The sequence below is a fragment of the Macrotis lagotis genome, chromosome 1, assembly GCF_037893015.1.
Source record: "Macrotis lagotis isolate mMagLag1 chromosome 1, bilby.v1.9.chrom.fasta, whole genome shotgun sequence".
Taxonomy (NCBI): Eukaryota; Metazoa; Chordata; class Mammalia; order Peramelemorphia; family Peramelidae; genus Macrotis; species Macrotis lagotis.
In genome coordinates this window covers 647,382,895-647,527,073 of record NC_133658.1, presented here as the reverse complement: position 1 = coordinate 647,527,073, position 144,179 = coordinate 647,382,895, and positions in this window count along the sequence as shown.

The following is a 144,179-nucleotide window of genomic DNA, read 5'->3' as shown; positions in this document are numbered from 1 at the left end:
TAAGAGATACTTTTAAAAATGTGTTCATCAGATTCTGAAGGGTTGTTTTGTGTGTGTGTGTGTGCATGTGTGTGTGTGTGTGTGTGTGTGTATGTGTTGTTTTGTTTTGTTTTTCCTTCTTTGGATAGGGATAACATAGTCTATAGCTGGGCTAATATAATTGTCCTAGTTCTCTGAACTTCCATCAAGGTTGATCATCTCAGAATGTTGTTGTTGATATGTACATTGTTCTCTTGGTTCTACTCCCTTTGCTCAGCATCAGATCCTGTAAATCATTCCATGCTGCTCTAGAGTTTGATCATTTATGGTTTCTTTTAGAACAATAGCATTCCATAGTATTTATGTACCATAACTTTTTTAGATGTTCCCCAATTGATGGGCATCCCCTCAATGTTCAATTCTTTGCCATTACAATAAGAGTTGCTATGAATATTTTGGAACATGTAGGACTTTCCCTTTTTTTTATAATTTCTTCTGGATATAGACCTAGAATTGGAATTGCTGGGTCAAAGGGTATGAACAGTTTTATTGCTCTTTGGGCATAGTTCCATATTGCTCTCCAGAAAGGTTAGATCTGTTCGCAACTCCACCAGCAATGCAGCAATGTCTCAATCCTCCCATAACCTCTTCAACACTGATCATTTACCCTTTTTCTCATCTTGACCAGTCTGATAGGTGTGAGGTGATACTTCATTGTTATTTTAATTTCCATTTCTCTAATAAATAATGATTTGGAGCATTTTTTCATATGATTACATTTAGCTTTAATTTCTTCATTTGAAAATGACTGTTCATATCTTTGATCATTTATCAAGTGGGACTTGTGACTTGTGACCTTATAAATTTGATGCAATTCTCTATATATTTTAGAGATGAGACCTTGTGAAGATTGTTTCCCAGCTTTCTGCTTTCTTTCTAATTTTGGCAGCATTGATTTTATTAGTGCAAAAGCTTTTCAATTTAATATAGTCAAAATCATTAATTTTTCAGTTTATAATGTACTCTAATTCTTGTTTGGTAATAAATTCATCCTCTTTCCATAGATCTGATAGAGTATTTCTTGGTCTATTCATTTATCTATGTGTTGCTCTTTATATCTAAATCCTGTTCTTTTAGAATTTTAAGACATTTCAGAGATCATTTAATTTAACATCCTTAGTTTATAAATGAAGAAACTGAAGTCCAGGAAAGTTAAAGGATTTGCCCAGTGCTACTTAAGTAGAAAGTGGCAGACCTCAGATTTGAAACCAGGTTATATGGCTCCAAATTCAGTGCTCTGTTCACTGCAGTGATAAGACATATGCCCAAATTTTTATAGAGCAATAAGCAGCATTTGATAAATGACAAAAATTTTATCAAATTCTCCAGAGATTTCAGAAGGGTGAATGACAAATTCAAGTTAGGGTGATCAGGGAGAACAAAGTGATATTTGAGATGTGTCTTAAATAATGGTAGAATTCCATCAATTAGGGGAGTCCTTATGAAAGAGAGAAAGAGTATATAAGGTGGAGAAAATTGTAAAGACACAGAAATGATCAAAGCAAGTTCAAAGCATGATCCATATTCCTCAATGATAAATAGTCCACTTTAGATAAGGACAAAAGATATTTGGCAAAGAAGTACATTTGACTGGAAGGTGACTTTGGGTCATGTTTAGAAAGAAGCTTATTTGACAGGCAATTAATATTCAGAGTGACATGAGAAAAATACTACAGGAAAACTAATCTTTTCATGAATTACTGAGTGAATTGGGGAAAATGGAAGGGAGAAGAGCAATGAGAAAAGTATAGTAATAGTTGGGAAATGATAATGAGAGCTTGAACTATGGAGGTAGCAAGGAGAATGTGAAGGAAGAAAGTTATAAGGGAGACATTGGGAGGACAGAATCAATAGGATTTGAGAACTGGTTGAGAATTGGACATGAGAAAGGGAGAAAGAAAAAAATAACCCGATTTTGAGCCTAGGTAACTGAGAATCAAATAGAGATCATGAAATTAGTAGGAAAATCAAGATTATGGGATAAAAAGATGAGTTGGTTTTGTACATATTTGAATATGTTGAGTTTGAAATATCAGCAGAACTTTCAGGTGGAGAGAGCTCTAACAGGAAATTGGAGAGATCTGAATCTTAAGGAAGACTCTGAGACTGGAGAGAGATTTGGGAGTCATTCACAAGAGGGTAATAGTTGAAGTGGGGAAAAGGGAGAGATTCAGAGATGGAGGAAAGAGAAGAGACCCCTGGAATAAACTTTGGGGAATGATCACAGGTAGGAGGAAGAAGAATTAGAAAAGGAAGTAAGGAAGACTAAGAGATTTGAGAGAGAGAGAGAGAGAGAGAGAGAGAGATTTGAACATAAAAGCCCAAATATGGAGGTCCCCCCGAGCTTTAATTAATGCACAAATACGCATTTGCAAACACACTTCTCTCAGTTGTACCATAGGGGAACGCAGTACTCTCAGGGTTTCAGTGGCTTGTAACTGTTAGTCATGGCAATAGTGAATTAGTTCTGATTATGGTGATTTTATGTGTTAATTAAATGGTTTGCTTTTCTTATTCTGAAATGTTAATTTGGAATCAATTAGGGCCCCAATGGTATATTTTTAATTTGGTTTCCTTAGAGATAAGGGAAGTGGAAACAGCCAGGATTGACAAAAGAGAGTACATAGTAGCTCTGGCTAACTACTTTCTGTTGGGACCTGTGTACTATACCTCCTATCCCAACCTCTCCCACCTCTCAATTTCTTCTATATTTGGAGTCCTGTCTTGGGAATTTAGCAGCTTCTCTGGGAGTCCAGAATTCCTGGTTCTTATTCTATTATAACTTGGATTTTTCACAGAACCCTAGACCTCTTGGAAACCTAGTAGTGAACTATTTCAATGATGATAAGTTCTTTTTTGGACATGCTGGAGGAACGGGAAAGGAGAAAAAGCAATTATTAAGTACCTATTACGTTTTAGAGACTGTGCTAAATGCTTTACAAATATTATTCCATCCCTACTCCCCATCCCCAGTAACTCTCCCTTGCAAGAAAGACAATTAAGCAAAACAAACAAAAACCTAAATAGAGGACAGTATGCCAACTTATTTGATAATATTTTCTAGCCTTTCTTCTCTGAGGCCATTTTAAAGCTTCATTATCTGTTCTTTTGGACCTTCATTGGCTTTTCATTTCTTTGAGTTCTGTTCAATTATTTTTTACTCACATTATTGTTTTCATTGTGAGTACTGTTCTTTTGAGTCTGTTTATTTTACTCAGTATCAGGTCATATAAATTCTTCCCACTTTTCTCTGAACTTCTTATATTTGTCATTTCTTGTTGTTCAATAATGTTCATTCCATTCCATTCATATTCAGTATCACAATTTTGGTCCCAAAGTTTAAGGTCATGAACATTTTGTTATATATTGACCTTCATTTCTGCCTTTGGCCTCCTTGGTATTTATGCCCAACTTTGGGACCACTTAGTTTAAGAGTATGAACAGTTTAAATAAATATCCAGAATGGTTGAACCAATTACTGCTCTAACCATAGTGGTATAGTTAATGAATGAAAGGAAAAATTATTATGCAGTTAAGAAATGACAGCTATGAGAGAAGCATGGAAACAATATACTTGAATTGCTATATAGTGAAAAAAACAAAATCAAAGGAATAACATACAACAATGTTATCCACAAGCAGGTATATCTGGAGGACTTCACCACTGGTCCTCCTGCATTGGATTTCCTCCATCTCCAGAAGTGAACACATTTATTGAGTTCTCCCCATTTTTTGCTTTGCCTGGTTTATAATCAAAGGATGATTTAACAGGGTTATTTTTATTGTTTGGTCTTTTAAGGCATCTTCAATGATTTTTTTTTGTTTTTTTAGCTTCAGTGATTTTGATGAATGAATATGAATGATTTGAAGAGAAAAAGGCTCTAAGATAGTGTTTTACAGCACTATCAAATAGAATGACAAACAATAAACACAATGCAACTTCATTCTCTCCATATTTTATAGCCAATTGCAAAATGATAACAATGTCATCTATTGTTGTCTATTGTTTGCGAAAGCCTCCCTTTCCCTGTTAAAGCCCTCATTGGGGATGCCCTTATTCACATATAGATAAATCTTTTTTTTTTTTTTGCAAGGCAAATGGGGTTAAAAAACGGGGTTAAGCGGCTTACCCAAGGCCACAAAGCTAGGCAATTATTAAGTGTCTGAGGCCGCATTTGAACTCAGGTACTCCTGACTCCAGGGCTGGTGCTCTATCCATTATGCTACCTAGCCGCCCCTTCACATATAGATAAATCTTAAAGTTTTTTTGTAGTTTTAATAGGCCTGCAAGTTGGTGGCTGTTATTTCCTCACTTACTTTTCTCAGGATCAAATTAGCAAGTAAGCATTAATTAAGCACCTACTATTTCCCATGCATTGTGCTAAGTGCTGGGGACACAAAGAAAAGCAAATGACAATCTTTACATTCAAGGGACTCACAATGTAATGAGAGAAGCAGCATGCAAACGATTGTAAGCAAATAAGCTACATACAGGATCAATTGTAAAATGATTATAAACAAAAAAGTTACATGCAAGATCAATTGAAAATAATTACAAACAAATAAGCTGCATATAGGATCAATTGGAAAATTATTATAATCAAACTACATACAAGATCAATTGGAAATAATTAACATTAAAGGGGATCAGGAAAAACTTGTAGAAGGTAGGATTTTAGTTCAAACTTGAAAGAAAATCAGGAGAGACAGGAAGAGGAAAAAAGGAAGAAAAGAATACTAGGTTTGTGTGGTGGGAGAGAGACAGGCAGTGAAAATGTTTGGACTTGGAAGGTGGGTGTTTTATTTGAGAAACAGCAAGAAACAGTGTCAATGAATCATAGAGTATAGGAGTAGAGACAAGGAGAAGGGTTTGTGTGTGTGTTTGTGTGTGTGTGTGTGTGTGTGTGTGTGTGTGTGTGTGTGTGTTAATTTATAAGACAGGAAAAGGATATAGGGATCAGGTTATAAAGGGCTTTGAATGCCAAAGAGAGGGGTTTGTCTTTAATTCTATTGATAGGGAGCCAATGAAGTTTATGGAAAAGGGAAATGACATTGCAAGACTTGTATTTTAGGAAGATCAGTTTGATATCTGATGAACTGAAGTGGACAGAGACTTGAGACCTGGAGATCAGTCATGAGGCTAGTGCAATAGTCCAGGGATGAAATGAGGACTGACTCCAGGTTAGTGGTCTTGTCAGAGTAGAGAAGGGGCATATATAAGAGATCTTATAAAAGTAGAAAACCCCCAGAATTTGGCAATTGATTGGTTGAAAGAGAATCTTAGGAGTTGAAAATGATATCTACTTTGTGAGTCTGCAGAGAGGGGGATTGGGATATTGTTGTCTTCCTCAGAAGAAGAAGGGAGGACTTTGGGGGAAAGATGATAAGTTAAGTTTTGGACATGCTGAAGGAAAGGGAAAGGGGGGAAAAAGCAATTATTAAGTACCTACTATGTTTCAGGGTCTGTGCTAAATGTTTTAGAAATATTATCTTATTTGATCAAATATTGATCTTATTTGTGAGGTAGGTAGTATTATTTTTTCTTTTAGGTTTTTGCATGGCAAATGGGGTTAAGTGTCTTGCCCAAGGCCACACAGCTAGGTAATTATTAAGTGTCTGAGTCCGGATTTGAACCCAGGTACTCCTGACTCCAAGGCCAGTGTTTATCCACTACACCACCTAGCCGCCCCTGAGGTAGGTAGTATTATTATCTCTTTTATAACTGAGGAAACTGAGACAGGGAGAAGTTACGTTACAATGTCCACAAATGGCAAGTGGCTGAGGCTGGATTGGAATTCAGTTCTTACTTCAAATTCAGTTTACACAGTGCTTTGTCATTTAGCTGGCAATTTGTGAGATACCTATGGGATATTTAGTTCAAGATTTCTAGTAAGTAATTGGTGAGGGAGATGACTGAAGAAAGTCACAAGGGAAGTTACGGCCATATAAGTACATCTGAGAATAGTCAGTATAGAGATAGTAATTGAATTCATGGGAGTTGATGAGATCACGAAGACAAGATGGTATAAAGGAAGAAGAGGCACAGGAATAGCACCTGAGAGTACATCTCTCATTAGTAGACTTAGATGAAAATCCAGCAAAGGAGATGATGGAAAATGAGTGATCAAGTAGGGTCATGGAATCCCCGGGAGCAGAGTGTCAATAAGAAAAGAGGTGTTAATAAGGTCCCATACTTTTAATATGGTTTTGAAATTTTCCCCTACTCTAGATGCCTTATATTTTGATTCCCTAATCTCTTCCCAATTGTATTTCCTACAGTACAGATTTCCTCTATCTACACTCTGTTCTATCTGCGTGGCTTTTCTTGTATTTGTCTTCTTTGATGATATTTCTACCTCCCCTAATGGTTCATCTAAGACTGGATTCTTACTTTCATTCTCCTTGATGGTAAAAACAGTTTCTCAAAATAATCTTTAGAGATCTCTTCCATTTTCTTCTCTTTGTTTTTCTGCCATTTTTTCCTTGGGATATCTTTGATTAGCTGGATCTCTTGCCAAACTTTCTTTAAACTAGTTTTACCCTCCATTGCTTTTTTCCTACTTTGTATAATAATACTGCTCATAATTGTCCATCATCCTTCTTTGTAAGATTTTACAAGTGAGTTGATATTCTAAACTTGTGTTGCCTTTGGCTTCCATCTCTACTTGGCAAGGAAGTAAAACGTTTGCTGACTAAGGTGTTTTCTGAGTTCTTTTGTTCTTGTTATGGCAATAGATTTATATCAGTAAATTTCTGTATAAAATTATTTTAATTGGTACTGATGTAATTTCTGTTGTCCATTTCCCATTTTTCATTCCTAATTACTTGCTTAAATAGTTCAGGCTTAAGTTTCAACTGTATGCTATATTCTTTCCCCATTATTCTTCTTTTTTTCTTTTTGTTAATTCTGATCTTTGCCTTGACAAGTCAGTAGTCTGACTGTATACAGACAGTTGATTCATGGATAACTTCCACCTTATTAACAAGTCTTTTCTTGTCTTGTAAAATATAATCTATTTTATTTTTTATGTTGTTATTTGATACTTGCCACATCTAGTGCACAGCAATTCTTTTTTTTAAGGCATGTTATTTCTATTTAATCTAAAAGTCATTGACTTTGCTCATTGCTTTTTCTTGAAGCATGTTTTCCCAACTTTGCATTGAAGCCACTAAGTATCAGAGCATACATTGATTTAATTTGAAGGGTCTGTTCCAGTTCTTCATAGAATTTCTCTCCTTTTCATCCTCAATCATCAATGTTACTACTTACACTGCAATTATTTTTCATGGTGGTCTTTGTGCAGATCTTATCATTACTATTTTAACATCAGATGACTTAATATTCTGAGAAGTGATATTTTTAATTAAGTTGCCTTTGGATGGGCAAAGATAACTCTTGACCTCTTCAAGGAACACCTGTGAACCATTGTTCCATTGCATTGGAATTTGTTTATTCCTTTTGGTTCTGTTTATACCAAGAATTGCAAGCTTGATAAGGTTTATGGAAATAAATGGAAAAAAAGGAATAAATGGAAAACCATTTATTTATTTATTTAAGGATTTTGCAAGGCAAACGGGGTTAAGTGGCTTGCCCAAGGTCACACAGCTAGGTAATTATTAAACGTCTGAGGTCGGATTTGAACCCAGGTACTCCTGACTCCAGGGTCAGTGCTCTAACCACTGTGCCACCTAGCCGCTTCTTTTTTTTTTTAATTTATTGTGGAGAACATAAACCTTTATTTATACCAAGAATATTAAGACTGATAGGGTTAGGTCTACTTATTGATCCCTGAGCAATCATTTCACATTTAGAGTATCAGCAATACCAATTCAGATTTTTTTTTAGATTTTTTTCAAGGCAGTGGGGTTAAGTGGCTTGCCCAAGGCCCACATGGCTAGGTAATTATTAAGTATCTGAGGCTGGATTTAAACTCAAGTACTGATGACTCCAAGGCCAGTGCTCTATCCACTGCACCACCTACCCACTCCTACCAATTCAAATTTAAAGGTACTCTAGAGCTATTTGTTCCTTGGCACTTTCTGTTCAACTCTGGTAAAATTACCACTTAATTATTAATACCAGTCATGGTAATTCATGAAACAATTAAGACTGGATAACATAGGGGGCGGCTAGGTGGCATAGTAGATAGAGCACTGGCCCTGGAGTCAGGAGTACCTGGGTTCAAATCCAGTCTCAGACACTTAATAATTACCTAGCCTTGTGGCCTTGGGCAAGCCACTTAACCCCGTTTGCCTTGCAAAAACCTAAAAAAAAAAAGACTGGATAACATAAACTTGTGTGGATCCACTCAACATGGTTGTGTGACTCCTTCAACATTAAGTCATCAGATGCTTCTGAAGAAGACAGTACCATTTTTGGTTTTCAGAGGGCTTCACCATATGCTGGGTTTGGGCTGATTTTTGAGATTTAGTGAGTGGCAAAGCTAGGTGGTACATGAATAGCGCTCCTAGTCTGAAGTTAGGAACACCTGAGTTCACATTTGGCCTCAGATTTTCCTAACTGCATGACCCTGAGCAAGTCACTTAACCCTGTTTGCCTCAGTCTCCTCATCTGTAAATTGAACTGGAGAAGGAAATGGCAAACCACTCTAGTATCTCTGCCAGAAAACCCTAATTAGGATCACAAAGATTCTGACACAATTGAATTATAACAAAAACAAACAACCAAAAAACCTAGACCAAGTCCAGTTTCTTCTCTGAGTTTAAACATCCAAAGAATGTTGAGTGTTAAACAGAGAGGGTGTGTTGAGATACCATATTTCCCCATGTTTAAGACGCTCCAATGTATAAGATGCATTACTTTTGGGACCCAAAATGTGAAAAAAAAGTGCATTACATAAAGTCATTGAACTCAAGTTTTATTCAACGTGAAATTCAAGGACCTCCTGCTCATAGCTTTCAGGCAACTTTTAGGCAAGTCTAGCATGTGGATGCCAGCTTAGTCCATTCTGTTTCATGAACTTGAAGCACCAGTTGTGTGAAATCAGGAACTTCTTTTTTCATCAGCAATTCTTCTGGTCTCCTGCTGAACCATCTTTGTGGATACAGGGATTCCACTGGCCCTTTGCTCCTCAATCCATCTCTTCAGTCATCTATCTAAATCTGGTCATTTGACTGACTTGGCTCTCATGGCCTTCTTCTGCTGGGGTGTTGGGAGGACTAGACTGACATTCAGTAGCAGCATTTCCATTCACTTTTGCAAAACTGGATCACTTTGAACTTGAATTCAGCTCTGTACGAAAATCTTTTCTGAGCCATTTCTGGGCAGAATGTGGCAAAACATAACTTAATATACCGGTAACAAATGCAAAAAAAAAAAATGAGTGCAGAGACAAAAACTATGAAAAAGTGAGAAATGTAAATAATATAATCTACAACAATGAGCACAAAAACACATGCAACAAAGGGGGAAATGCAAGTAAAAAAATTTACAACCACTGTATGACACTCCCAGTTTTTAGACTCCAAATTTTTCAAAAAAATGTTGTGTCTTATACTTGGGGAAATACAGTACATTGAAGAGGAAGTCCAATGTTGGTGCTTACCAAGACTTGAGAAGTGAGAGAATGGGGAGAAAAGAATTCAAGAAGAGAAGATGTGTAAAGTGGAACTGATTAATTATAGTTTCAAGGAGGGAAAAGAAGAAAAAATTAGAAGAGGAGAGACAATTTGACAAAATATACTAAGAGGAAGAGAGAAATAATGGCATGATAAGAATGAAGAATATATTTGTGACTTCTTTTTGAATGATCACTTATAATTTTCAATTAATTTTTCAAAAACTTGTTCATGTCCTTTGTCCAAGTCACTCTCTCTATTAAAGAATGAATATTGGTGTTTTATATTTGCATCTCTATACTCTCTTTTTCTAAATCTGCTTCACTTTGTTTCTGGCCTGACTGGGCTAGGACCAAAGCTATGGGGCAGCAAGATCTATAATCTCATGATGCCCAGGTCCTCATAGGGTGGCAAGTTCATTAATCATCTGTCATTATTTCCTAATATAATTATACTCCAACTTGGTTTTTCTGATCATTCCTCATTTGCCAGATCTTTTGTTCCTTCCCACCCCAAAATTTTTGCTCATGCTATTCTCTGACTTCTCTCTACCTGCCCATATCTACCACCTCCTTAAAAATCTGGCTCAAATACTTATTTTTTCCTAATTTTTTTTGGACAAGTGAGTTTCACTGAATTAACTAATTAACCTTTGTTTATTTTTAAAACACTCAGAGGGTTTATTATCCTGCAGAACAGTTAAAACATGATCAGTTATTCTTTGAGCCTTGATCCTTTCACAGTCTTAATCCTGCTAACCTGCTAACCTTCAATTTTGGATTACTCTTTTCACTGACTTCCTCTGCTCCTATTCCAGTTTTACCAAACACTGCTACAGGAAATCACAAAATTACACTGACTTTGTCTATTACATATTTATGTTATCTACTATCAATTTGGCTTTCACTGCTGCATTGCATTTGTTTCCATCATCTCCCCAGTGCTCTATTACATTTCTCACAATGGGCACTCCAAACTTTGTTTCTTTAAGCCCCCGATGGTAGCTTCCTCCTTTTTTATTACCCTAAGCAGTTGATCATATATCCTAATTTACTCAAAAGAATGAGTTCATATAATGTATACCCGCCTCAGCTTCTTATACACCCCTCTAAATCTCTTAATGTTATTATTCACTTTCCTTCTTTTGTCCTTTCCTAAGGGAAGAGGGAACCCTTATTGTTAAAACTCTGCTACCTTAAGACTCTACCTTCTCTTTCAGGCATCTGAAAGCTTTCCTTGCTTTCTTTTGCGCCGTGCTGTTTAAACTTTTATCAGTTACTTTGAGAAATCTTTATAGTGTGTGCTTCTCAAATTAGCAAATAGCACAAGTCTGGGAGTGGATAATTAATACACTGAATGACAATCAGAATTCAAAAAGATATTACCAAGCTAGGAAGTTAACCCTATCTTATGGGATGCGGGATGTAATTTTATAAAGTATAAAATCTTATACTTGAATTCAAAAAAATCATCTTAAATTTAAGATAAGAGAGGCATGACCAGACAGCAGTTCTTTTGAAAACAGTCTTGATGGGCTTCAAGCTGAATGAGTGTCAATTACATTATATAACTGTTAAGAAAAAAAAGCCAATACAATCATATTTAAAGAGTGTGTCTATTTAGGATTCAGTCAGTCAATAAATATTTGCTAAATGCCCACATAGATCTAGGCACTATGCTACCAGTGGGGATAGAAAGAAAACAGGAGACAATCCATGCCCTTATGAAACTCTTAGTCTAACAGGGGAGGCAACATGTAAACAACTACATACAAAAAAGTTATATACAGGATAAATAGGAAATAATCAACAGAGAGAATGGAATAGACTTAAGAGGGATTGGGAAAGGAGTGCCTTGGTTAGATCCTAAACAAATTAATGTTTACTTTGGGGTATCACATTTTAGAAGGTACTTTGATAAGCTGGAGTGTGTCCACATGATAACGATCAGGAAGGTCAAATTTTTAAAAAATAATTTATAACAGGATCAGTTGAAGGAATGGAATATGTTTAGCCTAAAGAATAGAAGAGTTAGGACAAATTTGATAGCTATTTTTAAGTATTTAAAGATTTTAGCAGGTAGAAGAGGAACCACAGAGGAACCAAAGCAGAATTAAAAACAATGGATGGAAATTAGAGAGGCTAATTTAGATTTGAGATAAAGACAAATATCCTAATCATTGGAGCTCTCCAAAAGTGGAATGGGCTGCCTCCAATGATAGATTCCCCCCCAATGAATGTTTTCAAATGTTGTAGGTGGGGTTCAGGCAAAGAAAAGAGCATTGAACCCTAGCAGGTGAATGACTTGCCCAAACTTCCATTCCAAGTAAGTTATAGAGTCGAGATTCAGCCCAGATTCCTTAACTCCAAATTCCTTATTATTTCACCAGATTTTTTTTAAATGATGAAATTTTTAATAACAGCATAATTTCTCGTATCTGTGTAAATGTAATTTAATGCAAATAATTTTGCTTTGAAATGAAAGCTTTCATTTTATGGATTAAAAAAAATACTCTATCAGCTGATGCAGTTTACCTAGAGTTTGGTCCTTCAAGGTATTCTTAAATTTCTGGTTCTTCTAGTGAATGGTGGCACAAAGCTTTGGGTTTCCCCACTTGGGGCCAGGAATTGTTTCTCCTTTTACTTGTATTTGCATTCTCAGGCACATAGAAAGAACTTATTAAAATATCTGTTACCTTCTTTCTTTCCATCTTTCTCTCTCCCCTCCTTCCTTCCCTTCTTCCCTCCTTTCTTGACCCTTCCTTCCTTCCTTCCTTCCTTCCTTCCTTCCTTCCTTCCTTCCTTCCTTCCTTCCTTCCTTCTCCTTTCCTTTCGTCCTCTCACTTCTTTTAAGATATTTTCCTTTTTTATTATGAACTTAAGAACACTTACAAATATGAACATTTCAATATACAAAGAACAAAAATAAGACAATATGAAATTTGTGAAGTCCTCTTTACAATTTGCTCCCACCCTCACTACTTTTAATTTTAAAAAAATTGCATATTTGAAACTGAACATAGACATTCCAACAATGACAGGCTTGTCTCTGTTACCGTATAAATTTTTTTCAGCTCTATTCTAGCTTTTCTTTTAAATGATTCAATGATATTCTTTATTTTATTTTCTTTCTTTTAAATAAAGTATCAGTATTCCACATTCCCTTCAACTTCCTCCCACAAGAAAAACAGAACACTTTCCTTATAACAAATAAATAGTCACACAAAATAAACCCCCACATTCTGCATTCTTCCAAAGTTCTATTTGCTCTGTTCTTTCTAACTTTCGATTAAGTAAACTAAAAATCAGCTCACCTCCATTTTATTATACTGTAACTCTTCAACGAATTCACATCTAATTTGAATTAAATTAATTTGCTGCTACCTTTATATCTCTTTGATATATAGGGCATGTCTTATTGGGGAGGGGGAGGGGATGGGAATTCAGCACAATGTATTGGAAACAATGCTGGACCTGGAGTCAGTACAGAATTGAACTGTAATTCAGATTCTGATTGTGTGACCCTGAGCAAGTTATTAAATCTCTTTAAGCTTAAATTTCCTTATCAATGAAATAGGAATAACAATACATCTGGTGCTTATCTTAAGGGGCTGCAAGGATCCACTGAAAAGTAGTATGTAAATCATTTTACAAAGCTAAAATCCTCTAACCTCTTTAAATTCACAATGCTTAAATTCACTTGGCTCATAGGATTCATCTATACATCAATCAATGAAATTTTATTAAGAACCTATTATGAGGGGCAGCTGGTGACTCAATGGAGAGAGCACCAACCCTGGAGTCAGGAGAACCTCAGTTCAAATCAGACCTTAGATACTTGATACTTATTAGCTGGGCAAGTCACTTAATCACATTGCCTCACAAAAAGAAAACAAACACAAACAAAAAAGTCTATTATGGGGGCAGCTAGGTGAGCGAATTCAGCCCTGGAGGATCTGAGTTCAAATTCATTCTTAGAGTCCTGACACTAACTATGTGACCTGGGTAAGTCACAAAATCATTGCTTCACATATATACACACACAAAACAAAAAAATGAAAGAAAGAAAAGAAAAAGCATCAATCATGTCTTAGCACAGTCCTTACAAAGATTTCATTCTTGACAGGGCCTAAGGGGGAAGAGGGTGCTCATAGGTAAAGAAATACAAACTACATACAAGGAAAATTTTGGTTGGTTGGCTGTTGTCTTTCTTCCTAGAATAGGACCCAAAGGACATCACTTTTTGGAGTCAAGATACATTGTGCCCTACTGTGGCTGATCAGAACAATATGAGCTCAAAAGGCTCCACCAGGTCAGACTCTCATGGTCCACACAAACATTTGGAGTGGAAATGTCTCTAAATTTGTACATCTCATGTTTGTTGTGAATTACTGCAATTCAGCTTCGCTCATAGAGCACAGGACCTTCTTTGATGCAGGCACTCCATGCTGGGCATCCTTTGTCAGTGTCTCCCATGACACCCAATCGATTCCAGACTTCTAAGAAACCTTCAAAGTGTCCTTCTCACTTCCATGTGATAGTTTGCTTTGTGTGCTTCCTCCATAAAATCTTCTTTTAAATGATTATAACATAAATATAAAGTAAGGGGAAGAGGTCCACAGAGGTAATCCAGTTAGTGGTCTATGCTCTTGACTCTCATTTCCTCTTTGCTATTCAGCACAGTCTGGAGTCTTGGACCTGATCCCGTTCCCTCCCTCCTCCTCCCCCCATCTTGGACGAGAAGCCATAGTGACCCAGGCCACCTCTGCTATGCCAGTCCAGCTTTTCTTCCTCTTCTAGATCTGCCAGTGTGCCCAAGTTCCCATCTGGCTTATTGGCTCCTTCTTCTTTTACCTCTTGGCCCTCCAAGCAGAGGGTGATGAGACTGTCAGAAAGAATAGCAGATGGGGCGAGACTGCCGCCTGACGCCTGCCCTGGAGTCTGAGAGCTTCTGTTGACAGGTTTTCCATGGCAATTCTCAGCCACCATTGCGTCTGTACTTGGCAACTGTAATTTGATTAAATCAACGTTTTTGGCCATTTTAACAACTGGCAGCAACAAAACCAGTGGGCTTGGCCATGTGGTCAATTCAATTCTGTTGTTGAGGATGGAAAACACTGGACTTGTCATCGAATCCTAGAATTCTAGGACAAGAGAATTTACAGCTAAAATGGACATTAGAAATCATCTCATTGAGGGGTCCTGGAGTCCATGAACTTAGAAAAATTATATATTTTAATGATTATTTTAATGTAATTGGTTCCATTTATAATTATATATTTTATTTAGTGCATTTAAAACCTCTGAGGAGGTTTCACTACAATGCCGAAGGGGTCCATGACACACTCAAAAATGGTTAAGAACCCTTGGATAGTTCAGCTGGGTAGCACAGTGGATAGAGCACCAGCCTTGGAAGGAGGAACTGAGTTCAAATTCGACCCCAGACACTTAATAATTACCTAACTGTGTGACCTTGGGCAAATAACTCAACCCCATTGCCTTGCAACCCCCCCCCCCAAAAAAAAAATAAAAGAACCCTTGGATATTGTCCAGTTCTCCTCACTCTTTCCAGTTTGAAGGAAAAAATGAGGCCCAGAGAAGTAAGAGACTGTCCAAAGTCACACAGTTGGATAGTTAGCAGGTCCAGGATTAGAAACAACTCAGGTGTCCTGATTCTAGCCTAATGCTTTGTATTGTATAGACATTGCATATCTATTTCTAAAAATAATTTGGAAAGATGACATGACAGAAGGAAGATGGACCAATGCAAAGGAAAATCCATGTGGTATGTGGAAAATCCATTGTTTTGGGAACTAGAATCCCTCTTCCACCCCCTTCCCCCAACTCATCCCAGATCTGGTTTTGTTACTTATGACCTGTTTGAGGTTAAGCAATTCTCTTGCCCTCTGGGTCTCAGTATTCTCATCTGTAAAATAAAGGAACTGTAGTAAAATTCCTTCTAATGTGAACAGTCTTTAAGTTTATGGAGCGCTTTCTTTGCTCAGATGTGCTCCCTTTATAATTCTGGAGTTGAGAAATAAGACTAACCCTCTCTTTTTTAGGTTAACCCTGGTCTATCAAACTTTTACTATGTGGTTGTTTGCAGAGAAATCATCCACTGGTACTTCATAGCTCTGCCATGTTTGAGTTGGGCTGTTGATCAGAAAGAGGCACAATAAGAGGAAGGGGTTCAGCTGAATGACTTCCTTTCAAATATAAAAGGCAGGTTATATTTCAAGAAACTTTAGCCTGAGAAACTGCCCATTTGGACAAGGTGCATTTTGAAAGGTAGAAATTATTGTGATGTAGCATAGTGCCTTTCTAGTAATATTCACTTTGTTGCTGTTCAGTCATTCTTTGTGACCCATTTGGGGTTTTCTTGGCAAAGATATTGAAGTGGTTTGCTGTTTCTTCCTCTAGTCCATTTTTTTAATTTGGTATTTTATTTTATTTTTTCTCATCTTCCCTTTTCCTCATCTGGGCTAATCTAATAGGTATGAGATGATACCTCATTGTTGTTTTAATGTGCATTTCTCTAATCAATAATGATTTGGAGCATTTTTTCATATGATTTTATATATATCTTTAATTTCTTCATTTGAAAACTGTTCATATCCTTTGACCATTTATCAACTGGGGAATGACTTGTGACTTTATAAATTTAATGCAATTCTCTATATATTTTAGAAATGAGACCTTTATTAGAACTTCTGGTTGTGAAGATTGTTTCCCAGCTTTCTGCTTTTTTTCCTAATTTTGGCAGCATTGATTTTATTAGTGCAAAACCTTTTTAATTTAATATAGTCAAAATCATTCATTTTGCAATTTATAATGTGCTCTAATTCTTGTTTAGTCATAAATTTTTCATAGATCAGATAGATAGAGTATTTTTGGTCTATTAATTTATCTATGGTATTACTCTTTATGTCTAAATCCTGTACCCATTTTGGCCCTATTTTGGTAAAGGGTGTGAGATGTGGATATATGCCTAGTTTTTGCCACACTGTTTTTCAGTTTTCCCAACAATTTTTGTCATGTAGTATATCCCAGAGCCTCTAGCCCATTAAAGATGAGATAGCAGAGGCAAACAGGGTTAAGTGACCTGCCTAGGATCACACAGTGTCTAAGGCTGGATTTGAATTTAGGAAGATGAATCTTCTTGTTCCAAGCTCAGTATGATATCCACTGTACCATCTACCTGCCTCTGGTCTGAACTTAGCAAACGTTTATTTACTATTTTTCATTTATTTTTTAATTTCAACATTCATCTGATTTTTTGAAAATTTTGAGTTCCAAATTCTATCCCTTCCTTCTCTTGACCTTTCTTGAGAAAGCATGAGATTTAAAACCGATTAAACATTTGCCTTTTTTTTTTAAAAAAAGCCTTGTTCAATATGGTATATCATTCTTACATATAATGAATTTTATATAAATGATAGCATTTATATACTGCTTTAAGGTTTGTAAAGCATTTTAAAAATTTGATCTCATTACCCCCCCCACAACAATTCTAGTTGGTAGGTGATATTATTATCCCCATTTCACAGATGTGAAAACTGATATAGACAGAAGTTGCTCAGAGTCACACAGCTGTTAAATTTCTGAGACTGAACAGACTCAGGTCTTTCTTTACTCTAAACCTAATGCTCTCTCCACTCTGCCTCTACTATTTATATTTAACTATCCTTATACAGAATTCTTTTTCATTGGAAAAAAAAATCTTATTTAAGTGAGAAATAATGTTAATTTATTTTGTTTTATCAACCACATTGGTGAAATCCTTCCTTTATGGATCACGGTCTAGGCACTGATGTTTGCCTATTGGCAATTTGGAATCATTGATACAGGAGAGGAAACAGCAGCCAATGGTGGACTAGCTAACCTTGAAAACCTGAAATAAAATGATGTTAAGAGATAATAGTTGTGGTGGTGGTAGTGGGGTGATCTGTTTGAATCCAAGTCATGGTGATCCCACTAATAATGGAATGCTAATGCAAGAAAATGATGGCAATACATATTCTGAAGACGTGCATTCCATATTTTTAGACCTTATGTGTCTAATACAACATGCTTGAAAAACAGCCAGTAGACACGCTTCTGGGCTGGTTCTCACTGCCATCAGTTTATGTGTGCTGGGGGAATTTAAACTCATTTAAACATTTGCCTAAGCCAGATGGAATTAGAAAGGTAAATCTGCTACCTTCTCTCTCACCCCTAATAGATAAAATGATGATGCAACCAAGAACCAAATATAAATAATATTACATCAGCCAATTTTGGCTGGGCTGGTTTCATATGGGTCCCTAATAAACAGCATCTTTCCACAGAGCTTACATAAATACCAAAATAGCATCCAATTAGCAGATGCTGTGCTTAGGAGTATTTTCCAAAATGGCTTCTTCTTGTTGTTTTCACTCCAGCCATACTTACCCAGGGTAATAGCACAGGTTGGAGTCTGTCACTGTTACAGTCAGCAAGCTACATGAAAGAATCCGCTATTGGGGTTTTAGAGAGTGGGTTTGGGCTTGTGTTGTTGTTTTGGGGTTTTTTTAAATGAATGTATAATAAGCTGACTGACACATTTAATTAACGAAACTTATCCTGTGTGCCGATTAGGAGGTGAAAATAAGTTTAATGAGGGATTGGCAAGAGCCAATGGGCTTGAATGAATGTGTGTAGAGCTCATTAGAATGTGTTTATGTATGCATATGTAACAGGGGTGTGCAGTCTTCCCTAGAACCTGCTTTCCCAATTACTCCCCAGGTGCCAGCTAGCTATTCTCTTTGGCTCATTTGCCCCCACCCACTGGCAACTCCTTATCCTTTTCAGATCCAGCTGTTGTTAACAAATAACAGACTTAAAATCGGTAGTAAAGATTAATTTACTTAAAATAACAAGGAGGAATTTTTTCATTGTTAAATTTTCCCAATACCCAGAGGGCTCCAAAAACTCCGACTCTTTTTCCCCACCCCTGAGCCAATGCCTGGACCCCTGCTCTCCAGATGGGTGACTGCTTCTTCTGAAACACAATTTCAGGACAAACCAAGGTATGTTTTCCTTCATTCCTGATTCTCCGGACAATTCCATAACCTCTTTAATAATGTTATTGCTGCTTCCTTCCCCACCTTGCCCCAAATCTGAAACCATGAACAATGGTCAAATCAGTTCTATTTTGATTTTGAATTGAAAGTATTGATTTATCTTCCAACAAAACCACTCAACATCATTGTAATTTTATAATCCAAAGTGTTTCTCCCAGTCTACCTATCCAACATGTCTGCTATTTCTTTTGCAGAATGTAACCTTCTTGAGGGAAGTTGCTGTTTTTATTTTTGTATTTGTCATCACCTGTGTTATATTTGTATAGCTACAATGCTAGGGCTATTAAGAAATGTTTTTTAATGTTATTTTTTCCAATTACATGCAAAGATAATTTTCAATATTCATCTTTTTATAAATTTTTGAATTCTGAATTTTTCTACCTCTCTTCCTTTCCTCCCTGCTTCCCATGACAGCAAATAATCTGATAAAAGTTATTCATGTACATTCATGTTTAACATTTTCCATATTATTCATAGTGTGAAAAAAAATCAGAACTAAAGGAAAAAACATGAGAAAGAAAAAAAAACATGAAACAAGTTTTAAAAAGTGAAAATATTGTGTTTTGGTAGATTTTCAGACTCCATAGTTTTTCCTCTGAATATGGATGGCATTTTCCATCACAAATCTTTTAGAATTGTCCTTGATCACTGAACTGCTGAGAGGAGCCAAGACATTATAGTTGATGGAACAATATTGCTGTTAATGGGTACAGTGTTCTGGTTCTGTTTACTTAACTCAGCATCCATTCATTCAAGTCTTTCCAAGCTTTTCTGAAGTCTGCTCCGTCATGATTTCTTAACAGTACAATAGAATCCCATCACATTTAGGTACCAATATTCAGCCATTCCTCAATTGATGGACATTACCTCAATTTCTAATTCTTTGACACTACAAAAAAAAGCTGATATAAATATTTTTGTATGTGTGGTATTACTAGATCAAAGAGTATGCATAGTTTTATTGCCCTTTGGCCATAGTTCCAAATTGTTCTCCAGAATGGTTGGATCAATTTACAACTCCATCAACAATACATTAGTGTACCAGTTTTCCCAGATCCCCTCCAATATTGATCATTTTCTTTTTGTGTCATATTGGTCAATCTGATTAGTGTGAGGTGGTACCTCAGAGTTGTTTTAATTTGCATTTTTTCTAATCAATAGTTAAGAGCATTTTTTCATAAGACTCTAGAAAATTTTAATTTCTTTATCTGAAAACTGTCTTTGACCATTTATCAAGAGTGACTTGAACTGTAAGCAATATTTTTTAACTCGATGATAATTCATTCATTCCTGAAGGTGTGTCCTACTCAATCCTAGGTCAAGCTAGGAAAATGTTAGGATAATAATTTGCTCATTATAGGAATTTAGTCTCTACTCTAGGGAAGGTTAAAATATGTCCAGGGTCCTGCTTCTCAACTTAAGTCCTTAGTTGACCTTGAGTGGTCATGTGCCTCAAAAAGGGTAAACAAGGTCTTTCTGTCATCTCCCCAATGGGCAGCAAAAATGTATTGAAAGAAAAGATAAGATGAATTACAACTTGAGGATTTGAAGCTCAAACTAGTATAGGTCCACAATCATTTTGAGGGTTTGTTTCAGTATTCTCCTTTTCCTCCTTGCTCCTATTAAACTATTCTCTTTTTTAAAATTCCAACATAGGAACATGGGCATTCACTTCATTCACATGGACTACACTTGGTCCCATAGGAAATCACCTTCAGGGAGCTTCTCTCAATGAATATACACTCTAACCCAAAGCTTTCTGGAGGACAACGGTCTCTTAAAAATAGAGATGCTCCATTCATCCAGAATTAGACTTTAGGCAAATGTATCATATCACCAGGGAAGAAAATATTTATAGTAAAAACCAATGTACTTTACTTAATAGGAATGATGTGGTATAGCTTTCAAGTCTATTGACTTAGGACTTTATATAGTATGACAACATAATGACATTTAAAAAGTTCAAGAGACATAGTTTCTGGGTAATTTAATCATTTAATAAATAAGGCTAGCATGTTTATTAATAAAAGGATGGCAGTAGCACTCTCAAATGCCACTCATAGCAGTAGGCTCACCGTTTATATGCCCTTGTAAGAAATGTTTCTGAGTTAACCAACTTTTATTGGTTAACAATCAATAAGAAAATGAATATGCTAATGAAAGGTGATCTATATTTACAAGAAGGGACTTGAGGTACATGATTTAGATAAACCAAGTCTTGTTCAAAGAATTATCAGTTTCAGTATCACCTGTCTGCCAAAAGGGAGAATCCACATTTTTGTAGACCTATTTTGAGTAGAAACAATGAGCAGAAATCCTCCCATTAACTTAAACTTAGAATTTCTTATAATGTCTGATTAGATGCCTTCCTTTATAGAGGTACTGGATTCTCAGCACTATACTTTGCACCTGTTGCTCCTTCTGCTTTCAACTTCATGGAACAAAATACCCCTTAGGGTGTCCTCCCGTTCCTGCCTTCTTTGTCTCTCCTATCAGATTTTAAGCTACTTGAGGGCAGAGATTATTCTTTCTATTAATTGTATCCCCAGGACTTAAAACAATGAATGTCACATAGTAGGCACTTAAGAAATGTTTTTTGGCTTTGCTTGACTTGGTTTCCAAAGACCTTGGTTTGGTTTCTGCCAGCTTATTTCTGGACCTGGACAGGTTGCTTAGCCTTCATGAACCTCAGTTTCCTCATTTGTAAAATAGACAATAATGTTTATGCTATATATATCACATAACTTTTGTGACAATTAAATGGAATAATGAAAGCAAAGGAATCATAAAGTACAAAGTCTGTTGATGAAATTTATGTTCACCATTTTTTGTATATAGCTGTTTGCATGTTGGGTTCCTTCTCTTTCCCATGAGATTGTGAAGAACTTTAGGACAGAGACTGTTTTTGTCTTTCTTTGTACCCTTTTGTATCCTTACTACAGTGACTGGAATGTAGTGGACACTTAATAATTGTTTGCTGACTTAATTCAATGTGACTTTTTCTTTAAACTCCCTTCTGGATTTGGATATTATTAAAACCTGATCATGAGGAAGACCAATTAGACTTTTTCTGTAATGCCTCAGATGGCAGAACAAGGAGCAATACATAAAAGCTGTAAAAAGGCAAATTTAGGCTTGAGGTAAGGAAGAGTTTCATTATAATTAGAGATATCCAAAAGCGAAATGAGATTTCTGTAAGCATAGTGGCTTAACATTCATCAGATGTATGTTGTAGAAGAGATTCTTGTTGGGTTGGTTTAAGTAATCCCTGAGGTACCTTCCAAATCTGAGGTTCTGTGATTCTATGAATTTATGAGTTATTATTGTATCTTTGAATTCAGTTTTCATAATGATGACTAAGTATCATCAAGAAAGGTTTGAATTATGTTCCCCTTATTATGCTTACTAAGGCAGGGAATATCCTTTAATTCCATAAATCTGTTAAGTACAGAAACAAAAGGTCAGATCATCTCCAAATATTCATGGTATCACTCTTTATGATACTGAGTAGCTAGAAACAAAGTAGATAACTAGATAGGGGAATGGCTAAAAAAATTTACATATATGAATGTAATGAAGTGAGAAGTAATAAACATGAACCATTCAGAAAAGCATGGGAAGATTTATATTAATTGATGCAGGATAAAATACACATACCGAAGTGAACAATATCCATAATGGCTATAATAATGTAATTGAAAAAAAAATTCACTAAAAGAGGGCAGCTAGGTGGTGCAATGGATAAAGCACTGGTCCTGGAGTCAGGAGGACCTCAGTTTAAATCTGGCCTCAGACACTTCATAATTACCTAGCTGTGTGGCCTTGGGCAAGTCACTTAGCCCCATTGCCTTGCAAAACCAAAAAAATAAATAAATAAAATAGTAAAATAAAATCTAAAAAAAAATCACTAAAGGAAGTTGAACTCTGAGTAATTAAAAAACCAGCACAGGATCTGGAGGAGAGGACACAAAACATATCTACTCCCTCATGACAGAGAGGTGTGGAACTACTCAGCTGGAATAGCAAATATGTATTGATCTCTGTTAGATATCTTGTCAAATTTTTTTTTTTGTTTTTGTCACAAAGAGGGTTCAACCTAGTAGCAGGGGGGTAGAAAATGTGATACAAAGAAAAAAGTATATAAATCCTATTTTGAAAAAAAGTCAAGAAAGGGTATGATGCATTTAGAAAGTGTGTATATAAATATATATATATATATATAAATTTAAATAATTAAAATATAAATGTTTGGAATTTTAAAGGGGAAAATCAGTTTTTTGAAAAACCATTTATGTAGAACACATCAATCCTTGATCAGGTCAATTAGGTGTTACTATGTTAAATTATGTGAGTATATTTGTAAAATATTTCTGTGTATATTTGTAAGATATTTAGAGATCATTAAGTTAATCAGAAGCAGCAGTGGAGCCAAAGCATTTGTGTGCCCCAGGCAAAGTTTGAAAATGAGGCCTCTTGTGGATTATTGTCCGGTTCATGCTTTGATCCTTCATTGCAACTAATGCAAATGAACTTATCATAGAATAAATAGTAATGTGCCATGGAGTGGGATTTACAAATGTATGCATTGTAAAAGTGATGTTTGTGCCTCTCCTTCTCTCTACATGTTTTGCACCCCAGGTGCTGCTTACCTTGCCTGCTCCTATTGGTCCTGGCTTTGTAGAGCAGAATGGGAAAAGGACTACTTTCATTATTGGAATCTGTAGATAATCCAACCCCTGCATGCTATTCAATGGTTCCTACTCTTCTCCACACTATAGTGGAAGAGAAATGGAAATCAGGATGACACGTGATTTTCATCTTATTCTTGTCTATCCTTGAATAAAGAAGTTAGTAAGCAGCGGAGGGAATGGAGTTAAAGTTAAAGGAGGAGTTGAAGGGAGAAAGGGAAAAGATAAAAAAAAGAGCAGGGAGAGGTATGGAGGACACAGTTCAGACTACATGAAAGGCATTGTCCAGGATATTTGTCTTTTCTGAGGCTATGATGGGCAGAATACACAATCAGAGTAAGCACTGATTGTGACTTGAGTGTTCTGTGTCAGACTGGTTAATTCTGGGTTGTTCACAAAGATAGATATGGGGGGAAGTAAAAGAGCAGGAATCAAGTGATGATCTAGCAACATCATAGTGCCATGATCTAGGGGAATCTGGGGGCTTCTTATTGTTTTCTCTACTTTTTTTTCTTTTGCATCCATACTTTGGTTTGGGTGTTGATTCTCTGGTAGAGATTCCCTCATCCATATCTTAGTAGCACCTTCACTATCTATTTAAAGCAGAAGAGCCTGTAACAAATTGGACAATCATCTTAAAGGGGATAACATTAAAGTGTCACCAGGAATTGTATGGGGCAAATAGGTGGCACAAGGGATGGAATGCTGGGCTTGAGGTCAGGAAGACTCCTCTTCCTGAGTAAAATCTGGTCTCAGAAACAAACCAGCTGGGTGACCCTGGGCAAGTCACTTAGCCCTGTTGCCTCAGTTTTCCCATTTATAAAATGAGTCGGAGAAGGAAATGGCAATCCACTCCAGTATCTTTTGTCAAAACTGATACCATTTGTCCTTAGACCATGACATCAGGGAAGTGATACCATGACAAGCACATGAATTGGATTTGAGTGAAGGGGTGCTGTGCTAAGTCAGCAACCTCACTTTCTCTTCCAGAGCCATCTGGGTCCAGTGGCCAGATATAAGTCAAGATGATTGGCGTCTAAAGTTGGATTAGAACTCCCATCCTCCTGATTCCAAGACGTGCTCTATCCACTGCACCATCTAGTTTTCCTGGACACTACTGAACAATAATGACTGAACAACAGCAACAACAACATAGAACTGAATAGAACTCTAGCTCCTCTCCCAGAAATCATGGGATCCTCAAAGCTTAATTTTTCCAGCATAGATAGAACAGCCATTCTCCCCATGTTGAGGAGTCTTTGGAGTCAGGAACACTATGAAGCAGAAAAAGGACAGTCCAGAACCTGTTAGCACCTATCCTCATTAGACATGTAGGAATGTATAGTGGGATTAGCTGGATATTTCCTTTGGAGAGCAAAGATCCACTCCCTTTTTTCTTCTCCATTTGTTTCCTGTTTTTACCCATTCCTTGAATAGTATGTGGAATAAAGGGGAAGCAAAACAAAATGTTTCTCCACCCTCCTTTAGATACCAAGAGCACAGTCAACCCCTTTAGAAGGTATCTCTTTAAGAACTTTTAGAGGGTTTTCCTTTTATACTCTTCAAGTTGAATTAAAGCTATTTAACCTATGCATGTAAATAGGGAGATTAGAAAGGGAAGGAGGAAAATCAAAGGGGAAGAAATCAAAATGATGGAGTTTGTAAATCTAAGCTGAGGGGAGGTGACAATCCTGTTTACCTCAGTTTCCTCATCTGTAAAATGAGATGGAGAAGGAAATGGCAAACCGCTTTAGTATCTTTGCTAAATGGGGTCATGGGTATGTTTTAAAGACATAAGGAAAGAACAATCCTTAGAATCAAATATTCTGGGCACACATGAGCCCCACAAATGATTAAACACACATAATGACAGACATTCTGACTCCATTCCCCCCCCCCCCCCCTTACACTCTGTTTTGCTGGGAGGTCACTCTGGGCTTAAAAGGAAGGTCATCTTTTTCAAAGAGAGGGATAAATAACAGTTGCTCAGAACAAAAAAGTCATATCCAAAAAGGATCCTCCTCCTCCTTTCCAAGGAAGGTTCCTCCACACATAAAGAAGAGCAAGTACATTTTAGTACATGCATGGATAGACCTCACCCCCTTCTCCCCATATGGAATGACTGACAACTTGGCCTGCCTTGCTTTCCATCATCACCCGATGTACTCACAACCACATGTCAATGAACAGTATTTTGCCATTGATTATATTGCACAAACCAATGGAAAAGTTATATTGCAGCATCATGATTGGCATGTAAAGGTAAGGAGGAAGTTGTTTTAGACTATTTGAAGAAAGTAGTTCTTTTAACTATTTGACTATTATTGGTTATTTGATGCAGTTTTTGTGCCACTAGATGATTTTGATTGTTAGCACAGCAAGAATAGGAACCAGGTGTTTGAATTCAATTAAGTTTGAGAGGCAGACTGGGATGGTGGTTAGAGGGCTCTGTTTGAAGGTTGGAAGAACTGAGTCTAAGTATGGCCTCAGACCCAAGCTCCCTCCTATTTAAAGTTTCATTTTTTGTATTTGATTCCCTAGGACCTCACACAATGCACTTACTAAATCCTTGTAGATTGATTACGTGACACTGGACAAGTCACTTAAATTCTTAGTACTTATGGGGTGGCTCTTTTATATTATAAGTTACAGATATGGAGAGTTTCTTTACCAATAATCTCATAAGTCAATGAAATCACAGGTCTCTCCCGTAAAATCATGTACCACATGTAAGCTTCTCTATCAGGGAAACAAAGACACAAAAACCAAAACAAATAAAAAAAACTCAAAACACAATCCTGCAGGACATAAGATGACTGGGGAATGGCAAGCACACACACACACACATACACACACACATCACACGCATCCCTTCCTTGTCAGCCAAGACCAGGAAAGAAACAAAAAGAAATAGTTGGGTTCATCCATGGTTCAAGGCACCCAAAAAAAGCAGCCTTGTTCTTTCCAAGCTCAAGAGATAGGATTGTATTTTGGGGCTTTTTGTTTGTCCATTTTATTCAGGAATCATAATTTGTTTAACCATCCTCCAATCACTGGGCATCTACTTTAATTCTTTTCTATCACAAAAGTACTACTGTAAAATATTTTGGTGCATGTAGGGACTTTTTTCTTATCAATGGCCTCCTTGGAGTATAAGCATAGTATTGACATCTGAGTCACTTTTTAATCACTTTGCATAAATCCAAATTGCTTTCATAATGGTTGTGCCATTTTTATAGCTCTATTATCTGTTGTATCAGTGTGCCTATCTTCCTACAAAAACTACAAAATTAATTTCCATCTTTTGTCATTTTTACCAATTATTTACCAAATATAAATTGTCATATTTTACCAGTTATTTTTTACCAAGTATGAAGAGAAATCCCAAGGTTGTTTTGATGTGCATTTGAATGGTATATTTGTAAAATGAACCATCACCACTTGTTTGGTCCAAGAATAAATCACTAAACAAATAGGTGGTGTGGTGCAGATAGAGCACTAGGTCTGTTTCAGGAAGATCTGAGGTCAAATCCAGTCCATTTACTAGCTTTGTAAACCTGAGCAAATCATTTAATCCTATATACCTCAATTTCTTCACCTGTAAAATGAGCTGAGAAAGAAATGGCAAACCACTCCAGTGTCTTTACCAAGTTATTACAAAGAGTCAGAAATGACTGGAACAACTAAACTACAACCAGTTTAGTTTATGCAGGAGCTACTCAGGTAAATCTGAAGCCTGGGTGAGCTGAACAGATCCTGTACCAGGTTCCATGTGCTGTGAAATATTATATATCAGAACAAAATGAAATCAGATGACTATGTTATATGTTGTACATGTTTTTATTGTAGACTTTTTATATATAATAAATGACAAGAAGAGGTAACATGGTTCAGTGGCTAGAGTGAACTTGAAATAAGGAAGAATTGGGTTCAAATACTACTGATGACATTAAGTGTGTGACTCTAGGTAAGTCACTTAACCTTTTTGTGACTTAGGCAATTCCTTAGGATATACCATATTAGATATAGTCTATACAGGGAATGGTTTTGATTCAACCAAACTGATTTTCTTGCTCTTTCTCATATATAACATTGCATTTCTTGTTTCCATTCATGAAATGTTCTCTTTCCTTACCTTCAGAGGCAAAAGTTCAATATCAATCATCCTATAAATTAGGTTTGGGGTTTTCTTAGCAAAGATGTTGGAGTGGTTTGCCATTTCCTCCTCCAGTTCATTTTACAGGCAAACAGGATTAAGTGACTTGCCCAGAGTCACACAGCTACTAAATGTCAGAGCTAGCATTTGAACTCATAAATATGAGTTTTCCTGATTCCAAGCCCAGCACTCTATCCACTGTATCATCTAGCTGTCCCAAGTTGGCTAGTTTTCCCTTGAAAGTAATTAAGGCTATCCTTGAAACCTGGTTAGCTAAGGGGGCTAAAGGTTCAGGTCATTGATATCATTTCTTTGTCACCTGAATACAAAGCAGGCACAAGGAGTTCCAGCCACTCCACATGATGCTTGAATGGTGGCAAGTGAGAACCAACTAGATTGAGCAGTATTATTGCTTTGGCTAAATAGATCTCCCTTTGGTGACTATCAAATGTTCTTTGAAGTCCTCATTTCATTCCAATATTGAATAAGATTGTGTTCAGATCCTGTTGTTGACATTATGTGATGATCTACTATGATAAACTTAGCTCAGTGATGATCAAGAACAATTCTAAAAGACGTGATGGATAATGCCATCCTTCCCCAGACAAAAAATTGTGGAGTCTTTAGACCAAAATATGCTAATTTCATTTTTATAAACTTATGTTTTTTTCATTTTTCTCATTTTTCCCTTTTTAATCCTGATTCTTCTTACACAGCATGTATAATTTATATCAGATTGTTTTATGTCATGGATGGAGATAGAAAAATGTAAAACTTGAAAGCTTACAAAAAAGATGAATGTTGAACACTATCTTTGCATGGAATAGGAAAAAATACAATGACATTCCAAAAAAGATCTGCTGTTGACTCAGAATTTAGATAATTCATGACAATTGAAGTGTATGGAAGTCAAAATACAGAGAAACAAAGGGCCCCATAGGGAAGAGGCCTAGAAGAAACCTGGAGCCTTAGGGATAGAAGTACCTTGGAGAGCTCTGAAGGGACAGAAGTGGCCACAAACCCAACAAAGGAAAGATTCTTGTGGAAAACTCTGATTATTGAAATTGAAGTTAGTTAAGGACCATGGATCCAGGGCTGAAGAAGTCCTCAGAGGATAACTAGTCTAACCCCATCATGGGGAAGTTGGAGGCACATTTTATAGAACTCTGGACTTGGAGTTAGGATAATCCGAATTAAATCCTGTCTCAGGCATTTACTAGCTGTGTGATCCTGGTCAAGTCACTTCTGTCACAATTTCCTCATTTGGAAAACTTCTCTTGTTGTGAGGACACAATCTGTAAAATACTTTGTTAGGGGCTGTTGTGTGTGGGAATACTGTAAATCTTCAACACCTGGTTCCCTTGAGCACCAGAATATTGTTTTACTAAGTACCAAAGGAATGGGAGTGGATTAGACTGGGGAGGATATTTAAGCATTTGTATTTTGGTAAATAAATGGAGACCTTGGTGTACAAAGGGAGAATGTGTCTTCCTCGTCTCCTGACTCTTCAATGCTTTCCTGAGGAAGGATAAAGGAGTCCAAAAAGGGACTCAACAGTACAGTACTTTGTACACCTTAAATTTTTATATAAATGCTAGCTTTTATACAAATAAGAAAACTGAGACTAAGGCAAATTAAATAACTCTGACAGGGTCAAATAGATGGTAACTATCAGTGTTGTTATTTCTTCTAGATCATTCTACCTCCTTATTTTCTCCTTGTGCTTTTGGATGCCTCTTTCTCCTGTTTCTGCCTCCTCTTCTAAAGAGCTAGTGAATTTCATTTTAGTCAAAGGCCACATAGAGTAGGATGGATCTGTGGAGCTTCTTTTGCTCATTCATGAGACAAAGCACTCTTGTTGAGAGGGGACTAGTGACCATAATACATCCTGAGTCATGGATAAACTTTGAGATTCTCATTGAATTTATGTTTCTTTGAAATTGGGGTTTCCAAAATCTATTTAAAAACTAATTATGATTCATCTAGATCATTTCCTGATTCCATGATCCTTTAATTAATGTCCATATTGGCCAATACCTTAACAGAAACACTTACTATTAAAGCTTGAAGACTCATTAGTTAGTCTTTCTATTCTGGATTGGAAGATCCAGATTCCAAGTTTGACAGGTTGGAATTGATGCTATTTCTCATGTCAAGCCTTTAGGCACACAAACTAGTTGCTGTTTTCATTTAGTCTCTCAATTACTCAAGCTAAAAGAGACTCTAGGCTTTTTTTTCCTCACTGTAATTTATTTAGGAGGAAAGGGTAGAATAACATATTGGTGTTGGGTACAGAAGTAATTTTTTTGACAGTTTTTTTATTGTATACTTAAATACAAAAATGAGAAAAGAAAAAAGTATTGCCATGTACACAGCAGATCATGAGAGATTTCAATATAAAACAATAAATGTCCATTTCAAAAAAAGTCCCTAAATAATACATACTACACATTGTTTTCAATGATGCCCACTTTTTTCATTCTCTACTGTGTATTTTTTAAATTTATTTTTTCCCTTCCTCCCCCACTGCACCTTAAAGAAATCTGAAATTAAATATGAATATATATATAGATGGATAGATATTTACTCACACATAAGCATATCTATAAGCATACATATATATATATATATATATATACACAAATATATAGACATATGTGTGCATATGTTTGAAGACTGTACTATGTGTATTTCTTCTGAAGGTGGATAGCATCTTCCCTAATAAGTCCAAGTCTTTCCAAGATATTCTAAATCAAGTACCTCATCATTTCCTTCACCACAACAATATTCTTTTCTGGATTCAAACATCATCTTCCTTTATAGAATCTTTCAGGTTATTTTTGGTATTTACAATAGAATATCATTATAGAATATCTTGGTTGCTCAAAGTTGTTTTTAAAACAATATTTTAAAACAATTCAATGTTCTCTTGGTTCTGCTATTTCACTCTTCTTTGTTTCATGGAGATTTCTTTTATAAAATTATTCAACTCATCATTTCTTATTTCAGAGTAATAGTCCATCATGAACATATATCACAATTTGTTTAGCCATTCCCCAGTTGATAGGCATCTACACAATTTCCAGTTCTTTGCCACCACAAACAGTTATTATAAATATTTTAGAACATGTAGGTTCTTTTCCAATTCACCTAATCATCTTGGGAAAGAGACCTAATAGTGGTATAGCTGGGTCAAAGGGTAAAGGCAGCATAATAATTCTTTGGGCATAATTCCAAATCTCTCTCCAAAATGACTGGATCAGCTCAGAGATCCATCAACAATGAATTAAGGTCCCATTTTTCTACATTGCCTTCAAAATTTGTTACTTTCCCCTTCTATCATTTTAACCAATCTGATAGGTGTTAGAATGATATCTTAAGGTTGTTTTAATTTGCATTTCTCCTAATCAATAATGATTTAGGGCACTTTTTGTTTTATTAAATGATTTGATTTCCTCATTGCCTCCTCATATCATTTGACTATCAATTGGAGAATGATTTGCATTCTTATAGATTTAACAAAGTTCTTTATATATATGAGATATGAGATCTTTATTTGAAGAACTGTCTATAAAATTTTTTAAACTACTTTTCTGCTTTCCTTCTGATCTTGACCTTTATTTGTTTTATTTGTACAGCATCTTTTTAATTTAATGTAATGAAAATTATCCATTTTTACATTTCATAACATTTCATCTTTTGTTTGTTCATAACTTGCTCACCTACATATAAATCAGATAGAAAATATATTCCATGTTCCTCAAATTGTTTTGTAATATCTCTTTTTTATCTAGGCATGTATGCATTTTGAGCTTATTTTGATAAATGGTGTAGGATATCAGTTCATGCCCAATTTCTGCCAGAATACTTTCCAGCTTTCCCAAGAACTTTTAACCTAACAATGAACTAATGTCTTTATACTTGTCAAACACTGGGTAACTATATTCATTTACTGCTGTAGATTGTTTGTCTACTCTCTTCCACTAATCTACCTTTCTATTTCTAGCTAGTAACAGTTAAGAAATTATTCTCCCTATACTGCTTGGGTTCTTAACTTGAAGTCTGTGAAATTGTTTTTAAAATATTTTTTCAATGTAATTAGTTTCCATTGTAATCCTATGTATTTTCTTTTGTACATTTAAGAATATTATTCTGAGAAGAGATAGGGGAAGACTTCCAAAGGGAAGACAAAACAAAAGTTAAGACATTCTGCTTAGGGGTATCATATACTTAAAAACAGTGTATCTACAGTCACTGTTTTTTTTTTTTCTTTTACCCTACAAAAGGGGCTACAACAATTTAGTCCACTTGGCCCATTGTAAAAGAGATTCAATCTTCAAGTATATGTTGGACTACATGATCGTATGGTGAATTCCAATTCTCAGGTTCTGTGATTCTGATCAAGTGAGACTAAATAGACCCTTTGTAACAGGAATCTCGACCTCATGATTTGGTCTAGACTACTGTTGAAAGGCCCTAATTATTAGAAAGTTCCTTCTTATTCTAAGCCTGAATCTACCTCATAATCCACTCAATAGACCTAGTTCTGTCTTCTGAAGCCACCTAAAATAAATCCTACCAATTTTCTATGTGACAGCCTTTTGAAGAAAATGTACCCTAAGTCAAACTTTCTTTTTTCTCTTTTCTAGGCTAGCTATCCTTAGTTCTTTCAGTTATTTATATGGCATAGTTTCTTGAACATTCTAATTGTCTTCCTTTCTTTCCTTCTTTAAGCCAAATATTTTGTGTTTTTGGATGAGAACTGTATATGAATTTCTCTCTTAAAATGTGATTTCCAGAAGTGAATACTATCTTCCAGATGTGGTTTCATGAGAATAGTACAAAGTGAAACTATTTCCTTGTTTTGAACACTATTCTTCTATTAATGAAAACCTAGGATTACATGAACTAACTTTTTAAAACTTTATTTTAATATCCACATCACACTATTGACTCATATTAAACTAGGTAACCTGATGAGAAGAGGGCAAGAGGTGATAGCACAGAGGGAAATGGACACCCAGGTCTAATGAATGAGTAATAATTTTACCTCCTTGGCAGGGGGTCATGTCAGACCCTTAGCTAGTGATTTGCCTTTTGTACAGTTTTCTCAAGTTCTAGTATTAACAGTCTCAGAATTTGCTTTCCTCAGCAAAAATGTAAGTCAGATCTCACCACCAATTGTTTCCAAATGGAAGCAAATGATTGAATTGTTGGGGCTGAAACAAATAGCTCTCTTTAGGCTGTTAAGACAGCCAAATGCTTTCAAGATGCTTTCAAGGTCAGTGACTGGGTGGGAATAGAAGCCAGATGTCCAGGATCCCAGGACTGTTGCCTCATGGCATGACCCTCAGTACCATTAAAAAAGAGGGTGTATGGAGAGACCAAATGGATCTTATTTTTTCACCTCCTCTGTTGGGAAGAGGGGAAAAAGAAAAGCAGCTAAGGCTAGAGTGGGGCTGGGGGGGAAAAGTAGAAAAATTGCTCAGAAGAATGTGCGATCATTAATTTGAGGTCTTTATAATCTATTTGCAACCTGACCTTTCTGTAGTCCTTCATGTCTGACAGCACAACCCCAGTCTCTAGCAAGGAGGAAATATCCTGCAGTTACTTCGTAGATAGCTTAAACAGCCACCATAAAACTTGTTAGTTTAACTTCCTCCATGAACTGTGATATGGTTTCTTTTCTTTCTTTCTTTCTTTCTTTCTTTCTTTCTTTCTTTCTTTCTTTCTTTCTTTCTTTCTTTCTTTCTCTCTCTCTCTCTCTCTCTCTCTCTCTCTCTCTCTCTCTCTCTTTCTTTCTTTCTTCTTTTTTCTTTCCTTCCTTCCTTCTTTCCTTCTTTCTTTCTTTCCTTCCCTCCTTCCCTCCTTTTCTTCCTCCCTTCTCTCTCTCTCTCTCTCTCTCTCTCTCTCTCTCTCTCTCTCTCTTTCTTTTTTGGTGGCATCTTCTTGTTTTATTTCAGTTTGTCAGGATGGAGAGCCTTTGAAACTCTCTACAGAACCCACTGTTTAAAGAACATGTGGGTGTTGGGAGTGGGGAAGTAGGGTGGATTCAACCCGTCAAAATATTCTATTCTGTACCTACCTAACTTTCCCCCTTCTTTCTTTCATTGAAAAGGTGTTTGACATGGTGTTTTTATACATGGCCTGCCTTCCAGATGGGAGAGTGACAGCTATTGTGGGAATACAGGGAGGGAATTGTGATTACTTAATGATAACATGTCGCTGCTTGTCGTTTCCTCTCTGTTTGTCTCTTAAATGTGCATCTCCATCATAGCAACACGCTTTTGGACTTCATTCCTGGGGATATGACTAGGAATCTGTGTGGAGAGTTTGCAGAGGCCCAGATTCATCAATCTAGGAAAGACAAAGGCACATTTACCAAAATGAGCCTGTGCTCTTGCTTTGTCCCACATTTCATCTTCAATTTGTAGTAAGTTACATTTTCAATAGCATCGTCATATGTCAAGACAAATGCATGTAAGAGCATAGAGTCCTAGTGTTCTTAGATGATGATTTGCCTCTTTAATTCTTTTAGGTTAACAAGTTCATGGAAGTAGTAAACACAAAAATAAATAAGTCTAAGTTTTTTTCACCCTGGAGGATTTTATTCTTTCTATTTTCTTCCCCCCAAAATACTACCTCTAGCATGATTTCACTCCTCTAGACTCTAATGCAAATATGTAACAAAACAAATCAAAATACAATTAGAAATATCTAGTATAACTACTAGGGGAGACTGTGAGAAGGGAGAATATTAAACCTGGAAAAAGCTTATAGAATATTTAATCTGAGTTATTCATTTTCTATATAATCTTTATCATGAAACAAAAATTTATTACTAGTAAATAAAAAAACACATTCCTGCACTAAGGCATTAAATATTGAAGAATTCCTTTTCAAATTAAAGTATTTTCACTAAAGATGAGGAAAATTCCTGTGATCCTAATGTTAACAGTTATGAAATTCAAAGGTTCATTTCCCTTCCCTTGTGACACTCTCCCTCCTGAAATTATATCCTTTTGATTTCTCAAAATTGCTCAAAAAAATACATAAACACTTCTGATGCAAATGTCTGAGAGTTTAGGGAGGAATCATAGAGGCTCATATTTGAAAGAGATTTCAGAGATCTTTCTAGTATAGTCTTTAACTAACTAAGAATTCTCCTTATATTATACCAATCATCCAATCTTTGCTTGAAGCATCCTCTCCCTCACAAACCTCACCCCCCCCAAAAAAAAACAGAGATGGGAAAGCCATCTAATAATCCACTTTTGGATTATCTCTAGCTTTAAGAAGATTTTTCCTTGAAATAAGCCTAAAAATGACACCAAGATTTCAATATAATATTTCAGTTGTGGTTTGGCCAAGGAAGAGTAATACTGGACAACCTCATTTTCTGATTTAACCATATCTCACACCAAAGTAGCAAAAGATACATTTGCAGATCATAAACGTTTCCCTATTTTATGAAGTAGTAACTACTTATATTCTTCACTAAATTTTTTTAAATGTCCTTTTGCCTTAAATGGTGTTGTCCCTGGCTGCCATGTCTTTTTTGCATAACAAGATTAAATGGTTGCTAAAGGAGGTGGTTTCTTGTTTGTTTGTTGTTGTTTTTTACAACCTCCTGGTTGTGATGATTGTTTTTCTTTGGTTACACTAAATTATGAGTTAGTAGTATTAGAGTGTCTTGACTTTTGTCTATTTCCCCTTTGTCAGAGTTCAAGATTTATTTAGAAAGGTCAGTTGGACCTGTTGTAATTCTCTTCCTTCCAACACCCCCATATTTTTCCTTTCTCTGCCATCAAACCAAATATATTTACTTCTTTGACCCATGTTAATGTGAGAATTATGGGGGACACATTGCAATCTTCAGATTGTGTCTTGGTTTATGAGAGAAAAAAAGCACCCCTGAACATTAATTCAGGGTGGTGTTAAAGTATCCAAACTGGTCTTCTAGTTCTCTCTATGACAAATATTGATGTATGCCAGGTGAGCAATAAAAGGAATTATATTTATTTTAGTCTTAAATACTTCTGGAGACTCTGACAGGTTTCTAAATGTCATGCAGATTGGTAAATGTTTAGTCACCACTTACAAATCTGTGTTATGATAATACATTATAACAATTGCAGTAGGCAATATGCTATCATGGGTACAACATTAGACTGGCAGCCAGGAGGATCTATAGGGTCTAGTTTTGTCTTGCTTACTAATGAGCTGTGTGGTTTTATATAAATCTCTTCTCCTCTCAAGGCTCTGATGAAAATATTAACAAACTAAATCAAAATACAATTAAACATATGTAATACTAGTAATAAATTTTATTTATTTAAGGCAATGCGGTTAAGTGACTTACCCAAGGACATATATCTAGGCAATTATTAAGTGTCTGAGGTTAGATTTGAACTCAGGTCCATCTGACTCCAGGGCTGGTACTCTATCCACTGTGCCACCTAGCTTCCCCCTAATATATGGTTTTTCTAAGCCAATTTGGACTTACATAGATTCTTATGTATAGTATAATAGCTCCTTTTCCATTTGAGGTTGGTATCACTGTTCTAGATTGTTTATTGAATATGTTAAATGGTGAATTTTTTTTCTTGGATGTGTTTAATTGTTTGTGTGTGTGTGTGTGTGTGTGTGTGTGTGTGTGAGAGAGAGAGAGAGAGAGATTCTAGTTTTTTTTTTGTTTCACCTCAAACTCATTCATGTCTTCTTTGTTTATGAGCATGTTTTGAGATTTTTTTTCCGGAATATTTAAGGTTTACCATAGACTTATTGGGAGGGATGGAGGGCTGTGATGAGAGCCATCATTGGTTCCTCCTCTCATAGTGAATGGCTTAATGATTGAGACTTTGATGCTGGCAGAGACTTAACAGTTAAACATAAGAGTGACTCCTCTCTGCAGAAACTTGCACTGTTGTGTGGGCTGAAACCAATTAGACCAAATTAATTAGGACGAAAAGGATGGGGTTGCTTGCTGAGATGTTCACAGTACCATCTGAAGAAAGAAGTATATGAATGAGGGACTCAGTGGGTCTCTGCTCTCCACTAATGACTGAAGCATTTCCAAGTATGAAAGTAAATTCTGTTCCTAGCTGATAAGCAATCCATGCTTCCTTTAACCCTTAAAGGTTTAGTGTTTTCAAATGATTATTTGGCAATTCACCATCTTACTCCCAAGATTCTGTCCTCAGACCCTTCCTCTTCTCTCTCTCTCTCTCTCTCTGAACTTTCTAGTTCTCATGGATTTAATTATTATCTCTATAAAGATGTTTCCAGATCTAGATACTCAGCTCTTGTCTCAATTCTTAATGAGACATTGTTTTCCCAACTGTAATCTTGTGGACTTCTCCATCAGCTAGATACCTTCTTGTTTATTCCTTTAAATTCCCTTTTTATGCTATCTCCCTCCTCCTTCCCCCACCCTTTAGATTGTAAGCTTCTTGACTGTCATTCTTTATTATATTTATATTCCCACCACTTAGCCAATGCCTATCATAAAAAGGGGCTTAATAAATATTTATTGGCTGACTTCCCAGTTCTAGCTCTTCTTTATTAACTCCCTATTAGACATTTCCTTCTGAATATTTTTTCACTGACTTCTCAAATTCAACATTTCTCAAATAGAATTCATCTTTTTTCTCAAACCTACTTCTCATTTGAACTTAACCTATTTTTCCCCCAAAACTACTACCCTCTTTCTGGTCCCTCAGATTTGCCATTTTTGAAATATTTTTTTCATTTTTCCTCACTCACTCACTCACTCTCTGTGATTAGTCACAGAGTCTTGCCAGTTCTGCCTCTACATCAGTTCTTACATCTCTCTCAACTGACCACCACCCAAGTAAAGACCCTTATCATATCTTGTATGATCACTAGACATCAAATTGATGTTTCTGTCTCAAGTCTCTCCCTTTTCCAATCACTCTTCTGGCATAGTCAGACCATATTCAGTCTTTCCTTGAGAAGATCCAGTGGCTCCTAATTGACTTTAGGATAAAACTTCTTATTCTTCTGTTTGAAATTATAAACTCTTTTCAATCTAGCTCCAACTTTCCAGTCTTATGACAGACACATCACTCCCTTTTATTCTAGCCAAATTGGCTACTGTTTGCTACAAATGACATTTCATCTCTATGACTTTGCATGTGTTGTCCCCAGTGTCTATAATACACACCATCTACCCCAACTTCTACTTCTTGGAATCCCTATCTTTCTTCATTTTGACTCAACTCAAATGCCACCTCCTTATAGAAGGTTTTTCCTCAACTTGTCAGTTGCTAGCATTCCCTGAAGTTACTTTATATTTTTCTTTCATATATTTAATATTTGCTATATTTGCATGTGTTGTTTTCCTGATGGAATGTAAGGAATAGACTTTTGTTTTTATCTTTGTATTCCCTATGCCTTGTACAATGCCTAGTATACAGTTACTTAGGATGATTTCATGGTAGAAGGGAAGGGTAATATCAGGTGAGTAAATTCCTTTTACCAGTGCAGGTCAACTCCTTCTGTTCACCTTTTCTTTACACATGAGAAGTTATCAGAGGAATTCAGGTACATGTGTCAGAAGTGGGATTTGAAACTAGCAGTTCTATCCACGATAACCCACTGCCTCTGTACAGAATAGAGTCTAAAGGCAAGGGTTCAACTATTAGATTTATTTTATAATGAATAAATAGCATAGAGACAATTGACTGATTTTTTCCCTTGGGACCTCAGAAACTTAAACTTATGTTACTATTTAAAGGGTTCTCAAACTGAGGAGAAGGGGTGGCTAGGTGGTACAGTGCATAGAGCACTGGCTCTGAAGTCAGGAAGACCTGAGTTCAAATGTGACCTTATTAACTTACTAGCTGTGTGACCCTGGGCAAGTCACTAAACCCCTGTTACCTCAAAAATAAACTAAGGGCAGGAGAAAAAGACTTAATGAAATATTAACTGGACTTATTAGAGATTTATTTATCACTTTTCAATGTTTCTTCTGCTTAATTGTACCCTGAATTCCCAGAGAAAACATTTCTCATGATATCTTTAAGATAGTAGAGAAGAGAAAATCCCCAGTATGGGCTGTGATTTTTTTTAGAGGAAGGTAACTAGGATGCTGAGGAATTTTGAAAGCATGTCACTTTGGAATATCTTGAAGGAAGTAGGGATATTTAGGAAGAACAAGAGAAGACAGAGAGGGAATAGAGGATCAGAGATTAAGAACTGGAAGAAACTTTAGTTTCAACATCCTAATTTTGTAGATGAAGAAACAGATGCAGAGAGATTAAGGGACTTCCCCAGAATCACACAAATTAGCAAGTGAATAAGGGGGAATTTTTGTGATTTATATTTTATTTTATTTTTCCAATTATATATTATGAAAGCTTTTCAACATTAATCCACTTTCATATTTATGTTACATAATTTTCTTCCATCTTCCCTTCCCACTCCCCTACCCTTAGTGGCAAACAGTCTAGTGAACATTGTACATTTCCATTTGTGTTTAACATGTTTACATATTAGTCATTTTGTGTATGAGGAATTAGAACTAAGGGAAAAGAAAGAAAACCATGGAATAGGAAGGGAAAAATAAGAGGAAAAAAATTTAAAAGTGAGTATAATGGTCATTCAGTTTCTGTAGGGTTTTGGGGGGAGGGGTTTTCTTTTTTTTTTTCCCCTCTGGATGTCGATGGCATTGTTCATAACAGATCTCCCAGGGTTGTCCTAGATTTCTGAACTGCTGAGAGGAGTTGCATCTATCATAGTTGATCAATTCACAATGTTGTGGTTAATGTGTACAATGTTCTCTTGGTTCTGCTCCCTTCACTCAGCATCAATTCATATAATTCTTTCCATGCTTTTCTAGAGTCTGACCATTCATGATTTCTTATAGAACAATAGTACTCCATAACATTTATTTACTTGTTCAAACATTCACCAATTGATGGACATCCCCTCAATTTCCAGTTCTTTGCCAATACCAAAAGAACTGATATGAATATTTTTGGATATGTGGTACTTTCCCTTTTTAAATGATTTCTTCTGGGTATTGATATTGCTGGGTCAAAGGATAAGCTCAGTTTTATTGCTCTTTGGGCACAGTTCCATATTGCTCTTTAGAATGGTTAGATTAGTTCACAACTCCAGTACAGAAGAATTTGAAACCAGGTCTAAGCAGAGCCCTAAAAGCGTTGCTAATGGGACCATAGATACAAGACAAAGTGAGAAAGATGAAGGTCTCTGATGTAGAATCAAGGGCATACTGCATAATTGGGTTAACTTCCAGATATGCCTCATCACCCATCTCCACCTTAGGATATCACTATCTAGCTAAAATCATGTGAGTTCAGTCTTTTCCCAGACCATTGTCTTGCCAAATCCCCCATGAAGATTCATTCTCCCTTCCCCTAAATCTCCTGTGTTTGGAAAAGGAATATTGCACCAACATTGGCCTCCATTTGATTCAGATCACTAGAAAATAGATTGGAACTAAATGATATCTACAGACAAAAATTTAGTAAATGCTGTTCCTCTAAATCTCTGTTAGTCATTTGAGCTCCAGAATGAAAACCTTCTTCCCTTTGAACTTCTCTCTTTCTTCCTCTTCCATTATGCCTTCTGGAGACCTTCGTCATTTAATAAATTTCCCTTCCTTCTTTCTTTTCTCTTTTTCTTTTTTTTTGCATCCAGGACTCATAATTGGGTACTTCATGCTACAAGTAGGTAACTCCTCAAACACACTGGTTTCCCAATAGATTAATCTCTTACACTCCTATGACTATAGCTTTACTTTGCTTCACTCAGAGGGATGATCACATTTTAGATTCATCTTCACTATTCATTGTGCTTCTTCCATGAATTTGAATTCTGAAATGCCTCTCTGATAAAAATTTTCTATGTTTCAATTTCTCTTTGTCTTGTTCTTTCTAATTTTATTTTCATCCCAACCAAAATTTCTAATCCCTCCATCGTTTCCGATTCCCCTAATGATTGGCGTGGGGAACTTTTTTTTTTTTTAGGTTTTGGCAAGGCAAATGGGGTTAAGTGGCTTGCTTAAGGCCACACAGCTAGGTAATTATTAAGTGTCTGAGGCCAGATTTGAACTTAGGTACTCCTGACTGCAGGGCCGGTGCTCTATCCACTGTGCCACCTAACCACCCCAGTAGGGAATTTTTTTTCTGTCAAAGGTCAAAATTTAAAAATTAGCCAGTTGTATTTGAGCAAACATTTAATCGATTCACCCCTCCCCCCCCAAAAAAGCTTCTAGATATATTGAATTTTGAGTCCCACCTGCAGTTGCCTTGGCAGCACCAGACCATGATTTCCAATGCCTTAAAATGACCCTCATGCCAGAAGTTCTCTCTATAACAAACCAATTGAACTACACATTATCAACTATCTTAGATTTCTTTGTTCCCCTTGTCCTTCATTCATTCTAGCCATGGCAATGTTGTATCCTATCCTCTGCTTTTGCACAGAAGGTATTGAATGCTAGTCCATCCACCACAAATTCTTTTTATCTAATATCAACAGGTCCTCACTGCTACTGGTGAAAAAATTTATTCCTCCCTGACTTATTTTCTATCCTACTCCCATTAGCAGATGTTTCAAATCTTTTATCTCATCAATGAGACTTTCGCTACCCCATTTTCCTAGTAGATAATTTTCTTAAGGTACCTTTTCTTCCCATACTCTCTTTTTAAACTTTTCTATTCTGCAAACATCCCTTCTTCTTTTACTCCTATCCCTGAAAAAGTTGGCCTTTCTCCTTGCCAAAGCTCCTCCAGTCTTACCCACCTTCCTTAGTAGTTTGCTTGATTGTCATTTTCTCTTTCTTTTTTCATTTTCATTCCCTTCCAACCTACTGACTCTTTTCTCAATGTCTACAAACCTAATCTGTTCTACTCAGTCCTTAAAAATTTTTCACTTGGCCCTATCACCCCCTCAACTTATCATTATGTATCTCTTATCCCTTTTACTCCCAAACTTTTTAGGATTACCATAATTGTGCTACCTCCAATTTCCCACTATCATTGACTTCTCAATGCCTTGAAATTTAATTTCTGGCCCTCATCACTAGGCTGAAATTGCTCTCATATAATGAATGAACATAAGATCATATGGTCATAGATTTAGTGTTGGAAGGGATCTGAGGACCCTCTAATCCATTATCATTCTTGAAGATAAAAAAAAACTGAACTCTAGAGAAGTCAAATAACTTTCCCAAGGTCATCTAGATAATAAACGATAGAAGCAGGATTTGAACTTAGGTTGTCTGAATCTAGAGCCAAGGTTCTTTACTCTGTGAGACTATGCTTCTTTCCAAGATTAATTATTACTCTCTTCACTGCTAAATCCAATGGGCTTTTCTCAGTTCTCATCTTCCTTGATTGCTATATGTATATATATATATATATATATATATATATATATATATATATATATATATATATATATACACATATAAAATACTTCAGATCCCCCATCTCCTGGAAAAATCTCTTTTCCTTTAACTTTCAGGACACTGCTCTTTCCTCATACCTGTATGACTATTCTTTCTCATTCTCCTGGATGGATTGCTATCTATCTCAGGCCTTATTTTAGATTTTGCTCTAGGTCTCATCCTGGATGCCATTCTATTAGTTGGATATCTCTTACTGAATGTTCCATGGGTACTGCAAACTTTGCATGCTCAAATCTATGATTTTCCTCAGAATCATTCTTTTTTTTTTTTTTTGCAAGTCAAATGGGGTTAAGTGGCTTACCCAAGGCCACACAACTAGGTAATTATTAAGTGTCTGAGGCCGGATTTGAACTCAGGTACTCCTGACTTCAGGGCTGGTGCTATCCACTGCACCACCTAGCCGCCCCCAGAATCATTCTTGAAAGTCTACCTTTCCAGGTTTGATAAGCACTTGTAGTTGTTCAATCGTTTTCAGTCATGCCTGACTCTCTGTGACCCCATTTGGGGTTTTCTTGCAAAGATAATGGAGTGGTTTGTCATGAGACAAATAGGGTTAAGTGATTTGCCCAGGTTCACCTAACAGGTGTCCAAGGCTAGACCTGAATTCAGGTCTTTCTGACTCCAGGCCTGAGTCTCTATCTACTCCACCACCTAACTACCCCTGATACACACTACTCTCCTTTATACATCGTGCGAGTTGCTAGATGGATAGAGCACTAGCCCTGGAGTCAGGAGGACCTGAGTTCAAAGTTGACCTCAAACACTTGACATGTACTAGCTATATGACCTTGGGCAAGTCACTTAACCCTGATTGCTTCATATCCAGGGCCATCACCAGTTGTCCTGATTCATATCTGGCCATTGGATCCAGATGACTCTGGAGGAGAAAGTGAGTCTGGTGACCTAGCACAGCCCCCTTCACTCAAATCCAATCCATGTGTTTGAAATGATATCATCTCCCTGATAACATGGTCAAACAAACACCAAACATTGTACATTAGAGTGAAGCTGACCTGTTAGGTGGTGAGTGGAAAGAGCACCAGATATAAAGTCAGAAACATCTGGGTTCAAATCTAGCTCTGATCCTGGGCAAGTCACTTGACTTTGTGTCTCAGTTTCCTCATCTGTATAATGGGTATAAAAATATTATTAAATTCCCAAGAAAAAAATGAGATAACAATTGCAAAGTATTTTGGACCTATTATGTTAGCTATTAATAGTAGTATCATTCTAACAAAACATTCCATCTTCCAACTTAATGCCTTGCTTATAGTCTGTCTCTTTTGCTTAGAATACACATTCTTCTCACCTTTGTCTCTTAGAACACTTACCCCTTTACATGAATCAATCAACTCTGCTTTCTCTTCCAAAGCTTATCCTTTCCCAATTCCTTCAAGTATCAGTTTCTCCTCTATTTTTTAGTATTTATTTATACTACTTTACTTTGAGAGAATGTAGGTAACTTGAGGGTTAAAACATCATTTTTGTCAGTAGATATATAATAAACGCTCTTAACTTAATTGACTCTTGCCTCTCCCTCCTTCTTCCCTACATACCAAATCTCCAAGTCTTATCTATTCTCCATCTTCACCTCTAATAGCCATTCCTTCCATCCTCTCTCCACTCATAGCCACCACATAGTTCAAACCCTTTTTATCTCTTGCCTGGAACACTGTGACAATTTTCTAATTGAATTCTAATCCTATTTCCAGTCTCTGCCCCCTCAAATTCTATATATCTATTTTAAAAAAAAAACCCAAACTGGGGCGGCTAGGTGGCGCAGTGGATAAAGGACCGGCCCTGGAGTGAGGAGTACCTGGATTCAAATCTGGTCTCAGACACTTGTCAATTACCTAGCTGTGTGGCCTTGGGCAAGCCACTTGACCCCATTTGCCTTGCAAAAAAAACCCCCAAAAAACCTTGAATAGTTTCCCATTGAGCCTTGGTCTAGGGTTTATTACAATTTTGTTAACCTGACATTTAAGGATATATATATATATATATATATATACACATACATATATATTTATATATATGTGTGTAATATATGTATATATATTATATATATATATATATCAACTGATTCTCATGTACTTTTCTAACCTTATTGCAGACCCTTTCTCTTCATGAACTGAAAAGCCAAATTAGACATCTCTAAATTCAATATTCTCCTTTTTATCTTTGTGCCTCTGCACAAATTATCTACCAGTCACTAGATGTATTTTCTTTTCATCTTTGCCTCCCAGAATCCTTGTCTTCAATCATGCTTCATCTCAGGGGCAACCTTTCACAATGTTTCAGGTCTCTTGATTTATTATTTCTTTTTGTTGTTCAGTCATGCCCAACTCTTTATGATCCAGTTTGAAGTTTTGTGGCCAAAGATATTGGAATGATTTGGCATATCCTTCTCCAGCTTGTTTTAAGGTGAGGAGACTGAAGCAAACAGGGTAAAGTGATTTACCCAGGGTCACACATCCTGGTTGCAGGTCTTCTTCATGCCCTTGCACACCAAGTACCCTCCCTCACCCCTTTTCAGCTTCTTTTTATGTGTTGTCTTCTCCAAATAAATTGTGGTCTCCTTGAGACCTATATATACATGTATATTATATATATATGTGTGTGTGTATAGTAATAAATATATTTATTTAATAATAATAAATGTTTATTTACTCTGACTTTTAAAATTGTTGTGTTATTATTAACACTTTCTCAATCTAGGTATTCAATGAAACAATAAATCAAGCCCTAATTTATAGCAACTGTCAATTTCTGATGTAAAATGCTCACATCATGAATTTATTTTTAAAAAAATTTTTAAACATTTTATTTATTTATTTTCCAACTATATGCAACAGTAGTTTTCAACAATTTTTGCAAGGTTTTGAGTTACACATTTTCCTCCCTTCCCCCACCCCCTGACAGAAAGTAATCTAATATAGGCTATACATGTATAACTATGCTAAACATAATCCATACTAATCATGTTGTGTAAAAGAAGACTAAAAATAAAATGGGAAAAGAAAACTTAGAGAGCAAAAAAGTAATACATAAGACAACTTTTAAAAATTGAAGATAGTATGCCCAAAGGGCAACAAAAATGTGCATACCCTTTGATCCAGCAATACTACTACTGGGTCTATACCCTGAAGAGATGATGAAAAAGGGTAAAAACATCACTTATACAAAAATATTCATAGCAGCCCTGTTTGTGGTGGTAAAGAATTGGAAATTAAGTAAATGTCTTTCATTTGGGGAATGGCTTAATGAACTGTGGTATATGTATGTGATGGGACACTATTGTTCTATTAGAAACCAGGAGGGATGGGAATTCAGGGAAGCCTGGAGGGATTTGCATGAACTGATACTGAGTGAAATGAGCAGAAACAGAAAGGTACTGCACACCCTAATAGCAACATGGGGGTAATGGTCAACCTTGATGGACTCACTCATTCCACCAGTGCAACAATCAGGGACAAGTCTGGGCGCTCTGCAATGGAAAATACCATCTGTAGCCAGAGAAACAGCTGTGGAGTTTGAACAAAGACCAAGGACTAGTATTTTAAATTTAGAAAGAAAAAAAAAACCTGATATCTTATTGTCTGATCTTGCTATCTCTTATACTTTATGTTTCTTCCTTAAGGATATGATTTCTCTCTCATCACACTCAATTTAGATCAATGTATACCATGGACACAATGTAAAGACTGACAAACTGCCTTCTGTGGGGGGTGGGGGGAGGGAAGTAAGATTGGGGAAAATTTGTAAAACTCAAAATAAATAAAGTCTTTTAAAAAAAAATTGAAGATGGGGCAGCTAGGTGGCATAGTGGATAAAGCACCAGCCCTGAAGTCAGGAGTACCTGGGTTCAAATCCAGTCTCAGACACTTAATAGTTACCTAGTTGTGTAGCCTTGGGCAAGCCACTTAAGCCTGTTTGCCTTGCAAAAACCTAAAAAGAAAAAAATGAAGATGGTAAGCTTTGGTCTACATTCAAACTCCACAGTCTCTTCTCTGGATATGTATGTATTTTCCATCACAAATTTTTTGAATTGTCTTTGATTATTGTACTGCTGGAATGAACAAGTTCATTGTAGTTTCTCATTACCCAGTGTTACTTATAGTGACACTACAAATTTAACAATTGGTTCTCAAGTCTGTGAGGGCTGACTCTAATACACCCCTATATTAGACCGTCTACAAACATTAACTGTACTCATTCTTAATGTTTCTATCTTGCCAGATTATTATGGTGATCAAATGACATCATTTGCATAATAAACTCTGTATTTTTAAATATTATTTACATATAAATATATATGAAATTACAGATTGTTGACAAAGCAGTCTTTGAAGATGGAATACTGACTGTACAGTTCCAAATGAGAAGAAAGGATATAGAGATATAGAGATTTAGATACCTTGACAGCTTATAGAAGCTATAAATTTCTACAAACTTTAAGTTTAATAAACAAAAGCAAAATAGTTGCCACAACAATTAAGCTTAAAGAGACAGACACTGCCTTTGCAAACATACACTTGATCTCTTTAACAAGAAGAAAGACAAGGTCAAAACCAGTTAAGAGTAAAAGTTCATATGGAAATGCCATTGAGGAGAGTGAGTGAAGATTATGAATAGCTGCATCTCACAAAACAGCAAAAAGGAGATGAGGGAAAATAAAGCCTAAAGAAAGCTAAGAGACTAGCTAACCCAAATCACTCTACAAACATTTGTAGATGAAATAAGAAAGAAAATGGACATAACACAGAACAGATCTGTCAACATGACTTTTTTTTATTGATATCTTTTGTTTTTCCCATCACTTTCCTTTCCAAAACTATCCATTCTGGTTTTGTAGACAGTAAGTCATTCAATCTAACAAATAATTTTTTTAAAGAATGGATACAACTAAGTGTTGTCAATAAACATATCATTAAAATCAGACAACATATGCAATTTTCCATATCCATAAATTATCACATTAAAAAAACTGAATGAGGCATGTTTTCTCTGTTCTTCAGTGAAAAGCTTGATCATTAGAATTGTCCAATATTCAGTTTCTTTTTTGTTTTTGTAAAGTCATGTGTATATTGTTTTTTGACTGCATATTTTAATTTCTATCAGTTCATAAAAATCTTTCTATTTTCTTATTCATAATTACTGTATGTTGCAGTAATATTCCATTATATGTATATGCCAAAATTGTTTAGTTCCAATTTTTGATCATCTACTTTCTTTCCAATTCCCATGATCCCACAAAAAAAAATGCTGCCATGACTATTTTGATGGGTAAAGTGCTATTTTTTTCCCTTTGAGCATATACCACAAGTAGAATTTTTCTCTTTGAGTGATCACCTACAAGTAAAATTTCTAGGTTAATGGGAATAGGTATTTTATATTATTTTTTTCATATAATTCCCAATTTCTTCCCCAAATGGTTATACCAAATCATAGTTCCATCAAGAGTGTTTTAGTGTTCCTGTTTTTCCAGAGTCTCACCAACATAGACTTTTTTCACCTTTTGCCACCTTTGTCAATTTGATTATTGTGAAATAAAATCTCAGAATTGTTTTGATTTGTTAATGGTATATAGTAAAGTCTCATATGATTGTTAATTTGCAATTTTTAGAAATTTTTTTTCATAACCATTAGGGAATAATTCTTACATTTTGCATTAATTCTCTGTTTTTCTTGAATATCAGACTTTTATCACAGTTCTTTAATGCAAATATTTTTTAACTGGAAATTTTCTTTCTTATCCTAACTGCTTTTATTTTGTTCATACAATAACTTTTTGCTTCATGCAATGAAAATGGTCTGTCTAATCTTTGTGATTATCTTTCTTCTTTGGGCAAGAATTCCCCCCCCCCAAATATAATTGTGCAAAACATTTTATCTCATTCTCTTTTATATTCAGGCCATGTATCTATTTTTGAGGTTATCATCATCATCATCATCATCATCATCATGCAGTATATGATGATGTTGTTGGTCTAAACCTAATTTCTGCCAATATTCTTTCCAGTTCTTCTAGCATTTCTTGGCAAATTTCTTGGCAAAAAAAAAACTTTTCCCTACCAAGTGATTTTTGTCTTTGAGTTTAGAGAACACTGGTCTATTCAATTTGATTGTTTTTCAGTCATCCTTGTCTAGTTCACTTAACTACTTTTCTTTTTTTTTAAAACTCTTCTAAGAAGTTTTGGTGATTACTGATTTATAATGTAATTTGAAATCTAGAAGTACTATATTCTTTCTTCATTCTCTTTTTTTCATAATTTTCCTTGAATATCTAGAATTTTTATTCCTCCAAAAGAATTAGTGGAAAAAAATCATTTATTAAGTGCTTACAATGTGCAAAACACTGCTAAATGTTGGGAATGCAAATAGAAAAGCAAGATAGTTCCTACTCAGAATATATATTCTAATGGAAGATTTAATACATATAAGAAGTTTCAACTGCAAGTCAAATAGAAAGGTACTATGATCTTTCTGGCTTAGTAGCAATAAAGTTAATTTATCTTCCTTAATACAATTTCTATTGATAAAATATCTGTTTCTGAAGTTCTAGAAATATGTTAAGTATGGTGAAGAAATGGAATATCCTTGCCTTACTTATATTTTCTATTTTCTTATCTTTCTTTCTTTCTTTTTTAATTTTTTTGCAAGGCAATGGGGTTAAGTGATTTGCTCAAGTTAACACAGCTAAGTAATTTGAACCCAAATCCTCCTGACTCCATGGCCAGTGCTGTATCGACTGTGTTACTTTGCTGCCCCCTTAGTTCTTTTATCAGCAGGAGAGCTTCTGGTATTTGTTCATTATAAAAAATACTTTCTATTTTAGAGACCTGCTTTTTATAATATTAAAAAAGAGTATTTTAAGTATTTACTTTTTGGAGTTTTTATGTAATGAATATTATAATTATCTTTCTTTGCTTCATCCTTCCTAGGTTAAGGTTCTATAACTATCTAATAAAAGGAAATGATAGAATTCTTTTCTCAAATTTTGGAAAAAAAATTTGTAGCATGGATATTAGTTGTTTTTTAAATGTTTGGCAGCCTTCACCAGTACATTTACCAAGATCTGTTTTTTCTTTATTAGTTTCATTATGGTTTTTCATTTTTTTTGAGATTAGCTTGTATATATTCTAGTAATGTATTATTTTGGGAGATAAATAATCCTGTATTTGTTCTAAATTTTCAATTTTACTAGCATATAATTATGTATAGGAAGATCTGATAATTCTTTTGATTTCTTTGATTATGATTTTACCTTGTTCATTTTCATATTGCTATTTGATTTTATTTTTATCAATTTAATTAGACTCTATTGATTTTATTAGTCTTTACAAATTAACTGAGTTTTGCTTCTCAGTTCCATAGTCTTTTTATCTCTCTTTTCTTCTAATTTTCAATATTTCTTTTTTTTTTCTTCTTTTGAGCTTAATTTGTTTATTATCTAATTTTTTAAAATTGCATTTGTTGGATTGATGAATATTCCATGGAATTCTGAGTCAGTTTCCTGGGCACATCTAGGAAAACATCTCAAGACTGAATGTCGTGGTTGCTTTGGAATGATGAAGCAAACTTCTTATTTCTCCTGAGTATTTAAAAGGGAGTCACCTGCTCTTGTTCCCTTGCTTCTCCTCCTTACTGAGAATGGTAGGAATCTTTAAGTTTACTTCCCTCATCCCCCTGGAAATAGTAACTATAAATAAACATGGCAGGGGCAGATAGAGCACCAGCCCTGGAGTCAGGAGTACTTGAGTTCAAATCTGGCCTCAAACACTTAATAATTACCTAGCTGTGTGGCCTTGGGCAAGCCACTTAACCCCACTGCCTTGCAAAATAAATAAACAAACAAACAAATAAATAAACAGGCAAATAAATAAATAAGGAGATAAATAAATGAAAGAATGAATGAATAAATACACAAATAAATGAATGAATTAAATAAATTAAATAACTAAATGAATAGATAAACAAACAAATAAATAAGCAGTTAAATGAATGAATGAATAAATGAATAAATAAGTAAATAGATGAACAGATAAATAGATAAATGAATGAATGAATGACTAAGCAAACAAGCAAATGAATAAATGAATGAATAAATAAATAAAATGAATTAATAAATGAATGAATAAATAAACAAATGAATGAATGAATAAATAAATGAATAAATGAATAAACAAACAGATAAATGAATGAATGATAGAAAAATAAACATGGCAGCCAAGGCACATTATGTGCATTTTGGTGAACTTCAGCTTGAGTCTTGGTCTTCTGACTACCACTTGTTTTATTTCTTTCTTAAGTATTTAGTTTGTCCTTCATTCTCGAAGAAGACCATGACATCAGGGAGGGGATGCCATGACAAGTCACCAGTCTCACTTTTTCCACTGGACTAGGTCTAGTGGCCAGATATGAATCAGAATGACTGGAGATGGTCCTGGAGGTGAGGCAATCTGGGTTAATTGACTTGCCCAAGGTTGCACAGCTAGTAAGTGTCAGAGGCTGAATTTGAATTCCCCTCCTCCTGATTCCAAGGCTAGTGCTCTACCCACTGTGCCCTCTAGCTAGGTGGTTAAAGAGTGATCCAAAGATAAAAATGTCCAGCTTTGGAGATAACATTATGGATCTGAGAAATCTAGAGACCTTACATCCTGAGATAGAGCTGATTGTTGGTAAGGGATATTTCTACATTGGAGAAAAGGACAATAGATAATGAAAGAAGCTCAAGTTCCTGATTGGTTTGCTAGAGAACAGGAACCTAGAGTAAATTATTTGAACAGTACAGAGTCAAGGTAAAATTTAAAATGTCCATTCAGGAGTCCCATAGACCACATCATGGTTTAATATTTTAATATCAACTTGCCTGAAGACAATAATAGTAGTTGTGTTATTACTTCTTGTTTAAGTTATTTTGTAAAGTGCTTACAGGTCTTGGCTATATTAATTATTTCTTCTGGGTAAAGGAAATAAATAGTTGTCCTAAACCTAGACTGCACTGTACTAAAATTACCTTTGTGTGTCTTACTTTGGGGAGATCTTAAACATCAGCAAAGATCTGATCTTCAAACAAATTTTCCCTAGGGTTCTGTCATAGGGAGATAAAGAAACAAAGTATGAAAAAAGTTTGATTCATCTGACTAGTGGGAAGAGTAAAGAAGTGGACAGAGCTCTGAATTCAGAGTCAGAAAGACCTGGGCTTAAGTCCTACTCCAGACACGTATTCATTATGTACATTAGGGTCAGTCATGTAACCTCTCTGTATCTCAGTTTCCTGGATAACCTCTCAGGTCCCTTCCAGCTCCAAATCTCTGCTCTTTAGAAAACATTCCCCTAGGACTGAGCTAGATCACCTTATGAATAGATAAAGAGTAGAGGGATTCCTTAAGGGAGAGGGAAGAAGTGAAGTACCCTAGTCCCTTAAAATTAGCAACAGTTCTAATGAGTGAATACTCAGTTTATTACTCCTGTCGTTCTATTTTGTTAATATTTGTTGTTAGAGGTGTATATGTGTACATATATGTATATGTAAATTTCCATTCAGTAACTTCTTTAGTTGCATCCCAGAATTTTTGGTGTGCTGTCTAATCATAATTTTTCCTTTTTACACAGTTATTAATTGCTTTCATGATTTGTTCTTTGGCCCACTCATTAATCAGTATATCATTATTAAATTTCCAGTTGTCTGTATATATTTGCTTATTTGGAATTGATTTTCAATAGATAACGAAGAGCAGGAAATTTCAAAAGAATGAAAAATGTGGTTAGCCTTTATAAACCCAGTCTTCAAAAAGGGGGACCAAGAAGTTATTAACAACTGCTGGTCTCTTCCAGTATAGTCTCATGTCTATAAAATTTTCACACATATCCTCTATACAAACATCCAGTTTTTTCTTGAAGAGACCTAGAGAAGAAACCAGGAAGGTTTCTGCAGATGTTTTTCCACATTAGACAGCATCTTCATAGTCACACACACAACTGACAAGTATAGAGAATATGAGAATATAAGATACTTCTGCATCTGTTATTGTCTATTGATTAAAAAAAATCTATTTGACTCATAACAGAACAAAAGACTCTCTCCCACCAAGTCAGCTGTTAGTATCAGGGCTCTGAAGTTATTTTATCTCTCACACCTGGTTTGTGTTAACCAGTTATGCAGCCACTATTCTGAGCTACTTAAGTTTCCTTCTCTAAAGCATCCTAGACCTGGATCCTACCTCAACCAATCACATGAGACCACATCATAGCAATGGAAAATGTAATAAAATACATGGAAACCTCTGAGACTGAGGATAAAGCATAATTTCCACCCTCTGACAGAGAGGTGATAGATTCAGGGTGCAGAATAAGACATTTTTTGAACAAGGTCAACGAAAGAAATGGATGGGTAGGTAGCAGAGAGGTTAGAGCATTGATCCTGGCATCAGGAAGACCTGAGTTCAAATGTGACACTAGCTGTATGTCATTTAGCTCTGTTTGCCTCAGTTTCCTTATCTGTAAAATGAACTGGAGAAGGAAATGGCAAACCACTCCAGTATCTTTGTTCCAAAGAATTGGACATGATTGAAATGATTGAATAATAACAAAGAGGGAATGTTTTTGCTAAACTATGCACATTTGTTATGAAGAATTTACTTTTTTGGTTTTCCATTGGGGTGGGGGTTGGGAGGGAGAAAAAATAGATTTCTTTTTAATAAAAAAAAGAAAATACAATAAAATAACAAAAAGTCTTCCCACCCATTTCCCACATTCCTGGCTTCCAGGGATGGAAATTCTGAGTTTAGTCAACCCCATCCAATGCCACTACTATTTGCCTGTGGTGATGTGGCGGTAGAAAGAGGGGTCAATTTAGGGGAGCAGAAAATGGTGAGTTAACCACTTGCATATCAGAATATCACTGTGGAAGGTAAATCACGATCTTTTCTTGCTTAGGGACTAGTAATTCCTTAGTTTTCAACAACTGCTGCATATTCATTCAGATTGGTGGTCTCCTAGGACTGACAGCCTTTCACTTCAAGTTTCAAAGTATAGAATCAGTAGGACCATGAAAACCTCAAGTTGGCACCATCATCTGCTAAATACTCACACTTTGTATATTTACATATTTACCTGATAAAATTGTGTAATATTTTTGCTAAATGGGACCACAGAAAATACTTCCTCCCACCCCCACCCCCAAATTTCCTTCATGGGAAGATAAAATAAGACATTAACAAATGGTATATAACCTGAGATTTTTCCATTGTTATGGATACTTTAGGGTATGAATGAAAGAAAAAATTCTTATCAATGTTGAAGTTTACAAAATCAAACTATTTTCACATGCAGTTGATTGCGTTGGATCCATGATACACACACACACACACACACACACACACACACACACACACAAGATTGCCCAAGGAAATCCATTAACATTTGGTAGGGATTGATCTAACCCTAAATACTGGAAAAAAACAAAGTGGATGAAAAAATGCTATTGCCTACATTAGAACATTCCATCGAAGAAGAAATCCCCTGAATTATTCGATTAGCTTATATACTACATACCAGTGGTTCTCACATTTTTTTATCTTAGAAACCCTTTATATTCTTAAAAATTATTGAGGATATCCTCAAAAGGTTTTATTTATATGATATCTATTGATATTTACTCTATATGAAATTTAAGCATTTTAGTATTATTATGAAAATAGTTTTGTCTTTGAGGACCCCCTGAAAAGGTCTTAAGGACACAGGGGTCTTCCAGCCACACATTAAGAATCACTAGTAGGGGCAATTAGGTGGCACAGTGGATAGAGCACTGTAGAGGCATGAGGAACTGAGTTCAAATCCAACCTCAGATACCAGCTATGTGACTTATTTAAATATTGAGCAGGTGTTATAAACAAATCCAAGGATTGAATAGAAGGAAGGGATTAGATTGGATCACATTTAGAGAATTATGCATCTTTTTTGTTTTGATAGTACCAATTAGTTTAACTGTTGCAAAAACTCCCATTCTTCTTAACAACAATATTTGCTTGGTGAACTACTATCAAAAATCACACGTATGACAGCAAAACATTGCATATAGCAAACTTAGAAGAATAATACTTGCAGGAGACCTAATGAGGAAGAGAAAAAAGCCAAGAGTGATCAGCCAGAGAAAAGTTTTTGTGAAAAGAATCTAAGGGTTTTAGTGTCTAGAAAACTCAACATGAATCAAATGTGTGATGGCAACCCAAAACAAAATACCAAAAGACTATAATCTTAAATTTTATTAAAGAGTCATAATGTTCAGAGTGAAAGAATTATGTCTCTGTACTCTGCCTTGATCAACCCACATGTGTTTTATTGCATTCATTTTGGGGTATCACATTTAAGAAAGGATTCTGACCAACTGGAGCACATACAGAAGAGGATAGTGAGGGGATTGAATAACATGCCTCATGAAAATTAGTTTACAAAAAAATAAGGTAAAGATCTAGATTTAGTCTGGTCTCTGCCACTGCGTAATCTTTGGGCAAATACTTTCATCTCTGTGGACTTATTTTCTACTCTAATCTTTTAAGGTTTCTTCCAGCTTTAACATCTGATGATTCAGTGAGAGTGCCATCCTTGGAAGTTGTAAACTCCTTGAAGAAAGGAATGGATTTGTTTTAGTTTTGTATCATCAACACTTAATATAGTACCTTACACATAACTTAATACATGCTTATCAAATGGATGGATAGATGGATATCATGAACTTCTTGAAGAATTCATATTTCAAATTAAGGATTATCCATAACTATGCACTGGAATCATTGATTTTTCAGTTCACTGATTCCTTCAGTACAGAACACACTTCATTTAAACAGAATATACATCTACACACACACACACACACACACACATACACACACACACACACATCTGTACCCACAACACAGAAACAAAAAATCTTAGAAAAAAATACTATGTGCTTGGTTTCTGGGAAGATTGAGGCAAGAAACCCTGGGAGAGGAATTCCCTCCTCTGGGATAGCTCAGAGGGAGGTGCACCACTTGAGGTCACTGTTGCTCCATTGATGTATTTCCAAAGCTCTGATTTCCTTCATCCATATAACTATGCAAAAGAAAAAGGTTCCCCCCCTACACACACACACACACACACACACACACACACACACACACACACACACACACACACTCCATGGTCAGACACCTATTAACCCTGATCATAGGTTGGGCTGGTGACTCGAAAGAACATGGTCCAAGAAGAGCAGTGTCTGCACTGGAAGATTAGGTGGAGAGCAAAGTACAGGAACCTGCGAGTGCTGGTTCTGCGTAGACATGTAATAAAATATGGGGAATTTAGCATGGTCTGGATTTCATTACCATACCTCTCGTCTAGGGGAGAATAGATGGCCCCTTGTAGGCCAAGGCGCCTCCCTTTTCCTCTCTGGCTTGAATCTGGTTGAGGTTAGAGAGGGTTATTATCATTCTATGGGTCTGGAAAGGTCAGTGGGATGTAAAACAATTTGGGAGTCTCCGCCTGCTCTCCTGTTCCTGCTGTGTGCTGACAGCAGAGAGATCATGGGGTAGGGCTGAGGAAACCCTCAGGTCCCTGAACAAACTGGTTAGGCTTAAACTATAGTTCTACACATCCTCCACCCCAATAGAGAGAAAGGAAGAAGATCATAACTCTCTGGATAACATTTATATTGTATTTTAAGATTTGAAGATGATAACTCATTTGAGTACCTACCCTGTGAGGTAGGTACTTTTATTATTCAGATACAGGAAATAGCACAAAATGGGGAAAAAATTCTCCAGGCTCACATTACTAGTATTGCAGTCAGAATTCAAACTCAGGTCTTCCTCATTCTAAATCCCATAGACTACCCAGCAACCTCTAGAGAGGGAAAGTCCCTTAGAAATTATAGTCCAATCTCCTTATTTTATTAATGTGAAGTTATTTGTTCAAGGTCACAATGATTCAGTCTAGAAGAAAGAAGGGAAACTCACCTACTGGAAATTTCCTTGACTTTGGCATATGGATTCATAAAATATCAGAGTTTAAGATCTGTCTAGGTTATCTTGACTGTAATCCGGGGAGCAGTCATATTCCCATATTTTCCCCAAGGGCTTGAGACCAAAGAGATCTCACTCACTGGAAGGGACCTCAGTACTACCTCTCCCAGAGGGAGACTCTTAGGCATTCTTAGTGTTCAAGAAAAATATGTGAGGCTCTAGTGCAGTGATGACACAAGGTAAGAACTCTTTGTGCTATCAGGTTGGAGGTTTAAAAAAAGAAAATCTTATCATGCTATGTTATGGAAATGCTTTTTTATTCCATAAATTAAAAATAAGATAATTTAAAAGATGATAAAAATAAAAATAAAGAAGGGGACCTGTCCTTTGAAAGTCATGGGGATGAACAGAATGCTATAATGAAAACAGCAGGCTTTTAGTTCATTGATGAAGCAAAAGAAGATCATGAGTATAACTATCGCTGGCATCATGACTAGACCTAGATGATTCTATGTATAATATGACTGATATGTGTATGATATGTCTCAGCATTCATCATCTACCCTGAAGTGTCCATTATTTTCTTGATTGAGAGAGTTCTAGAAAAAACATTCCAAAAGACAGATGACACTGATATTTAAAATTCACTACTGAGTCTGTGAGTTCTGAAAATGGCTCTGCCCTCTCATCATTTTGGGAAGTCAAAGGGATTAAAGATTAATTAAATTATTTACCTTTCTTTCTGTAATGATACAGGAAATAATTTAATACATAATTTCTTGTTATTTATACTATTTATGTCTTAAGTGGTTTTAATATTAAATTTGTGTGTTTTTGATATGGACCAGCATTAGAATGATATGATGGATCATGAGTTGAAGAGTTAGTATCACCAATTAGCAATTAGCTATAGTGAGTCTGTGAATTAGTACAGGAGAGAGAGAGACAGAGAGAGAGAGAGAGAGAGAGAGAGAGAGAGAGAGAGAGAGAGAGAGAGAGAGAGAGAGAGAGAGAGAGAGAGAGAGTGACAGAGACAGAGAGAGACAGAGACAGAGAGACAGACAGAAACAGAGACAGACAGAGACAGACAGAGAGACAGACAGACACAGAAAGACAGAGACAGAGAGAGAAGCAGAGACAGACAGACACAGACAAGACAGATAAAGAAACAGAGACAGACAGAGAGAGACAGAGAGAGAGACAAAGAGTCAGAGACAGAGAGACAGTCAAATAGAGACAGACAGAGAAACAAAGTCAGAGACAGAGAGTCAGAGAAATGGTCAAAGAGAGAGACAGAGTCAGGGATAGACAGAAACAGAGAGAGGACAGAGACAGACAGAGACAGACAGAGACAGACAGAGACAGACAGAGAGAGACACAAGGAGACAGTGATAGAGTGATTTGGTTTCGCTTCATTTTTTGCAGACTAGATGCTGGTGGCTACCTTTTTCCTCCCTAAAAATGTTTTGTCTAGTATGAGAAAATGCATTAGAATTTATTTCTGAAATCTTAGAAGTCATCTGAATCAATATCCAATTCAATTCAATGTACAGTCAAGATCACATAGTCAGCTGGGATTTAAATTTATTTGTAAGTGTATTTGTATTATTTTTCTAAACTCAAAGAGGTAAATTGAGTTCATTGTTCACTATTTTTAAAATTCACAAATGCCAAACAAAATGGACATATATATATATGTATATACATATACATATATATATATATGTATGTAGTTTAACAGAAGAGATTGTGCATGAAACTATGGATATCTATTATGATTATGTTGTTATTCTTCTAAAGAATAATTCTTTTTTTCATTATATCTTCCTCTGTCCACAGATAAAGAGGTAATTTCTCTCTTAATCCTATGATTTGTTTATGTAGCCAGCATTTTTGATTAACTTATATATTCAGTTGGAGCTTATTTTGGTATATCATATTTGGTATATCTATACCTAATTTTTGTTAGACTGATTTCCAGTTTTCTCAACAGTTTTTGTAGACTAGTGAGTCCTCACCTAGTAGCTGGGATCTTTGGGTTTATTGAATACTATAACTCTATGTTCACTTGCTGCTGTACATTGTGTACTGAATTTGTTTCCCTAATTTGTTTCTCTATTTTTTAACCAATACCAAATAGTTTCTATTAGTACTGCTTTGCCTTTTGAGATCTGGTACTGCTGGTAGTACATCTTTTTTTGTTATTATTTTGTTTTTTTAAAAAAAAATTTGCAGTTTATGCAATGTTGAAATGATTTTTTTTTTTGGCATGTTTGATAGAATGCACTGGTTCTTCCTTTTTTTTTTTTGGATGGGGGAATTTTGGTTTGTTGAATTTTTTCCTTGATAGTAGTTTATTGAAATTACATTAAACTGGATTATTTAAATAATTTAGTTCTGTTAATCCAGGTACATATTTTATATTTTTGTAAATATTTATTTTTATCTAGTAATGCAGGTTTTTAGACAGATGATCAGGCAAGATAGTTTCTTATAGTTTCCTAAATTTCATCTTCAATTGTAATAAATTCTTTTTTATTTCTGACACAATTTTGTTAACTTTTATCATTTAAAAAAGCAAACTAATGGTATCTATTTTAAGCTTTATTTACTTTGAAAAAGATTCTAATTTTACTTATTAATTCAATTTTTTCTTTCAAATTTGTTAATTCTTTCATTTGCAGAATTTGAACTGTGGTATTTAGTGGATCTTTCTGCTTTGCTGTTTTTGAGTTTGTTAAAGTTACATATCCAATTCATTGCTCATTGTTCTCTCTCAAAGCATTTAGAGATATACATTTCCTCTTAATTTTCATAATTGTCTCATAATTTTTTAATGAAATTTCTTGTTGGTTCCATGATTTTTTCTTTTATCTCCCAATTCTTTAGGATTAAATTATTTGGTCTCCAATTAATTTTTAACACATTCTTCAAAAGTCCTGTTTTGAATATTATTTTTATGTCACTGGGGTTAGTAGAGGATATATTTAGCATTTCCACTTCCCTAAATTTATTAGTGAAGTTTTTATGCTCTACTATATGATCAATTTTTGTAAAGTTCTATGTACAGTTGATTACACACAATCACACAAACACACACATGATTTCTCTATATAATAATGTAAACAATTTGTTCTTATTTACCAGTTTATTATTGTTCACTCATGTTTATCTTTTTATGTTTTCCTTGACTCCTATGTTTGCACTTCAAAGTTTCTATGCAACTCTGGTCTTTTGATCAAGAATGCTTGTAAGTCTCCTATTTTATTAAAGATCTATTTCCCCTGTAGGATTATACTCAGTTTTGCTGGATAAGTTATTCTGGGTTCTAAGTCTAGATCTTTTATCTTCTGGTACATTCCAAGATATACACTTGTATTTCACTCTTCACAGTGGTGCTTGCTAAATCTTGTGTAATCCTAATGTGGTCCTATAGTTCTTAAATTCATTCTGACTGCTTGTGGTGTATTTTCCTTGACCTTGAAGATTTGGATTTTGAATATATTTATCTCAGAGTTCTCATTTAGGGAGTTACTTTCAGGAGAGTGGTGTATTCTTTCTATATTTACTTTTCCTTCAAATTCCAAAAGATCTGGGCAGTTCCATCTATGATTTCTTGAAATATGTGAGGTCTCTCTCTCTGTCTCTCTCTCTCTCTCTCTTTGTTTTTCAGGTAAAGAGGCATTTAAGATTCTCTTTCCTCAGTGTTTACCAGAGCAGTTTTTTTTACTATGAGATGATTGATATAAATTTATATGTAACATTTACATGTATAGATAGATATGTATGTATGTGTATTTCTAATTTTTTTGTCTTTTGACTTTGAATAGTTCTTATTGTCTTGTAATTTCTATCTGCCCTATTTTAATTTTAAGGTAAGTTTATTTCTTAAGTAGGGTTTGGACCTCTTGGTCCAAGCTGTTAGTTCTTTTTCCAAAGTTTTCAATTTTAGCTTTTGTTTCTATATCCATTTTTTCTCTAGTTCTATCATTTGCTTTTAAAAACAATTTTTACATCTTAACCCACACAAAATAAAAACAGCTCCTGATTGACTTCTAGAAATTCTAGTTGAACTTGTTGCCAAGAATTATTTGTCATTAAGGCTTTGCTTGTAGATATTTTAAAACTATTCTTTTCTGAATTTGTGTTTTGAGCCAACATTATCACTCTTTATGGTTGGATAGTCTCTCTCTCTCTCTCTCTCTCTCTCTCTCTCTCTCTCTCTCTCTCCTCTCTCTCTCTCTCTCTCTCTGTCTCTGTCTCTCTGTCTCTCCATTCTTCCAGCCTACTTTTCTATTTTAGATTTTATATTACTTTGCATACTTTTGAAGAGGGAAAGGAATATCTGGTCTAATTTTGTTCTATTGTATCCTTCTGCTGCTTTCTTGGGATATGGAATATTGCTTCATTTTAGGATCTCAGGGACAGCTCCTGGAGACATGTAAGCTTTGAGAGATCCTAAAGTAATCTGATGCAGGGCAAAGTCTGATTGTTGCTTCACTTATCTGATCTCTGCAAGTTCCACCAATATCAGTCAATTAGATAGAACTGCAGGTTTCCCTTTCGTCTAGGAGTCTTGTCCTGGTCCTGGTCATTTCTCTATAGGTTTTAGTTATCCCTAGATCTGTGACTTAGAACTAGATAGTATTAGAGCTGCAAGTTTGTAAGCCTTTGGATTTTAATAGTGTGCATATGAATTGTATGGTTTTTGCTAAACAACTATCATTACTTTTTGCTTTCTAATTCCTTTTGATATCATCATAAATAGAATTTGTTCTATTTATGTTCATAGTTATGATTATTTATTGTGGGCTTTTTTGCTTACATTTCTTTATGAAATTTGCATGAATTGATGCAGAGCGAAATAAAGAGAACCAGAAGAACATTATACACACTAACAACAACAAGGGATGATGCTCAACTAAGATGGACTTATTCATTTCAGCAGTGCAAGAATCAAAGATAGTTTTAAAAGACGTGATGAAAAATACCATCCATATCCAGAGAAGACACTGTGGAGTTTAAATGAAGATCAAAGCTTATTATTTTCCATTTTTAAAAGTTGTCTTATGTATTATGTCAATTTTTTCTCTCTAATGTTTTCTTCTATTTGTATTTGATTCAACACAATCAAGCCTATATCAGTTTGCTTTCTGTCAAGGAGAAGAGGGAGGGAAGGGAGGGAGGGAGAAAAACATAAAACTCAAAGCTTTGCAAAAAAAGATTGGTAAAAACTTCCATTGTATGTAGTTAGAAAAACAAATAAAATATTTTTAAAAAATTTAAAAATAAAAATAAAACTGCCAATAAATAAATTTCTCTTTCTGTTCTTGTCCTTACCTTGGTAAAAGGGAGTCTTCTTAACATTAGTGGATATATAATTGAAGTGATTTGCTTCCATTTTGTCTCTCTTCTTCTATTCCATTTTTCCCATCCCTAATCACAAGTTTTCATTTATTTCTCTTTCTCTTTTTTTTATTTTTTCACTTATTCTCCACCTTCTAATATTAGAATTTGTTATTTCTTCTAAGACCATCAAAACAGAACAAAACCAACTCCAGGTCCTCTGCTTATCATTTTAACTTTTTCTACATTCTTTGAACACATTTGGGTTCTGAGAGTACTATTTTCTCTCTCTATATATATTAGAATATAAACAATTCATCATCATCACCAACTATCTAATATACTCAAAATTCTTCTCAGTTCTGACTTTTATGTTAAGAATTATTAGAAGTCCTCTGTTTCTAAATATATGTATATATATGAAATTGAGGAAAATTTATAAAAATAAGAGCCATTTCCCAATTTATATTTATAAATGGTCAAAGAACATGAGTAGAAATTTTAAAAGGCAACCATAAGAGCCAAAAGAAACATAGAAAGTTAAAAAAAACTGAAAACACTTAAATGAACTAATGCAAAGTAAAGTAAGCAAAAGCAAGAAATCATTGCTCAAAGTAATAGAAATATAATGATAATCAACTGTGAAAAACAACTATTATAATCAACAAAATGATCTATAAGAATTTCAAAGAACTCATGACAAATGCTTTGCCACCTCCAGCTAGAGAAATGATGGACTCTTGAGTGCAGATGGGAGCATGCTTTTTCTTCTTCTTCTTCTTTTCTTCTTCTGCTTCTTCCTTTTTCTTCTACTTCTTTCTTCTTCTTCTTCTTCTTTCTTCTTCTTTTCTTCTTCTGCTTCTTCCTTTTTCTTCTTCTTTCTTCTTTCTTCTTCTACTTCTTCCTTCTTCTTCTTCTTCTTTCTTCTTCTTTTCTTCTTCTGCTTCTTCCTTTTTCTTCTTCTTTCTTCTTCTACTTCTTCCTTCTTCTTTTCTTCTTCTTTCTTCTTCTTTTCTTCTTCTGCTTCTTCCTTTTTCTTCTTCTTTCTTCTTTCTTCTACTTCTTCCTTCTTCTTCTTTCTTCTTTCTTCCTCTTTTGCATTTAATGACTAATGTGGAAATGTTTTTCATGACTTCACATGTGAAATGGGTATCATATTGCTTACCTTCTCAATGGGTGGGTGAGGGTCTGGAGAGAAAGAGAAAATTGGGAATGCAAAGTTTAAAGATGATGGTTAAAACAAACAGTTAAATATATAAATAAATAAATATGTCTTCTGTTTCATTCAAGGTCCATTCCCTGCTCATCCATCTCCACTTATGTAGCATTATACTCAGTTTTTCTGGATAGGGTATTCATTATTGTAAGCCTTTATTTTTTTTCCCTTTGGGAACCTCATTCTCCAATTTCTCAGAGAAAAGATTTCTCCTTTATGGCAATTCCTAATCTAATGTGAATCTAACTGTAGTGGCTTGGTACTTGAACTCCTTTTTGACTGTTTCAAGTGTTTTTCTTTGACTTGGATCCTTTGAATTTTGCCCATGACATTGCTTGGAGTTTTCATTTTTGAGTCTTTTTTTTACATTACCTGTGGATTCTTTCTATTTTATTTTGCTCTATAGTCCTACTAGCTTGAGGCAGTTTTCAGTTATGATTTTTAAGATATATTATATAGCTTTTTTGTCATGATTTTCAGATAGTCTAATAATTCCAAGGTTCTCTCTCCTTTGCCAGTTTTCAGGTCAATTGTAATTGATAGTATATATCTAATATTTTCTTCTTTTTTTCAGTCTTTTGATTTGGGGTTAACATTACTTATAGTTTGATGGAGTTCTTGCTTTCTATGTCACCCTTTAAGTTTCAATGGCGGGGGGGGGAGTTAGGTAGTGCAATGAATAAAGTGGTTGGACTAGAATCAGAAAGATCTGAGTTAAAATTCAGCTTCACACACTTACTAGCTGTGTGATCCTAGGCAAGTCACTTACTAGGGCAGCTAAAAACATCCCAGTAAACAAAAACAGCTTACTACCATCTGTTTTAAGCTATTAATTATTTTTACCATTCTTTTCTAGATTTTTATTTCCCTTAATAATGTATTTTTTGTTTCAGCTGGGACATTCTTTTCTCTCACGTCCTATTTAAGTTTATCATGGAGTCATTCTTCTGAGTTTATCTTTTAGATATTTTTCAATTCAAAGTTTTCTTCCTTGTGTCTGGTGTTTTCTTCTGCTTGCTCATATCTCCATCCTCATTTTCTGGATAGAGGTTGTATGTTTGTTCTAGACCCTGGTCTTTTTTTTATTTTTGGAGGATATTGACAGACTGTTTTTCATCCTGAGTCTAGTAGCTAAGTCTAGACCATGTCTTCTATTTGAATTACTAGGTTTTGGCTCAGTCTTCTGTTGGCTTAACTTATGTTTTAGCCTTGTCTCTCCTTCTCTGGCTCTTTCTTCTTGCACAATTCTAAACTGGGATTTGATTCTCCCCTATATGCCTGACAGATCTTATTCAGTTATTTTGTTGATAGTGCTTATAGAGGGTCTTCAGGAAGACCCTAAGTAATTTGTGTCTCCCTGCCCTAGCCTCTTCTATGATTATGAAAACATATTATCTGGGTACCTCCTTTTTCCAGGCTCTGCCCTCTTTATTCTATCCTTCATACAAATGACAAAATGATATTCCTGAAGTGCAGTTTTGATCATGTCATTCCCTTCCTCAAATATCTCTAGTGGCTCCCTATTGCCTCTGGGATAAAATATAAAATTCTCAATCTGACATTTATAGCCTACAATAATCTGTCTGCCATCTAGGCTGATTTCACATTTTTCAGCTTCACACCTTTAGTCCAGCTGTTGTGTTCTGTATTTGGTATTCTTTCTCCTCACTTGACACCTTTGACTACATTCCTTCCTTACTTTTGCCTCTTGAAATCCCCAGTTTCTTCATAGCTCAGTTCAGGTATCCCCTCCCTTCCTCCCTCCCTCCCTCCCATTTAATACTTTTTAATACTTATCATCATGTATTTACTTATCTAGGTACATGTCCTATTAAAGTTCACAAGAACAAATTCCAAAAACTAAAATAGTTTTAAAATAAATTTATTGGATTGTTTGGTAGAGACACAGAGACAGAAAGATGGGATGGCTCCCTCTCCCCAGATTCTGGAAGGTTTATTCTATGTAGGATTTTGACAAAGGCATCTGCATACAAGCTATATAAAAATTTCATGAAAGAAACACAAAACACAAGCTCAGGTGGACCCAAAATAACTCCTGGGAGTGGAGACCCCAAACAAGAATATTTTGGCTAGATCCAATAACTGGGAGAACCCAAAATCCTTTGTAGTCCACTCTGGTATTTCTAAAAAGTTACCGAGGTAAGGTAACATTCTGAGTACAAGAAATTTCTAATCACATTAAGTTGGATTCAGACATTATTAATGAATGATAAATAATCCACACTATCTCATGTAATTTCCCTGCAGTCAGATATTATTTTTCCCTTTTGTCTTTGTCACCGAGCACCTACCATGGTGTCTTAGATATAGTAGTTGCTTAGTAAATATCTTCTAAATTTTAGGGCAGCTAGATAGAATAGTGGATTAAGTGCCAGACCTAGAAACAAGGAAGATCTTAGTTCCAATCTAGTTTCAGACACTTGGTAGCAGTATGACCCCAAGCAAGTCACTTTACCCTGTTTACTTCAGTTCCTCATCTGTAAAATGAACTAGACAAAGAAATGGCAAACCATTCTAGTATCATCGTCATAAAATCCCAAATAGGGTCATGAAAAGTCATACATTTCCAAAATGATTGAAAAGTGACAATAAAATATTGAATTATAATCATAAAAAATAAAGCTACAAAAAAAAATAAAGCTACAATGGACCTAACACCTCATTTTTTTACATGTGAGATAACTGAAGCCTAGGGGTAAAGTGACTTATCCCATATGAAACCAAGGTCAGTAGAATGGAAACTAGAGCTTTGGTTCTCTTGGCTTCTTCTACTATTCCATTTTGGGAAGGAAACATTGCTGACAAGGATTAATTCAAGCAAACACAGTCCCTGGTTTTCTATGGCCCATTAAGAAATTTGATTTCTATGTCTCTCTATTATATTATAGTTCAGAATTATGTGATTCTTTTAACTGTGACTCCAGAGTCAGAGGACTATGAGTATCACCTAATTAAAGAAAGTCATGGTCAAGGAAGACTCCCATAATAGTATCCTTCAAATATTTAAAGAACAGCAAAATTAAATAGGTAAGGATGGGTTGATTACAGCTATATGCCTTTCTGGAACTAGAGGGTTGGACAAGATCATTCCTTTTGCCTTCTAGATTTCAAAGAATCATAGATTTAGGATGAAATTGACCTTAGATATCTTTTAGTCTAATCTAGTCGTTTTAATATTAGATAATTGAGGCACAAAGATGTGACATGATTTACCTAGGAGCACACAGGTAGAGACTAGGAGAGAGGAAGTTTGAATCTCGACCTTCTGACTTGAGATTCAATGGCTTTTTACTACCTTACCCTGCCACTGATCCAAAGAATGCTTCAGTCAGTGAACTTGATTTATAATATTATTATACTGGCATTAAACTTGACCCCAAGAAGTCATCTAATTCTGTAACTTACCTCCAAGTGATAGGACTATGTTTAAATACTCCAAGATAGATAGTTGTCTGATCTACTCAAAAAGATCACAAGGAATAAGGATTCCATGGTTTCTCAGAACAGACTGGCCAGAAAATTTGCCATATATCTAATCCAAATTTTCTGTTGCAATTCATTATCTCATTTAGGCCTATTGTTTATAGAGATTGAAAATATTTGATCAGTGACTTCCCTTAAAAATTATTCAGATTCCTTGGAATCTCTTTCAATTTGGATCATGGATGATCAGTGAATTGGACAGAGGGAAAATGAACTTCTCTGGAAGAGAGGGGTAAAGTTAGACTTTGGCCCTGGGGCAAGCTAGGTCTGTTTCAACCTTGGAGGATAGTTGACTGTCTGGGAGGAAGCCAGGAGGGTTTGATTTGTTCCCATTTGACCAGAATTCAGTCAGTTCACTCTTCCATTGTCTCAACTTCTATGGGATCTGAGACTCTCTTTTGGCTATAGTTTTTCTTCAGATATAACTTAAAAGGCAACTGAGTCCTACATCCCAGAATATAAGAATCCTTCAACTTCAGAGACCTGTTCTGAGACATAATCAAGAAATGAGAAAATCAGTTTCTTCCCAGTAAGCTTGGGGAGAAATTCTGAACTAATGTTTATAAAGCATTTTATAAACTTTTAAGTGCCATAGAAATAATAATAATAATTATTATTATTCTGAAGAGGCTGTGTGGAGATCTTTAGGCAGAAAATTCTCAAGCTAAAATAGTATTTTCTTTAGTGGGGAAAAAAGGAAGCTTTCCTTTTTAGATTTATTCCTACCTCCCCTCCTAATATCCTTGAAGAAAGCATGTTTAATGGCTATACAGAATAAACGGGTTAAAACTCATAGCTGAGAGATTTTAATGACCAATTATCATTTTGTTCCATTGACTTCTGAACCCCAGATCTCCATGTGTTTAGTTTAGAAAGAGCCTACCAGATGTGAAAGCACCTGACTTGTGAAGACCCCATGAATATGCTCTTATGAGGGCTCTGAACCCATTGTCAGTCACTGCAACTATTTAAAATAATTGGACTCTGAATATTCTGACCCAGAAACGTACAATCATTCTATCAAGCTTTACAAGGGGATAAGGTTTAGAAAGGAGGCTGACTACCAGGCAGACAGAATGAAAGATACTTCTTACAAGTGAGAGATCCCCTCTACCTTCATCTCCTGGGGCAGCCTTTGCCTTTAGAAGCTACCCCTAAGAGGGGTATACAGCTTTTAGTTATATGACCCTGAGCCTGCAGAGCCTGAAAAGTTGCCCTTTCCTAACCACCTACAAGAAGGATTATTTCATTGTTCATGAGCAAGCACTTTTTTCCACTTATTTTTTAGCCTTTGTAAACTCCCTGAGAACAAGAACTGTATATATTCTTGGAGAATCAGAATGGAAAGAGTTGTGTATCAAGAGCTGTAATCCAGGGGTAGCTAGGTAGCACAGTGGATGGAGCACCAGCCTTAGAGTCAGGAGGACCTGAGTTCAAATCTGCCTTCAGACACTTAATAATTGCCTAGCTGTGTGACCTTGGGCAAGTCACTTAACACTTAATAAAAATTAAGAAAAAGAAAGAGTCTAAGTTTAAAAAAATAAAACAAGCTACAGTCTGGTCCTCGATCTGTCATTTACTAGTTATACAGCTCTAGGCAAGCCTCTTACCTTCTGTGGCCTCATCTAAAAGATCATTTCTAGCATTAATTATGACTTTTAATATTGGGTGATTCTATTGTCATTAGTTTAGTGCAGTAGATCTAGTTTCAAATCCTATTTCAGATAATTGCTAGCTTTACCATTCTTTGCTGGCCACCAGGCCTCCAAATCACTTTCTGGACATTTAAAAATTATGCTATAATGTCCTTCTAGCTCTCCCTCCCTTTTAGTGTTGTCTTCCCCTATTAGAATATAAACTTCTGAAGGACAGGGACCTCTTTGCCTTCTTATGTAACATTCTCTGACCCCACATTCTCAGAGCCAGACCTATTATAACTTACCCCACTCAGGGTTCTCTGATACTTTGAAGGGGTTTGAGAAGGTCTCTTTCCTTTGTCATTGGCTTGAACCCTTACCAATTGTATTCCCCTCCAAATTAGGGCCCAGTAACTAGCACCCAAGTTCCATCTTACCACATCATTTTAGATTAGCTTTTACAAATTACTATTTACTTCCAAGCCCTGCTAAGGTTGGCATCCTGATACTCTTGCTTCTCAGTGTTCCTGTAGAACTGGTTGCAATAGCTAGACTGCATTCTGAGCCTTCTGGATCCCTGTTGCTGGAGCTCCTGATTCAGACTGAAGAATCTATTCCTTTGCACTTAGAATGGAAAAGAATAAATAAAATGACCAAAGACCCAGATTCATTTCTCAGGGCTACTTGAACTAAGGGAGAGGTAAAATAAGAAGACAACCCTCAGATTCTCTCTTCTTGCTTCATGTTGTAAGAGGAGTTCTTCATCCTTAGATTGCATGCTCTAAAAACTCAACCATTTTAACTATATAGTCATGGAAAAGAGCTATCTCACACTGTGTGGTAGACCAAGAAAGAATGTTCATACATGCTCCAGGTCTCCAGCTGCCCATAAACAACAACAAGGTATATTCTGCTTGGATGACAGAATCATAGGTAGTTTAGGCATGTGACAAACTTTTATCACACTTGTATTTGTTTCCTTAACATTTAATATAGTGCTTGCCATAGTGTATTCTCTGGGTTCAATATCCCAGATTAGGCTGCTACATTTCTTCCTCAGGGTTCTAGGGGCATCCTCTGAGGGGTTAAGAGTTTCTCTTTCTCTAAAGTCATTTATTTGTGCCCCCATTTCAGGTTTACTCCCCCCATTGTTAGCTGTCAATCATTACTACCCTAGTTTCATTTACTAAATTAGTGTTTACAAAATAATATGTATTTCAAAGACATCACAAGAATGGGAAGTGAAAACATTTCTTCCCAGTACTTCAGGAGAACCCAACTCCATACTCAACTCTTGGTTTCTAAGTAAAGTGAGCTCAGACTAAAAACACTTTTTAAATAATACTGGTTCTACCAAGCTCATATCAAAATGTGGCATTGATGCCATATCGGGCTATATACAGATGGCCATTGCTTGTGGCATAAATGTTGAGCTGGTGGCAAAACCCAGTAGGACTCAAATCACATGATCCTGGATAGTTCAATTCCCTGACCTTTCAAATTCCACTTTCATCTAAAACTAAAGAACAAATATCAAGGCAAGAAAAGAGCCAAGGTTATAGGTCTGTGTGTCAGCCTTAGAGGTACTTGGCTCAAGGTTTCTTCCCCTTATGTCATTGTCTTTTACCAAACACATCACAAAGGAGTAAAATAAAGAGAAGTTTGTTCAAGAAACAAGAAAAGACTAATTAAAGTCTTTTGAGTGTGTTCCCAATCTGATTCCTGAATTGCATCCAGTTCAAGAAACCAACTAGAACCAAATACACAAAGTCTATGCATAGTCCATAGTCTTTCCAAGTCGTTTCCATCACAATGACTCTCCAAAATTCAGGTTTCCTAACCCTTTCCACATGGAGAGCATATCAGTCAAATTTGTAAATGTACTCTCTACAGACTTATAAGGATTGTCCCTCATTTCATCACTCATTTTCATGGGCTTTTCATAATTTCTCTGAGTCTCAGTTTCTTCATCAGTAGAATGAGAGCTATAGTATCTCTTTTACAGAGTTATGATGTATCTTAAATGAGATTAATATAGCTAAAGAACTTTGCAAATCTTGAATTACTATGCAAATGTCATGTGATTATCACAATGCTTTATTTATAACATATTTGTCTCACAGAATTATGAGAAAATACTTTGTATACTTTATACCACCTAAATATGTTATTACTGTGATTGTTCCTTTGCTTTTGAAGATCAAAGATATCACCCTACAATGCACATGAATTGGATTTAAGTGAAGCAGAATTGGGCAAAGTCATCAGCCTCACTTTCTCTTAAAAAGTCATCAAAATCCAGTGGCAAGACAAAAGTCAGGATAGCTAGGAATGGTCTGAGATGCAAAAGATGACCTTGACATCTTCAATGTCTGATCAAGTTCTGAGCACTCCATTCCAGTACCTGCTTTAGCTGCCTTCATGGGCACTGGAAAAAATTGTTATCCATCCATTCTACTGGAGGAAATTTTCACATGCTTATGGTAGACATTCTTCTAAAACACCAACAGGTTTGAGGCCTGTTGGTTATTCTTATTCTTATTAATATTGATAAGTCATTACATCATTTACATCTTCCTTAACCTAGTATTTAAATCTTCTATAATCAGATCCTAATCTCTGGTTCAAATCATGCCTCCCACTTCTGTCCTATAAACTGCTTCCCACAGAGTTTGTAAAGTTGCTTGAGTTTCTATCAACAGCCTCCATGTTAATCTCATGCTGTAGTGGAAGGTACACTGACTTTGGAGTTAAGAGACCAAACCTTGAATGCAGTGAAGTGAAGTAAGCTCCCTAGGTCTCAATTTCCTCATCTGTAAAATGATTGATTAGATTAAATCATCTCTAAGCTTACTACCAGTTCTAGATGCTGAGATCTCTTTGATGAATTTCCACCCCTACACCTCTGTTTATGCTGGTTTCTTTGTCCCCTTTCTTTTTGCCCATTTGATTTCTCTTTATCTCCTGTGACCTAGAACTAGTCCTATCCTTATGAAACCTTTCATGACAACACCAGTCTAGAATGATATTTCTTTTCTTTGTGATACTACAGCACTTATTATCTATTTAACTCATTTGGCTTTTTTCATATCATTCCCATTTATGGTCAGGAATCTTTTTTTCCCCCAGAATTGCGAAATCTCTTAGATTTGCAAAGGAAATCATCAAGTCTAATTATATCAGAAGTCTAATTTGTCAAGTCTAATTCATACCTGAACATTACTTTTTGGATATACCTATAATTAGCAAGAGAGAAGAGTAGATTAAATTCAGAGGCAGTCCAGTCCACTTTGGGGTAGCAATGTTAAGAAGATCTTTGTCAAGCCTTCAGCTATCTCTCTTCAAGTAACACCCAAGGGTTCTCTCCCAGTCCTCTGCAGCTAAGTAGATCATCCTTAATCCCTCTTTTATGAGATAGACCTAAAAATATTCAAAAGAGTCACATACCCTTCAAACTTTCTCTTCTCCAGGTTAAATATCCTCAGTTCCTTCACCAATCTTCATACATCATGACCTTGAGGGACTTCTCTCTTCCCTGGATCCTTTGCAGATCATGCCCATAGAAGTTCAATTAGCCCCAAATTACATTAACTTTTTATTGGTTGCTATATCCCACCATTGTTTCATAATGAGCTTGCAATTCACTAAAAATTGTTTCAGTGGATCAGTGAAAAGGATACTGAAGCTTAAGTTAGATGGCCTGGTTTTGAGTCCTGGTTTTTGTAATTAATACTTGTGAGATCCTGTCATCCAAGTTCTCTGGCCCTCACTTTATCTGTAAAATGATGAGACTGTATTAGTAAACCTTTAAAGTCACTTATCTCTCAAAACCTATGATTTTATAAAATTTCTGATACATTTCAAATGAATTGTTGTCTAATTACGCCTTTTCAACTTGAACTTGTGAAGTTGATTTTTTGAACTTGTAAAATTTTACATTGATCCCTACTAAATCTTATCTTATTGGCACAATGTTCTAGTCTGTCAGGATGTTTTGGGAATCTTTACTATAGTATCTAGTGTGTTAGCTATCCCACCCTACTTTTTGTCATCTGCAATAACTATGATATTTGCTCCTATATCCAAATCACAGATGAAAATATTAAAGTGCACAGAACAGGCATAGATCTCAGGCATTCTGATCTCTGGAGGACAGAACCATCAATAGCTCCTGTCTTTGGTTATGATCATTCAACTTGTTCCAAGTCAACTCAATTGTGTCATTTCCTAGCCTTAACCCCTTCATTCTATTCATAAATATAACTTGGGAGAATTTACCAAGAGCTTTTTAAAAAAATAAAAATTTGTATATATTATAACTAAAGTAGTATTTTGGGATCAGATAGAAAATTACATTAGTCTGCCATGATTTTTTTGAGGAAGCCATGCCAATTCATTGGAATCACTATTTTCCCCCTTCTATGTTAACTAAGAATGCTTTTAATAATATACCTCAGTATTTTGCAAGAAGACAAAGTTGAGCTCACTGGTCTATAGTGGGACAATTAGGACATTAGCTCTACTTTAGACCTCTGACCCATTTCCCATTTCCCATAAGCATTCAAACAATACTTTTAGTAATCAGAGTTCCAGGAATCATACCTGTTGCTTCCTGCAGTATTCTGTTATGCAAGTCACCTAGATTTAGTAACTTTTAATTAATCAAAAACATATAGTTACCCTCTTATTATTTTCCTATTTGTCTTTGGTTTCAACTCCCTTACAGACATTTTTGTTCCATTTTTCCTAGTCTAAAAATCATTATCCTTGGCAGAGAAAACAAAAGTGAAATTAAAATCGATTAGTTCTGATCTTAGTTTTCAAGCAACTTCCTTCCTACTGAGCAATGGCTCTAATCCTTCTTTGAAGTTTTTCTTTTCCCCAATTTAGATTTGTAAACATTTCTTGTTGTACTTAGAATTCCTTGCTAATTTCCAGGAAAACTCTACAAACATCTAAAAGTATATCTAATTAGATCTAATATATCTATAGGCTAGATGGGACTATTTGTATTTATTCTCTAATAATTGTTTTTATTTTCATTTTCAATACATATGTAGCCCATAGATTTTCTCATCCACATTCCTCTACTCTCCCTCTTTTTTTTGTTTTTTCTTGCTTTTTTTCCCTTATTCTCACTCCATGAGAATTCAGGTTCTCATAATTTGATTTGCTCCATCTCCCCTTCAGTGTTCTAGGCATTCTATGAATATCTTTTAGGATATTAGTTGGTTTTCTCTAACATCATTGCTAGGCTCCCACCATTGTGATTCTCTCACACCTCCAACTGCTTCCAAGATAGGCAGGTAAGAATCAATTTGTCAGCCAACCTTAAGGAGCTTTTAGAAAGATACATTTGTTTAAGGAGGTATAACAAGAACAGTTAGTACCAAAAAATCCTCAATCACACATCCAAGTGTGTAGACTCAAGCCTAAAGAATACTTGTAGCAAAAGGGTTTCTGATAACAGGAAATTCTATTTCTCCCATTTGTGGTGTGCTTAAGAAATTCTCCATAGGCATGATATAGTTTTCTTTTTGGGTTTCTCAGACAGCCAAATCCAGCCTATTCTTGACTCCTAAGGATGTACACTGATGAAAGTTGATCCAGAATGCCATTTAGTTCACTGCCAGTGAGACTAGAAGTTCACTTTGGACTGTTCAAAGCTTGAAGGTCTTCCTCTGATCAAAGCAATGTGTTGAAGGTTTAAGAGAATTGACCAAAGGCAAAATTGATACTTCTCCTTCCCCCTCTCTCACTAACATTTCCTTTACTGTAATATGTTAAAATTCATATGATCCAATGTCTAGTAAAATCTTCCTCTCCAGAATCCAGAGGGTCAAACAAAATCCCCAAACCTGTTGAAACAGGCATCTTCTCTTGTGTTCTTTCACTTAATGAATTTTTTCAAATACTTTTCATATTTAATCTAATGCATTTTAAAAACCTAGGCAATTTTCCCCTTTCTTCTTCTCTAACACAAATGCTAACTTGAAGTAATTACTCTCTTCCAAATTTCCTATTATTTCTGCCCCAGAGACCATCTTTTTTTTGTTGAAGTGAATAAAGCCTAGAATGGATGTTCCTCTCATTGATCCCCTTCATTTTGAAGAATGAAATAATTATTTGTTTTTTGGGGTTTTTTGGGAAAGGCAATGGGGTTAAGTGCCTTGCCCAAGGTCACACAGCTAAGTAAGTATTAAGTGTCTGAGACTGGATTTGAACTCAGGTCCTCTTGACTCTGGGGCTGTTTGTTCTGTTCCCTGCACCACCTAGCTACCCCAGAATGAAATTATTATTAAGGAGTTCAAGCAATGATTAACTTTTTGTTCCTTTGACAGAGAGAGACAGAGTCAGAGAGAAAGAGAGACAGAGAGAGCAAGCAAGCTTCAACAAATAATTAACATCTCTCATCACATGCTTCCATACTAGGCTTATGAGTTTTACCTCAAATTCCTAATCTGTTTTTCTCTTTTTGCCTAGGCAATCTATAGTTGACTCTGGAAACAGTAACATTTTTGTTTCTGCCCATAGTGATACAGTGAAAAGAATCAGAGAATTTGGGTTGAAATTCTATATCTCATTCTTACTACCTATGTGATCTTGCCCCTAAACTGCCTCCTCTATAGCTTGAGAATTTTGGACTAGATTTCCTCTGAGGTAGCTTCTAGGTCTATATCTAAGATCCTAGGTATTTTGCATTCTGGGTTTTTTCCCCACATACATGTATTTTCTTAATATATAATGCTACTCAATTCTCCATTGCTCACCCCTGTTCACTTATCTTGTGCTTTTTGAATAAAGTATATATTTTCAGAACCATACTCCAACTATGGAGGGACAGCTAGATGATGCAGTGGACAGAACATTGATTTTGGAACTAGGAGATCAGGAGATTGAATCTAGCCTCTGGCATGTACTAGCTGTGTGACCTTGGACAAGTCACTTAACCTTGATAGCCCTGCATCCTGAACCATAATCTCCAGTTGTCCTGATGATGACTGGAGGAAAAAGTGAGGCTGGTGACTTAGCACAGTACTCCCTCACTCAAATCCAATTCATGTGCTTGCCAAGGCATCATCTTTCTGAAATTGTGGTCTTCTTCAAGAATGAAAGACAAAAAAAAAGAAAGAAAGAAAAAGAAAAAGAAAAGAAAAAACAGTTTCCAAACATGTATCCTATTCAACTAAACCTCAGTGATACTTAGCTGTCAAATCAGCTTCATTGGTCTGAATCACCATTTTTCCTTGTTTATAAAGATTCTTTTGATTTTTATACAGACACCTGAGGATTAGAATTTCATGGCTGAATCCTTTCTTAGGTTTTATCTCCTATGAATTTCTGATTCTTTCTACCTCTAATCTTCCTACAAAATAGCTGTTCTCTATGTTATCTAGCTTGGTGATTATTGAAAGGCAGTTTTTAATCTCTCTTTTTTTTCAGTTTCAGGTCCTTTTGATTCTATTTGCAAGACTCTGGACACATATTTTTTTTCTAAGGTATATTTTTATTCCTAGATTTTTGTTTTTATATCACTTCTATTTTCCAATGTATTTCTCCCATGACTCCTCTCAGAGAGTCAACCCTAATAACAAAGAATGAACAAGGGAAGAAACATTTCAGTAAAACTAACCAATATATTTAAAAAATTGAACATTATATATTGTTTCCTACCCATAGTTCTCTACCTCTGTAAAGAAGTTGGGGAAGGTACCTTCTTACATCTCTTGTTTGAGAAGAAAAGAGAAAATAGATTAGAAATTTGAGGCTGAACTTAATCATTATAATTTCACAGCATTCACTTTCAAATATCTTGTTACTGATCTTTTCACTTAGGTTGTGATCATTTTTTGTGTTCCTGGTTCTGCTAATTTATCTTTTTACTAATGCATATAAGATTTCCATTGTTTCTCTGTATTCATCATGGAGATTGTTTCTTATATCTAGTAATATTTTATTACAATCATATTCCATGGGATTCCCCCATGTCATGAACATCTACTTTGTTTCCAATTCCTTGATCCTACAGAGTGCTTCCGTAAAAAACTTTTAAAATGAGGTTTTTCTTTTTGTCATTAACTTTCTTGGGGTATACTTAGCAGTAGAATCTCTACTGCCAGGAATACTATCCACCAGAATTCTTCTTTTCCTCTGAAACATGTTAGTCAAGGTTTCTGGAGACAAAACTAGGGTTTACTTAGTTATTGGGGCTCAAACTCTTGACAAAGCTTCCTAGAAGCCTCTGGTCATATTGAAGTGACTTTCTGGTCACTTAAAGACCCCACTAGGTTGGGGTCTTCAAACTTTGCACATTTCTCAGGACCAGATAAGTAACCACTAGCTTGGAGACCATGAACTTTTCTGTATAGAATACAAGGTGGGGTGGGGGGAATGGGAATGGTTTAGAGAAGGCACATGTCCATCTAAGCTGTGTTTGAATATCCTTTCTGTGCTCTAGTTAAGTAATGTTTGAATGACTTACAAGTGCCCAAGTTAATTTTCATCATTAAGCCAGAATCAACAGAATATTGAGCCACCCCTAAAAAGTGTGTAAATATCTTAGGGTGTGTTTTGTTTTTGTATATTCCACATTTTATTCTAAAATGTCTAATCTAGACTTCCGATTTAAATGACTCATGAAAGATTGTAGAAAATCTCAGTTCTGTCACATAAACCCAAGCAGGTATCCCAAAAGGGCCTCAGAAAGATTAATGATAAACAAAAACAAAGAGGAAACAGAAGGAAGTCCTCTATTCAGTCAATAATTGCACAAAGAAGATGGCCTGAAACCAGTGAAGGCTGAAGAGAAGCTTTCATGAGCACAGGTGAATTTGGTGGAAGCTAATAAAGGTGGGGGAGAACTTCTAGGGAAACCAGAGCAAGTTCTAAAAAATGAACAAAAGTCAGCCAGTTCTTTGAATAGAGGAGTCACAAGCCAGTATGAGCTCTAGGAATCAGGGACCTGATGCCATATTCGGGCACAAGCTTGTCAGAATAGAAGCAATAGAAACAAGTGTTTATGGGGGTCACTCTGTAGTGAGATGCACCTGGTTGTAAATTCTGTGTAGCCTTAAGAGATATACTAAGAGAAAGAGCCAAGTCAGTGGTTGGCTAGAATGTGGAGATAGCGGGTAGGGAGGGAAGGTTGCATAGCCAAAATCCCACTATCAGGCCCTTGCAGGGGAAGGAAACAATTCCAATTGAGTAGTAGGCAAAGAGAAAGAAACCAAATCCAGAACCTGCCATGGATTACCAGGAGACTGAGCCAGGTAGCTAGATCATATGATATATAGAATTTTGGAGTCAGGAAAACTTGAGTTGAAATATGGTTTCAGATACCTATTAGTTGTTTGACTTTAGGTAAGTCAGTAAACCTCGATTTGCCTCATTTTGTAAAATGAGAAATGGGGATAAGTACAGCACTTACCTTCCAGGATTGTTGTAAGAATCAAGTGAGATAATATTTTGTAAAGCACTTAATTTAGTGTCTAGCATATGTGTAAATGCTAGCTACCATTATTATAATTATTATTATTATTAGAAACCAAGGATTAGGGCAAAGTGTGGGACCTAGTATTAGATATCCCATTCAGAATGCTGCCAGGACAGCAGTGCTGTCCTGATTATAGAAGAAATGGGCCCAAAGAGAACCTACTGATCTATTCGAAAGTACCACAGGGGATTGACTTTTCTGGATATTAAATCCCTATCCAAGATCTGAGGCTGAAAATGTGAGGAAACAGAGGAAAATAAGAAATGCAGTAAAGAAATGCTGTAGGTTAAAGAGATCTAAGTCACTTTTCTAAGTTGAATGGGTTAGATTCAATGATCTCGAATGTCCTTTCTCATTCTAAGTACAAAAGATGAGAGCAGCCTCACAATAACTTACAAATTGAGACTCAGAAGAAAAAAAATCTTGACCAAAAAGACTGCAAGAGGGTCTAAATGAAATGATGAAGAAGATAAAAATGAAATTAGAAGTTAAATTAGAGTTCAGGAGGAAAAAATGAATGGAGATTATATAACTTAAAATTGAGATGGAAATCATTTACTAAGTAGTGAACTCCCTGAAAAAAATGAAAGGAAGCAAACCAAATTCAATGCCTCCATGAAATAATGAGAAATATTAGAAAAAAAAGTCAAAAGAGCGTGGAAAAAGGAAAGCAGGTTGAGGAGAGATAATTTAAGAATCCTCAGGCCCTCTGAAAACCATAACCACACAAAACTTCCAGATGTTATATTTCAAGAAACCATAAAGAAAATTGTCCAGGTGTATTAGAAACAGGAAGCAAAGCAAAAATAGAAAGATTATATCAGGCTCATAGTTTCATCGGTGTAGAGCTCTGCGTTAAGTACGTTTTCAGATCAGTAAGGATGATGATGAAGTTTGTCCTTCATTCTTGAAGAAAGGAGGTAATGCCACAAGAAGCACATGAATTGGATTTGAGTGAGGCCGTGCTGTGCTAAGTCATCAGCCTCACTGTCTCCTCCAGAGCCATCTGGGTCCAATGGTCAATTATGGATCTAGATGACTGAAGATAATCCTGGATGCAAGGCAATCAGGGTTAAGTGACTTGCCTAAGGTCACACAGCTAGTAAATGGCAGGTTTCTGAAGCTAAATTCAAACTCCCATCCTCCAGACTCTGAGGGCAATGTTTTATACACTGTGCCATCAAGTAGTCATTAGTGAATAAGGAAGGAAGGATTCAGTAGAAGAGGGAAGCACCCTTGGGAATTCTGTATTCAGACCAAGGCAAGGTATTGCTATTGATGGTACTCTCCTGATCAAGAGGGCTTCCTGGAAGAAATGGGATTTCAGAAAATCAAAATGTCTAATTCTCTTGATAATATAACAGAGAACAAACTAAGTCAGAAAAAGTCAGCCTCTGTTCTGTTTCCATAGTTCAGAAGCCATCACAGCAACATACAATGTAGCAGATCTAGTTTATGTAGAATAGATTATAGTAGAGATGACTGGATTCCTATAATTTCACTCCAATGAGGAGTTTATTTATGTTTTAAGTTTTTGTCATGCCTGTTTTATCATATTCATTTCTATTCCTTGTAGTAAAGAAAAATGCTTAAGCAAAACTGATTAATCAAACAAACCAGTTGGATGGGGTGGTAATCTGTAGCTCTAATTCCCCAACTCTCTACCAAGTATATGGAAGTAGGAACTACAATTAATCAATTTGGCAGCCTTTTAATGGTATTTTCTTTTATTTTTTTGTCATTGTAACCAATATTTTATGTTGTCCTTATCCTACTTCACTCTTTATCAGTTAATTCAAGTCTTGCTGTTTGCATAGGTCATTGATTTTGTACTTAGAGCTAGGAAGGACATATTAGAAGTCATTAAGTCTAACACATTCATTTTACATATGGGAAAACTGAGGCTCATAGAGACTTGCCCAATATCACGTTGGCAGTAAATAATATATCTTGGATTGAAGTTTAACAATTCCTCAGATTTGTTATTTCTCATGACCTAATAAAATTCCATGTTAAAAATGTAATAAATGAGTAATAAATAAAATGTAATAAAATTGAATTTCTATGTTACTATTTGTTCAGTTATTCTCCAAATGATGGGTATCCACTTTATTTACATTTTTTCTTTGTCATCCCAAAAAGTACTATTATGAATATTTTGGTACATACAGATTCACTTTACATTCACTGAGCTTAAAAATAAATGAAAGGAAAGTCAAACATTAGGGAATTTCTGGAGCTGTTTGCCCTTAAAGTGACCTTCTCAGGGCTAATTTATCTTCTCTCCTAAGTATTGACTTAGAATATCCGCTATTTCTGGTGAAGAAAAGAGTGACTTCCTGTGACGTGATGTAATTTTCACAAAGGTGAAACATATGTTGAGTCCTGCATAGAGAAAAATAGCCAGGAGCTGAGAGTCAGCACTGCCCATCACATGACAGGAAACAGCAGAAGGGGTTCACAGCCCTACACTGCAGCCTCTGGGATCCCTGAAGAAGAAGAAAGAGCCAGAACAAAACAAAAACGCCATCTTTAAGAAGAAAAAAAAAGCATCATTAAGTTTAAAGAGATAGGGGAAAAAAACATTTTTAAAAATGTATAATTTTCTTCAATGGAAGATTTAGTTCTTTCCAAGAGACAGTACAAGGTTGTCCCCAAAGTCTTTGTGCAGTTTAAGCTTCAAGAAATTTAATCTTCTGGAGAGGGGGTGAGGAGAGTGAGTTTAGGGAATTTAAACTTACTTAAAATGACACTAAGAGATATTTGAGATACCCTGTATGTAATGTTTAAGAGTGCAACAAAATTCAGCAAATTCACTTAAAAAAAAAACAGATTAACAAAAATAAACATTAACTTCTTTAAATTTTTATCATCCTAAATGATTAATGAGTATTAATCACATTCTAGATACTTCATGGACATAGATAAGGTCTTTAGATATTGCAGGAGACAATAAGAAACCGTTCTCATTCTTCTATTCCTTCTTTCTTTTTTCTTTCATTTCTTTTTCTTTTCTTTTCTTTTTTAGGTTTTTGCAAGGCAATGGGGCTAAGTGGCTTGCCCAAGGCCACACAGCTAGGTAATTATTAAGTGTCTGAGATCGGATTTGAACCCAGGGCCGGTGCTTTATCCACTGTGCCACCTAGCTGCCCCTTTTTCTTTCTTTCTTACTTTTTTTCTTTCTCTCTTACTCTTTCTCTCTCTTATTCTCTTTCTCTTTTCTCTTTCTCTTTCTTTTCTCTCTCTTTTCCTTCTTTCTCTGTCACTTTCTTTATCTTTGTTCCTCTTTCTTACTTTGTTCCTCTCTTTATTTTTTCCTTCTTTCTCTCTCTTTTTCTTTTTTCTTTCTCTTACTCTTTTTATTTTTTCTTTCTCTTTTACTCTCTTTCTTTTTTCTTTCTCTCTCACTTTCTTTGTTCCTCTCTTTCAATCTTTCTTTCTTTCCTTCTATATTCCTTCCCTCCTTCCTTCCTTCCTTCCTTTCTTTCTTTCTTCTTTCTTATTTTTTCAGATTATATAACTATCCAGACAATTCTCTATGACTCTAAGTTGCAGAATGAGTTGTGAGCTGTACTGTGAAGAGAGTTTCACCTCTAGAAATTCCTTATCATTGAAATCATAGGTCCATTCCCTTTCTGGTCCCTTTTGTCCCCTCTTCCCTCAAAGGAGAAGCAGTTCAGTGTAGTGGTTCCAGTTCTGCTTCTGATGCATACTGGTTGTGTGACTGGTCAAGATGACTTCATATTTCAGTGTTCTAAGTGTTGTCAAAGTCAGATAGAAAAGGGGGGCCTTAATCTATACATAGGCATTCTTGAAGGTCATGTAGTGATCTAGAAAACCACCTACTAACATTTTCTCTTTTTTAGTATTTTTATAATTTATTTTGGTAAATATTTCCCAATTATATTTTAATCTGGTTCAGGCTGCACCTCATTTGACCTTTCTGTCTAAAAGTGTAAGTTACAGAGTTATAGCTGATCTGCTTTGGAGAGAATTGCTGCTTATACCAATGAAATCATAAATCTAATTAAAAAAAATACAAAGGTACATGTCTCAGAGTGGGGGAATCCAGAGGCAACAGATTAGCATAAGGAGCAAGAATCCTATGTTTCCTTCCAGCCTCATTATTTAAAGCTGTATGTGTATGTCTCAGTTTTTCGTCTATTAAATAAAGGCATTGGACTAGATGACCTCAAAGATCCCTTCCATCTCTAGATCTATGGCCATCAATTATTCTCCCATCATCTATGATCACCCCAAGATTTTACTCCTGTGTGATCTTTTATTCTTTTTAATATCCTTGGCTATACCTCTGGTCTGGAAGTTGCCCATGTACTTATGCCCTTCATATTCAGCATCTCAACCCTCTGTTCCTGAGAAAGACTCGACTGGCTTCCACCAATGTAAATCATTAGTGTCCACTTGTATTTTGTTTGGGAAGAGGAAAATGAATGAATACTTGGCTCAGCACTTCAGAAAAGCTGCCAGTGCTGGATCTAGTTCTATACAGCTGTGAAATTTGCACTTAGACACTTTTTGTCTCTTTAACAGTCCAACATATATTTCACAGAATCAAAGAATCTCAGATTGGGAGACACTTAAGATACCATCTGGTCTAAACTTTTTCCTGTTGTTGCATCTCCTCTACAACATTCCTGGCATATAGTAGGTGCTTAATAAATGCTTATTGATTGGTAGAAATGTTTGAAGATCTCCTAGAATCTAATTTTTCTGAAGCTTTTCTTCATATGGAGTTAAAATTTGCCCTCTGAAACTTCCAATCATTCCTCCTTTGGCAGAATTGGAATCAGCCAGAAATCATCTAGTCTCTCCCCAGGCAGGCACTCAAAGGGCCTGGAAGGACCAAAGGTCAGACTATTTTAAGAGATTTCCTGAGGAAGAGAGGATTCTATTGCCTTTCCTCTTCCCCTAGGCTAACCTACTGATTCAGAGCTTCATAAAGACAGGAAATGTGTGTCTAATAGAAATTCCTCCTGTCTTTACTTAAGGTCATTTCCCTTATTTTGACCTCAGGAAAGTTGCTCTCTTTTCTCACTAGAATCTATCATGCACCTTAACAAGCTTATTACATCCTCTTACTATCTCCTACCTCTCCCCAACTTTTTCTTCATGTAAAGGGAAAAAAAAATCCTAATTTCTTCAGGCATTCTCCAGCCAGTTCCATGACCACTTAAACACTCTCAAATGAATGGGCACTTCTTTCATCATCCCTTAAGGAGAGGGTGTAGGACACTTTTCAACTCTACTGAGGACCTCTATGCTGAATTGTCATAACAATGGTCACCAAGTAATTAGAGTGGAGATAAACTTTTAAAAATTTTATTTTATTTATTTCTTTAAGGCAAAGGAGTTTTAAGAGTGATTTGCCCAAGGTCACACAGCTAGGCAATTATTGTGTGTCTCAGTCCAGATTTGAACTCAGGTCCTCCTGACTCCAGGGCTGGTTACTCTATCCACTGTACTACCTAGCTGCCCCTGAGATGAACTTTAAAGATCTCTGGTAATCCCATGAAAGCAGAACATATTCATCATTTTTATTCTAGAATCATAGAATCCTAAAGCTAGAAGGGAAATCAGAGGGATCATCATTTCTAGTCTATATCCAAACAACAATCCTCTCTTATAATAATAACATTTATACAACATTTTACATAAATTATCTCTTGATTCTCACAATAATCTTGTAATACTATTATTGTCTCTATTTTCTAGTTGAGGAAAGTGAAGCTAAGAGAGAGGTAAAGTGATTTGTCCAGGGTCACAGAGTTGATAAGTGTCTAAGACAGGATTTGAATTCAGGTCTTCCAGACACCAACTGCAATACCTAAGCTTTGCTTCAAGCATAGGAATCCCTCTTTCTTCAGATGCATCCAGTCCGTTCCAGTTTGGGATAGCTCTGTTAGAAAATTTTCCTTATATGAAGCCTAAATCTCTCTCTCTCTCTCTCTCTCTCTCTCTCTCTCTCTCTCTCTCTCTCTCTCTCTCTCCTATTTCTTCCCATTTCCTTGAGGTCTGTTCTATATAGAATTAAGGAAAATTAAGTCCATTAAAAAGTCTTTTAAACCATTATAGACAGGTATAATATATTGTTTTTTTAAACCATATACCCTCATATCCTTTGAATATCATACATAAGGAATGGTTAAAATAGATCTTCACCAATCCTGTTTATTCTCCTATCCAATGTTGTTCCTAAAATGTAATGTTCTAAACTTCAAATGGTGACTAGGTGGTGCATTGGAAAGGAATCAGAAAGACTCAACTTCCTGAGTTCAAATCTGTCCTTAGACACTTAATAACTGTGTGACTCTGGGCAAGTCACTTAATCCTATTCTCTTTGGTTTCTTCATCTTGAGCTGGAAAAGTATATGCCAAACCATTTCATTATCTTTGCCAAGAAAATCTCAAATGGGGTCAAAAAGAGTTGGGCATGACTGAAAAACTCAACAACAACAAGTTTGCTATATTACCCCAATGTGGATATTACCCCCTATTAATATAACCTATGATTGTGTGAGCAGTTTTGGTTTCCAGTACACAGTTGACACGTCTAACCTTTTTCAGATTAAGGTCTACTCATTTCTCCCCTTTCTTTCTTCCTTGTATTTAGAAAGTTGGTTTTTTGAACCTAAACATGAGTTTTACTTTTTCCTGTACTATTTATTATATTTGACCCTAAATTTTAGACTATTGCTATCTTTTTTTTTTAATATTAATGTCACCTCATCATGTCCTTCATGCTAGGAATCCTCTTCCTCCACACACACACACACACACACACACACACACACACACACACACATATGCACACCCTTCGGTTTCTTTTTCTTTCTTGTCTTCTCTCATTAAATTGTGAGGTCCCTGAAGGAAAGCAGGGATTGTCTTTGTGGTTTGAGTGCTTTATACACAGTACCTAATTTGTCGCACAATAATCTTGAGGTAGGTAGTATAACTATTATTATTATCTCCATTTCCTAGATGATGAAACTCATCAAAATTAAATGATTTGAATATAAATATTTAGTAAGTCATGGAGTGAAACCTCAAATATATTTTCCGACCTGTCTAGTCTTCTTTACATTATGTGCTTTCTTGCCGTGTGTTAGGTGATGTAGGAGAAGAGGAGAAAAGTATGAAACATAATTTCTTTATTCAGGGAAGTAGCAATCAAGTTGGCAAGGCAAGATAAGACTTAAGGAATTTTTTTTTAAAATCACTGTTGAATTCACCATAGCATATGTTCCAGACCTTTACCAGACTCTTCAAGTCCCCAGTCTCATCCCCTTTCCTCCCTCTCAACAGATGGTCTTCCTCCTATTTTACTGAGAAGATGAAGAGAAGATGGTGTTGCAAACTCTCATTTTCTTTCTCTAATCTACAACTCAAAAAATGTTTTATTGAATCATACACTCACGGCCTCTTATTTCCTCCTTTGCCAAACTTCTGAAACTGCTTTTTTTTTCCATGGTCACTGACAATCTCCTAATAACAAAATACAATATGCTTTTTTCTCTTCAGTCTTCATACTTCTTGACCTCTCTATAGCATTTAACACTATGGATAACCTTTTTCTTCTCGAAACTGTTTCCTGTATTAGGTTCCATGATGCTCTACTGCCCTGATTCATCTCTAGCTTTTTTCCTTACTCCACCCTGTAGATTATACTCTGATCTGGTCCTCAGCCCTATGCTCACCTCACTGTATGTGTTCTTTATCAGCAATATCTATTCTCATGCCCTCTACTGGGCATGATGTCTCAGAAGATACCCAAATATGCATCTCCAGTCAAGATCTTTCATTTTAGCTTTTAGGCCCCATCTATAACTTCTAGATGCCCCTGTCTATTTAGATGTCCAATAATCATCTCATAGTCAATACAGAACTCATTTTGCTTTCATTGTATTCCTAGTAATGGGGATGAAAGAAGTTAGGGTATTTTGTTAGACTAGTTCCCCTTACAATGCTAATGATGAGAAAAGTAAATGATATCTAGAAACTTTCTGTCAATGTATGGATCTGAATAAAGTCAGCTAGTTGATCATGATAGGTAACCCAGTCCCAAAATGAGAAAGAAGTATGGGATGATTGATCTCACCAATGCTTTTTTCTCTATTCCTGCACTTGAGATTAGTCAGAAGAAGTTTGATTTGTTTTGGGAAAGAGTTCAATGTTTTCATTGGCCTTCTGGTTTACTTGAATTCTCTCTTACATTGCTAATCATTGGTCAATAAATATTTTTCAAAGTCCTATGTGTCTGACTCCATACTAAGTACAAGGGATACAAAGAAAGGAAAAAGATAGTCCCTTCCTTCCAGGAACTCATAATCTAACAAGCAGAGACAAAATGCAAACCACTCAGTATAAACAAAATTGAAGCAGGATAAATCAGAGATAACCAACAGAAGAAAGGTACTATTATTCAGGGAATTGCTAAAGACTTTGCAAAAGAGATTTTAGATGAGCTTTGAGGGAAGCCTGAAATTCCAAGTGGCAGAGGTGAGGGAGGCATTCTAGGGTTGGGGGAACACTCTCAGAGTCAGGAGATGGGTGTCTTGGGTGTTATGTCTGAAGAACAGCAAGGAAGTTGGTGACAGTGATCATAGAGAACCTGGTATGTGTACAAAGATGCATATAAGTATGTATGTGTGTGCACACATGGTATGCATATATGTGTGTGTGCATAGGTGTATGTAAGTTGACTAAAAAAGATAGAAAGAGGCTTATTTAGAGAGGGATTTATAAGCCAAGCAGAGAACTTCATATTTGATTCTGGAAAGTACAGGAAACCCCTGGAATTTATAGAATAGGGAAGAGATAATCATGGTGTATTGGGAAAATCAGTTTGAGAACTGAGATGAGAATGGACTCATTGGAAAGAAACTTGAGGCAGGCAGACCCATGAAAAAGGCTATTGCAATAATCCAGTCATGAAGTGATAAGTGCCTGCAACAGGGAGGTAGCAATGTCAGAGAAAAGAAATGAGGGGGGAGGGGAGCATATATTAGAGAAAGTAGAAACAAGACTTTAAAATAAATTTATTTATTTTTCCAAATACATGCAAAGACAGTTTTCAAAATTATTTTTGTAAAATTTCGAGTTCCACATTTTTCTCCCTCCCTCCCTCTCTCCCAATGACATTGAATAATCTGATATAGGTTATACATATATAACTATATTAAACATATTTCTGTATTGTCATCTTGTGAAAGAAGAATCAGAAGAAAAGGGAAAAAACATAAGGGGGGGGACATAAAGCATGAATCAATTTTTTTTAAAGAAAAATACTATACTTTGGTCTGCATTCAGACTCCATAGTTCTTTCTCTGATTGAGAATGGAATTTTCCATCACAAGTCCTTTAGAAATGGCTTTGATCATTGTACTATTGAGGAGAGCTAAGTCTATCATAGTTGATCATCACATATTGAGAAGCAAAAGACTTGACAATTAATTGGATGGGGAGGGGTGAGAGAAAGAAAGGAATATATGATGGTTGGTTGTGAGCCCAAATAACTAGAAAGATGGTACTATCTTTCATGAAAATAAAAATGTTAAGAAAAGGGGAAAGATTGGGGGAAAGACCATGAGTTTAGCTCATGAATTCAACAAAGACATGTTGAATTTAACATATTTTTTTAAAGAAAAGGAAAGCTAATTTGAGATGTCCAGTTGACAGTTTGAGATACTGAACCAGAGACAAGAGGTTAAAGTTGGACAGTTAAATCTAAAAATCAGATGCATAGAGAGTAAGATAAGGGAGGAAGAAGAGAAGAAAATCTAGAACAGAAGAACACTAAACGATGATCCCTTTTGGGGGCATGACTTGGATGAATATTCTAGAAAAGGACATGAAGAAGGAACAGTCAGACAGCTAGGAGGAGAGTCAGGAGACAGCTGCATCATGAAAACCTAGAGAGAAGAGTGTCAATGATAAGTGAGTCATTAATAGCTATCAAAGGCTGCAGATGTCAGATGAGGATTAAAAGAAAGATATTGGATTTGTCAATGAAGGCATCAAACTTTGGAGAAAGTAGTTTTATTTAATGATGAGATAAGGAGACAACCTGCTGCCAGATGAATCTTTAAAGAGGAAATTTTGTATATCTTCTCCTTGCTCAAAAACTTTCACTTAACTCCATTGCCAAAGGAATCAAGTTCAAACTTGTGTATTTTAATCCTTCCAATATTCAAGTGTTCCAATTCTTCAGTTTACACAGCTCCATGATGTATGTCTCCTTTCCACTTCAGCTATGGAGATGGTCATACCTTTGATCTTTGCCATCCCCCTCAAGTGTTCTACTTCCATGCTCATGAATGTCAAAATTCCTTTATTTGATCACAATCATTGTAATTCCATATTTCTCTATATCTTATAAAATTTTAACCTTATTCTTCACCATCACCATGAACTACATTCTCTCCTCCCTTCAGTTTTCCAGGCCATTACCCATACTCTGGTGAGAGTCTCTTCCATTATTAATATTTGATTCTTTGGTGAACTGATTTAACTTTATATTGTTCTTGTTTCCTCCAAGCCCTTGCCCCTCCAATCCCTAGCATACTTTGCCTAATCCCAACCCAGAATTACACTCACATTCACCTTCTTTAGTCCTACTCATAATTGCTGAATGGAATTGGAAGAAAGCATGAATTTATGCTGATTTGGTCACTGTAAATTTATATTTTATAATCTCAAGCAGGTCCTCATTGGAGCAATGCATCCATTCTACTCCTCCCAATCTCCAAAGCAGTTCTGAAGTTCTCAGCTCTTTTTATTTTTATTTTTTAATTTTTTAAAATTTTTATTTTATTTTTTGCAAGGCAATGGGATTAAGTGGCTTGCCCAAGGCCACACAGCTAGGTAATTATTAAGTGTTTGAAGCCAGTAATTATTAAGTGTTTGAAGCCAGATTTGAACTCAGGTACTCCTGACGCTGGCCCTGGTTCTCAGTTCTTTTGATGCTTCCTGTGATACCCGCCTTCCTCAATAGTCTCAACTAAGGATCTCGCTGCATTGTTTACACCAAAAATTGAGGACATTTAATGAGAGTTCCCTCATCTTTCCTCTTTCCTTCAAAAATCTTATACCTCTTTCTCTTCATTTTCTCCTGTCTCATATGAAGAAGTGGTCCTTCTCCATGAACTGACTCTTCATCCCATTCCTTCTCATCTTCTTCAGTAAATGGGTCCTCTCATCATCCCCACTCTTTCTGATCTTTGATTCTTCTTCAGTTCTCTCTGCTGCTGCCTTTCTACAAACATGCCCATGTCTCTGCCATCTTTAAAGAGCCCTCATTTCATAGGACCATTCTTGGTATCAGCCTATATAACTCCTTCCCTTTTGAATGCCTTGAGAAAGCTATTCTAGACTTGATGCCATCATATTCTCTTCTCTCATTTTTCTCATTTCAGCTATCTGCATCCAACACCAAACTCACTTGCCAAGTCTTCTGATCTTTTCTCATTCCTCATCTTTCTTCATCTCTCTTTATCATTTGACATCTGATCATGGTCTCCTCCTGGTTACTTTCACCTCTATAGCTATTCATGACACTACATTTACTTTGTTCTCCTCCTACTCATCTGACCATTCCCTCTAAATCTTTGACTATCTTTTCATTCAAATTCTTGGACCTCACATAGCATTTTGTTTTGTACTCCTCCGATGCACTGAATTTAATATAGTGTATTATCACTATACAAATCTATATCTTAGAGACAGCACAGAATGGTGAAAAGAGCCCTGAACCTATAGTCTGGAAACCTTGGTTTCAGATCTTATGACAAAGCCTAGCTATGTGACCTTTGTTTCCTCATTCAATCTTTCTAAACCTCAGTTTCCTCCTTTGTAAAATAAAAATGATAATAGCTAGTGGGAAGAGTACCAGACTTGGATTCAAGCCGACCTGCCTTCAAATCCAGCTTCAGACACTTTCTAGTTGTGTGACCATGGGCAAGTCACTTAACCCCATCTGCTCATCTATAAAATGAGCTGGAGAAGAAAAATGACAAACCACCCTACTATCTTTGCCAAAAAAAGAAAAAAAAAAGAAAACCAAACCCATATGCGATCACAAAGAATCAGACACAACTGAAACATTGGACAGCATTAACAACAATAACAATTAATTCGCAATGTTACTGTGAGAATCAAATGAGGTAATGTTTATTAAATCTTAGGTAGCTAGATGGCAATGAAGCTGGGCTTAGAGTCTGGAAGACCTAGGTTCAAATCTATCCTCAGGCATTTATTAGCAGTGTAACCCTGACCAATACCACTTAACTTTCTCATTTGTAAAATGAGAATAATACAGTTAACTCTTCCACATCATGGGATTAGGGGCACAGTGCCCCTACAATCTGGAAAATCAGCATGAAATTTTTGACCCTCTTTTGATACCAGAGAAAGTCTGAATTTTCTTTGGGGTATTTATAATACCTTATTATAAAATTTGGATTAAGTATTTTTGTCTTAGGCTCTAAGCCATCTGCTGGCCTTCATGTGTTATCAGAGGCTTCTCCAAAATTCTCCCCAAATTCCCTCTATTTAACTTCTTACACTGACCATGATATATCTAAACTATGAAAGGGAAAGTTGTGATGTGGAAGGAATAACTACCTCTCAGGGTTATTGTGAAGATAAAATGAAATAATTATGAGGCACACAGAACAGTACCTGATCCATCCAATAGTAAACATTTTACAAATTTTAGTTATTATTATTATTATGGTGTTTACAAACCTTAAAGCACATATGTAAATAGGAGCTATCATAACCTTCTCCCACTATGATACTCTAGGTCTGTGAGAAGCAGCCCACCATGATGGATAGAATCTCAAGCTTGGAAGAAATACTCTAAACAAACTCTGGTTCTGAAAGGTTAGTAACTGAGTGACTATGGGCAAGTCACTCTCTGTGATCCCATTTTCCTTTTCTATAAAATGGAGGCCATAGTATCTTCCACACAGGGTTCCAGTGAATTATGATGCATTTTTAAATGAGATAATGTATACAAAATGCTTTGTACATAAATGTCAGTTGTTACTAATTTGAAACTAGGAGCTGCCTCATCCAAACTTTATATTTCCCTTAGCCCTGAACACAATGCCCCAAACATAGTAGGTGGCTGATCAGTATTTATTGAATGAATATGATTTTTCCACCTGCAGATTTACTTTCACAATTATATTTTGCTGAGAATAGAATTAAATTGAACACACAGCACCAACAGTATAGCAATGAAGGGAGACTAAATCCTTAGACACTTCTAATGTTCTTTGGGCTTCTAATAGATGGGTAAACATATAATATACATAAACATGTTTATAATAAAAAATAAATACATTTAATAGATAGGACATAAAGAAGCATAAAATGAGAAGGCTCACAGATAGGTAACCTGAGGCCCAGAAAGGGGAAGTGGACCATAGCAGATGGATTTGAAGTCAAGGAGACCTAAGTTTTGAATCCTGCCTCAGACACTATCCAGTTGTGTGTCTAGGCAAGTCAATTAAGCCTCCAGCCTCAATTTTCTCATCTTCAAAATTGTGCTAATAATAGCATCTATTCACAGGATTGCTATGAGGATCAAATGAACTAATAGATATAAAATGTTAGCCATTATTATTTTGATGAAGTATATATGCACAAATGCCAAGATGTATTTATAACTGCATTTATAGGGGGAAGTCAATTATTTCAGTAATCACAAACCAACAGGTTAATTTTAAAAAGACACAATCTAAGGGGCAGCAGCAGTGGAAATAAACATTCTTTTTTATCCAGTCTTTGAAATAGAGGTTTTCTGGGACAATTTTAGTAAATGAAATCAGAGGGGAAATCAGCAAGCATCTGATCCCATATTCTAGCCTCAAGGGTCTTGGTTGAAGGAGGAACTCCAGTGGAAGGTTACAGAACTCCTTAACTATACCTGAGAATATTAATATTATCTGGGTAAAGAAGATTGTAATTCCAGATTCATTAGTTTTAAAAATTTCTTTAGGACCAAAAAACTCCAAAATAAAAATGTTTTGCTAAAAGAAAAACCTTCAATCATATATCTGGTCAGTGGGTTGCTCAAAAAATTGAGCTTAAGCCAGACAAGAAATCAATAAGAATCTTTTGAGGCAGGGGTTGCAAAAACCTATCAAGAGCATCCCATTAAAAGTGTGAGTGATCCATAGAAGAAAAAATGGATTCAGAAAACTGGAATCTACTCTTCTAATAATGGCAACATAATGTTGGACAAGTCACTTAATTTCACTGGGCCTCAGTTTCTTCTGTAAAATTAGACCAGATCAGTTCATAGGGTTTATGACCTTTTTTGAAAAAAAAAAGTTCAGATGTTTCCTTTGCTATCCTATATATTTTATGGTTTTAAAAAACATTATTCTGAGAAGGGATCCATAGACTTCACAAGACTGCTGAAAGGGTCCATGACACATGGATGATCTATAACATCCTTTTCATTGCTAACTTTCTAGTATCCTATTGGTTCTACTAACCTTGCAAGGTTTTTGTTAGAGAAGGGCCTTGCAATCTTTTATAATTTGTATTGAAAAGTCTGATGGAGAAGTATATTCTTCCCTCTCCCTTCCAAAGAAACATATAGTTGTCTGTACATTCTCCTAGACTTTCTTGCCTTATCTAGACTATCCGTATTCAATTGGCTATTTTTCAATTATTTATTTATTCTTGTATTTCCATTGGCTGGGTCTAGTAAATAGTAAATAATTTTTCATAAATGCTTATTGATAGCATGTAAAACCAACAAACATAGGGCTATTAATATAAAAGCATGAAAATATATGAGGAGGTAGTATCAAGTGTAGTGGATCTGGGTTTGGAAGAGAATTATAATAAAATCCTAACCTTATTAGCTGTTTATCCATGAATAAATATCTTAGCCTGTTTTCTCATCTATAAAATAGACCTAATAATGGTTATACCCACTTTTTTAGGTTTATTGTGAAAATAATATTTTGTTAGTTTCAAAGGACTTATTTTCTATGTAGCCACATCTATCGCATTTCACAGTATCATAGAATTTCATAGTTGTGAAAGGAATTGAAAATGATCTTATCCAATCTATGTCTGTATTCCTCCCATAAAAGTAGCTCTAGGTTTGAGGAATTCTGTGAGTTCTTAGAATCTCCTCAGAACATAGATCCAAATCAGTGTGCTCACTTTTATAAGTCAACCAGAGAGGGCACTTTTGTTCAAAACAAAGACAATAAAATAGTATAGTAGATAAAATTACAAGATCCTCTCATATATGAATGGGATGTGCTTTTGAAGAAGTTATTACATCACTAGTGCGGGGGGGGGGCATGTACACAGGGAACACCTGTGACTTAGAGGTCACATACCAGGAAATGCATGGAAGATGTCTCTTAGGAAACCTTGTCCCTGGTCACATCCATAATGCTATGGAAATGTCAGTGACCTCTAGAGTTATTACAAAGCTGCTCTTTTCTGCTCATTGTTGGGTATAATGACTCTCTGTTGTCTTCCTTAGGTTTCTCTGGTCACAAATCTATTCTTTAACAATCTACTAAGCAGCTCTTCAGGACCACCTACTAGCTAGCTCTCAGTCCCTATCCACTAAGCATGGTGTCCAGAAGACTTGTCTTTGATAAAAACAGGCTGAGTTCTTTCATATGTGCATAGGAAGGACCATGAGTCACCACATCTACCCAGGAGCCAATGAAAACCAACAGAATGATCTTAAATTGAGATTAAATTTACTTTTTGAGTGTCTCCAGTGCTATTTCTAAGTTCAAGGTCCCAGACAACTATCTGACTTAGGGTTAGGAAACTCCTTATGATCTCCATCTATTTTATGATAGGAATCTTGTTTCTGTAAACCTGATTTGGATGCTGCTCCCTAACCAAATTAAGGGTGTGGAGGCTGGGCTACACACACACACACACACACACACACACACACACACACACACACACACACACAAAGAGTTTTTACAATTTCCAGTCATTTCCCATGATCTTTTCAATTGGTATGTAAATGAAGTTGAACAAGAACAAAAGCTAAATGAAAAGGGCAAGGACATTGCCCTCCATTTTCCAGATCCACATTCTTTCTTTTATTATGTATATCTATCAGCAGCAACAATAACAATAACCAAACTCTAGGCTTTGAGCTATAGTCCGGACAGGGCAAAAACTAGCTGCTTTCCTATTATGAAAAAAGGATCCTCTGTACAGTACATCCAACAGACTTTACTTAAAAACTTTCAGTGAGGGGGAAATTCATTAACTTTACTCTCACACTAAGCAGTTTATTTTACTTTTGGATAGATCTAATTATTAGGGAGGTTTTTTTCTTTCCAGGGAAACTTATCTAATCCCTCTTCCTGGTAGAAGTCTGACAAACACTTGAAGATAGCCTCCTCTCTGTCTTTTGTTCTCTGGGGTGCATATCTCCCATTTCTTTCAATCAATTCTCAGAGAGAATGATTTTGAGGCCCTTCATGATCTAATTCATGATCCAGCCCTTAGCAAGGTGTCTGGTATACTTGTTTAATAAATATTGATTGATCCAATTACCACCCCTTGTACACCTTCTAGTTTGACATTGTAATTTCCCCCTCAAGTGTGGCATTGAAAATGAATGTATCCTTCCAGATATGGTCTAACAGGGGAAAATACAGGGAGGTTATCATCTCTTTATTCCTGGAATCTATGCCACTCCAAATATATCTTGGGTAATGAGTAAATAGGTATTCTGATATTTAAAAAAATAATTTAAAACTTTTAGAAATCTGTGGTGTTTGGTGATTCTCTATCCTGGGTTACAGCTATTTCGGAGAGAAGAAAAAAGAGGACAAAGTTACTTCTACTCCTATTGGAAGCTTCTTTGATTCTATTTTATTTTTTCTATTCCTACAAATTAAGTCTTCTGGACACCATGCTTAGTGGATAGGGACTGAGAGCTAGCTAGTAGGTGGTCCTGAAGAGCTGCTTAGTAGATTGTTAAAGAATAGATTTGTGACCAGAGAAACCGAAGAAAGACAATAGAGTCATTATTCTGCCTGTTTATTTTTTGGTCCTAATTGATACTAATTAAAATCAGAATAAAATTGCTGCTACAAAACTCAACTGGGGTTTTGATCAGTTGCCAACATGCCCACCACTGATGATCATACAGTATAAACACTTTTCATTGATAACTCCAGGTATTTTAGAACAGAATACATGTAAAAACTGGGCTTTGTGTTCTAAATTTGATTCAAGGTTGGAGTCTGGAACACAACAAAAATAGAACTTATTAATTTTTAATTGAGAATTTAGATTAAGCCCAGGTTTTCATGGTTGAAAATATTTGAAGATGCTATGACAAATTGCTACAAGGAGTATGTGGCCTTTCCAATTAAAAAGTAAACTTGGAACTCTTGAAGAAAAGGCTAAGCATCTGGGGTAGTTAAAATATTTGAGGTATGTGTTGCATTGTCTAAATCTCATCTTCTATGTTAGATACCTACACTGGTTATCTCCTCTGAGACAAAGACACCATCCCAGAGATATAAAGGATACCCCCTGGCTATGATCATCATCTTGTATAAGTAAACAACTAGTTATATATAAAATTGGTCAAGACAGTTAAAATGATTCACAAACCCATCACTACCCCCTGAAAAAACAACTCAAAAGTAAAAATCTCATTGAGGGTTTCAAATGCATAAAAAAGTTGGTAATAATGCAATACTGAATTTAGTTTAAAGTGGGTGGAGCATGAACATCATACCCAGATTTTCATTTTATTCTCTCCTTGGGGCTGGGTGGAGTGGGTAGGTCATCTTCTCTCCATCATTCAGAAGTTTGGAGTAGGAATAGAAATAACTCTGCTTTGCCTTCTGGGAGAAGTGAGTAGGCTGGTGGGACAATCAGGGAGAAAATGGAGGTGATATTTTGTCTGCTTCCCTAAACCCAGTGCTGAATTGTTGTGTTAGAGAGCTAGTTCCCTGGGAATGGAAAGAATGCCATCTTACAGCAGACTAAGGAAAGAAGTGCCCAAGAACAACAGATCACAGGATGACAGAGAAAGGGTAATATGATAAATAACTACTGTCTTCTAGGTGCTGATGAGAACTGTGGAGGATAAGGAACAATTTAGGGGTACATTGAACTGTTCTCTGCAAGTAATTGAAAGAAAGTACTGTCCTGAAAAGAGCATTACTATGTAGTCAGAAGAGTCATTAGAGAAAAGCACCAACATGTAGAGGGGGACGAGGGAGCCAAACCTCAAGTGCCATATTGGAACCACTATCAGGGTAATGTTCCAAGGAAATGAGACTGTATAGAGGTTGGTTCCCCAATGGGTATAATTTATTTTTTATGAACTCTGTAACACGTCTTATCTGTTCCTTTAACTTGAATTATAAAAATGATTCATGTTTTAGTTTTTGAGAGCTTTTGGAGAATTAGTAACTACAGTTAAGGATTATGACTTGGGGGGAGATGTCAAATACTTTAATTCTCAGATCATCTGGATGGTGACAATGAGTTAGAGAAAGTATAAAGTTGCTCAAAGTATACCAGTGTGCTGGAGTCAGCTTGAAGCAGTACTTAAATAGTTGTTAAAATTTCAGTATAAAATGTATATATTAGAGGTTGGCACATGGTACAAATTAGAGTTTGATTTATTTTATCGATTTCCTAAGCTTAAGAAAGTGATGGAGAAAATGTGTGATAATGCAGATTAAACTTAAAAGAGGTGAAGTAGGGTGATTGACCCTTTCTAAGTGAAAAAATCACAACCCTCTGACTCCAGAGTGCAGGTATAAAAAGAAAAAACAGATTTATTAAAAAGTTGCTACAAATACAAAACAGAGAAATTTAGAGAAAGTTAAGAATTCTTTAAGGACCACTTGGGGGTGGGCTGATTGTCTAAACCAGATAGGTCTAATGCTAATTATACTGGTAATATAGAGAGCTGCCAAGTGCAAATTTCCTCTAACATGCCCATGCAGGATCAATGGAAGGAGTAGCCTTTTGGGAGTGGTCTAAATCTGGTATTGGAGGGCTTACTGTAGGAGGGCCTTCTCTGACATTTTACCAGGTCTGCATACCCACAGGTGAATCTGTGCCCAAAAAAAAGAACTGTTTTAACAGTACAGAAAAGATTATAAAAAATCAGTTTCCAATATTTATAAGAGTACAAGATTTAAATACTTTAGCAGCATGGAACAGATTTTGTTTCATATATATATATATATATATATATATATATATATGATTACATTTCTCTGTGTACCTAATTCCCTGCATCAGAAGGGTAGATTTGTGGCACAGTGGATAAAGTCAGAAATGTGGAGTCAGAAAGATTCATCTTCTTGGGTCTAAAGTTGTCCTCATATACCTACTAGTTGTGGAACCCTGAACAAGTCACTTAACCCTATGTGCCTCAGTTTCCTCCTCTATACAATGAAGAAGGAAATGGCAAATCATTCTAGGAATTCTACCAAGAAAACTCCAAATGGGGCTACAAAGAGTCGAACATAACTAAAATAAACAAACAACAACTAACTTAAAAGTGTGTCATGTGGACTTTTTTTTTTCCCCTTAGGGAGCCAATTGCTCAACATTTATCAGCTCATCCCTAACTAGCTTTCACATCAGTTGGGAGCTATTTAGCCCAGAGCATAGAGTAGTAATGATTTCAAAGTATTATGAAGGTCTGAATATTACATATTTTACTTAGGTTTGCCATTCCTGCTGTGAGTACTTATAATAGGACTGTGGGGGAAGCAGGGCAGAGATGTACAAGAAAATAGAAAACATGGTTCATGCTTTAAGAATATTGCAATCTGGGGCAGTAGGTGGTGCAGTGGATAGAGCACAGGCCCTGGATTCAGGAAGACCTGAGTTCAAATTTGACCTTAGATACTTAATAATTACCTAGCTGTGTGACCTTGGGCAAATCACTTAACCCCATTGACTGCCCCTCCCCAAAAAAGAATATTGCAATCTAACTAAAATAAGACATACATAGAAAAAACAGTGACGGTGACAGTTGAGATTTGGCACCAGAAGAACCAGGTATCAATTCCAATTCTGCTTCTTACTTACTTGTGACAATAGACAGTGGAACTAGATTATAGGTATCTAACGTTGTAATTCTTCTAGTCTGCATTGCCCAATAAAAACTAAATAAAAATTTAATATTTATGACTACAAAATAACCTGTATTATCAATGAGTATAATAATATGTAATAATGTAATAAAGTATAATAATAAAGCATTTACTTTTTAAACAAAAAATAAGAACATGCTGGTACAGGGAATTATGGACATGGGGGATGTTGTGATTGGAAACAAATTTTGTAGAAGGAAAAATATTCTTTGTACCTATCTGGGGAATTCTGTTGTTCAAAGTGATTCCATTCCAGGATGGGAGTGGCCTTAGAGTTTTCACCTTTCCTACAGCTTCCCCCTTCCCTCAGCTTTTGGTTTCCAGCTACCTGACCTTGCCCATTGATGCTGGCATGACAGAAAATGACATGTTGAACTTAGATGTCATACACTTCTGAATAGGAAGGACTAGTATGTAGTTTGCCTATTGGAGGATACATGAACAAGATGCTAGACCACTCCTGGAGCATCACCCTTTGTCCAACCTACACAGAAATGAATTTAGGAAGAAGCCCCCCCCTCCCCCCGGGCTCTCTTGGTCTCTTCTGGACTCTCTACATGCAAGGATGTCTGTATCTCATCTCTCTCTCTCCTTCCTAGTCCATGTACTCCCAACCTAGGCCCTGCTGGACCACCATGGGTCCCCATGCCATGTGGCTAGACTAAGCCAGCCCTATCTGTCCTTCCTCTCTTCTTTCTCTCTCACTCAACTAAGTTTAACCTATCCTCAAAGTGCTTACTGCTTTTCTAGGAGTTTTAATTGTATACTTTGTAAATCTTCTATAATAAATCCTGAGCAGTTTAAAATCCTAGGGCTTATGTGAGTTCATTCACTATTCAAGGCCCCTCTATCTCTATTGGAGACCTCCAGTTCTCATCCACCACAATGCCTTTTGTGAACACTGAGCCTAAATGTTCATATATAAAAGAAAAAATAACAATAAAATTGTCTGTTGCAATTTTGATGAGTCATTTAACACTTTAAAATAAAGATCCTAATTCTTCTATATATAGCTTTTGTAAAAAAAAAAACAACTTCCTGGGTTTATTGAGACCACACAATGTTAATTATGTGAAAAAGTCAAACCATGTAAATTAAGGGTTAAATTGGTCTGTGATTTGCAGGTTGGCACATGAATTCACCTATTCATCTTCCCTTTATCCAATGCTAGTCAATGGATGCATGAATGGTCTTTGAGGGTTGCTCGTAGTTGCTTGGTTTGGACACACCTGGACAAGATGGTCTCTAAGATCTCTTCAACTCCGTGTTCAATAAGTCAGTGAAATAACAATTCAAATGCAAATGAATGATGAAGTCAATAGTTAAAAGGAGATGTTTGTGAAGAAGTGGCCAGGGCAGATTTACTTAGAAAAAGTGGGACTTGACTTCTGCTACTAAAATATGTGAAGTGGGAATATAAAGCAAAGGAAGGACATTAATGCTAGATAGGGGATGCAGCATGAGGAAAGCACATCAGCTAGAACATACATGACAAATTTAGTTAACAGTATTCAGGAGTAGAGGACACACATTGGGAAGTAGGAAAAGATAAGATTAGAGATAGGTTGGTGTTAGACATTGGAAAGTACTGAATAACAGACTAAGGAGAGTGGGTTTTATTCTCTATGAGAAGCCATTGAAAGATTTTGAGCAACAAAAAAATATATAGAAACCCCATTTTAGTAAAATAATCTGGCATTGCTATGCAGGATGGTTTATAAACAAGAACCTAGATGTTGAATAGAGGCTAATGCAATTTTCCATGTGTGAGGCATTAGGGTTCTGAATTAGGGGAGTGGTGGTGAGTATCAAACTTTGGGATCCATAAGCCATTTTTTCCCTATTTCCATCTTTCCCCTATTAATTTCACAATCCTTCTGTTTTAATTTAGTGACAAAAGATTTGAGTTGGAATTCTAGTCTTGATACTATGTGACTATGAATGTGACTTTAGGCAAGTCTTTGAACCTAAGTAAAGCCTCAGTTTTCTCTTCTTTCAAATGGAAATAACAATTATTATATCCTAGAATTGTGATATATAATAAGTAAATTGCAACATGTGATGGGTAAAATATTTTGTAAATTGTTAAGGAGATATAAAGATGTAAAAGGGGTGGCCCTTGAGACTTTAGCAAAAGCTCTAATTCTGGAGGGGCTGAAAGATAGAGACTTCAAAATGTAAAGAGAAAGGCCTTCAAATGCAAAATAGACATTCCTAACCCTTGGATTGGACTATGTCTTGAATAGTTCAATTGCATATGAAAAGGTCAGCTGGATAATGTCCTTGCCTCCTGGACCCATACTGAATTTGAACCTTTATCCCTAGACTTTTATCATCACAAGATTTCCAAAGCTTTAGGGGAGGTAGAAGAATTGAAATGTCTAAGGCAGCTAGGTGCAGTGGATAGATAACCAGCTAGTCCTGGAATCAGAAGGACCCAAGTTCAAATTTGGCCTTAGATACTTAATATTTACTTAGCTCTGTGAACCTAGGCAAGTCATTTAACTCCATTGTCTTGAAAAAGCCAAAAAAAGTCACTTAACATCTGTTTGCTTCAGTTTCCTCAATTGTAAAATAGAGATAATAAAAGTTAATATATGTAAAGTGCCTAGCACAATGTCTAGCACATAGCAGTTACTGAATAAATGCTTGTTTCCTTTCTTCCTCCTTTCTTTCCTTTTCCTTCTTTTCTTCTTGATCATTCCAATCTTCCTGTTTTCTTGAGTTCATCCTACTGTACTGTTATCATCCTCCCTAGTCATGTATTATTCCCACAGTCCTCCTTTATTCCTACTTAAATGCAAATGTGCTGATTTAGCACATTATTTATTTATGCTATGTAATCTCATTGGACTGCTGCATATCAGTCCCTACTCTTCCCTGATTGATTTTGTCCTCACTCCCTCAGCATCTGTTTCAAATCTTTTTTTTAATACTCAAGTCACACATATAATTGCTTTCTTCTCCTCAGCAGAAGACTTCATTTCATATTTTACTTAAAAAAAATGAGGCTGTCCATCACTAAGTCCTTCATTTTCATAATTCTATAATCAAACCTCAGGCATTCATCTATCTATCTATCATCTATCTATCTACCTAGCCATCCACCCATCCATCCATCCATATGCAAAGCATTTGAGCTACAAAAATATAGTCTGTCCTAAAGGAGTTTACAATCTAATGGAAGAGACAATATGCAAACAGATAGATACAAAGCAAACTACATACAGGATTAAATAGTAAGTAAGGCATTAGAATTAATAGGGTTTGTGGAAAGTTTCATAGAAAACATAGGATTTTAGCTGGCTCTTAAAGGAAGTCAGTAGTTAGAATGGAGAAGAGAGAGAATTCCAGGCATGAGGGACAGACAGAAAGAATATCTGGAACTGAGAGATGGAGAGTCTGTTCTTGGAACAGCCAGGAGGTCAGTGTCACTGAATAAAAGAGTACATGCCTGGGAGTAAGCTATTAAGAAGACTGGAAAGGTAGGAAGGAGCTAGGTTATGAGGGGCTTTGAATACTGAAAAGAGCATTTTGCATTTATTCCTAGAGGTAATAGGAAGCCACTGGAATTTATTGAGTAGAGAGTGATAATGACTTGATCACACTTGAGTTTTAGCAAGATCATTTCAGTCGCTAATTGGAGGACAGACTCAATAGAGTGCCAGATTTGGAGTCAAGAAAACTTATCTCCCTGAGTTCAAATTTAGTCTTAGATGCTTACTAACTGTGTGACCCTGGACAAGTCACTTAACCAGTTCGCCCCCATTTCCTCATTTGTAAAATGAGGTGGAGAAGGAAATGGTAAATACTTGAATATCTTTATCAAGAAAATGATAAATGGGTCATGAAGATTCAGATGCAATCTGGGGTGGCTAGGTGGTGCAGTGGATAGAGCATGGGCCCTGGAGTCAGGAGTACCTGAGTTCAAATCCCACCTCAGACACTTAATAATTACCTAGCTGTGTGGCCTTGGGCAAGCCACTTAAACCCATTACCTTGCAAAAAAAAAAAAAAGGAAAGAAAAGAAAGAAAGATTCAGATGCAAGTGAAAAAAAAGACTGAACAACAAAGTATAGACTGGTATGAGGCAGACCCACCAACAGTTATTGCTGTAATCAAAGACCTTCACCAGAGGGCAAAGTACTTTATCCTTCACTCTTTTTTACTCTAGTCTTGGAGTCAATACAAATTTCTTGGTTTGACTTTTGTAGTCTTTTTTAAAATCAGGTTCCAATTTGTCTTTCCAAGCTTATTACATGCTATTCTCCCTCATGACTTTTTCAACCAACCAAAATGCTTGACATTTTCCTTAGTCATAGCATTCCATCTCTGGTTTCTATGCCTATCCTTTGCACTGCTAAACTTTGCCTTATAGAATGCCTAGTTTTCTTCAAGGCTTGATGTAAGGAAGTACCTCTTCCTTCATGAGGATTATTCATTTCCTTTCAATTGCTCTCTCCCCTTCCTGGAAATGACCTTTTATTTGTTCTGTATTTTCTTCTCCACTTATATTTTGTCACCTTCCTTCTACCTGTCCACCTTTCTTCACTCATGAAGGTGGAGAGAGGAATAGCTATGCCCACCCAGGGATGCCAAAAATGTTGCCAGAGAAACTGGGATGGGGAGATAACAGTTGTAGTTTGTTTTAGAGGTGACAAAATCACCAACTCTCTGACTCAGGGAGGTAATAAAGACTTAGATTTTAATTCATAGGTAGCACAAAAGTTTATAAGTTACTGCAAAGTTCTTAGTTTCCTACAAAAGTTCACACACTACTATACAAATTAGGTCCTGTGGAGAAGTAGCTACATAACGAGTTTCTTAAAGGACAGGCTGATTAGCAGAAGCTGAGGTTAAGAAAGGCCAAAGTCTTTAAAAAGGAAAAAAAAGGGGAGAGAAATGATGTTTAGCTCAACATAGATCTAGCCACATGGAGCTGGGACCATATTGATCTAGTAACATGAGCTGGATCAGATGAATCCAGCTTAGAGAAAGGAACAGGAGAAAGGAGAAGAAGCTGGAGCAGCAGAAGAAAAGGAAAAGAAAAGAAACTGACATCACCATAGATCTAATCATATAGCGCTGGGGCATATTGTTCCGGCAACATGGACAAGAGCTTAGATCCAGCTTAGAGAAAGGAAAAAGCGAAGAGAAAAAGCAGCCTGACCAGGAGTCGAGGAGAAAAAGGCTCAATCTTTGCTCAAAAGCATTTCCATGGTGGATGGAACAATGGTAGTGCTTGAGGAATGGTTAACATCTGGCTCCAGGTATTCTTCAATGTTCATGCCATAGAGGGTCCTTAAAGAATGAACTAAGATAGCTCTCACTGAGCTGGAGTAGAGTTCTACATGCTTCACCTTCTCTTGCCCCAAAGGGTGTGATCAAGAAGTCCAAAATGGCTTAGGAAATGGAGATTGCAAAGAGCCCACACAGCATGGAGAACACCCTCCACAGAACAGAAAAGCTTCAAAAAGATTACAACATTTCTCTGTGCCCAGAATTCCTGCTGCTACCAACTCCACACCCTAAGAATGTAGATGCTTGAAGGAAAGGTTGTTTTATTTTTGTCTTTGTAGCCCCTGTGACTAGCATGGTGCTGGGCATACTTCCAAAAGGAATATTGAAGGAAAAATTGGTGGGAAAATGGAGAAATTGAACATAAGAAGACCAACTTGAAGGTTATTGCAATAGCCCTAGATAAAAACTATAAATAGGAAAAAAAACTAAATACAGGCATACCTCATTTTATTGCATTTTGCAGATAGTACTTTTTTTTTTTTTAACAAATTGAAGATTTTGTGGCAACTCTATGCGAGCAAATATATTGGCGCCAGTTTTCCAACAGCATGTGCTCACAACATGTCCCTGTGTCACATTTTGGTAAGTCAATCTTTCCAACTTTTTCATCATTATTATAGCTGTTATAGTAATCTGTGATCAGTAATCTTTGATGTTACTATTATAGTTGTTTTGGGGTACCATTCCCATATAAGATAGCCACCTTATTAGATAAATATTGTATGTATTCTTACTGTTCTACCAACCCACTATTCCCATGCTTCTCTTTCTCTTCTTGGGATTCCATGTTCCCTGAGACACAATGATAATGAAGAATATTACATGAACTTGGTTGATAAAGCAGAGGCAGGGATAAAATGTTATCAAATAGCATTACATGCTACAGAGAAATCTTTCATGAAAAGAAGAGTCAAATGATGTCTCAAACTTCAGTTTTGTCTTATTTTAAAACATTGGCAGTGATCCAGCCTTTAGCAACCATCACTATGACTAGTCAGTAATCATCAGTGTCAAGGCAAGACCCTCCACCAATAAAAAGATTACTACTTGCTGAAGGCTCAGAGGATGGTTAGCAGTTTTTGAAGCAATAAAATATTTTAAAATTAAGGTACATATATTGGGGTAGCTTTTTTTAAGACATAATACTATTGCATACTCAATAGACTACCATAATATAAAACATACCTTTTAAATGTACTGGCAATCCAAATCATTTGTATGATTTGCTGTACTGTGATATTTGCTTCATTGTGGTGAGCTGAAACTAAACCTCCAATATCTCTGAGGGATGCCTATATTTTGGAGTATATTGAAACTTTCTTTTTGTCAATGACCTCTTTTGGAATGTATGCCTAGCATAGAATCTGTGTGTCAAAAGATATGGATATTTTAACCATTATAATTTGTGTGATGGGGGTTTGTTGTGTGTTCAGATGATGCCCCAAAGATGTAGGAGGTGCCAGGGAGATGGTTTGTCAGAGAAAACTTTCTACATTTGCCTGCCATGTTGGGGTAGGGAAGCAGCCTCTTTCCATTTGCTGCAATCCTGGACTTGGTTAAATGGAAATCTACCTGAGGAAGCCATAGTCTCTTTTTCTCTCCTCATTATCTCTCTCCATGGCCCCTTGGATTTCAGTCTGTTTTGTTTGGCTTGTGTACTTCTAAAGGGAAGAAGTGGATCTGGGATCATGAGCCATAGAGATCTTGGAGTTCAGGAATCCAGGTTAATTATTACAAACAATCCATTTGGGAACCCTTGAGAAGTATGACTGAAATACAAGCTCAAAAGAGGCTTCAGTCTTGGAACGTGGTGGAACTAATGTAATATAGGAAGATAAGGGTAAACTTATTTCCCTTCCCCTCCCTAGAGAGGGAGGGTGAGTGTGTGTGTGTGTGGAGATACTTTGGGGGAAAATGTATGTTCTTCCTTTGAAATAAATATTCCTTTGAAAAAGCCAATCTGTTAAGTGGATAAAATTTAGGGAAACTAATTGATAGAGATTTGAGCCAATAGATTCACTCTTTACCAGAGAAGGATGAAATGCAATATAGGGGCCAGTGCAGAGTAATCACTGCTACAGTTGTATAGTTCTAAATTGCTTTCTAATGAAATATGAGTTGCATTCATTTACAATTTTATCACTAATTCATTAGTGTTCAAGACTGTTTCTGACACTTGCTGTGGGAATACAGGCAAGCTATTTCACTGAGACTGTTTGCTCATCTGTAAAATGGGTATAAAATACTTGCACTATATAGTGAAGCAGAGCACAGTCTCTCTCTCTCTCTCTCTCTCTCTCTCTCTCTCTCTCTCTCTCTCTCTCTCTCTCTCTCTCCCACTTCCCAATCATCTGATCATATATCTGGAACTATGTTGATCTAAACTTTCCTTCTTTTCCTCTCCTGGCATCCTTTTTAGGTATCAGAAGAGCGACAGAAATGTGAGCTGGCTTTATTATTCTAGAGGCTTCTGCTGCAGTGCCCTTGTGTGGATCAGTCTGCAACAACTAAGGTTGGACCACACCTGCTAGTCTGGCTGGGTGGATCAATGCTCCTGCAGCCAGGCATCACCTGAGTCATCCTAAATGGACCTTGCTAACCAATCAACAAGTGCTTGGTAGGGGCTTGGTTAGTGTACTAAGCACACTAGAAATACAAAGAAAAAATTGGAAAAAGTATCTGACTTCAAGAAGTTTACATTTTGGGGGGGAAACAATAGATCTGATAATCACATATAGAAATAATATAAAATAATTTTTTGTTGTTCAGTCTTTTTAAAAACTTAAAAAATTTTTAATTTATGGAACAAAACAAGCATTCCTATATCATAATACAACGAAAAATAGATGGTTATACATAAAATTTAAAATTTACTGGGCAGAACTTGCTATTCCTTTCAAATATACACTATGATGTATCTTTTTCTTTTGTTCTTTCCTTCCCCTACCTTTTCCTACAGATGCCTAAAGTATTGTGTCAGTTGTGTCTGACTTCATGATCCCATATGGAATTTTCTTGGCAGAGATATTGGAGTGGTTTGCCATTTCCTACTCCAGCTTATTTTTTTTCCCTGAGGCAAACAGGGTCAAGTGACTTGTCCAGGATCACACAGTTAGTAAGTCTGAGGCAAGATTTGACCTTAGCAAGATGAATCTTCCTTACTCCAAGTCTGGCATTCTGTCCATTGTGCCACCTATCTACCCTTACAAAAATAAGTATACATGAAATATATGGTAAGAAATTTTTTAGTAGCTGGATGATTCTGAAAGGCTGAATGTAGGAAGTAGTGTTTAAGTTGAGTTTTCAGGGACATTAGGGATTGTCTTGGAAGCACATTGCCTATTTATTCTGTGTGCTATAAGGAATATACCTGTAGCTATACTAGAATAGAAAGACTACTGTTAATTGAGATTTTTTTTTTTTTGGTTATGATTGTGGTATTAGGAGAGAGACAGACAGGCAGACAAAGACAGAGAGGGAGGGAGGGAGGGAGGGAAAGAGAGAGGGAGAGAGCAGCAAGCTCATGAAGTCGAGTTGGGAAACCATACGAACCATTGTTGATGAATATTATCTTTGCTATTCTTTGGTATGATTTAATGCTATTCAACAACAATGGTAGTGAGGGTACCTTCTTCCCTATGGGACGGCTGGCTGCCTTGGCCGGCCCTATCCGATCTTGCCTTTGAGCCCTTCATCATAATGCCCACAACCAATAGGAAGTGGTCATGGCACAGGGAGTTCCCATTCGTTGACAGAATACAGCCAGTGCCAATGATCTCTGATTGGCATGGACATCAACCAATCCCTGTCCCCACCCCCCTTCCTCTGATACTGGTTAGATTTCTGTTGAATCTATCCACCTGGGCCAACCTTCTCCTCACATCTCTCTTTTCTCCCTGCCTTTTATCTCCTTACTCTCACTTCCCCGCCCTGTACCAAATTAACTGCAGGTAGCACATCTCCACCATCCGCCCTAAAAATTCAGCATCTGCAGCTAACAAAGAAAACCTCGTGGTTAGTTGGAGATATTGCCTCAGACAAGGTGGGGGGGGGGGGGGAGCTGAAAGCTTGCTCAGGGGGTGTGGATGTGTCTATTATTTGTATATACCCATACAAACCCTCCAGAAGAAAGGGGACGGTTTGTTAGTTTAGTTAGGATGCCTTCCTAGAAAAATTTAAGAGTTTAGGTGGCAATCTTTGGTCCAGGGTGGGCTGGGTGAAGCAATAAATCTCATAACCTCTCAAAGCATTTGCAATGTCAAGACCTTGTCAAACCCCAAGACCCCTTAGTTGCCTTTAACTCATCTTAAGAAAAAAGAATCTCTGCTTTTGAGTTTCACTGGGAGCAGCATGGTGTCTGATCAAAGTCTGCAGTCATTTGTGTGAGGGGAAGAGGAGGGAGGGGGCAGGAGGGAGCAGTGGTGGTGCAGGGAGAGAGCATTCCAATGTAAGAGTCTTTCTGAGTCCAGGAGTGAAGAATTTATTCCTTGAACCACCCACTCCCTTGACAGTTTGTTGGCTATGTCTGGGTTGTGCTCGGAAAGAAACAATCCCTGTTCCTCAGAAAATGATTGGTGGGGCAAATGCAGGAACATTCAAATGTAGCAGTGGGAAAGAAAGGAAGAAAAAACACCCTTGGCAGAAACTCAGGGCCGAGGGATTGTCTTTATTGAAATGGCAATGAATTAAAAACTCAGAGGAGGTAGTGGCATCTTATTTAGCAAGAAGATGGAAAAGTGGGTCACCCCTACCAAGCAAAGAAAAAGTGGCAGTTCTTTTCTCTCCTTTGTTTTCTTTCGTTCTTTCTTTCTTTCTCTCTCTCTCTCTCTCTCTCTCTCTCTTTCTTTCTTTCCTACCTCTTTCCCTCTTACTTTCCATCTTTTTCTTTCTTTATCTTTCAATCTTCCCTTCCTCCCTTTTCCCTCCCTCCGTTTTTCTTTCCCTTTCTTTCTTTTCATTTTCCTTCCTCTCTTCCCTCATCCCTCCCTTCCTTCCATATTTCTTGCAATGAGATCTACTTCAGTTACTATAACAAATTAAAGCACAACCCCATAAATGTATGAGGATATATATATATGTATATGTATATATATATATCCAGAAAAGAAGATGAAATGAGAACTCTGAGGGCTAAGCCCCATCTCCACCACTAATTTGGTTCAGGATATTGGAACACCCCCAGATTCCTAGATGGAGTAGGTTTCCCAAGTCCTTTTCTAGGGGAACCCTGTCTGGTAAGAGCAAGGGGGTCTTGGATCCACTAGTTGATTCAGAGGATAGGGAATCTCTGGGCGAAGCCAATTGAGAGCAATTATATTCCTCATACCTAACAATACAGTCACATTCTTTTTTTCATCATCAGCATCATTTCTTTTTAAATAAATACCCAGGTTCAGATCTCTTGGCATTTGGTATGCTTTGAGATTCGCTATCCTGTTTGTTTCTTGGCATAACTATATTATTAGTGTGCTGTATCTTCTCATTTTCTCCTTCCTTCTCCTGCCGTTTTATTATTTTTTTTTTTTGCTTGCCAATTCGAGCATTCTCACATACATTACCCCTTCCTTTTATCTCCAGGATGACCCGAAATGACCTTTTGCTTGGCACGAGACGTGATTCAACTGATAATAGCAGAGAGTTGGGGGCCCCAGTGGTGGGCTGTCTGAGCACGTCTTCAGACTAGCCAGGCAGGGGTGAATGCTGGGTGGGGAAGACCATATCAATTTTAAGTAAATTCCACCTCTACTTTGCAGGGCCATTTCCTGTAATTAATTTTCCACATGTCACCTATTACAGGAAGCTGAGAGGATACTTTTTTTTTAAAAGAAGTAATTCCCATATTTTCTTTTCCTTTGTCTAACCTGAGACTCCATTATTTAAAGGAGAGGGGAGGAATAGGGGCCAGGAGTGGATGGAGGGGGAAATCTGGTCAAGAGGTCGGAATTCTCCCCAGGAATGCGGGGTCACTGGCTCCCGGCACAGCCTGGCAGCCCTCTTTTCTTCCTGCCGGCCTCTAGGAGCATCTCTTGGAGGCAGGCAGCCCCTGCTAGGCTGCTGGTCCTCTCAAATTCCCTTCCATCTGAAATCAGAGGCATTTGGGGGCGTGGGCCTTTCTCCAGGCTCCACTTCCCTTTGTCGTTGGAACAAGCCTGGCTTTCTCACCGGCCCCCAAACTCCAAATAGATGCCGACAGCGAGTCTCATTGATTTTCTTTTTTTTTTTAAATTTAAAAAGAAGGGGACTGGGGTGGGGGGAAGCACCTACAAACTATTTATTTGGATACTCAGGGAGGTTGCAGGAGTTGCCACAGCAACAGCTCTGAATCCTGCCCATTGGAAAGGCTCTTAATTGTAGCTTTCCCTGCCTAACAGGAGACCTCTTCTTTTAAAGAGACATTGCTAGAGATACTATATCAACTTGATGTGAGTGTGTCAGTGATACTGTTGGAAAGGGAAAAAAGGATCTTGTTAGCATCTTTGTGTTGTGTAGATGTGTGTGTGTGGTTGTTTTTTTGTTCAGACCATAAAAGCAATTCATTTCTATGTGCACTTTTATTTATAAAATACTTTCCTCTGACCCTGATACCACCCTGGTTCAGTCCTTCATTATTTCAAGACTAGACTATTGTAAAAATTGCTGGTGGATCTGCCTGCCACAACTCTTGTCCCCCAACTCCCCCTCTCCCCACTAAAATCCCCATTTCAACACACCATCCGCTCATGGCCCAAAGTGTTCTCTCTAGAGCACAAGCCGGACTATGTTACATTTCTCTTCAATAAACTGCAGTGATTCCCTATCACCTCCAGGATCAAATATAAAACCCTAGTTCAAAGGCCTTCATAACTTGGACCCCCTTCCTTTCTAGTCTTTTTACACCTTATAGCTCCGCTCCCCACACTCTATGATCCAATGACTCTGGCCTCTTTTCTGTTCCTCCAAATAACAAACTTTATTCTATATCTAGAATTCTGTCCTTCCTCTTCTGTCTCCTGGTTACTCTGCCTTCTTTTAAGTCCCAACTAAAATCTTACCTTCTGTAGGAAACATTTTCTGATTCCCCCTAATTCTACTGATTTCCCTCTATCAATTGCTTCCTATTTTTCCTGTATCTAGGTTATTTGTACCCCCTTGTTTATTTATTTTTTCCTTCATTAGACTGGGAGCTTCTTGAGAACAGGAACTGTTTTTTCCCCTCTTTCTTTCCCTAGTAAGGAACACAGTGTTGGCATATAGTAGGTACTTAATAGAATGTTTATTGACAAATACTGACTTAACATAGGAATTCCTGGTCACCTGGTCAGCCTCTGCTCAAAACCTCCAGGGAAAAGGAACTTAGGACTCCTGGCTAGGAGGCTGGACTAACCAGTCTTTGAGGTCATACCCAACTCTGAGATTCTTCTAAAGAAATTAGTTTTCTTTTTTATTAAGAAGTTATTCATCCACAAACATATTTTGATGTACAAAGAATGAAAAAAGAAAATTATGGCCCTCTCTTATGTGGTTTGTTTTATAAATTCATGTATTCAATTTAACAAAGTGGTGACAAATTGCCCTGTTTAAATCCCTGTCTGAACCTTTTTGTTTGTCTTCTTTGGTAGATTTTTAAAAAATGAACTCTGAGATTCTATAAAGTGTATGAAAAGGAATGTGGTTCTTATGCCATCTTACTTCTCCTGTAGGGTTGGAAAGGAATTGTCTGCTGTTTTTCATTCTAAATACTATTCTAATTTTTGGTTGTTCAATCATTTCTACCATGTTTGACTCTTTGTGACCTCATTTGGGGTTCCCTTGCCAAAGACACTGTAGTGGTTTGCATTTCCTTCTCCAGTTCTTTTTTTTCTTATAACAGATGGGAAAACTGAGGCAAACAGGGTTAAGAGACTTGCTGGTAAGTATCTGAAGACAAATTTGAACTTCTGAAGATGAATCTTCCTTTTTCCAGGTCTGGCATTCTGTCCACTATGCCACCTAGATGCTCAAGATCTATCTTTAGAGTTCCCTTATAAAGGATTGTCCAAAGAACTGCAATGTTTCTTTGGAAAGGCTTTCTTATCCTTTTTCAGGCCCTCTATTTGGAGTGACTGGAAAATGTATTAACTTGAAGCATATGCTTAGATTATGGGGTGATTTATGCCTTCTCTATTCCTCACTGTTCCTCCCTTTTTTTTTAAAACCCAGCCCTAGTCACTCCAGGAAACCTTCTCTACTTGACTCCACTCAGCCCCACTGTTTTGTTTTTTTTATAAGATTTTGCTACTCTAGTCCAATGGATGACCCATGTACTCCAGGATTCTGTCTCTGACAGAAACATCACATGATGTATTGCACATTGGCAGGGTTATCCTTTTTTTGTTGTTAATGTTGTTTTGTCATTTCAATATGGTACAACTCTTCCTGACCCTTTGGGGATTTTCTTTGCAGAGATAATGGAGTGGTTTTCCATTTCCTTCTCCAGCTCAGTTTTACAGATGAGGAAACTGAGGTAAAAAGGGTTAAGTGATTTGCTCAGAGTCACACAATTAGTGAGTGTTTGAAGTCAGGTTTGAACACAATAAGATGAGTCTGGGCCTAGAACTCTAGCCACTAAGCCACCTAGCTGTTCAGTTGTTATTCTTTATTTCCTCAAAAGTTTTGAATAAAACCATAAGATTCTAGTCTCCCTTACAAACCTATTCTAGGCTGGCTACCTGAGAACTTCATTAAATGCTCTCTCATCATGCCCAATGTTTGCACTTGAGCTGAAAAGGACCTTGGAGGTCATCCAATTCTTTCATGAATTGAAGACCTAAGGAAATTAAGTAATTTGCCTATGTTCATCAACTAATTAGCATCAGAGTTGAGATTTGAACCTAGGACCTTTGACTCCAAATTGACTGTTTTTTTTTCCCACTGTACCAGACCATCCCAGTTAGTGCTTTGTAGGCTATGAGGTTGGAAAGTTGTGGGTTCAAGTTCAATCTTTGACAAATTGGCTGTGTGTGACCAGATAAGTCATTTAATCTCCCATTGTGTCAAACAGTTTTCTAACCCTATAAACTACAGTTGAATTGTATCAGTAGACTTTCCACATGAAGTTTTATTGAAATCATAGGACCAGTACAAAAAATGTTTCTGCATTATATGTTGCTCTGAATTCATAAAATCTTCCTTCCTATGGCAACTATTTTTTCCCCTCTCCTCCCAGAATGGATTGCAACCTATTTGAAGACAGAAATTATTTTTTTCTTTTATTTCCTCCATACCAACTCATGTGGAACTATTTTTTGAGATACAAGAAAAAACCAGGTTAATCACTAGATAAAAACACTTGGTTTTGATGAAAAATAGTATTCCTCAGTTTGATCATCCACTCTGTTCTGATTAGGTTCTCTATGACTTTTTTGGTTAGTTCCCCAAATTGAATACATCCTCAGGGCATTAATATTTGAAACAAATGAGGAAATTCAGAAAAAAATATGTTGTAGGCTCTGAAAGCAAACCCCAAAGAAGAACTTGTTAACAATTTGAGAAGTTGCAGCTGTAATGGAATAAATGTGTCATCTCTTAAGATGACTTCATTGAGGCGATAACTCCAAGTTGGATGTTTACATTCTACTGTATTCACTTAAAGGCCAGCACAATCAAAGTATGCCCCAGCTGAAAGGGAGTTTAGAGGTCCTATTCTAGTCCAGTTCCCTTCATTTATAGATCTCATTTGGCAGGTGCTCAAGGCAGAGTGTTGATTGATTAAAGAAAATTGATGGTATTCATTTTATTAGCCATAAAAGGGTCAGCCTTGAAGTTGGGTAAGTTTATCTTCAGAGTTCCCAGATTCTCTTTTTCTTATCCCCTTTAAACATGTACTGTATGTTTGGTATTTTCATGGCCCCTAGCAAAATCTATCCCCAGAAAATAATTTTTTTATCAACCATTTTCGATTCAATATAAATTTAAGTCACTGAGTAACCTTTAAGAAGTACACTGGCACTTTTAACCTTAGCTCTCAATGGGAAAGCAAAAACATTCATTTCCTATTAGTATAATTATTTCTGGCACCAACTCAGTGATATGTATTTGTCAGAGCAAGGAATTCTTTCTGGTGCTCCTGAAATTATAGTATCATAGTTCTAGAATTGTCCATCCAGTCCAACACTCTCATTGGCAGATGTGGAAACTGAGGCACAAGTAATCAAGATCACTCAGGCAGTAAGTATGAAAGGCAGAATTTGAATCTGCTCTGGAGTCTGTGCTCTTTTTAATGGAATACTTGATTCTCCAGATACGTATTTATTTCATTGACATATGAAGAACTCAGTGCTAGGATTTGGGGTTGTGTGACTAGTAACAGACTAACTGACCAATTGGACATATTTATTTACACAACTATATTACAGCACTTCCAGAGGACTTGGAAGGCTTTCTGGGATTTAGAATGGGACAAGGGAGTTCTGATTCCTTGGGGCCTCAATACAGACCATTTTAAAATGATCAGATGCCAGAACGTTTGTTAGCCCTGGAATGGGCTTAGTCCAACCTTTCAGAATACAGATGAATAAATGGAGGCTCAGTATGATAAAATAATTTGATGAAGCATACACACACACACACACACACACCCTAGCTCAATTCAAATCCAGGTTTCTGTATCAAAACATCTTTAGTCTCTTGAATGAGGTGGGATGAGAATAAAGGAATATTTTACAAAGGTGAAATCCAAGTCAATGTGGAAAAAAAGCAACCTTGCCATCAGATAAGGGCTTAGCTCAAGACTGCACATGTTTCTAAAGGTGACTCTTTTGCAGGGGTCATTTTTGGTATGCAGTCTGCTGGCAAAGTGAATGAGATGGCTAGTGATCGATCATCACTCAGCCCCCACATGAATCAAGACTGTTTGACAAGGATCAGTTTGCACAGTTGGTGCTGAATCAGGTCAGGGGTGAAGAGGGAGAGTGAAGAGAGAAGAATGTGCAGAGAAAACTCAGGGAATAGGAAGATCAAAGCTAAAGATGACTTGGGTGGGGGTGCCTCTGGTCAGATGCCTGTTTCCAGTCACTAATAATTTTTGTCTGTTGAGAGAAGCCCACAAAGTGATCTTGGGAGGACAGAAAAAGGTCAGTTAGCACACACTGCAGATTGAGCAACTACGGTGACCTACTGGTCTTTGGGGAGCCAGAGAAAGGAGACAGACTGGGCCACTAGCCTCAGGGAGCTCACACCTTTAGGGGAAAAAGAAGAGGATGGATTGTGCTCTCTCAAGAAATTCAAGAATGTTCTGACCCATACCAGTACACCAAAGAGACAGAGTGAAATGGAAATGGCCCTCAGCACTGATTCCAAAATCCTGAATTCTCATCTTGACTTAGTTGTGTGACTCTGAATAGCAAGGATTCTCTGTGAACCACAATTGAGTCTTTGTGGTTCAGGCTTGTTGACTGTAAGGTTCACTTTGAGTTTTCATGAAGAAGCTCAGAATGGCACACAGAATATTGGATTTGGGAGTCTTGAAGATCTTTTTGTTTGTTTTTTCAAGGCAATGGGGTTAAGTGGCTTGCCTAAGGCCACAAAGCTAGGTAATTATTAAGTGTCTGAGGCTGGATTTGAACTCAGGTACTCCTGACTCTAGGGCTGGTACTCCATCCACTGCACCACCTAGCCGCTCCATCCTAGAAGATCTTGACTGAGGAACTGGCCAATTTTTTGACCCTGGGCAAGTCATTTAACCTTTCTGTGCATCAGTTTCCTCATCTGTAAAATGAAGGGATTGCTCTCTATGACCTCTAAATTCTTTTCCAGCTCTTAAGTCCATGATCCTATGCCCTAATGAAGGAAATAGAAAGCTCAAGAGAGAATCCAAAACAGACTTGACAAAGAGAGAGACCTCATGACAAAAAGGTCAGAGTAAAGATTACTAAAAGAGGGCAGTGGCAGAGGGTGGGAGGCAGCTAGGTGGCACAATGGATAGAGCATAGGCCCTGGAGTCAGGAGTACCTGAATTCAAATACAGCCTCAGACACTTAATAATTCCCTAGCTGTGTGACCTTTGGCAAGTCACTTAACCCCATTGCCTTAAATAAAAAAAAAGAGGGCAAATGGATCTCTTGGGAGACTAGCCCAAGATTGGGTGTTGGTCTTCAAAGAGGAAAAAAAAAGATTGGGGCATGCACTCCCTTAACATTTATGTTCTACTTAAAGGTGCATTAAAATCACTAGGGTCATAGATTTGGATCTGGAAGGTAGCTTAGAGGTCACTTAGTCATAGGATCATAGATTTAGAAATGCGACATTGGACATCATAAGTCTTAACCCCCTCATTTAATAGATGAGGAAACTGACCACAAAGTCATCTATTGGATTTCATGTTCAGTCCTCTACTTACTTTATGCTATCTAACCACCTACTTGATTTTATAGATGGGAAAACAGACCAAGAGAGGCTAAATGACTTGCCCAGGGTCAAAAAGTTGGTAAGTACCTCAGTCAGTGTCTTCAAGACTCCCAAGAGAGGTAAAGTTATTTTCCAAGGTTAAACAGGTCTGTAAGATTGAAACTCAGGTCTTCCAACTTTAAATCCAATGTCTTTCTACTGCCCCATTCTTATTTTATTTCATCTTCACAATGATCCTGTCTTACAGATATCATTATCCTTATTCCCTCATGAAGACTGCCTTCTAAAACAATGAGATTAAAGACCCACTTGAGTTTTTGTGGGTATCCTCATTTTATGAATAAGGAAACTGAGACTGAGAGATTAGGAAAAATACTAGCTTCAGAGTCAGAAGACCTGAGTCCTAATCTTTGCTCTGAATTTATTTAGTTATGTGATCTTGGATGGGTCATTGTCATTTTCTGTGCCTTAATTTTCTCAACTGTAAAGGTGTGATAAAAATTTCCATACTACTGACCTAGTTCACTGAATTATATGAGAAGAGTGTTTTGCAAACTACAAATTACTGCATAAATTAGCTATTGTTTTTAAATCAATTGCCCATGCTCATAATCATTATCTCCTATCTGGCTGTACTCTTTGATTTCATCATACTTTTCAGAATCTCATCATCCTGCAAGATTACATTAATTCTGAAACTCATCTCAATATCCCATCCCACTCCTGCTGGGATACCTCTCAATGATTAGACAAGGTGGAAGGTGGGCAGTGGAGTGCTCCTCCCACATTATCCATTTAAGGAAAGTACACAGCACAATGGGTCTTCCCCTTACCTCCTCTTTCCTCTCATTTTTTTTTGCAAGGCAATGGGGTTAAGTGACTTGCCCAAGTTAATTATTAAGTGTCTGAGATCACGTTTGAACTTAAGTCCTCCTGACTCCAGGGCCAGTGCTCTATTCTTTGTGTCACCTAGCTGCCCTATTCCTCTCACTTTTCAACTTCCTTTTATGTATATTCTTCCACCTTGAGCTCCTTGTGGGAAGAGACTGTCTTTTGCCTTTCTTTGTATCCCCAGCACTTAACACATAATAGGCACTTAATAAGTCTTTATTGAGTGACTGCTAGTAAGAGGTAAAATGATCTAGGATTTGAATTACCATAAGCATAGTCCATGGCTCTTTCCATTAGAGCATACAATGGCATTTTACAGACATTTTAAAAAAAATTGTCTGTAGCAGAACAAGGCAATAGATTTAGACTCTAACAATAAGAGATTCTCATTCTTACTTCTTAGAATCTAGAGCTCTTTGAGCTCTTAGGCCTTGTCTATTTTTCATTTTACAGATGAGAAAAGCTAAGCCAGATAATGACTAGTCCAAGGACTTCTGGGTAAGGAGTAGTAGACCTGGACATCGAATTGATGTACAGTATTCTATCTCTTGAGCCAGTGTCTCTTCCATCATCCCACACCATTATTCAATCAAATCATTCAGTAAAAGGTAATGAAGGATTATTGGTTTTTTGGTTATTTTTGGCAAACTAGGTTGCTTTACTTTACAGCAAACTGATTCAGTTGAATTGGGTGCCAGACCTTCGCTACAGAAATAGAGCCAACTAGACTTGTGGACTTGGAAAGTTAGATTCAAATCCCTTCATAGACACCAATGAACTTTATGATCCTGGACAAGTCACTTAGCACTGGAACTGAGTTCCTCATTTATAAAATAAAAGGGTTGGACTAAACAACTTTGGAGGAAGGCAATTGGACATTCATAGACCTGACCACAGAAGCTTTCACCCAATCTATTTCTGACTTGGCTGGTTTGTCCAATCTTAAATAGCTTGGTGGCCCCTTTGTTTCTATAACTCACCATACTACTACTGTTCTTAGTATGGACCCTGAATTGGGCTTTAATCCTACTGCCTCTCAGATCTCCCAGAATTAAGTGATCTACCAATCTCACCCTTCCCCAGTAGTCGAGATTACACTTGGTACTAGATGATTTCTGAGGCACATATCAGCAATAAATTCATAACATTATCATTCTATTACCTAGTGTTTTAAGTCTTCTAACAAATTTTCTCATAAAAAAAATCCTAGAAAGAAGAGGCATGCATTTATTTCCCCATATTACTGTTGAAGAACCTGAGTTTCTTGGAGATTTAATTATTTGCCCATAATTGTAGAAGTCTACAGAAGGCTGCATACCCAGGTATCGCAATGTCAGATATAGCTTGTTATTTATCATATCACATGGTCTTCTGAAGGAAATAATTTGATCCTAGTAGGGTTGAAGGCCATGATTTGGGAGGCTGCTCTGCAGACATTATAGTTAACCTCTGCATTTCTTAATGACCCAAGATAATCATGGTTTTGGTCTTTCTATCTGAATATAATTAGAAAGGTGAGCATGTTTGAATATAATAATTTCTATTGTTTTAAATTAAATCTGCTTATGAGAATCTGGAACAGCTCAGACCTCATCAGTTTGCTTGACTAAGGCAACTTCCCCACATGGGTAAACCTAGGAAGTTTACTTCCAGGAAAATCATAATGAAGCATAAGTTCTTTGGAGTCTGGAGCATGTGTGGACATTTAATAACTAGTTCCAGTTGGTTGATCATGTATTTGGGAGCACCCCTTTTAATGGGTTATGTAGCTTAAATTTTTGGTCTTTGAAAAGGTTTGAGTCCTCTTTGATCACCTTTGAACTCCATTTGTATCTGTGGGAGTTTGGTGACTCCACTTCTCATGATGTTCTGTGGGAGGTCATGCAATTAGGGTAAGGGCCTTAGGGTCTTTTTCTCCTTTGAGACTAGATGACTCTTGAGAAACAGGTCTTAAGCCTTGGCCTTTTTGTTTGACTTTTTCTGTTGTAATTGGAGGGGAGGAACTTAGTCAAAAGAGATAGCCACAGGAATCTGTTAGTAAGAATCTAGGCCGGGTATTGCAGATAGCTTAGCATCAATGCTCAAAAGAACAAAGAAGAATCTTCAGAAGTGACTTTGGGACTCTAGCCCATCAAAAGGACTCATCTAGCAGTTGTGCCATATAGGGGAATGAACTTGGTAAGAACAATGCTTTTCAAATTGATCTAAATTTTAAACCTACTTCCTCAGAGACTAAAGGGTATAGGGGAGAGTATACCTTGAAGTTATTAGGAAAAATATTTGTATGTGAGTTCTTCTTTAAAAAAATTGTTTTATTCAACCAATATTTGTGTCCTCAATTTCCTATTACATCCTATTCCCCCTTTGAGAAAACAAGAAAAGACAATTCATTACCAGTCAATCAAAACACATTTCTACCTTAGCAAGTCCTAAAAAATATTTGCCTCATTCTACATTCTAGATCATTCTGAGTCTTATGCTGCTCTAAAAGGATGTAGGTAGCATGTTTCATCATTAATCACTGGAATCCTGATTGGTCATTATACATTAATAGTTCAGGACAACAATATTCCATTCCATTTATATGCCATAATTGGATCATTCATTCTTCAATTTATGGGCAGCTTCTCAGATTCCCATTATTCACTACCTCAAAAGCATTAAAAAAACATTTTTGTACATCCTTGGAATATGTTTTGCTTAGGACAAAACCTTCTCTTAATTGACCCTCTTTCTAATTCCTCCTTCCCCTTTCCCTCCTATGTCACTGTTTAGTGAAATTTATTTCTGTACCCAATTAGAGGAATGAATTCCTCCTAAGACCTTTCTTTAAAAGGGGCTCAGATCTTTCTAGTTAACTTCACTTACCATCAACTGCTCTGCTTGGTCTGGACTCCACAAATATCACACCTCTGCATTGGGTATTCCCTGATGGCCCTCATCCTTTTTATTACTCACTCTGATCTGGGAAAAGTCTGATTTCTGTCCTTCGGATCTGAGCTGCAAGTTCTTGGTTAGGTGACTTGTCCAGTGTCATATAACTAGTAAGTGTCAGAGGTCAAATTTGAAATCAGGATGATGTCTTCCTGACTCTGGACCTGGCACTATTTATTGTGTTACCTAGTTGCTCCTGTAGTCAGGTTCAAATGTTGACTTTTCACTTAACTGTGACTATGATCATATCATTCAACTTTTCCTGAGCCTTGTATCATCACCTGTAAAATAAGTGCAAAACTCCAACATTGGAGCTCTTAAAAGGCCTCTTATTGAATATAATTTAGTTCTTCAAACCTCAGGATACCCAGAGGTTGCTTTTCTGAGGGAATAAGTACTGATTGCCTTCAAATTATTAATAACAATGCCACTGCATAGTTTGTAAATACTTCCTGTCCTTTCTGAAAATCACAAATAAGATTTTGTTGTCATAAATCTTATTCTAGTTAATTAACTAGGTTTGCAGATGTTGCCATTTGAGGACCCTCACCAAACATCAGTCAAGTGGGTCATAATTAGTGAAGCACCTTAAGACAGAAAATGATGGCTCAAAGAAACAGAAGAGATTATTATATTTTCTTAATATCTAATGTTGTGGGCTATATGCCTGATTATTTTCTGATAGATTAATGTCCAGTGTGCCTTCTTAGGGTTTTGTAGGCTGGAGAATTGGAATGGGAAAGGTAGATAGGATGGGAAGAATATGCCTAGCTGCCCCATAGTCAGGTACAAATCTTGACTTTTTCACTTAACTTTTCAACTTTTCCTGAACCTTTGCTTCCTCACATGTAAAATGAATGCAAAACTCCCAACATTGGAACACCTAAAAGATCTCTTATTGAATATAATTTGATTCTTCAAACCTCAGGATACCCAGAGGCTGCTTTTCTGAGGGCATATCTCAGAAATATTATAGGTTCAGTTTCAGAACACCACAATAAACTAATTTTATTTTGTTTCCTGGCATATAAGAAAATAATAGTATTGAGTCTAAAAATCTGCATATCTTAATTTAAATTTTGCTAAAAATGTTAACTATCATCTATACCTTCAGTGAGTCATATTTTTTTTGCCCATGGAGGGTGCTACCATGATGTTGATGGCTGCTGACTGATCAAAGCAGTGATTAGTGGAGGTTGGGTTGACAGTGAAAATTTCTTAAAATAAAACAGTGAAGTTTGCCACATTGATTGATTCTTCCTTTCCTTTGAACACTTAGAGGTCATTATAGTATTATTAATTGGTCAAATTTCAATATTGTTGTGTCTCAGGGAATAGGGAGGTCCAAGGAGAGGAAGAGAGAGAGCTGGTTGGTGGAGCAGCCAGAACATACACACATTTGTCATTTAGGTTGGCTGTCTTTTATAAGTGTTATTCATGGTTCCCCAAAGCAATCATAATAGTAAAATCAATGACCCCCTGATAAGAGATCAACATAACAGATGCAATAATAATGAAAAAGTTTGAGATATTGAGAAAATGACCAGAATGTGACACAGAGACATGATGTGAAAACATGCTATTAGAAAAATGACTCCCACAGAGTTGATTGATATAGGGTTGCCACAAGCCTTCAATTTGTTTTTTAAAATAAAAGTACAATAAACAAAGCACAATAAAAAGAGGTCTGTATATAATTGTGTACCAAGAAGAAGTATATTTAATGCAGACAAGACAGCCATAGTAGAGCTTTATTTTACTCTTATTTCCATGGAAATAAAAGTATGATTGATTGATTGACTCCTCAACTTGGATAGAATCAAGGCATACTGTCTTGTTTATTCTTTTGCCTCTAGACAGGGTTGCATTTAAATCTTCTTACAGATTAAAAAAAATTCTTTTAAAACTTCTTTCCATCCGAATACATTATCTGCTCTCTTCTTTTTCTTCATAATCTAAAAAAAATCTTGGCTTGCTACAAAGTTGTGAAAATGATAAATCCTCTAGAATACATCCCTGTCATTCAGGGGGTGGAAGGTACAGCAGTGAATCTCAGGACTGTTTCAGAATTAGAAAATGGAGAACTGTTTACTGAAGTCATGTCTGGGATATGGTGGGTGGTTGTTTGTATGTCTCACTGTGAGACATTTCACTGAAAACTCCAGTATTACTCAAATGTTTGGACTGGGATATTCAAAACTCTTTCCAATTGGCAATAAGAAGAAGCTAATTGAATAAATGAACAGTAGTGAAAGAGAGGTTCTAGTTGTTTGGGGTAATCTTTGACTTTTCCTCCTTTGACCTTTCCTGATTCAGGATTTTTCAGTCTTCTTTTCTTAGCATTATTCAACAACCAAAGGGAGTAAAAATTTAAATGGAAGCTAGTTGTAATCTGTATAATTCAGGTAAGATAATTTGCTCTAAGGCAAGATAGGGTCTATTTTGCTTAGAGAGGTCCATTTTGGACAGCTAATTTTTCAATTTTTCATTTCAGTTTATCTGAGAAGATACCTCTAGAGAGGCAATATAGTGGAGTAGAAAGAGGACAGGCATGGAAGGCTGAAGGCTTAGTCTTGGCTCTCTCACCAGTCATAAGAGTTTGAGAAAATCTTAACTTTTATAGTCCTTATTTTCTTCATCTACAAAATAAAATCTATGATCTTTCTGACTCTGAATTTGATGAAAAACTGATTTGAAGCAGTTTGTCTAATTTATTTAAAGGTATAGAATATTAAGAAGTGAAAAGAGATTTTAAGAAATCCTGCAGCTCAATTTCTTTATTTTTATAGTTGAGGAAACCAAGGCCTTGAGAGGTAACTGGATTGACTTAAGGCCACACACACAGAGTTAGTAACAGTGGGGACTAGAATTTGGATCTCTTAACTGCCAGTGGACAAATTAGTTAGGAAAAGGTTTCATGAAACCACACTGCCTTCATTAGAATTGGATTAAAAACATCATTTAAGAAAATCTTGAAAGGAATGGGATGTACCTTGGCTACATTTTTTCTTTTCTAGCTTTTTCATATTAGCTTATCCATATGCCACTGGGTGTTTTACAGAGTCTGGAGATGGGTGTGAATACACTTTTCTAAATCCTGAGCTTAAATTGGAAGTGTATTGGAGACATTCTGTTCACACCAAGCAAATGGTCTTAAACTACAGTTTTCTTTTTTTCTTCTCCTTTGGCAAGTACCATCTTAAAGAAAGATCATTTTCTTTGAAAGTTCTTCTCTTTTCCATTCCCTACTGTGACTTTCCATTGAACTGCTTTTAGAAATAAATAGTACATCTCTTCAAAGTACTCCTGCTTCTCTCAGAGCTCTTGGTGAGGCGTATATATAAACAGTGTCTAGTCCTCACTGAAGGACAAGTAGAGCATTCCATTTCTCTGTGTGGAGCCCCAAGGGTCAGTTCTATCATTAGCATAACTATGTTTCATTAAGATACTTAATGGAATTTGTAGAAGTCAAAACTGAGGCTCACAGACATAAAGAATTTGTCACAACTAGTATGTCATAAGAGATGGGATCAAAGACAATTCCATGTAAACCAATTCAAATACCATACAGCCTCCTGATCTTTTGGCAAGGAATGTTACATGTAGCAAAAATAATCACCACTGGATTATATATAGAGATTACAATAACGGATTCATTTTCCTATCTAAATGTCTTCTTCTTACATGAGTAAATCTCATTTACATGAGTGTTGGTGTATAATGGAAAGAGTTTCTGAAGTTAAGTTCCTAATTCTACTTGGTTCTCATTTACCTCTCTTAGGATATTATTTTTCCCATATTTCCCAAGGGAGTATTCATAAATGGATTTTAGGATAAGAAAGAAATAATTGTTTTAAAAAAGGCAAATCAGCATATGAAGAGGTCATTTCTTTTTTATTATATGAATATTTTATTTGTTTTCCAATTATATACAATAGTAATTTCTTCTATCAATTTTTGTAAAATTTTGAAATTTACAGTTTCCCCCCCTTCCCTCCCCCAACTCCCTCAACAGAAGGCAGTCTGATAATCTTTACATTGTTTCCATGCTCTGCATTGATCAAAATTGAATGTGTTGAGAGAAAACACATATCCTTGATGAAAAACTGATTTGAAGCAGGAAGGAATAGAATATTAGAGAGATAGCAAAATTATGTAGTACATAAGACAACTTTTTAAAATTGAAGGTAATAATCTTTGATCTTTGTTTAAACTTCAAGTTCTTTCTCTGGATACAGATCCAGATCTTCTCTGTTGCAGATACCCTAAAATTGTCCCTGATTATTGCTCTGATGGAATGAGCAAGTCCATTAAGATTGATCATCACCCCCATGTTGGTATTAGGGTGTACAAGGTTCTTCTGGTTCTGCTCATCTTGCCCAGCATCAATTCATGCAAGCCTTTCCAGGCTTCTCTGAAATCCCATCCTTCCTGGTTTCTAATAGAAGAATAGTGGTCCATCACATACATATACCACTGTTTATCCATTCCCCAATTGATTAACATCCCCTTGATTTCCAATTCTTTGCCACTACAGACAGAACTGCTATGAATATTTTTGTACAAGTGATGTTCTTACCCTTTTTTCATGATTGAAGAGGCCATTCTTACTCGTCAGAAACTTGAGGCCTTAGAACCATAGAATTCCAAAGGTGGTAGGTACTTCAGAGATCATCTAATCTCTCCTTTCTTCATGAACAAATAGCTTCTACAGTGTTTCCAATAAGGGGTTAGTTGTCTCCACTTAAATTCCTCTAGGAGTGCTTTATCTCAAAAACAACTTGAAAAGGCAATGTGGTTAAAGTATATAGATTCAGAGTTGGAAGGGACTTCAGAAGTCAATTAAATTCAAACTCCCAATTTACAGATGAGGAGATCAAGAATCAGAGATGGGAGATGACTTGCCCAATATCATACCAGATAGTACATAGTAGTTTTTCCCACTGTTACATTCTTTCCCTTAGATTGGGGGGATTGGATTTAGTGTTAGCAAATATTATAACTCCAGTATTATAAATAAGGAAACTGAGATTCAGAGATGTTAAAGAATTTGCCCTGGGTCAAACAATAATATGTTAGTTGAGTTGGGATTCAAAGGCAATTCCATTTAAATAAATTTTATAAGCAAAATTCCCAGTCAAATTCAGTCAATAACTGAATTGACTTGTATTGAAGTGTCTGAATTTGGCTTAGAAAAGGTATACATAATAATTGTGTGATTGTGGGCAATTCCCTCACCGCCTCTGATTTTCAGTTTTCTCAGAAGTTTGTATCTAATCTAGTGTTTCTATTCAATCTGTACTAGACTGTAAGGTCCATGAAGGCAGCTCTTACCTAAACTTTATATCTTTTCCAGTCTTACAATGGTTCTTATCCTTCATTATTGACATCACTGTTTGAGCCAAATTACAATGTGTCTGACTGTCACTGATCAGACTGCAAACTATTTTCTCCTCCATGTACCAGCAACCTTGTCACTCTAGAAGACATAGTAGGCACTTAATACATGCTGGCTGACTTGACTTGGAGTAAATAAGAACTTGACTTTTGTGTAGTGAGAGTGTTTGACACTTGCTAGATATGTGATAAAGCCCATAAGCATAAAAACATTCTATCACTGGGAGGATATGGGCAAAGGATACAGAGATTTTAATACTTGGTGAACCTGTTGAAAGAGTTGAGGGGTGGCCAAATTCTAATATTAAGATTCAAGGCTAATTATTCCCACTTAAGTTTGGGGAAAGCATAGGTCAGATTAAACAGTAATTGATAAAAATTAAATAATTTTTGGTGGGTTACTTGACTTTTTCTGGGTATTTCATCTATTTGTGTATATGATATAGAGTTGGATGAAAATATAAATATTTTCTTATCCAACTTCCTAATTTTGCAAAAGAAGAAACCAAGGATAAAGAGTTTAAATAACTTGTCCAGAGGTACATGTAAAATAATTAGCAGAGTCAGAATTAAGTTCAAGTCTTCTGACTGCATCATAATTTGTAATCTCTCAGAGTAATAGTTCCATTTAATCTACATACTTATTTTTTTTAAAAAAACTATCTTTTTTTGAATTAACAAATAAAACTAAGTATAAAATTGCCTCTCTTTAACTTGTATTACCTTAACTATGGGAAGCCTAGGTTTTTGGGCCACAGGATACTTTTGTCCACCTAGGGCAAATTTATTTCAATTATAAGCAAAATACTTAGGAAAAAAACACACATCTTGAGGGAAGGGAAGTGTGACATGTAGAAAGAGCCCTGGATTTGGAATCACAAGAACTGAGTTTGGATCTTGCTCTGCTACACATGAGCTATGTGACTTTGCTTCATAGATTAGATTAAACAGTAACTGATAAAAATTAGGTAAAGGATTATTAGGTAGGCCAGTTGATTCCCTCACCCCCCCCCCATATCACATTTCTTTACATCTTATATATATCATCTATTTATCTATATGATATATAGTTGCAAGAGGTCTCAGAAATCATTTGATTCAACTGCCTCATTTGGTAAAGGAAGAAACACCATAGGAGTAATATCTTAAGCCCTGATCCCATTCAAATTAGGCTAGGGTTTTTGGTTTGTTTCTTTTGTTTTGTTCTTGATTTTTTTCTTTTATTAAAGATGTTCTTGATTTTTCTTAAAAAGTATGAGACCATCCCCAAGATTTGGTTGGCTTAAGGGACAAAGGGCTCATGATATTGATATCACTTCCTGGTCATCAGAGTATAAAACAGCCCCAAGTATTTCTAGACACCTTTTCAAATGTTTAACTGGTGGGTAAGGGAGTTTCACTCAGCTAAGGTAGCCTCAATATATCCCTCTCCTGATTTGGCTAAGTAATTCTCTTTTGTTAACTATTGAATGACCTATTGGTGTCTCATTTTTTTATTATTCCAATTTTAAATCTAAACTACCATAGGACAGGCCTGAATCAGGCCCAGTCTATAATGGACTGCTCCCTCATTTACAAAATGAGGGGGTCTGATTAGATGTGTTCTTAGTTTCCTTCCAGCTCTCTGAGTCTTTTGTAAAGTGATAGCAAGTGTCAGAGTGTGTTTTTTTTTTTAAATTTTATTTATTTAACACAATGGGGTTAAGAATGACTTGCTCAAGGTTACATACAACAAGGCAATTACTAAGTGTCTGAGCTGGATTTGAACTCAGATCCTCCTGACTTCAGGTCCAGTGCTCTATCCACTGCATAGTATATTTCTAACCAAATGTTTACCAGAATTCATTGAATTCCCTGTGTGACTATAACTAAAGAAGATGGATGATTTATTTGGTATGGCATCTGAAGGAAGGCTGAGTATTTGTAGGAAGAGAAGTAATAGAAGAGGGAGCAAAGGACAAGAAACGGGGAAATTTTTAGAAGTGAAATCCATCTTGGCTTGTTCTGTCTTCCATGACTTTTGGTGACCAAAGGTGGATTTCCCTTTTTCTATTAGGAATCCTGTGGGAATCCTTGGCCTCAGATTCTCTGGAGGGTTAACTTTTGGAGAATACTTCCTTTGGCTGAAATCCAAGATGATGTTTCCCTTCAACTTAATGCATTGTCCAGCTGCAAAATCAGGAAACATTCAAATTTTTTGAAGAATCTCATAAGCCTCTGGGAATGGTTATCCTATATCAATAGGATATATATATATATATATATATATATATATATATATATATATATATATATATATATATGTATATGTATAATAGCCTAAATATTTCATCTATCATAGGCTTAGTGCAAAAAGTAAATATCTGGCATAGTTTATCAACCAATGAGTTAGTGGTCAGGTTTAGGTAAGATTACCTCAGAGAGGTCATTAGAGGGGTAGACATAGTTGGAGATTGGTCAAGAAGCAGCATTATACTCACCTCTGGGCTTGTCTAAGAAGATTGTTCATAAATTTATGAACATATGAGAATAAAGGCTACAGTACCTCTGGGTTGCTGAGCGGGGATACTTCTTGGCAATTTTATATTGGAATGTATCCTCCAGGACCTACTATTCAAGGTTATAAAATAAGTGAATCTGCTAGCATATAAACATTCAGAGAGGAAGCATCCTTCAAGTAGAGATTTGGGTGGAGCAAAGGGAAAAGAAAGAGAAGAGCAGAGGGAAGATCTAATGGCCTAATTTAGGGGTTCTTAGTTTTACTGTTTTACTTTGTTACCTCTTAGGGAAGTAAGAGAAAACAGGAAAGGTAATATAAAAACAAAAGCATCAATAAAACAAAGTATAAAAAATGAAGAAGAAAGAAGAAGAAATAGAAGAAGAAAGAGAGGGAAAAAGAAAAAAAGAAAGAGTCTAAGTGCTTTAATCAGTTTTATTAAACTGTTCATGACACAACAAAAAGTTTCAGAACTCTGAAACAAAAAGTTTCAGAACTCTCTTTCTAGAAGAAAGAATACTCAATGTGGGAGCCAGGAGACCTGAGGTTTAGTTCTAGTTTCAAGCACTAGCTTTGGCAAGTTTTTCTTTCTGCTTAGTAGAAATATGTTTAGTAGGAATAGTGACACCTCCCATGTTTAGCTCACAGCTTTGTTCATTAAAGATCCAATAAAATGACAGGTGTGAAAGAGTTTTGAAAAATTAAAATATGACCTGTAGAATTCAGGGATTATTTTCTTCCCTAAACTTTAAAATAGTGAAACCTCAAAGGGGATCTGGGTGAGTCTTACTGAAAACCCAACAGGAAAAATGTGTCAAAATGTAAATTTACATGGAATTTAAACTTATCTCATTTTAAAAAATCTATAATCTTATGATCCTAAAATATATCTGCACCTTTACCTTCCTGATATAGAATTCCCTCTACTGAAGTTTCTACAACTAGAGTACTTCTCCTGGATCAGAGAGCAGAAATAGGGTCAATGTCTCCAGAAAGCTATTATAAATATATGTGGAGGTAAAAGGAAGCCCTTTAGCCTGGTACAGCACTAGAAATTCATTTATAAATCACATAAAATGATATACAAAACAGATTACTTTCAGTGAGGGAGGGGAGGAGTAGGACATAGATGAATCTTCATTGACATTCTATGGATCATAGAGGGCATGCTCAGAACTAGGGTAAAGGAAAGATAATGGATTGCCATAATGAAAGGGTATAGGCTGTAGAAAGAGGAAATCTTTTAAAGAGTTCAAAGTTTGCCTCTTGCTCAGTTTTGCCTAGGGCTATTCCTGCCTCTCACTGTGTACTTGTCTCTATTGTTTCCTACTCTTCCTCCTTATAGTGTGGAGAAGGATGCTGACCAGGCTCCAAGGCTTGGTGGGATAGCTAATAAAAATTATCATAAAGCATTTTACCAGCATAAAGTTGTAATAACAAGACTTCCAGTTCCAACCAGGGTTAAGTGCTATACTTTAGCCTGAAGGGTTTAAGAATCCATTCAATCAATGTTGTGTTAGGAAAACATTAATGGGAACCAATTAATTGAGTTACTTCCCTTATAAGACTTGACATCACATACAATCATCTAAGGACATCTAGGATGGAAGAACACTTTGATCTCGTTGCCATCTTGCCAGCAATTCAGGGATAGGTTCTTGGCCAGTTTGGCCAAATGACAATGGTCACTGCCAGATTTAGGGGAAATGAGAGTGTACCAACCTCTCCTGGCCTATAATTGGACATCTTGATGGAGAAACCTATCTCTTTAACCACCCCTGCGCTCAGTGATTTTTTTTTCTGTGATGTCTTAATACAGAGAAGCAATTAAATAGAAAGAGCTCCTCTAAATTTAACATCCTGTCTCTGCCAGGGAATTGAACATCAAGATGGATGAACCTTTTCAAGATGACATGAGTTAAGTTTTATTTCAATACATTTTTCCACCTGCCCCCCTCCACCCCCACCCCAAACTGATGTCATTTCTGGCTCCAGCCCATTTTATTACTTTTGAAAATTCCACTGGGCTTCCTTCCTTTCTTCAGTCAAGGGGTTGGCTAAGGTAGAGGGGCTGGATTTCTGTCAATATGCCAATAGTGAACACATGCAGGGTGGTGAATAGAGGGGGGGATTTGCTATGGATACATTTATGGTTTTAAGATGATCCCTATCCTTACACTTTCTCTATTGGCTTCAGATGAAAAGGTTGAGTGTCCAGGGAAAAAGGAATTTTTAAGAAGGATGGATGCTACTCTCTGAGAATGTCTGGTCAAGCAATGGAGTTCAAACTGGGAGAAGGTTGTTTTGTTTGTTTATCTGGACCTTTACCTAGCTTTGAAGAGTGGCCAATTCTCTCTAAAGGTAAAACCAGTAAAAAAAGTTCCATGATTCTCTTTACTCCCCTTTGCTTTAACAAGAAGTGAAAATCACACATGTTGAACCTGACATTTTAGGTAACTTTCTGAAAGAAAGAAAATGTTCAGCCTCTTAATACAGTCATTGGTCCAGATGTTCCCAAAGATAACCACCCACATGCATACCTTTCCAGTTTTCCTACACCTTACTCTCTCTCTCTCTCTCTCTCTCTCTCTCTAAGCCTCCTCCCCACATACATGTATTCTGTGATTGATGTTCCTCCAACAAGACATTCTACCCTATGGGAATTTTCTGGACATCTTTACTGGCTGCCTCCCATGCCTGGAATGCTTTCCTCCATCTTTGCCTTTCTGGATTCCTTCAAGCCTCAGTTAAAATCCTACCTTCTCTAAGTAGCCTTTCTCAACCCCTCTTAATTCTAGTGCCCTCTTCTTTTGATAACTTTCTATTTATTCTCCATATAGCCAGGACTGTCTTTTGCCTTCCTTTGTAGTATAGTGCTTGGCAGCAGGAGGCACCTAATAAGTGGCTGTTGATAGATTGGATTGTGGTTGGAAATTCATGTATATTTTGGCATTTCAGTAGAAATATTGATCCTAATTCTCTCCATTGCTAAGCTTTTCCCCATAAATAGGAGTGATTTTTAACAAGGTAGAGTCAGAAAACACTAGATTTTAGGGTAGGACAATCTGGGTTCTAGTCCAGGTTGTGTTTACTCTTAGTGAGATATTAAGCATTTCACCTCCTTGGAGCATAATTTCTTTAAAACTAGGAAATTAGAAGATGATGTTTCAAGTTTCTTTCAGTTCTAAATCACATTTATGATTTTTAACTCTTTTTCGAAGGTTGTGTTTTGTTTGATGAAACAGTGGCCTGGAAAGAGTTAACACCTTCTTAAAAATATCTAACACATCCTGGCCAACTTTTAATTATCCATGACCATTGGAGCCAGGGAAAGCATGAATAATTGAAATCATAGATAATCCCCAAATCTCTTTGAGCCTTTACTTTCAGCCTCCTTCCCAGCCAAACCTTTTACTTGAGTTAAAAACAGGGACTTTCCTCTCCTTTCCCTGAACCTGCCCACCCTTAGGGTGTGGAGTGAATAAGCAGTAAAATCGCCAAATACTGACAATGAAGAGGGAGGAAAGAGAATTATAGGATCTGGATATGCTACAAACTGGATAATAATCAGCCTTTGGATAATCAGAGCTGGCTGGCCAGGCTCTCTGGAGTAACTCTCTCCTTTGGGACCAAATTCCTTGTGATGTAATGTGTATCGAGCATCCAAAGTGAACTCAATTCTATGAAGTGTCAGGGCTGGCTACCCTAATTCTCAGAGCCTCTCTTGAACTGTTTGGGAAAATGGTTGTTCCTGTGGAGGGTCATATCAGACCAGACTTCTGACAGAGTGGTTGTTATGGATCTCTCAAATGTTCACACAGCAAAATACAGTTATGTCTTTTGTGGATCCACATTCCATCCTTGATTTTATTGGTATTGAGTGCTTCAGGAGAAAGAAACTCTCAATTCTGTTGCAGATTGGCATTTTCTTTAAAACTTATAATATTAAAGAGTTAACTAAAACATGAAGGAGTTAAGTAACTTATCCAAGGTCACAAAGTCAGTTTATGTCTAAAGCAAGTTGTCTATCACAGTCATTGTAAGTATCTCCAAAATATCTAAATCTACTATCTGGGTGTCAGAAAATGATACCTTAATTCAATTATTTACTGGGTCTTGTTATATTTTGTCCCACTTGAGGAGGGGGAAGGAGAGAGATTTTGTTTTATATATGAATCAAGTTCTCAGCTATGTGATTTGCAGGATTGCAAGAAGGAAGAGAAGTAATCTCTGGAATGAGAAAAGTAACATGCAACAGAATTTGAGCAGTAGATTTTGAGACAGAAGATTTGTATTTGAATACTACCTCTGCTAGTTGCTATTAATGTGAAACTACAAGTCACTTCTAATGAGCTTCAGATTACCCATCTGTAATAAAGAAAGGGTTGAACTTGATGAATGCTAAAGATCTTTTTAGATTTTAGCCATTAATCCTCAACTTAGAAAGCTTCAAAGAAAATGCTAGGTGGAAAGGTGGATATTCCAGGTAGACATTCTAGGCAGGAGAAACAGCTTGGGTAAGTGCATGGAATGAGTATGAGGCAGGGGATTTACTTCAGGAGTTTTAATGAGGAAACTAATCTGACCAGAATAAAGGCATTCATATTGTAAAGTAGTGAGAAGAAAATTAGGATAGATAAAATGAAGCCAGCTTGTAGATAACCTGGAATGCCAAGATGAAAATTTTGGTCCAAAAGGCAATAAGCAATCATGGTTGGTCCATAATCAGAGAATGATGTAAGGATAATCAGGAATATTCATCTGTCAGTATATATACTAGATTTTATAGGGTAGCTAGATGGTGAAGTAGATAGAGCACTGGGCTTGGAATCAAGAAGACTCATTTTCATGACTTCAAGTCTGGCCTCAGATACTAGTTGAGTGATTTTGGTTAATCACTTAACATTGTGAATTGGGAAAGGAAATGGCAAACCCCCCCTCTATGTTTGCCAGTAAAGTCCCAAAATGGAGTCACGAAGAGTTGAACATGACTAAAATGAACAAAAGCAACAAAGATTAGACAGAAGAGGAATTTAAGTCATAGAGTCTGCAGGAGGCTGTGACCTTGATCCAGGAATGAGGTGATGAGATCCTGGGCCAAAATGGTAACATTTGGAGAAAGGAAGGAGCAGAACCAAGAGATTTTGTAGAAGAATTTTACTTCTATTTGTTAATTACAAGATGCCAGGCAACAAGATACAGTGACTAATTGTTTGGATTTAGGAGAAGTTTTAAAGGTGGGATGACCAGAAGAATGGAATAATTTATATATTGGTGAAATCTGGACACCTTTGGTGAAATGCTATGAACTCCATTCTATCTCTTTTGACTAGGCCCATTGTGAGTCATTTGTATGAAGTCATGCACATCTTTGCTAAGGAAATCAATTTAAATGGCTTCAGATAAGAAAGGGTGGCAAAACTAGGAAGATAGTGATTGACTCCATCTTCATAGAAGACAAAACAAGTGGAAATGAGTTTAAAATATGTCAAGAGAGAATTAAAAGAGTCCTGAGAACCTGGAGGAGATTGCTAAAGGAGATTTGGGAGATTTCTGACCCTAAAGACCACCCAGAAGTAGCTTGATAGCCATCTCTCTTCTTTGATGTAGTTGCAGACCCAAATGAGACCGGCCATTGGTTCTGGTACCCTTTTGCTATCCCTTCTCTGTTTTAGCTCAAGGTTTTTAAACCCTTTTGGGATTATGGACCCTTTGTGATCCTTGTAAAACCTATGGAACCTGTTCTCAGAAGAATAGTCTTAAATGCACAAGATAAAATGCATCAGATTGCAAAGGAAACTAATTAGGTTGAAATACAATTCAAATAAAAATATTTTTCAAAACAAGTTCAAGGACCTCAGGTTAAGAACCTCTGCCTGCTTGAGAGTTTTCTGTTTGTCTTTGCAGCAAGAAGCTCTACACATTTAGGTCATTTACCATTGTGGGGACATCATCAGTTTAGTGCCAAAGAGGATTGAGTTTGCCAAGTTTACTTTTCCCAAAGTGATCTCTTTGTAGAACTTGCTGAAGGTCCACATCCTTCAACCCTGACCACAAATACAGAGCCTTCAATTTTGAATTGCTTATCCCTTGCTGCTCTTTGATCCCAAGACTTCAGCTCAAACACATCACAAAGAAGAGCTCTGAGTAAACCTTTAGCCAAATGAACCCTGGAGTTTAGATCTTCTTGTTAATATTTCATTTTTAGTGTGTGCCAGGAAAGAAAAATGTGTTTCAGTATCTCAAGTAAACAGTTTTCTCAATCAGATTCAGTAATTAGTTACATTCATATGGTTCACTATTGTATAAATGTGGTTCTCTACTGGGGGACAAATAGTAGTAACAACAATAATAATGATAGATATTTTATAGTGTTTTAAGATTTGCTAAGTACTTTTCAAATTTTGAGTCCTTATAACCACTCTATGAGGGTAGGTGCTTTTATTATCCCTATTTTACATTCAAGGAAACTTAGGTTCAGAGAGGCTAAATGATTTGCCCAGGATCACAGTCAGGATTCAAACCCAGGCCTAGATGATTCTATTTCTATAGCTCTATCCATTATCATGAGAGACAACACAACACTCAGCAACAGATAGGAATGGGAGGTTTCTTGAGTTCTAATCAGTTTCTCCATTTGATTCTCTTCAATGAGTTACTTAGCTACAATTATTAGATTTTATCTGTCCAAAGGGAGGGTGTTGGGGGGGGGGGGGTGGAGAGAGAAAAGGAAGAGAACTGAAAAAGTCTGAATTAAAGAAAAAGTTCGTTTGATCTGGTGCCAATCTGATCATTGACAGTGCCATGTCCACTTGACTAGTTATTTGTAATTCTCCTTCTATAAGATTAGTGGATAGGGAATGTCTTAAAAATTTTTATCTTCAATAAATGTAAAGACTATCAGATTGTCTTCTGTTGGGGGGAGAGGGGAGGGAAGAAAGGGAGGGGGAAAACTATAAAATTTAAAACCTTGAAAAAAAGATTGATAGAAACTATTGTATATAATTGGAAAACAAATAAAATATTTATATTAAAAAAAGAAATAAAAATGACAAATATATCTGACTTAAAAGATAAATTTAAATTATATTACTTTTGGAAGTTTAAAGAATTATTTTATTTCATTGACATAAGGAATTTCTTTTCATTATTAAATTTATTTTGAATGTATGGAATATAATAAATATTTCTATAACATAGTACAATAAAAAGATAATTGCACATAAAAATTTGTATCATTTATAGCAACTAATCCAATTCAATTAGATAGGTATGCATGAAACAGCTACTGTTTGCAGGGAAATATAGTAGATGTTGGGCTGCTAGGTGGTGCATTGGCTGGGGCACTGGTCCTGAAGTTCAAATCTAATGCCAGATAATTAATTGCTTTGTAACCCTGGGCAAGTTACTGTTTACTTCAGTTTCCTCATTTATAAAGTGGGGATAATAATAGAATTTACCTTGCAGGTCATCACAAAGAACAGATGAAATGATAATTGCAAAACACTTAGTACACTGACTAGCATATAGTGTTATATTAATGTTAGCTATTATTATCATTCATATGATTAAAAAGATGTAGGGACCTTTGTCAAGTATGACTTAGCTTTAAAATAAGCACACCTTTTTTGTTTTTTTTTAATTAGAAATTTTAAAAGTCCTCTTGGATATTAAATGTAATTAGTAGAAAAACAAATAATGGCCATTCTATATAAACAAAATACTCAAAGAGACCTCACATCAAAATGAAAAAATTTCAACAAATGAAGAGAAAGGCACTTGGTGAAGAGGAGTAATCTGTTCATGAAGAACTGGAGGCTCTGTCGGAATTTCTAGGGTAGAGGTCAACTTTTTCTAGCGAGCTGATTTGTCAGCTTTCCTCCAGATGTTGTATGTCTCCTGGGGGAGGAAAGTTAGAGAGCTATGCTATCAGGTGTTGCATGACTAGTGTAATAAGGGTCCTGAAGGAAATCTGGATACCTTGTAAAGATAGCTCAACTGACAATGCCGCAGTTTCCTATTCTTTTAAAAAAATGAAATTAGATATATTTTTCTCTCTCCTTCCCACACATTAAAGAAAAAAAAAGGAAAAAAACCTTATAAAATATGCATAGTAAGAAAAACAAATTTCCTCATTGACCACCTCCAAAAAAATGTCTTAGTGAGATCTCTTGAATGACACCATTGTTTAAAAATTATATTTTGGCCTAAATTACAGCAGTAAAAGAATTTATCTTATTAAAATAAAATGAAAACAGATAAAAGGGGGTAAAGAAGGGGCAAGAAGGTGGTTATTTGTATGAAAATTCCAAAACATCATCCTTAGTAAAATAGTTTTTTTTTTAGTTTTTTTTTTTTGCAAGGCAAATGGGGTTAAGTGGCTTGCCCAAGGCCACACAGCTAGGTAATTAGTAAGTGTCTGAGACCGAATTTGAACCCAGGTACTCCTGACTCCAGGGCCGGTACTTTATCCACTGCACCACCTAGCTGCCCCTGTAAAATAGTTTTGATATGAATTGTGGGAGTACTTTCCTGGGAAGGCAAAGTATATGAAGACTGTCTTATTCTTCATCTTGAATCCATCTCTATTCCATCAGGAGTTGCATTATATACTTCACTATCAGTCTACTGGACTTATTGGACTTATTGACTTATTGAACTTATTGTTCATTGCATTGGTTAGAGTTCTTCCAGCTTTCAAAAGTTGTTTTTTTAAAAAAGAGTTTTTGTATAAATTATTCTCCTGGTTCTATTCATTTTATTAATCAGTTCATACAGGTCTTAATAATATTGATGTTACAAATTGCTCTTCCGATTCTGCTCTCTTAACTCTCCCCTGCAAAGGGAAGAGAACTTTTGGGGGATATGCAAACTTGCAATTTTTTCCCTGAGTTATTTGCATTGGTGAGTTTGCTCAAGCAAAACTGAAAAATAAACAGATGAATACAATTGTGGGCTGTGCTTGTACCTACCAATTTTAAAAGATCCAGAGGAAGAACTCCATTTTATTGAGTAACTCTTTCATGGAAGAGCTGTAGAAACAATTGAATAAGAATAAAACAAAAGAAGGAATGGATAGATTATGATCAATACTGGATAGATTAAGGTCAACAGCTCCCAGTGATAAAGTCAAAAATTGATCACAAAGCATTAAGGTATTAGCATGTGGTTATATATATTCCTGAGTCCCTCTATCCAATTAGTGTTTGACCTCCCTCACTTTACTTTTTCCATTTTAGGGAGGGAGAACTCAAAATAAATCACCTATTCTAATACCTCTACCCCTACATGTCTGGATACATTCTCAGCAGCTACTACATTAGGAAGTGAGAGCACTTATATCTCATTCCTACCTTAGATTAGCTTCACTAAGCTTCTAGGAAGCACTTAGTAAAATTGAAAGGAAAAGGCACACTCAGAATCTTTGCCCTGCATTACTTTCATGATAACAAAGGGTCTTCTCTTTCTGATGTGTGTGTGTATGTGTGTGTGTGTGTATTTGTGTATCTAAATAATCATAACAAAGAAATAGTAATACCAGCTACATTTTAAAACTAATAATGCATGAATTAATTATATTATTATTTATTAATATTAAATTTGTTATTTTATACAAATTAATTTATATATATTATATTATGATTTTTAAGTATATTTAGATGCTATTGTGAACATGAAATATAAATTCATTGAAAAGAATTATTGGATTCAGTGTACCTTTCTACATAACTGATCTTATATTGGGATTTGAAAATTTGTTTTGTGCTAAGAGGAGAGTCTTATACGCAAAAATATATTTTTCTTAATGGAGGCTAAGATTGCTTTCTTTGGAGCCAGCTCACATTATTGATTTATACTTAGATTAGCCTCATTTAAAACATCGAGTTCTTTATCTTTCATTTGCCTAAGTCTCCCTCCTTCTGGACCTGTGTCACTTATTTTACATTTATTTCTATTGAATCTCATTATGTTAATTTGGACCCTTATTCAAATTTATCCAGTTACTTTTGAATCCTGATTCTGTTGCTTAATATGTTAGCTACCCTTGTAGCTGAATGTAATCCACATTTTTTGATAAGCATACCATTTCTGTCCTCATATAGGGTATTGATTGGTTTTGATTAGGTGATTAGTTTTATTGATGTGTTTTGTTTTTATATTAAAGATATTTACAAATTATACCCTTTCTAAAAGAGGTTTTCGGTAACAAAGTAAAACAATTAAGAAAACCTAATACAGTAACTTTATCATAAAGTAGATGGCAACATTCCACATCTGTAGTATCCTCTTTTCTCTTTAATTAAAAAATATTGCCATCTATCTTTTTTCCTCTTGCCTTTACTTCCAACCATGTTGGGAGGAAAAAGAAAAGAAAACCAAATTCCTTCTAACAGATATGCATAGTCAAGCAAAACAAATACCCTCAATTCTGCCTGCTAAATATCAATCACTTCTCTGTCATGGAGAGCAATGCTTCTTCATTGATCTTCTGGAATCATCAATGATCATTGTATTGATCTTGTTATTTTATACGTTTTGTAGATTATTCTGCTCCTTTCCTTTAACACTTTTATAAAAGTCTTCAGCATTGCTCATTTTGATATTGATATATAAATTGTTCTAATTTTTCTCACTTTACTCAGCATCAATTCATATGTGTCTTTTCATATCATTTTGAAATCAGGTATTTTCTCATTTCTTATAGAGCAACAATATTCCATCACATTCCTATACCATGACTTATTCTGCACTGATTAGCTATGTCATTGATTAAAAAATTAACTGGAAAGAGACCTGTGGCACACACACTTATGTTCTCTCTTAAAGTTGGTATCAATGAAAAAATATATTCCTGGAGAATGGAAGAAGAATCAAAAGATTTGAAAAGTGATCATATCTTTTTTCTTAAAAAGATATAGATTCTGGAAACTACATGGGTAAGCTTGTATGTTTGCAATGATGTAAATCCTTTTAAAGTTTCTTTACTTTTTTCAGATGAAAGTGGGAAAATTGGGTACCAGAATAATATCAAATTATCTGTTTTACAGAGACCCTCAGTTAACTCTATTAGCCCCCCTTTACTTTTGCTACATGCCAATCTCTAGGTAGGTTGTTCAGCCAACTTTGAATCCACCTAACTGTATCATCACTTAGTCTATATCACCTTTAGTTTTGTTCAGCAAGTATTGTTGATTGATTTGATGAAATCCAACCAAACTACCCTTAATATTCCTCTGATTCATTATATCTCTATTTCTAGAAAGAAGAGAGACAGAGAGTGAGAGTGAGAGTGAGAGCGAGAGAGAGAAAGAAATCAATCAATTTTGCAAAACTTTTCCTTATCCATGCTGGTGACCATAAGCCATTATGTGTAATAATTCATTCTAGAATGTGGCCAGGGATGGACATCAAATTTATCATCTGTAGTTTCCAGAATTCAGTTCCTTCTTTTCCAGAATAGAATATGTCTTTAGAGAGGTAGTGTGACACCGTGGAAAGAACATTGACCTCAGAATTAGAAGACCTGGATTTGAATCCTGCCTCTGTCACAAACTCCTTGCATGGCCTAGGTTGAAAACTATCAATGGGGCAATTAGGTTGTAGAGCACCAGCCCTGGAGTCAGGAGCATCTGAGTTCAAATTCGACCTCAGACACTTAATATTTACTTGGGTGGGTGAACTTGGGCAAGACACCTAACTATGATATCTTGCAAAAATAAAAAAAGAAAGAAAACTCTGAGCCTCAGTTTATTCATCTGTAAAATGAGGACCTATATAGTTTATAAGCTCCCTTACATCTCTAAATCTACAATCTTATCATCTCAAACCTTCTGGTACATCTTCCAGTTGTTACAATTTCGTGGGGTTTTTTTTTTTTGCATAGTTGTTACATTTTCTAAAGCATGACTGGCAAGTTTTTCTAGTACTCAAGGATGTAATCCATCTCTGTCAGCTCATCTGAAGCATATAGGGGACTCTTTACTTTCTTTTCACATGTTCTGCACATTTTAAGATCATTCTTTATGGAAAGAATGAAAGCAAAATAGAAAGTGAATACTTTTGCTTTCTCCAAGTCATTTGTTGATATTAGCCATCTGCTTTGAAACAAGTGGGCTTAGCCTTTCTTTGTTTTTCTTCTTGCAGTGAACATAGCTAAAAAAAGTCTTTTTTGCTGTCCTTAAAACATTTTCGTAAACTTCAGTCCATTTTGAGCCTCAGTCTTCCTGACATTATTCCTATACTGACTCTTTTTATCATTATTATGATTTTGTTATAATATAATCATTTTATCATAATGTAAATTTATAAAAATGATATATATTATATTATACAATATAATATCAATATATAATATATATTATAAATCTATTTATATATATATATATATATATATATATATATATATATATATAAACATCATTGGTTATATATTCCTCCTTACATCTGCTCTCTCTATTTTTTTAATACAAGGTCACCAGAAAGCACCATGTATAGCCACATTAGTTTCCTTATCTGCCTTTCACTTTCTTCCACAGTGAGACCATTTGTGACTAGTAGAATTTTATTTTTATTATTTTTTGAATTCAATTTTATTTTCTTTTGAGATTCATATTTTCTCCACCCCAACTCTCTCTCCCACTGAGAAAGCAAGAAAAACAAAACCTAGTACAAACATGTAGAGTCAAACAAAATACATTCCTGCTTTAGCTATGTCCCCCCCCAAAAAATGCCTCAATCTGCACTTCCTTCTTTTTGAGCTGTCTTCTTTTCAGATTATCTGTCCATATACTTGTATTTACTTTTTCCCTGTTTGAATTATCTTTGAAATTCTCTTGTTTTCTTAGTTTGTAGTCCATCAGACTTTTCCCAGAACATTCTTCCTTTGACATTAACTGAAAATATGATGCCATATTCCTTTTCTTCCAAGAGTTCTATTACTTCCTTATTGTCTTCCTTGTTTATCAGAATTAAGTTCAGAATAGCAGGTCTTTACTTCCTCCATTTTCTGAAAGATGAAATAGTGGGACAGGTGAAAAACTTAGCAGATATTTTATATTTATCTGAATGATAATTTCAACAGATATCTAGCTATTTTGAATTCTCTATTACTACCGAAATCTCTCTTCTGTGAAGGTTTTATAATTTGTATTGGCAAAGCATCTTCCACATATTTTGCCTGCCCAGTAAAGTACTCCCACAATTTATGTCATAGCTGTTATACCAAAGATCTCTTTGCTACATTTACTTCACCTGTAATTTGTGAATTTTCATACAGATGACTACCTTCTTCCTCCGTCTCACCCCTCTGTTTTTATTTCATTTAACAAGATATACATATTCATATATATATATATACATACATACATACATGCATATTATACATATACATCTCTCTGTCTCTGTCTCTTTCTCTGTCTCTCTCTCTGTCTCTGTTTCTGTCTTTCTGTTTCTCTCTGCCTCTGTTTCTGTCTGGCTGGCTGTCTCTCGCTCGCTTACTGTTTCAGGCACAATTATCATTCAAAAAATATTGGTGACATTCAAGTGATCTCCTTTATTTGTCTCTTTGTGTTATAATTTTACATTCATTCTTCTCCTTGCCCATGTTCTGAGTTCATGCCCATGAATTGGAAATAGACATCCCAAAACACCAATATTATTATTTCAGACCCTCCCTGCTAATCTTTTTACTTGGGAGCTAACTAATTACTGTATACCTCTTTAACCATTGTACCTTCCATGTTCCACCTATTGTCCATAGTATCCACTTTTACATTTCTAGCTATATACATTTTCCTTCCCTCTACTCAAATTTCAGCTTAAAATCCTTTGATACAGTTGGCAGAATTCCTGCCAAACATGTTTCTCCTGGTATTTTCAAGATTCTTCCTGCACCTTACCAAGAGCCCATTATTTTTGTATCATAATAATCCATGATACAAGGAAAAAACTCAAAACAACCAAATACAAAAAGAATAAATCCTGTTCTTTGCTAGCCTCTATGTATGTTCACTTTCAATCTTTCCTTTTCAAAGTTCTGACCTCCAGGAGGATAAATAGAGAAAAACACCATAGATATGTATTCAACTCTTTCAGGTTTCCATTCAGCTTGTTCCACTCTGTGCCTGTTTTAATGGTTATTAAGATATTTCTGACATCAAGCCTAAATTTGACTTTTTGCAACTTCCTCTAATAATCTTGTTTCTGCCTCATAGTATCAAATAGCAAAAGCATACTAGGTTTTTCTGGATGATGTATTTGCCTCCCCTTGATTTAGTTGATGAGGAGAGAGGTTAATGAGTTTATCAGGTTCTTCATAATGTCTTGGATATGTATTCCAGGAGGAGAGAGGGATGGAGTGATTAGTTTTGTCAGGACTATAGACAACCCCTACCATATTCCTTAGCAGGAATATGGCACTAAGTAATATGAGACTCTTCTTCCTGGGGTTGGTAACAAGGTTCTTCACACCTGGGAGTGCTTGTGAATATTTCCTATTGTTCTGTATACTATGCAGTGCTGCTTTTTAAAATACATACATACATACACACATACATATATATATATATATGTACACACATACACATATGCATATATATGTATATATATATGTATATATATATATACATATATGAAAGAAGTTAAGTAAAATAAAGGAATAACCAACCATGTCAGACAGCATATGTGACCTTCCATCCATATTTCTTCAATGTAGGTGGTGTGGGTGGTATGTTTCCTTCTCTGTTATCTAGGACTAAACTTGGTTATTATAATTTCACAACATTTCATTTTGTTTTATTGTCCTTTGCTCAAAATCAGTATGAATATCATTCTTCTGTATCTGTTTATTTAATTCTAGATCAGTTAATTGTATCATTTAGGTTTATTGAAGTTCATCCATGTTTTACTGAATTCCTTCAATTTCTTGTTTTTATATGACAGAAGAATATTCAATATATTCATGTATCCACAAGTTTTAGTCATTCTCCTATCGGTGAGTGTCTACTTTATGATCACCATGGGAGCTAGGTGGTGCAGAGGATAGAACACTGGAAATCAGGAGGACAGGAGTTCGATTCCAGCCTCAGACACTTTCTACTTACTAGCTCTATGACCTTGGCTAAGTCACTTTAACCCTGGCTGCCTCACATCTAGGGCCATCTCCAGTCATCCTGACTGATATCTGGCCACTGGAACCAGATAATTCTGGAGGAGAAAGTGAGGATGATGACTTAGCACAGTCACTCCCTCACTCAAATCCAATTCATGTGCTTGTCATGGCATCACCTCCTTGATGTCATGGTTTTCTTCAAGAATGAAGGACAACTATCATCTGTGATCACCTGCTTATAATATACATGCACACACATATATGCACATGGATAGCCACACAATGCATACATAGATGGATAAATACTAACTACAACTTACATTATACACATACACACACACGAAAGCAAGCATACATAAATACATGTATGTGCATAGATATACACATGTGTGTATTCAGGCATATATTTTGATTACAGAGACTTAGAAACAAAATGGATGCTCATTGTTTTTTATATATATATATATGACACATGTGTATGTGTATATTTATATAATACATACACGTGTGTTTGTGTATTCTTTTCTTGATCTCCTTGGCATAGGTGACAAGCAGTGGTATCTCCAGGTCAAAGGGTATGGGCATTTTAGTCACTTCTCTTTTTGCACAATAAAAATTAAAGTCATAATAGCTATCATTTATATGCTTCCTATGTGATAAATGCTTTTCAATTAATATCTCAAAATATTTATGCAATTAATTATCCTGGTTTTGTAGATGAGGAAAGTGGCTCAGGGTAAGTCACTTGCCCAGGGTCATGTTAATTAAAATCTGAGGCTGGATTTGAAGTTAGATCTTCCTGAATCCAGGCCCAGCACTCTGTCACTACATTACTGTGCTGCCCCAAATGTTTTCCAGAATGGTTGGACCAATTAATAGTTCTTAGGTTAATTTTCTAAAAGCACATTAGTTATATTTGTAAAAATGCACTAATCTTTCTATCTTCTGGAGCCTTTCCAACACTATTTCCAGTTTCTGTCATCTTTTCTAGTTTGTTTTGAAACAGCCTCAGAGTTGTTTGAATTTATGTTTTTTATTATCAGTGATTGTGGAGAAATCTTTCATATAGTTTTTAATAATTTGCAATTCTTCATTTGAAAAATCTTTTGTCATATCCTTTGACCTATTATCTCTATTGAGGAAGTTTATAATAATAATATTTGTTTATATTATATAATATGTCAATTATACCATATTATATAGTATATATATAAATCTATTGTATTTTATATAATATATTAATTCTTTGCATATCTTGGCTGTTGGACCTTTATTGAAGTTGTCATGAAGTTGACAATTGACAGTTTTTACTTTTTATCCTAGTTGCACTGATATTGTTTGTGAAAAAGTCTTTCAGTCTCATGCATTCAAAATTATCAATTTACATTATTTTTCATGATATCTATTTCAATTTCCTTCCTTTTTACCTTGTTCATTTTTCTTGTGTATATTTAGGTTTTGTATATATAGCCTTAGGATACATAGTATGATATAGATATATAGAGGAAAAATTTTTGTTTTTCAAACTTCTTTCTACTTTCCCCCAATAGTTAATGAATACAATTATAGGATTGTAGAATGACAGGATAACAATTATAGGATTGTAGAATAACAGGATAAGCTAGAAGGAACTTAACAGCTATCAAACCAACTAATACCTAAAAGGAGTTTCTAGTATATCATATTTGATATGTATCGATATATCTATCTATAGTGGGATATATATATATATATATGTATATATATATATATACTATATTATATATATGCTATATACATACTATATATACACACACACATATATATATATATAGTATGTATATAGCATATATATAATATAGTATATATATAGTATATATATATATATATTATGTATATAGGGAAACTGGTACTTCTGTAAGCAGCTTGTTCCACTCTGTGCCAGTTTTAATGGTTAGGAAGATATTCCTGACATAAAGTCTAAATTTGACTTTTTGCACCTTCCTCTAATATTCTTAATTCTGCCTCATAGGATCAAATAGCAAAAGTTTGATTCCCTCTATCACAGAACAGACCTTCAGGTATTCTCAGGTAACTCTTGTGACTGCCCAGACTCTTTTTTCCAGGTTCAATATGAACAGTTTTTTCCATTTATTCTCATGAAATAATAACAAAACCTTACATAGCATTACAAAGTTTGCAAAGTATTTTCTGTATGTTATCACATTTAAATTTCCCCAAGATCCTGTGATAAAGGTGCTATTACTATTTTACAAATAAGCAAACTGAAGCAGAGAGAATTCAATTGA